The sequence below is a fragment of the Rhinoderma darwinii genome, chromosome 11, assembly GCF_050947455.1.
Source record: "Rhinoderma darwinii isolate aRhiDar2 chromosome 11, aRhiDar2.hap1, whole genome shotgun sequence".
Lineage (NCBI taxonomy): Eukaryota > Metazoa > Chordata > Amphibia > Anura > Rhinodermatidae > Rhinoderma > Rhinoderma darwinii.
Genome location: NC_134697.1, coordinates 85,845,767 through 85,989,945, shown reverse-complemented (window position 1 = coordinate 85,989,945; position 144,179 = coordinate 85,845,767). Strand labels below are relative to the sequence as shown.

The 144,179-nt window shown below is 46.1% G+C and overlaps 3 protein-coding genes across 4 annotated transcripts; 1 reads left to right on the top strand and 2 right to left on the bottom strand.

Moving 5' to 3' along the window:
* Window positions 1–39,583: 39,583 nt before the first annotated feature.
* On the bottom strand, window positions 39,584–85,922 carry LOC142663761 (gastrula zinc finger protein XlCGF66.1-like). Of its 2 annotated transcripts, XM_075842593.1 has the most exons (6): window positions 85,845–85,922; window positions 79,991–80,101; window positions 79,179–79,352; window positions 78,973–79,096; window positions 78,746–78,878; window positions 39,584–40,090 (listed from the first exon to the last, which is right to left on the bottom strand). In XM_075842593.1, the coding sequence occupies exons 2-5, from the start codon at window positions 80,060–80,062 to the stop codon at window positions 78,778–78,780; spliced, it is 471 nt and encodes a 156-aa protein (XP_075698708.1). In that variant the 5' UTR covers window positions 80,063–80,101; window positions 85,845–85,922; the 3' UTR covers window positions 39,584–40,090; window positions 78,746–78,777. The 2 variants fall into 2 exon arrangements, with proteins under 2 accessions (XP_075698708.1, XP_075698707.1); XM_075842592.1 differs by lacking the exon at window positions 39,584–40,090 and having other exon boundaries at window positions 77,710–78,878.
* A 34,915-nt stretch (window positions 85,923–120,837) lies between these two features.
* LOC142662975 (histone H2A type 1-like) lies at window positions 120,838–121,230 on the top strand. Its single transcript, XM_075841267.1, has one exon. It carries the CDS (start codon window positions 120,838–120,840, stop codon window positions 121,228–121,230), a length of 393 nt encoding a protein of 130 aa, XP_075697382.1.
* Window positions 121,231–125,906: 4,676 nt separating this feature from the next.
* LOC142663774 (histone H2A type 1-like) lies at window positions 125,907–126,299 on the bottom strand. The gene has a single exon (XM_075842608.1). The coding sequence runs from the start codon at window positions 126,297–126,299 to the stop codon at window positions 125,907–125,909; it is 393 nt and encodes a 130-aa protein (XP_075698723.1).
* Window positions 126,300–144,179: the final 17,880 nt, after the last annotated feature.

Genomic DNA, 144,179 nt, shown 5'->3' with positions numbered 1-144,179 from the left:
CAAGTGATTACAACTGATGCAAAAACCGATTCAAAAATGTATCAGTTGCATCAGACTTTTTCACAATTTTTACTACAAAACCATCAGTTGTCGTTAGTTGTCATCCGTTTTTAACATCTTTTTTTACCACAATGGTCCACCAAAAAGGTCGTCTAGGGTCTGAAAATGTCACCCCCCCTGTAGATAATGCCACAGTGCCCTCTGTATATAATGCCATAGTACTCCCTGTATATAATGCCACACCCCCTGTAGATAATGCCACAGTGCCCTCTGTATATGCCATAGTACTCCCTGTATATAATGCCACAGTGCCCTCTGTATATATTGCCATAGTACTCCCTGTATATAATGCCACACCCCCTGTAGATAATGCCACAGTGCCCTCTGTATATAATGCCACACCCCCCTGCAGATAACGCCACACAGCGCCCACTGTAGATTGTACCACACAGCGCCCCCCTGTAGACAGCGTCACCTCCACTGTTTGTAGCGCTACCCCCTTCTCCTGTAGATAGCGCCACTCAAGCTCCCTCTAGCATATATGGACAGTGGCGTCAGGGGTTACTCCCTAAACGGAATCCCCGGCCACAGCATTACCAATGCTGTGGACGGGGATTGCCTCATTAAGGACCCCCTAACGCCACGGTCCATATATGGACAGTGACGTCAGTGTCTACTCCTTGAGTGGAATCCCCTTGCCGACTCTGGCCAGGGATTCTGCTCCAGGAGGAGATCCCTGACGTCAATGTCCAAATATGGACATTAACCTCAGGGGTTTCCTCTAGGAGCCAAGATCATCGGCAACGGGGATTCCGCCCAATCCGTAGCCACTGACGTCACTGTCCATATATGGACAGTGACGTCGAGGGCTTCCCCGTAGGTAGCGCTGTGGCCAGAGAGTTCTCAGCAAGTGGAGGAGCTCCCTCTGCTTCTCCACTCTGAACTAATTCTGAAGCAGGGAGCTCATGGTTCCCTGCTTCAGAATTGGGTTCAACTCTATCTGCGTCCTGAGGATGCAGATACAGTTGACAGCGGGACATACCCCGGCCGCCTTTCCGCCAGGTGATGCTGTAAGGTGGATGTGGCAGCTCCTGGTGTTCATCAGGCCACAGTTAAAATAGATAGGATACGGCGCCGGACATCCTGGGAGCCAGACCAAAAAACGCTGCAGGTAACGTTTTTGGATCCTGGTTCCTGCACTGGTCTATCACTGTACGGAGCCACAACTGATGTTCCCTGTGCCAGGACAGATCCCATAGAAAGCTATGGGATCCGTTCTAGCATCAGTTTCACTATGGCTGTTCTGCAACACGCCGGAGGGAAACTGACAGGAGCAACGGTCATATGTGAACGGCCCCTAATCTGGCATTGATAAAAAATATTTGGTGAAAGTTTTTGGTGGATTGTCAGGATTTTCTCGGCACAGCGTCAGTTCTGAGCATGTTGAAGGTATCAGTGTCTGGAGAGGAGCTGGGTCAGGTGAGATGTGGACACTTCAGTTCAGGCATTATAATGACCGACAACATTATAACCTCTGACAAGGACATTACCTGACTGGACCATAAAGTTGACTTGTTTACAGAACGTTGAGTTGGCTCCATTTTTGGTCAGAGATCTTCAAGTGTAATACTGGAAGGTTCCCATGGCTAAAGAGAGTTCAGTGCTCCAGAATTAAAGGGGTTGTCCGGGCAGGGGGCGGTTTTTCATACTGATGACCTTTCCACAGGATAGGTCATCGGTATATCATTGATGGGGGTCCGTTCCGGAAGCAGATGGCTCACAGTATAGCGGCCGTGAATGTGACTGGAGCTGCAGTTCTGCAGCATGGCCGCTATACAGTGTATGAAGCACTGCATACCCAGCATAACATCCGGTGCCCGGAGGCAGCCCAAACAGCTGATCGGTGTGGGGTCGGGGTGTCATATTTCACCACTTATTACATTACCGGGTACATATCACAATGTAATGACCATTACTCACCGTCTGCTGGAAGTTGACATGGCCATAACCAAGAGACCATCTTTTGATCATGTTCCTGCAGACACGTATAGACAGCACAGGCTCATCTGGACTAAACTTCTGATAGATAGAGGAAGGCCATAGGATATTGGCTGTTACTGTGCGGATCTCCACTGAAGAAGTAACGGAATATTCTCATCACACAAAGTGATGGCATATCGTTGGGTTATGCCATCATTTTGCGATCGGTAAAAGTTTTACTGCCATATGAACCCTCGTTCTCCATCATTGCCCTTGTAAAGGATTTACCAGACACAGCTTCTGTGTCGACGCCCGTGATTAATCAGTCTGCATCTTCTCCTAGGTCTGATAGAGTGACTCGATCTGCTACGACTCAGGCTGGTAGGCTCAGGAGTGGGAGAACCTATCACAGCCTTGCCAGACGGCGCTAGCTGCCGCCCTCGGTCTATTTATACCTTCATTTCCTGCTCGTCCTTTGCCTGTGATTCTGTCTGGCTTCCTGGCTCTGCTGTTCCTGCTAGTACTATTGACCTCTGCTTCAATTTGACCCTGGCTTTACTGACCACTCTCCTGCTCTGCGTTTGGTACCTCATACACTCCTGCTTTGACTCGGCTCGTTCACTACTCCTGTTGCTCACGGTGTTGCCGTGGGCAACTGCCCCATTTCCCTTAGCTTCTGTGTACCCTCGTCTGTTTGTCTGTCGTGCACTTATTGAACGTACGGACCGTCGCCCGGTTGTACGCCGTCGCCTAGGACGGGCCGTGCAAGTAGGCAGGGACTGAGTGGCGGGTATATTAGGGCTCACCTGTCTGTCTCCCTACCCCGGCATTACAGCCCTTTTGCGGCTTTAACAGTCTCTACTCTTCTGGGAAGGCTTGCCACAAGATTTTGGAGTGTGACCTCACAGATGCTTTTTTTGGCTGAATGGGCACAAATTCCCACAGACAAGCACTGATATTGGATGAGTAGGTTTTGCTCGCAACCCGTGTTATAATTCATCCCAAAGGTGTTGGATGGTCCTTTGTGCAGGCCACTCGAGTCACTACACAACAAACTCATCAAACCATGTCTTTATGGACCTTGCTTACAGGGGCGCAGTCATGCTGGGACAGGAAAGGTCCTTCCCCAAACTGTTCCCACAATTGTCCAAAATGTCTTCCTATGTGGAAGCATTAACATTACTCTTCAATGGAAATAAGAGATGTAGCCCAAACCCTAAAAACCATCCCCAGACATTTATCCTTCCTCCCCTAAATTTTACAGTAGACACTATGTATTCCCTTCCCAGCCTCATAATACCAGCCTGCGGCCGCCCCAGAGCCCGACCATCACAACAGATGGTCGGGTACTGGATCGTACCTGGCTCTTCCCGGCACCCCTGGTGGTGGTGGGTACCGGGGTAATAATGGTGGTTAGTGTTAGCCTCTGCACCGGATAAAAACACTAAGCGTCGCCTTAGTAATGGATGTTGTCACTCAGACAGCGGCCATTACTAAAGTGGTAGTAATAAAATTTGAAAAGAAAAAGACAAAGATATAGATAAAATATTTTATTGAAATAAAGCACCCCCAACACAACCCTCATTAACCATTTTATTGTAGAAAAAAAACCCGTCATCGAAGTAGTCCTCGAAACCGACGTAGTCCAAACAACAAACCTGTAAAAAAAAATAATAATGAAATAAAACATGTCGTAGGCTTAGATTCAGTTTAATGTGTGATACTGACTGTTATACCATGTATAGAAGAAGCCTGCCGCGAAGTTGACTTAGATACAGGGCGCCAGCAGACAGTATCATACATGGCCATACAGACATATATACAAACAAACATACATGCAAACATACATACATACATATATACAAACATACACACATACATACATGCAAACTATCATACATACATGCATACACACACACACATGAAACCATACATACAAACATGCAAAGATACATACATACATATATACAAGCATGCACAAATATACATGCAAACATAATTACATACATGCACATATATATAAACATACATGCAAACATACATGCAAAAATAAAAACATGCAAACATACATGACAACATACATACATACATGCAAACATACATACATACATACATACATACAAACAAACATGTATACATACATGCCAACATACATGACAACATACATACATACATACATGCAAACATACATACATACAAACATGTATACATACATGCCAACATACATACATGACAACATACATACATACATACATACATGCAAATATACATTCATGCAAACATACATAAATGCAAACAAACATACATACATACATACATGCAAATATACATACAAACATGCACATATATACATACATGACAACATACATACATGACGACATACATACATGAAGGTGTCGGGATGATGACTGTCTCATCGTGTGTCAGGTTCTTATAAGGTGTCAGGATGTCTCCGTCTATTTCTCCATGGAGGAGTGGGAGTATATAGAAGAACACAAGGATCTGTACAGGGACGCCATGATGGAGGACCACTGGCCCCTCACATCACCGGGTAAGAGGAGAGCATTTTTGACAGTCCACAAGATACACCCATCACCTGATAACTACATATAAACAATGTCTTCCACTGTATGTGTCTCCTACAGGTACAGTGAAGGAAATAAGTATTTGATCCCTTGCTGATTTTGTAAGTTTGCCCACTGTCAAAGACATGAACAGTCTAGAATTTTTAGGCTAGGTTAATCTTACCAGTGAGAGATAGATTATATTTAAAAAAAAAATCACATAGTCAAAATTATATATATTTATTTGCATTGTGCACAGAGAAATAAGTATTTGATCCCTTTGGCAAACAAGACTTAATACTTGGTGGCAAAACCCTTGTTGGCAAGCACAGCAGTCAGACGTTTTTTGTAGTTGATGATGAGGTTTGCACACATGTTAGATGGAATTTTGGCCCACTCCTCTTTGCAGATCATCTGTAAATCATTAAGATTTCGAGGCTGTCACTTGGCAACTCGGATCTTCAGCTCCCTCCATAAGTTTTCGATGGGATTAAGGTCTGGAGACTGGCTAGGCCACTCCATGACCTTAATGTGCTTCTGTTTGAGCCACTCCTTTGTTGCCTTGGCTGTATGTTTCGGGTCACTGTCGTGCTGGAAGACCCAGCCACGAGCCAGTTTTAATGTCCTGGTGGAGGGAAGGAGGTTGTAACTCAGGATTTGACGGTACATGGCTCCATCCATTCTCCCATTGATGCGGTGAAGTAGTCCTGTGCCCTTAGCAGAGAAACACCCCCAAAACATAATGTTTCCACCTCCATGCTTGACAGTGGGGACGGTGTTCTTTGGGTCATAGGCAGCATTTCTCTTCCTCCAAACATGGCGAGTTGAGTTAATGCCAAAGAGCTCAATTTTAGTCTCATCTGACCACAGATGACAATTATTGCGACACAGGTACAATTATAGTGCAGGAGGAGGGGGCGCTGGTGCCCCCCTCTGAGCTGCGCCCGGGGCACGTGCCCCGCCTGCCCCCCCCCTAGCTACGCCCCTGCGTATGGCTATTGTCAAAAATATTAAGAATGAAAAAACGGATATATATATTTTAAAAAAATACAAGAACCCCCCCCCCCCCAAAAAGACATTGATGAATATATGTATAACAATATACACACAAAAAGGGCAGACCTGTAGGTTATTTTTTGCCATCGAATTCTGTTTCTAAGCCGGCCACAATGTCTGCAAACAGAGCTGAACTCCTTGACCAGCCGGTATGTATTGAAGACTCTTGATTAGGTAACCAAGAAGCGTGGTATCCTGGGATTCCGGCACTGTGGAGACAATTGGGACCTGTCTCACTCCATCTGGTGTCTCACTCCATCTGGGACACTTGGGATGTTTCAGTGTTTCTAAGGATTGCCAAAGCGGAAAAAAAGGTGTAACCAATACTGTAAATACAGTACAAGATTAATACACTACTTAAAATAGTAAAATTGGAGGCTATGTGGTCAGAAGCAAAGGAGATGGAGATAGAATACAATATTTGACGAATACCTAATAGGCATTTCCATCAATACAATCACTGCACATGTGGCGCCATTTTCTATTGCAACTTAGATCGAAGCAGCATATGCATTCTAAAGTAAGTGTGGGACAAGGGAAATATGCACTCATCGATACCGCTAAGGGGTGTGTTCACACGGCATATGTGTGAAGCTGAAAAATACGTGGCTGATTTCAAGAGCAAACAGGAATATTTTTGGAGCTGATTTTCAAAGCGTATTTGGTTTTTGCAACTTTTTTAAGCATATTTTGAAGTATCTTTGAAGCTTATTGTAAGGCGTACATTCGAAGCATTTTGTCTCAAGGGAAAATCTGCTTGTAAAACATGTCACTACTTTTTTATGAGGCGGTTTTTTAATTCAGCATCGTAAAAATACTCCTAATATGAACTACACAGTGTTTTTCCAATTGACATCAATAGGAAGCTGTTTGCGAGCATATTTCGGAGCGTAATACAAGCGTTCAGCTCTCTGAAATATGCCCGAATATACCCGAAGTCTGGCAGGATTTTTTATATTTGCATGATAAACCATAAGAGATTGTTTTTTATATCTTTTCACCCAGTTAGGCAGAGCAGTCATCGTTCGCTCGGAAACTAATTGATCAAATTATTTTTAAAGGGGTATTCCCAACTCCCACATTTATGCCATACGCGGTGTATAGGTGCAGGTCCCACCTCTGGGACTCGCACCCATGTGGAGAACAGGCGCCTCCGACCCCTGTCTAGCCTGGTGAGACAACCATCTTTATCGAGGCGGAGAATGAATGGAGAGATGCTTACTATTTAGTTCTATGGAAGTTCTGAAAACAGTCGAGCCCGCTTGCACGTGCGTGGCTACATCTCCGTTCTGCGCCTGGATCGGGTGTGCCTCTAGGACTTGCACCTACTAAATGTGTTTATAGATAAATGTGGGATAGATATGAGGCTGATAGATATGAGGGCCATAGATGGATGTTAGATGATGTAAATTCAGTATGGTAGGATGAGGTGTGTACGCCTAATGAGTCTAAATGTAGCCCCTGATGCATCACGTTTCTCCCTCGTTTGGGGACAGCGGTTAACACAGAGCTCACGTGTTACCTGCTAAACTTTGCCCCCACAGGAAAAAAGAAATAAAAAAAAGTATGAATTAAATTGAAAAAAAGCCCCCTCCCCAGAAATGTGCTCACCTCACCAAACCCACATGCACCAATTTTATACATTCGGTGTAATACAATCACTTTTTGCATGGACGTCGGGTGCTCCGGTGTTAATACATTTCGGTCAGGCAGAATTTACTGTACACTATTCATTTTGTTGGAATTATTTTATGTTTAAATATCCATTCCAATTTTAAATAATAAGACAAAACATTTTGGAGTAGACGAAGAAACAAAAAAAAAATCATCTTAATAATGCAGCATTCCAAAAGTTACAATTTTACTCTGGACATGAAGGTTCAAAACTGCTCATAAACGAATTAAAGAAGCGTCTAATTTAGCCTTGAGAACGCAGCAAATTTTTTTTATAGACAAATTCCAAGAGTCACATTTTTTTTTTATTTTCTTTTTGACGTATCCTTCTAAGGTTTTGTTTTTGTGGGATGTATAAAATTGAATGAACTTTTATACATTTTTGGGGTATGCAATGTTAAATACTTTTGTGTCAAAAAAGACAAAAGTATAGAAGGTATGATACCTTTATTGGCTAAGCATAAAAGTTCCATACGCGGCTTTCAGAGCACACAGGCCCCTTCGTCAAGCAAGTTTACAAGTGAAATACATTTTTGGGGGAAAAAAACATCAATTGTGCCATGTAAGGCTGGGTTCACACAGGATTTTTTACAGGAGGATTTTCCGTTTGGAATTTTGAGGCAGATTTTCCTCTGCCTGCACACCGGTTTTTGCAGCGTTTTTCACCTGCGGTCATTGAGCGCCATTGAGCGGACATAAAACGCAGCGAAATACACTTTCTCTGCCTCCTATTGATATCAATAGGAGGTCAGAGGCGTAAACGCCCGAAGATATGGCATGTCCCTTCTTTTTCCCGCGAGCCGGTTTTTCTGCATGCAGGAAAAAAACGCCTCTGCCTCCCACTGAAATAAATGGGAGGCATTTTCGTCTATTTTTTGGCGCGGTTTCGGACGCAGTTTCCGCATCAAAAAACTAGTCAAAAGACTCTGTGAACTCCCCCTAAGGCGTTTTTCACATCGTTTACCATGCAGTATCCATAACATGTTAACGTCATTCTATGGGACATTATTATTGCTATGATACCAAATATACTTTTTTTATGTGTACACAATAAAAAATAATAATAAAAAAAGGGTTTTTATGTTTCTTTTTGACTTTTTTTTTTTTTCCATTAAGCATCGGGACCAGGATCATTTCTATGGTGGTTAGAGGACCACAATTAGGTACGTCTATTTGCAGAAGGGGTAAAAGAGGATCTATCACCAATTTATATTCTATAAAAAAATGATAGCTATTAAAAAATATATATTTTTTTGCCACGTGCTAATTAGGCAACTCTTCTGCGAAGTTGCTGTCAGACAGACTCCCTGGAAGTTCCCAGCATGCCCAGTGGCGCAATGTTACAGTCCCACAATGCATAGAGTGGAGGTGGCAGGGCATGTACAGATCAGGTGCCCCTGCAGTATTTACATGCAGAGGCGCTTAGGTCAGTGGGTGTGATAGGCAGGGAGGGAGCTTATTTGAACATAAGTGGAAAGGCCGCTACATAACCCCCTCCACACCACCTCCTCCCTGCGCCCTGGCTGCTGCTGGCTTCTCCGCACTTTCCCGGTTTCTGTGCTACTGCCACTGCGTAAGCAAATGTTGCCAACCAGGGCCGGACTAGCCATCTGGCAGTTCTGGCAAATGCCAGATGGGCTGGTGTACAGTGGGATGGTTGGCTGTCACCCACAGTTTTTTTTAAAAGGGTTTTCCCAAAAATAATAAATTATCACCAATTTACTTTTCGCTAAGGTCCCCACTGCTGGGACCCCCATTGATTGTGAGACTGAAGGTCCTGAACTCCCAGATCCTCCTCACTGCTCGACTGCAGTGACGGACATTGGATGGAGCGGCGGTGGAGCTTCTGTCATTCTCATAGTAAATGGAGCTGCGGGCGCCACTCCATTCAAGATCCTCACTGCGGGGGTGCAGTGTGGAGGACCTGGGGGTTCAGAACATTTTGTTCTCCCGATTGATGGGGGTCCCAGTGGTGGGGTCGCCAGGGATCAGAAAATTATCACCTATCCTTGTGATAGGTGGTAATTTATGATTTTGGGAAAAACCCTTTAATTATAGCTGCGGACCGGGTGGCTGATCAAGCTTATGTGTAAGTGGCCGCTAATACCCAGAGAGATGCCAAGGGAAAGAAGTGGGATGAAGTTTGCTACCTCTATATAATGAATCAGCAAAGTGGCAAAGACGAAGCAGTGCCCAAAAGGGGAGAGCCTGTGTATCAGCCCAGCATTGGTTACTCCTCCCTTTGGTGCATTCGGGTGGAGTCGCATCAGTTGATTTCTCAGACCTCATTTGATTAGAGCATTAAGCAGCCACTGGACCTGGAATACAATAGCTGCTCAGCAGTGCCACTCTATTCATTACTGTCTACAGTAAACCAACACCCCCAGTAGCTGCCGAGAAGTTAAGGTCTGTTCTCATCTGCGTCTATGGCAGTTTCCATATGCACATACCCCCTGAGGAAGCACTCAAAGCGAAACGCGCGTTGAGGTCTTTGTGGCAGAGCCAACACGGGTTTGGATACCCTTTTGCTGTAATGGGTAAGGCTGTTTTTCTGACTGTCTACTGCAGATATTGATACCTCCCTCTGCCTCTTCCCTGCTTCTACTAGTCTATAATGTGTATGGGATATTAGAGGATATTAGGGTCTATCAAGATACAACCCATTGTGGCATAGAATATATATTTTTTGCGGTCAGTCAGTACAGTCTCTATAATTCGTTACATTTTCATTCAATAACTTCCATGTTGAGCTCTACAATACCACATTGTTTGTACTAGAGTCTTGTATTTACATGTTTTTTATATGTATGTTATATTTATGTAATAAAATTGTTATATTCTTATATAATTCTGGCTATAAGCTCTATTTTTTTCTGGTATGGTTCAAATGGCTATGGAGCAGCCTACAGGGTAAAATATGGGGGGATGTTGGTTTCCAAAACATCACTCAGCCTATAACAGTAATGCTTTTGGAGCCTGTCTATTTATAATAGAATAGTCATTCCTTGCCATGAAAATGATCTTAATCACAAAAAAAAACATTTCCACCTCATTTCAGCCCTGCCATAAAATGACCTCCTACCATAATTTCACGTTAGCTCAGGAGAAAGTGTTAATGAGGACAAGGCAGCTGATCGAATTATACGAGTGGACTGGTTGCTTTAAAATAGAAAGGTGCTTGAAATCATTGTCTTCTTCTGTTAACCATGGTTACCTCCATGGAAACGCGTACAGTCATCATTGCTTTGCATCAAAAGGGCTTTACAGGTAAGGACATTGCTGCGTGTAAGATTGCCCCTAAATCAACCATTTATCGGATCAAGAAGAACTTCAAGGAGAGAGGTTCGATTGCTGTGAAGAAGGCTTAAGGGCACTCAAGAAAGTCCAGCAAGTGCCAGGACCGTCTCCTAAAGAGGATTCAGCTATGGGATCAGTTTTAACAACAGTGCAGAGCTTGCTCAGGAATGGCAGCAGGCAGCTGTCAGTGCATCTGCACGCACAGTCAGGTGAAGGCTTTTGGAGATGGGCCTGGTGTCAAGAAGGGCAGCAAAGAAGCCACTTATATGTGAAGTTGTCCGTGGTCAATAGAAGTGAAAAGGTCTGTAATTACGGTCCGCAAGTACGGATGATTTTTACGGTTGTGTGCATGGGGCCCAAACGATCGATAAACACTAAAGCAGCAAACTTTGGGAAAACCAAAATTTGTGTCAGTCTCGAACCTGTGTCATTTAGGGTATGTTCAGACGGCAGCGTCCGTAACGGCTGAAATTACGGGGATGTTTCCGCCTGAAAACATCCCCGTAATTTCAGCCGTAACGGCATGTGCAGGCGCTTGAACGCCGCGTCCATTACGGACGTAATTGGCGCTGCTATTCATTGGAGTCAATGAATAACGGCTCCAATTACGGCCATAGAAGTGACAGGTCACTTCTTTGACACGGGCGTCTATTTACGCGCCGTCATTTGACAGCGGCGCGTAAATAAACGCTATTGAGGCGCTATTTTCGGACGTAATTCGGGGGAAAAAACCGAATTACATCCGTAATTAGTGCGTGTGAACATACCCTGATAGTGACCCGGCTCTAACAAGTGTTACAGAAAGTTGGTTTAGAAGTTTTCCATTAATGAATTACTCGGCTTCTCTAGGTGTTACTGACACCATTTTCTTGTATAATATTTGTGAAATAGGAAATATAAACGACTGTACAGTGTATGAAGAAGAACAATTAATAAATGAAAGTGATGGGGGAGGGGAACTATAGGCACTTTATATGAGCTTCACTGCTTGGAGTTGTGCCTAAAATTATTATCTTGCCTCCAGTTTTTTGGCTTTCTTTCCATGTCGAAATAATAAAAATGTTCTTGTTTGATAATCGCTGCGTCAAAGTTGTCTTTAAAAATAAAAATAATATCACATCTTTGTAATTTAATGGTCTCATTTATTTTTCTACTTGATTTATATTGACGATTGCACCCTATAAAGAAGCAGTTAAGTGCTGAGTTCAGTAACACTACAGTGCCAGCCCATGCACCTGGGTTTGAAGCTTGCTGCGTGCCGCTGGTGTGGTAGATGGCATTCTCCTTACTTATACAAGTTTTCTGGGGATAGAACCTGCATGTTCCTGACTCTTCTGTTAGCAGAGAACTTTACCAGTGCGCTACCTCTGCTGTTGAGAGCCAGCTGCAAATTATTCCAAAGATGACATGTTCTTATTCCTGCTAGAAGTGATGTTTACATTTGGTCTTAAGGGGACAATAAGAAAGTCCAAATATCAACCTGAGATGGTGGCATGGTGCATGATCTTCTGTGTGGTCTCTGGTTCAAATCCTGATGTGTGCTCTTGTCCAAAAGATACCTTGCTGGGTGGTGTTTATAGTGATGTGGAGGCAGCACAATGAGTATGTTGCTGCATAAGAATGTCACTTACATGAATAATGTTACTTATACAGCTGTATTTATATAGAAGATTATAGCAATATACAAATCACTCAAACAGGTATCATACTCCATGGGTGGCACTTTGCCCAAGGAGGCCAATGTGGGGATTAGAACCCACGTTGACACAAGCGATCCCTGCACTTAAAGGGGTTTTCCCATGTTGACTCAAATTTTTTTCTTTAGACATTCTAAGCAGGAAATGAATTTTAAAACATTTGCTGTTAAAAAAATTAAAAAATTCATTTCCTAAGTGCCTTTTTTTTACACTTGATAACTCAGCAAGTGCTGGTTATCTTTTCTAAAAAGGGGCGTGTGCGGCTTGATGTCAATCAAGCTGCTCTGCTCCGCAGTGTGCGCGCTCCCGATGTTGCTAGATACTGTAGTTCTAGCAAGATCGGGAGAATGTTCGTCTCAAGCGGGCATGGTAAGCCCGATTGAGACGAACTTACCGTGAATGTCACCAACACTACACTACACTACACTACATTCTCCCCGCTTCGGCAAGCCACTTTTCCCTCCCCCACCCTGTCACTACATGTAATGTTTGTACCCGCCGCACCGGTGCTGCATCAGCACCCGGCGAACAACAAAAAATATATTAAAAAAATAAACTCACCTAAGACGTTCTAACGGCGCTCTGAACGGTCCCGTCACTTGCCATCTTCCTTCTTCTTGGCGCCGCTCGCATTCATAGTAACAATGCGTTGTGGCGCAGATGACGTAATCATATCAGGCACACGTGATTACGTCATCTGCGCCCACCGCTCTGTTATTGTGAATGGGAGCATTAGAAGAAAAGTGACGGGACCGTTCAGCTCTTCGTGGGAACGTCTTAGGTGAGTTTATTTTTGTATGTATGTTGTCATGTATGTATGTATGTATGTATGTATGTTGCGATGTATGTATGTTGTCATGTGTATATGTGCATGTAAGTTGTCATGTATGTATGTATGTATGTATGTATGTGCATGTAGGTATGGTGCGATGTATGTATGTTGGCATGTGTATATGTGCATGTATGTTGTCATGTATGTATGTTGTCATGTGTATATGTGCATGTATGTTTGCATGTATGTATGTTGTCATGTTTGTATGTGTATATGTGCATGAATGTGTATATGTGCATTTATGTATGTTTTCATGTATGTATGTTTTCATGTATGTATGTATGTATGTATGTATGTTGTCATGTATGTATGTTTGCATGTATGTATGTTTTCAAGTATGTATGTTTTCATGTATGTATGTATGTATGTTGGCATGTATGTATGTTTTCAAGTATGTATGTTTGCATGCATGTATGTTCGCATGTATGTATGTTTGCGTGTTTGCATGTATGTGTGTTTGCATGTATGTATGTTTTCAAGTATGTATGTTGTCATGTATGTATGTTGTCATGTATGTATGTTTGCATGTATGTATGTTTGCATGTATGTATGTTTTCAAGTATGTATGTTTTCATGTATGTATGTTTGCATGTATGTGCGTTGTCATGTTTGTATGTGTATATGTGCATGTATGTGTGTTTGCATGTATCTATGTTTGCATGTATGTATGTATGTTTTCTTGTATGTATGTTTTCATGTATGTATGTTTTCATGTATGTATGTTGTCATGTTTGTATGTGTATATGTGCATGTATGTGTATATTTGCATGTATGTATGTTTGAATGTATGTATGTTTGCATGTATGTATGTATGTTTGCATGTATGTGTGTTTGCATGTATGTGTGTTTGCATGTATGTATGTTTTCATGTATGTATGTTGTCATGTTTGTGTATATGTGCATGTATGTGTATATTTGCATGTATGTATGTTTGAATGTATGTATGTTTGCATGTATGTATGTTTGCATGTATGTATATATGTGCATGTTTGTATGTATGGTTGCATGCAAGTATGTATATTTGCATGTATGTATGTATGTTTGCATGTGTATGTTTGCTTGTGGGTATGTTTGCTTGTATGTATGTTTTCATGTATGTTGTCGTATGTGTATATGTGCATGTATGTTTGCATGTATGTATGTTTGCATGTATGTTGTCATGTATGTATGTATGTATATATGTGCATGTTTGTATGTATGGTTGCTTGCAAGTATGTATGTTTGCATGTATGTATGTATGTATGTATGTTTGCATGTATGCATGCATATTTGTTATGTATCTATGCATGCTTGTATGTTTGCATGTATATATGTGCTTGCTTGTATATATGTATGTTTGTATATATGTATGTTTTCATGTGTGTGTGTGTATGCATGTATGTATGATAGTTTGCATGTATATATGTGTGTATGTTTGCATGTATGTATATTTGCATGTATATATGTGCATGCTTGTATATATGTATGTTTGTATATATGTATGTATGTTTGCATGTATGTATGTTTGTTTGTATAAATGTCTGTATGGCCATGTATGATACTGTCTGCTGGCGCCCTGTATCTAAGCCAACTTTGCGGCAGGCATCTATACATGGTATAACAGTCAGTATCACACATCAAAATGAAACTAAGCCTACGACATTTTTTTTTATTTTTTTTATATATATATTTTTTTTACAGGTTTGGTGTTTGGACTACGTCGGTTTCGAGGACTACTTAGATCAATAAAATGGTTAATGAGGGTTGTGTTGGGGGTGCTTTATTTCAATAAAATATTTTATCTATATCTTTGTCTTTTCTTTTCAAGTTTTATTACTACCACTTTAGTAATGGCCGCTGTCTGAGTGACAAGGTCCATTACTAAGGGGAGGCTTAGTGTTAGCCGGTACAGAGGCTAACACTAAACACCATTATTACCCCGGTACCCACCACCACCAGGGGTGTCGGGAAGAGCTGGGTAGGATCCAGTACCCGACCATCTGTTGTGATGGTCAGGCTCTGGGGCGGTCGCAGGCTGGTATTATGAGGCTGGGAAGGGCCAAAAACAGTGGACCTTCCCACCCTTGTAATGCTAGGCTGCTGCTGTGTTGTATCTGGCTGGTTATAAAAATGGGGGGACCCCACGTCATTTTTTTTATTATTTATTTATTATTTTTATTAAAAAGACATGGGGTTCCACCCAATTTATCATAACCAGCCACAAACAACAGTGTTATTAGCCTGGGAATGTACTAAACCAGTGGCCCCTCCCACCCATGTAATTCCAGGCTGCTGCGGCCTTGTATATGGCTGGTTATTAAAAATGTGGGGGACCCAACGTCTATTGTTAAATTAAAAAAAAAACGACGTGGGGGTCCCCCCCTTTTTTATAACCAGCCCGATACAACACAGCAGCGGCAGCCTAGCATTACAAGGGTGAGAAGGTCCACTGTTTTTGGCCCTTCCCAGCCTCATAATACCAGCCTACGGCCGCCCCAGTACCCGACCATCACAACAGATTGTCGGGTACTGGATCGTACCAAGCTCTTCCCAGCACCCCTGGTGGTGGTGGGTACCGGGGTAATAATGGGTGGTTAGTGCTAGCCTCTGCACCGGCTAACACTAAGTACCGCCTTAATAATGGATGCTGTCAATCAGCCAACTGGCATTATCTAGGCACTAATAAAGTTTGAAAAAAAGAACACAAATACAATTTTTTTTTATTGAAATAAGAAATCCCCAACAAAACCCTCAACCATTATATTAAAATTTTCAAAAAACGTAGATCTACGCAGTAGTCCAACGAATCGAAGACGTAGTCCAATCGGTACATCAAAATCTGCAACAACATTAAAAAAAAGTTATCAATGTGAACAATACTTATACTCCCCTACACACACACAAACAACCACACACAAACATATACACAAACACATATAAACACACACCCATATATTACACAAACACACACATAAACACACAAACACACATATACACACAAACATATACACAAACACACTCATATATACACACACATATAAACAAACACACACAAACATATACACAAACACACCCATATATACACAAACACACACACATAAACACACATACACAAACACACACATATACACAAACACACCCATATATACACAAACACACACACATAAACACACATACACAAACACACACATATACACAAACACCCATATATACACAAACACACACACATAAACACACATACACAAACACACACATATACACAAACACACCCATATATACACAAACACACCCATATATATATACAAACACACCCACATATACACAAACACACCCATATATACACACACACATAAACACACATACACAAACACACACATATACACACAAACACACCCATATATACACAAACACACCCATATATACACAAACACACCCACATATACACAAACACACACAAACATATACACACAAACATATACACATATGCACAATCACACCCATATATACACAAATACACAAACACACACATATACACACAAACATATACACAAACACATGTACACAATCACACCCATATATACACAAACACACACATATACACACCAACATATACACAAATACACAAACACACATATACACACAAACATATACACAAACACATGTACACAAACACACCCATATATACACAAACACACACACATATATACACAAACACACCCATATATACACAAACACACCCACATATCACAAACACCCACATATACAAAACACACACAAACATACACACAAACATATACACATATGCACAAACGCACCCATATATACACAAACACACCCATATATACACAAACACACCCACATATACACAAAGAAATATACACACACACATATACACACAAACATATACACAAACACATGTACACAAACACACCCATATATACACAAACACACATAAACACACAAACATACACAAACACACCCATATATACACAAACACACCCATATAAAAAAACACACAAACATATACACACAAACATATACACATATGCACAAACACACCCATATATACACAAACACACACATAAACACACACATATAAAAAAAAATATACACACACATATACACACAAACATATATACAAACACATGTACATAAACACACACATATATACACAAACACACATAAACACACAAACATACACAAACACACCCATATATACACAAACATACACATATACAAAAAACACACAAACATACACACACAAACATATACACATATGCACAAACACCCATATATACACAAACACACACATAAACACACAAACACACACACATATACACAAACACACAGATATACACTAACACACACACAAAAATATACACACAAACATATACACATACACACAAATACACCCATATATATATATATATAATATTCAAAAAATAGGCAGCACACCGCAGTAAATGTGAAAAAAGGGTACTTTTATTGCCCCCTGTGCAACGTTTCAGGCTTGAGAAAGGCTCTAGAGGGCAGAGCTGAAACGTTGCACAGGGGGCAATAAAAGTACCCTTTTTTCACATTTACTGCGGTGTGCTGCCTATTTTTTGAATATTATCAAGTTTGGAGATTGGTCTGTTCCTGAGGATTTGCACCCACGATACACCGGTGCTGCAAGATTTATTTGTTTATCTATATATAATATATATATATATATATATATACACACACACACACACATAAACACACACACACATATACACAAACACACACACATATACACAAACAAACATATATACACACACACCCATATATACACAAACACACACATATACACAAACACACAGATATACACACACACACACACACACACACTTACCTTTACTGGAGCGCAGACTTCTCCACACAACGGGTGTCTTCCTCTGCATCTCCTGCGCATGCGCCGAGATGCGCGTTCACGAGTAAATGACATCCTCTGCTCAGGACGCAGAGGATGTCATTACGCATGCGCGGCCACCGCTAAAGGTAAATAGCGGTGGCCGGAAACCTAGGCAACGAGCAAGATACAAAGAGGGACCGACCGCAACTTCAATCAAGGATATCAAGAAAACGACATCGCTGGACGACGGACAGGTAATTAGAAAACTTATTAACTTTTCATGGGGAAGCTAACTAGCTACATTTATCAACTTGGGAATAACCCTTTAACTCAGATCACGCAAGCTGTGCTGCAGCTTCTCAACAACACGTTTATTCACTTCTTAAAAAAAAACAGGTAATCAGACTTTCAACATTAGAAACTTTAGATCACATAGGGTGCATGATGGCTTTGGGATTGAGTGCCTAGACCAGTTATGGAGTTAGCCCATGTGCCTGGGTTCATATCTTGTTGCATGCAGCTTGTGTGTTAGGTGGCATTCTCCTTACTTATACACGCTTGCTGCCTGTGCTTAACGGTGACAATGTTTTTCCAACAATTTTGTCAAGCAGCTTACGCTCAACAGGGCAAAGAATTTCTCCTTTAAAAGAATCCCTCACCTTGTGAACCTAAACTGGTGAAAAGCTGGAGACACAAGAAGGAGATTCTGGGGATAGAACCTATGTGTGCCTGATTCCTCTAATTTATCAGCAGAGAACTTTACCAGCATGCTACATCTGCTGTTAGGAGCTGTCTGCAAATTCTTCCAAAGATGACATGTTCTTATTCCTGCTGGAAGTAAAAAATGTACATTTGGTTTTATGGGAGACAATGAAAAAGCCCAGAGATCAACCTGAGCTAGTGCTGGTATGGTGTTTAAGCAGTGTCTAAGCAGAGATTGTCTTCTGTGCAGGCCCTGGTTCAATTTCTGATGTGTGGCCTAATCCAAAAAAGATACTTTGCTGGATGGTGTTTATAGTGGTGTGGAGGCAGTGCAATAAGTATGTTGCTGCATAAGAAAGTTACTTATATGACGAAAGTTACTTGTGCAGCTGTCTCTTTTTCTAGAGAGCTGTATTCATATAGTAGATTATTGCAGATTTCAGCAATATACTCATCACTCAAACAGGTATCATAATCCATAGGTGACACTTTGGGGAAGGGGTAAAGGTGACCAGGAGAACAACATGGGGATTAGAACCCATGTTGTATAGAAGAGATCCCTGTGCTTAACTCAGACCACGCCAGCTGCACCGCAGCTACAAAAAGTCAATTTATCACCTCTTTAAAAATAGGGGTAATCGGATTTTCAACAAAAGAACCATTAGATCACATTGGGGTACAACAGCACAGAAGCTTTAAGTGCTTTCAAGACTGGAGACACAAGGAGTAGAACCAGGGGATAGAACTTGTATGTTCCTAACTTCTCTAATTTATCAGGAGATAACTTTACCTGTGCGCTACCTTTGCTGTCAAGAGACAGCTCCAAAGATGACATGTTCTTATTCCTGCTGGAAGTGACAATTACATTTGCTTTTAAAGAAACAATAAGAAAGCACAGAGATCACTCTGAGCTGGTGGTCTGGTGTGTAAGCAGTTTCTAAACAGCAAATGTCTTCTATGCAGACCCTGGTTCAAATCCTGATGTGTGGTCTTGTCTAAAAAAAGTTAAGTTGCTTAGTGGTGTGTGGGCAGTGCAACAAGTTTTTTGCAGCATGCGAAAGTTACTTATACAGCTGTCTTCTTTTTTCTAGACAGCTGTATTTATAGAGTAGATTATTGCAGGTTTCAGCAATATACTCATCACTCAAACAGGTATCATAATTCATCACTCCACATGTGGCACTTTGGGAAAGGGGGAGCTGCCCAATGTCACCAGGAGACAACGTGGGGATTAGAACCCATGCTGTACAGAAGTGATCCCTGCACTCAACTCAGATCACCACAGCTGCACCAAAACACATGGATCACCTCTTTAAAAAAATGGGTAATCATACAAGAAAAACTCTACATCTCATTAGTTCTTTTAAGGCTGAAGACACAAGGTGGGGATAGAACCCATATGTGCCTGATTCCTCTAATTTATCAGCAGAGAACTTTACCAGTGTGCTACCTCTGATGTCAAGAGACAGTTCCAAAGATGACATGTTCTTATTCCTGCTGGAAGTGACAATTACATTTGGTCTTATGGGAACAATAAGAAAGCACAGTGATCAACCTGAGCTGGTGGTCTGGTACTTAAGTAGTGTCTAACCAGTGAGTGTCTTATGTGCAGGCCCTGGTTCAAATCCTGATGTGTGTGTGACCTTGTTAGAAAGAATACCGTGGAGTTGGTATAATGAGAAGGTTCCTGCATCAGGAAGTTACTTACTTCTACAGTATATTATTGCAGATTTCAGCTATATACTCATCTCTCAAACAAGTGTCACAATTCGTTACCCTGTCACCTCATAAAAAGCGAGGTAATGGGGCAGATCTTGGCTCCTGAGTGGGATGGCTGCCCAATCACCTTAATCCTGTGTACTTGCAGCTCAAAGCGGCCCTTAACATCTAAAACCTGCCTTAAAAGAGTCTGAAAGTAGGCAGTTGGGTGAGTCAGTTTATGGGGTGCTTATCCTGAGGCGGGATTACACTTTCATGAAGAGAAACTTTAGACCACATTAGGGCATGACAGAACAGTGGCTTGGGGCTTAAGTGCTTTCAAGGCTGAATACACAAGGAGGAGATTCTGGGGATAGAACCCACATGTTCCCGACTCCTCTAATTTATCAGAAAATAACTTTACCAGTGCGCTACCTCTGCTGCTGAGAGCTAGCTGCAAATTCTTCCAATGATGACATGTTCTTATTCCCGCTGGAAGTGACAAATACATTTGGTCTTATGGGGACAATAAGAAAGTCCAGAGATCAATCAGAGCTGGTGGCATGGTGCATGAGAAGTGTCTAACCAGTGAGTGTCTCCTGTGTGATCTCTGGTTCAAGTCCTGGGGTGTGTGGCCTAGTCCAAAAAGATGCCTTCCTGGATGGTGTTTATAGTGGTCTGGATGCAGCACAACATGATTGTCAGTGCTTAAGAAAGTTACTTATATGAAGAATGTTACACATACGGCAGTCTCTTTTTCAAGACGGCTGTACTTCGCGAAAATTTTCAACAATCTACTCATCACTCAATCCAGTATCATAACCCTTACTCCATAGGCAGCACTTGGGAAGGGGGAAGCACCCCAAGGTCACCAGGAGGACAACATGGGGATTAGAACCCACATTGTTTAGCAGTGATCCCTGCACTCAACTCAGATCACACAAGCTGTGAGCCAGCTGCATTGCAGATACACAATACCACATTTATCAACTCTTTAAAAATCATGGGTAATCAGACTTTCAACAAGAGAAACTCTACATCTCATTAGCGCTTTTAAGGCTGGAGATACAAGGCGGAGATCCTGGGGATAGAACCCATATGCTCCTGATTCTTCTAATTCATCGGCATTGAACTTTGCCAGTGCGCTACCTCTGCTGTCAAGAGCCAGTCACATATTCTTCCAAAGGTGACGTTCTTATTCCTGCTGGACGTGATGATTACATTTGGTCTAATGGGAACAATAAGAATCTCTAGAGAATAACCTGAGCTGGTAGTGTGGTACTTAACCAGTGCCTAAAGAGTGAGAGTCTTCTATGCAGATTCCTGGTTCAACTCCTGATGTGTAGCCTTGTCTGAAAGGATACCTTACTGTGTGGAGGCAGAATAATGAGTAGGTTACTGCATAAGAAAGGTACTTATGCTGCTGAACCATCTTACTTTTCTACTACATTATTGCAGATTTCAGCAATATCCTCATCACTGAAACAAGTGTCACATTTCATCACCCCATAGATGGTGCTCTATGGGAAAGGGGGAAAGTTGAATTATGAGCACATAAGCTGTGAGCTAGCTGCTCAGTGGCTCCACCAGAACATATTATTCATCTCATAGAAAAGCGCAGTAACCTGACATTCAACAGAACTCATTTTAGACCGAATCAGGGAACAAGTGGGCTGCGGACTGCTTGCTGGGGGGGCTTAGGGTTTAAGTTCTTAGGCCAGGAACGCTGCAATGTTTGCACATGTCCCTGTCTTAGATCAGTTAGAATCTCTACTATATTTTAAGAATGTGAAATGTCAGAATACTACCAGAGATAATGATTTATTTCAACCTTTATTTCTTTCATTGCATTCCCAGTGGCTCAGACGTTTACATACACCAAGTTTTTTTGTTTTTTTTTCAATTCTATTTTTATTAAAAGTTTTTTTTATTACAGATAAATAGACAAACAATCGAGCACAAAGCCATTTGCTGACCCTGCAGGGCGGCTTAAAAACACATGATATCTCAAAAGCCTGTGTAGCTAAGAAATCTTATGTACCAATAACAATAGTTGAACAAAAGCAAAAGTAAAAATACAAAAAACAAAATTGTATAGACATATATTTTATATAGTACGGAGCAGGGGCGTAGCTAGAGGCTCATGGGCCCCGAAGCAAAAATTCTTACTGGGCCCCCCCCCCCCGCAAACTTCTCATGGCCGACGGTCCGCAGCTTTCAGCTGCATCGCTGGGTCTCCTAAGTGACCCAACAATGCAGCACTAGCAGCCGGGGCGTCACTAAGGCTGGGTTCACACACCCTACCTATTTACGGACGTAATTCGGGTGTTTTAACATTGAATTACGTCCGAAAATGCGGCTCAAAAGCGTTGGCAAACATCTGCCCATTCATTTGAATGGGTCTTACGATGTTCTGTGCCGACGGTCATTTTTTTTACGCGCCGCTGTCAAAAGGCGGCGCATAAAAAAGACGCCCGCGTCAAAGAAGTGCCTGTAACTTCTTCAGACGTAAATGGAGCCGTTTTCCATGGACTCCATAGAAAAACAGCTCCAATTACATCCGTAATGGACGCAGCAAAAGACGCCTGCACATGCCGTTATGGCTGAAATTACGGTGCTGTTTTCTCCTGAAAACAGGACCGTAATTTCAGCCGTAACAGACGCTGCCGTGTGGACATACCCTAAGGGCTTAAAATGTCAGGGAAATAGCCCCAATACATATGTGTCCGCCCAAAAAAAAGTGTGTATATGAGACAGCATAGCATATCTATAGCACTACGACCCTATAAACTATGGATAGGATTAGATACAGTGGCTCAGCAGACAGTATCACACATGATAGGATTAGATACAGTGGCTCAGAAGGCAGTATCACACATGATAGGATTAGATACAGGGCCCAGCAGACAGTACCACACATGATAGGATTAGATACAGGGCCCAGCAGACAGTATCACACATGATAGGATTAGATACAGTGGCTGAGCAGACAGTATCACACATGATAGGATTAGATACACAGCTCAGCACACAGTATCACACATGATAGGATTAGATACAGTGGCTGAGCAGACAGTATCACACATGATAGGATTAGATACAGTGGCTGGGCAGACAGTATCACACATGATAGGATTAGATACAGTGGCTGAGCAGACAGTATCACACATGATAGGATTAGATACAGTGGCCCAGCAGACAGTATCACACATGATAGGATTAGATACAGTGGCTCAGCAGACAGTACCACACATGATAGGATTAGATACAGTGGCTCAGAAGGCAGTATCACACATGATAGGATTAGATACACAGCTCAGCAGACAGTATCACACATGATTGGATTAGATATAGGGCCCAGCAGACAGCATCACACATGATAGGATTAGATTCATGGCGCAGCAGACAGTATCACACATGATAGGATTAGATACAGCAGCTCAGCAGACAGTATCACACATGATAGGATTAGATACTCCGGATCAGCAGACAATATCACACATGATAGGATTAGATACACAGCTCAGCAGACAGTATCACACATGATAGGATTAGATACATGGCGCAGCAGACAGTATCACACATGATAGGATCAGATACAGGGCTCAGTTCGCTGACATTGCGGCTCCAGCGCTGGACCCAGGATAGGTACCCGGCTCTTCCCAGTACCCCTGGTGGCGGTGGGTACCGGGGTAATAATGGGGGTTAGTGTTCGCCTCTGCACCGGCTAACACTAAGCCCCGCCTTAGCAATGGACGCTGTCAATCAGCCGGCGGCCATTACTAAGGCGGTAGTAATATAGTTTAAAAAAAAACACAAAGACATAGAAAAAATATGTTATTGAAATAAAAAAAACCCACACAGCCCTCATTAACCATTTTATTGATAACAAAAAAAAAGCCGTCATCGAAGTAGTCCTGGAATCCGACGTAGTCCAACGACCGAACCTGTAAGAAAACACACAAAAAATGATTAGTAACACGTGTGTTAGGCTTAGATACAGGGCCCATGTGTGATACTGTCTGTGGGACCCTGTATCTAAGCCTACCACCATGTAGGCTTAGATACAGTGTCCAGCAGACAGTGATCTTATACAGTATAAGATTACTGTGTGCTGGGGCTCTGTATCTAAACCGACAGTGTGGTAGGCTTATATACAGGACCCATCAGACAGGATCACACATGGGCCATGTATCTAAGCCTACCATGTGATTGTCTTAGATACAGGGCCCAGCAAACAGGATCACACAATCTGTGATCCTGTCTCATGGGCCCTCTAAGCCTGCTACATCGTAGGCTTAAAGGGGTTGTCCAGTCCCTAAACATTGATGGCCTTTCCTCAGGATAGGCCATGAATAGCTGATGTGTCTGGGTCCGACTTCCGGGACTTTCCTGGTTCCGGATCGCAGCGGAGGTCCTGAAGTCACAGCGCTATGCGCCGCGCACAACATCGAGAGGACAGAACTTCCGCCGCGGCTGAAGAGGAAGGTAAGATTAGTTGCCCTGACTGGCGGGATCCGACTCCCGGGACCCGCCAATCAGCTGTTTTGAAGGGGCCGCAGCACTCGTACGAGAGCTGCTTCCACTTCATTCCACTACAATCACATGGTAGGCTTAGATCGCCGACACCGATTCACAGTGTGACCGGAATGAAGGGGAGCAGCTCTCGTACGAGTGCTGCGGCCCCTTTAAAACAGCTGATTGGCGGGTCCCGGGAGCCGGACCCCGCCAGTCAGGGCAACTAATCTTACCTTCCTCTTCAGCCGCGGCAGAAGTTCTGTCCTCTCGATGTTGTGCGCGGTACATAGCGCTGTGACGTCAGGACCTCCGCTGCGATCCGGAACCAGGAAGGTAAGGTCAGTCTGTTACTATAGTAACAGGGGCCCGCGGCCCGAGTTACTATAGTAACTTTTTATTGATGTGGTGCGGGGGGCTGTGGGCCCCCCTGGCTTCGGGGCCCGGTCGCAATTGCGACCCCTATAGCTACGCCAGTGTAGATATGAGATAGACAGACAGACAGACAGACAGACAGACAGACAGGTAGATAGATAGACAGATAGATAGATAGATAGATAGATAGATAGATAGATAGATAGATAGATAGATAGATAGATAGATAGATAGATAGATAGATAGATAGATAGATAGATATGAGATAGATAGATAGATAGATAGATAGATAGATAGATAGATAGATAGATAGATAGATAGATAGATAGATAGATAGATAGATATGAGATAGATGATAGATAGATAGATAGATAGATAGATAGATAGATAGATAGATAGATAGATAGATAGATAGATAGATACTTTGTCTGTTATGCTAAACTGTCAGCCCTGAGGTGTGACTGCTCAGCATGATAGACATACATACACACAGTGAAGGGGTTAAGAGCTGGATTATTAGTTGCTACTTACATCTGCTGTGGGGTCAGAGAGCAGCTCGTACTGCGGGGGAGCAGCAGACACGCACGCCATCTTCTTGCTGTAGCCATTCCTTTCCCTCTGAACAGGTCACGAGGAAGAGGGAAACAGCAAGAAGTGAGCTGATTGGGTTGCCAGTACAGTGGGCGGGCCTGGGTCTCGTAAGATGAGTGGATTCATCTATCATTCATTTTCCACCCTCTTGTTCCCCCTCCGTGCAATGACCCTCTGACAGCTGAGCTGCCACCAATGCTTTAAGCTACATTACTGGGTCTCTTTTGTACCACAGCAGGGACCCAGCAATGTAGAGCAATCATTGCAGCGCTAGTGTGGTGAGGGGGGCCTGCGGGCCCCCCTAGCTACATGGCCCGGTCGCAGTTGCGACCGCTGCGACCCCTTCAGCTACGCCACTGGTACGGAGTACAAAATGCACACGAGACCAGACCGCTTAATAAAACATAATGAAAAGAAATGGAAACAAAACAAGAAGACGGAGGGTGACCTCCAATCAAGGTGTCGTCTGTTTTGGAAGATTATTAGAAGTAGCAGGAAGGTAAATATGTAGCAGCGATAACCATAGAATTAGAATACCCAAGCCTTTAGGCCAAAGAGATATCATCATATGTCGCTATATGAGTAGGTGGGAAGGACAGCATACAGGTTATAAAACTATCAGTACAAATAGCGAGAGAAGGAGTATGAGAAGTCCCATCCTGTACATTTTATACTTAATCTACCTGTCCCATGTGCGGAAGAGCTTTAGTCTATTACCAGATTCCCCCCAAAAAAGTTCTTGGACCTTTTCCCGCCAATGTTGGATCTAAGGAGGTTCTATTAGTTATACAGTTTCTATGTACCCCCAGTGTAGGGAAGTAAGCAGTTTAGCGGCTTGTACCAGCCAGGTGACCAAACAATGCTTGGACAGTTTGTAGTCCGGGGAGGGGACCCAGCAGAGGATCGTTTTAGGACTAAGGCTATGTTCACACGACAAACTAAAAACGGCTGTAAAATACGAAGCTGTTTTCTAAGGAAGACAGCCCCTGGTTTTCATCCGTCTTTGAAGCATCAAGCGTTTTTTACGGACGTTTTTGGAGCCGTTTTTCTACTTAGAACTATGAAAAACGTCTCACACACTTCTTTTAACGGGGCTTTTTTTTTTTTACACATATTCAGGAAAACAGCAGCACAGCCATAAAAACAAATTCAGTGGGAAAGGACAACTCTGGAGGGATATCTCTAACTGGCAAAGGATTGACAGTGACAAAGCAGGCTGGGTCTATGATATATTGAGAGGGCGCCACAGTGTCCCCCGTTTCAAACGACATGGATAGGGCATCGGCCCTCACATTATTGTCAGTGTGACGTAGTGGAACACAAATTGGAAACAGGTGAAGAACAGCGACCACCTGGCTTGACGGGGGTTTAGCTGTTGAGCCGACTGGAGATAGGTGAGATTCTTGTGGTCGGTGTATATCAGGATGGGGTGAGCTGTGCTCTCCAGCAGATGTCTCCACTCCTCCAGAGCCAATTTGATGGCCAGTAACTCCCGATCCCCAATAGAGTAATTGTGCTCTGCGGAGGAGAAAAGTCTCGAGTAATAGCCACATACTACTGCCATTCCTTTGAGGCTTCTCTGGAACAGAAGCGCACCTGCACCAACAGAAGAAGCGTCCACCTCCAACTAGAACTGCCGAGTCACGTCAGGATGATGGAGGATCGAGGCTGAAGTGAAGGCATTCTTGAGGCTATTGAATGGTAATTCTGCATCTGGAGTCCACACCTTGGCGTTCATACCTTTCTTGGTAAGGGTAGAGATGGGGGCCGTCAGTGAAGAGAAGTTTGGGATGAATTTCCAGTAGAAGTTTTGTATGGTGTATGGACCGCAGGCCCTGAGGACGTGGCCACCCCAGAATGGACTTTACTTTCTCAGGATACATCTTGAGACCCTGATCCGAGATGATGTAGCCCAGGAAGGGCAGAAAATTATTTTCAAAAGTGCATTTCTCCAACTTGGCATTCAGGCAATTCCCCCTTAAATCGCAGCATGGCTTGACGGACATGCCTCCGATGTGTCATCTGATTTGGGGAGAAAATCAAAATGTCATTGAGATAGACCACAACACAAACATAGAGGAGATCTCAGAAGATACAATTCACAAATTCTTGGCAGACCGCTGGAGCATTACACAGGCCAAAGGGCATAATCAGGTATTTTTAATGCCCGTCCCGGGTGTTAAATTCCATCTTCCACTCATCACCTTGACGGATTCGGATTAAGTTGTAGGCCCCACGCAAGTCTAGTTTAGAGAAGATCTTGGCTCATATGCGATAAAATAGTTCCCACATCAGTGGCAAAGGGTATCTGTTTCTTACCGTGATCTGGTTGAGACTACGGTAGTCAATGCAGGGTTAAAGAGATCCATATCTTCTTATGGACCCCCCTAACTTACCTACCCCCGATTAGCTTTCTAAATGGGAGTCTGACTTGGGTATCTCTTTTTCTATCACACAAAGTAAACGTATCCTAACTATGGCTCACAAGACATCGATCGGTTCACGCTATCAGGAAGCCAGCTTCAAACTTCTATCTCACTGGTATAGGACTCCGGTCCGTATACACCGCATCTTCCCTACAGCATCCCCCATGTGCTGGAGATGTGGACGTGAGAATGGCACCCTCATTCACATCTTTTGGTGTTCTCTTCTTACCTCGTTCTGGGAGGGCATTAAACGGGTGATAGGTGAGGTCACAGACACCGGTATAACCATGGATGCAGCCTTTTTCCTTCTCCATTACTGCGACATTCCGGTGGATATCTACAAGCGTTCCTTGCTTCACTTTTTAGTGATGCAGCACGTCACTGCATCCCATTGAGATGGAAAGATTCCTCGCCCCCTGCTTTGTCCCTCTGGGTTTCCAGGATCAACGACCTTATGCACATGGAGGATTTGACCTCCATTATTCACATCTCACATGTCAAGTTTAGCCAAGTATGGGCTCCTTGGATTGCTTTTCAGGATTCTGACTCTTACAAAGACATTATAAGGGAGTTGAGTGTTGCTCAGCAACCTGAGTAGAGCTTTTGCTGAACTGCGGGATGTGGTGGTGGGAAACTCCATACACTTTACCCCACTTTTCTCCCTCCTCTGCTCCTTTTCCCTTGTAACTTTTTTCTCTCTCTGTATTATTTTGCTGCCTCCTGAATCGGGCCTTCACGTAGGGGGCTTGGAATCACTTAGATTATTCTCCTGCGTGGGAATAGGTGTTTTCATAACAATGTTTTATGTTTATGTATATTCTACATTTATATTTTCTGTGCTTTTGTGTACTTCTGTACCCCACATGCTTGATAAAATGGACCTTTCGGTCATGAAAATAAAGAATTTAAAAAGAGATCCGTATTTCTTCTTTACAAAGAAGAACCCGGCACCGGCCGGGGAGGAGGATTTCCGTATAAAACCCCTTTCCAGATTCTTCTTGATACAGGCCGACATGGACTGAGTCTCTGGCAAGGAGAGGGGTTATACCCGTCCACGGGGCGGTGAAGCATTAGGAACCAGTTCAATCGGGCAGTTGTACGCCCGTTGATGGGGAAGCATCTCAGCCTCCTTCTTGCCAAAGACGTCCGCAAACTGTGCAAAATGAGTGGGTAATCCTGTCAATGACTGAGACATAGGAGGCAGGACAAGCTGAATCTGTGGCAGGCAGTGGTGGAGACATTTGAAGCCCCATTGGAAAACTTCCTCCGGAATTCCAGTCCAGAACCGGGGCATGAAGCCAGAGCCAAGGCAGGCCCAGCAACACCGGATTGATGGCTTTGGGCAAGATGAGGAAAGTAATCTGCTCGTTAAGAAGAGCTCCCACTTGGAGCTTCAGTGGCTTGGTCTCAGACATGATGGGATCGGGCAGAGGAAGTCCATTCACCGAGGCAACCGCCAGAGTTGTCTCCAAGGGAACAGTCGGCAACTGGAGCTGATCCACTAGGTCATGTTGGATGAAGTTTGCCGCGGACCCGGAGTCCAGGTAGGCAGAGACTAAATGCCGACCTAGAAATAGAGTTAAAAAAGTGGGAAACAGAGATTTCTGCTACTAAGAGTCAGAAATTTCAGAGGGATAACAACGACTACCTACAAGGTAGGGTCTATAAATGGAGGAGTGGTAGACCACGATCCGGATTTCGATCCAGATCAGGGTCCATATCTTCCCAGACCTCTAATGACGAACGTACAGAAGTCAGGTGGCACGGGGATACAGTACCTGGACAAGAACTAAGCCTTCCCCTGGAGAAACAGGGAGAGACAAGTGACTAAAAGGAAAACTCCATCTCCCTACTCAGGGGGTAAAAAGCCTAGGAATCTAGAGGTAATTAATCTATCGACACACACCCTCTCTGACACGCAATGTGAGATTTTAAGTAAAGGGTTGACATTTTCCCCAAGTAATACGTTCGATCTTTTTACAGCGATAAAAGATCTATACTTATTCTCAAGAAAATTGGTGTTACGTAAACTCCATGGGAGGGGTGATAGCCACATTGGCTTGGATAGTGCCTTGGAACAGGAGACTCTATCGGCCTTGGAGGAACTTCTACGGGAACAAGTTCCCCTTGAGCAAGGTGGGTCTCCGAATTGGATTGCGCTATAGGGAAAAAGGAAACAAAGCGCACATAGTGCATGAGCCTGTATTAGGTGAGAACAAAAGGAAAAAAAGTGGTCAATTGTGCAGACCTGATGTTGTTATGCTCGGAGCATAACATCCCAAGGTGTGTGTCCAAGTTAGACTTAGGTAGAGACAGTTGCAGCCCAAATTCCGGTTTGAAGATTGGTAAAAATCCACTATGTAGATCCAGGAGATAGGGAGATAAAATATGGAATATCCGAGGTACAAAGAAAAGCAATTTCCAGTACAGCTGCGCCCTCGGATATTCCATTTTTTATCTCCCTATCTCCTGGATCCGAATTGGATTGCTCCTAGACCCAAAAAATTCCCCCCCTTGTCCCTGTGCCCACAAGTGGAGATTTTCACAAAACTTGTGATGGAGGATTTCAAGCAGATCTCCATCAACAGGAAATTTGACAATCTCACAGTTGCATAACGCAAAGCGCTGCAATCTTTACAATCTCTCAAGGATGTAGTTATCAAAGCAGCGGACAAGGGGGGGAATATTGTGATCTGGCCTACTAAACTATACGAAAAAGAAGCTTTCCGTCAACTACGAAATAAGGAGACATACTGAAAATTAAGTTACAACCCCCTTGTCTCCTTTTCTTTGGAGCTTCTCAAAATCTTGAACAAAGCCTTTGAGACAGGGATTATTTCTAAAAAAACATTGGATGGCTTGAGTGTAGAATTTCCTAAAATTCCGACGTTCTACCTCCTCCCAAAAGTCCACAAAAACATCAAAGACCCACCAGGCCGCCCGATAGTGTCAGGGATCGGGGGCCTATGTGAACCTGTGTGCAGGTTCATTGATTTCTACTTGAAACCTCTAGTGGAGTGTCTGCCCTCTTATGTCAGAGACACCACAGAGGTGCTCAAAAGAATTGATGGCATTTCTTTGGAAGCAGACATGATACTGGTCCCAGTAGACGTAGAATCTCTGTACACCTGCATTAGACACCAAGATGGCATCAGGGCGGTCCGCTTCTTCCTCGGGATGAGCAACCGGGACAGCCAATTATGTGAGTTGATAATTGACCTATTGGAATTTATTTTGACTCATAATATGTTTGTCTTCAAGGACACTTTTTATGTCCAGAAGCAAGGCACTGCCATGGGGGCGGCGTGCGTGCCGTCGTATGCCAACCTTTTTCTGGGCCTCTGGGAAAGGCAGGTTGTACATGGCGACGGCGCCTATGCCGCCAACCATGTGCAGTGCTGGTTACGTTATATTGATGACGTATTAATCATCTGGCAGGGTACTGAGTCACAGCTTGTTGATTTTATGTACAATTTAAATATCAATACCTGGAACATAAAATTGACATTCACCCATGACAGACAAAGGGTGGACTTTTTGGACATAACTATTGAAGCCGATAATGACGGGAGACTACAGACCGACGTCTTTTGGAAAGAGACGTCGGTCAACTCCCTACTACATGCGACATCGGCGCATACATATTCTACCGTAAAAGCTGTCCCGGTTGGTCAATTTCTGAGGATGAGGCGGATCTGCTCTTCAGAGACCAGGTTTGAAAACCAAGCATTAGATTTGAAGGAACGATTTAGGGAAAGGGGTTATAGCCACCGTTGCATCAAACGGGGCTATAACAGGGCTAAGAGAGTGGAAAGGAAACACTTACTTAACCCCTTGCCGCCAGAACAAAAAGACGAGACGCCTGGGGTGATTAGGTTTATCTCTACTCATAGCAATCAATGGCAGACTATGAGAGATATCCTACAAAAACATTGGCCCATTTTACAACTAGAACCAACATTTACCCCAGTCTTATCATCTCATCCACAAATGACAGCGAGAAGAAGCCGAAATCTGAGAGACTTTTTGGTTCAGAGCCACTATGTCCCGAAACGAGAAAACCCTTTCTCAACTAGAGGTCCAGCCCAGGGATGTTTTCCCTGTGGTGACTGTGTGGCTTGCCCTAATATCCTACGTATCACAACCTTCGACTCTGTCAGGATTGACAGACGTTTCAGAATCTTGCAATATATATCGTGTAGTACAACCCACGTGATATATTATGCCACTTGTGACTGTCCCAAGGTGTATGTGGGTCTAACCTCTAGACAATTAAGGTTGCGGGTCCGGGAACATGTACGGGACATTATTGCAGCTAGAGACATAGACGATCTGACAACCCTAAAAACCATCCCTAGACACTTAAAACTAAAACATGGATGTGACCCTAAAACCTTCCGTGTGCGGGGGATTGATCGAATCCATTGCGGTGTCAGAGGTGGAGATGTCAAGAGGACGCTTGCACAAAAAGAGTGCAGGTGGATTGTTACCTTGGGCACAATGACCCCTTTCGGTCTTAACGAAAACCTGAGTTTCTCAGCATTTCTATGAGAACCTTTCTCTGTGATAGAATCTGTCCTATACCATCTTAGCTCCTCTCTTCTTATCTGTACTCCCTTTACTTTTTAGAATTTTTAGCTGTTGCAAATGCCTGTTTTTTGTCGCATTGTTATATTTAGATGACTGGGTGATTCCAACTTGCTGCTCCTGGAATAGGCATCCATATCCTCTATACACCAACCAATCCCATCAGACAAGATGAAAATTAATCGAGTTTATTATTGCCTAGTATTTGCTAATATTGTTGATACTGTTCATCCTTTCGAAATGATCCCTCCCCCCCCCCTTTTTTTCACACAATGGGGGCAACTTGTTCTGTCTGTTTTTTCCTTGCCTTTTTGCGGTCCTATCTATATTTTACTTGTTATTGCCTCTTCCATTATTGTCACTTATCGCCAGCATCCACATTGTCTCGCGTCCTCCATTCATGATTTTTCATGATCTTTTATTTCACCTCCTATGTGGCCTATTATGTTTTGAATTCTTTCTTCTCCCCCCCCTTCCCCTCCCCTTTTTCCTCCCCCCCCCCCCTTTTCACTCCTCTTTTCTGTCTCCTTTTGTCTCTTCTGGTCCTATGCTTCTAATCTATCAACACTTTTCCGTTTTTATTTTTTCATGTCTTTTATCGCCAGTAATCAATCTGGTATTTACTCTTCAATCATGAATTTTTCATGTCTTAACACTTTTTCATGATTTCACTTATCTAATTGAGTTTGATAGTTTTACTCATTATTTATTTCATCTTGCCGGTTTTTATATTTTACGACTCTAATATTATCTTCTACTTTGTTTTTGTTGTTGTTTTTGTTTATAATTCTTTTTATTTTGGATTAATACAGTGATACTTTTGTATTTACCTTATTGTATTATCATGTCTTCATCATTTTTATAATAATATTGTCTGTGACAACAGCTGGTAATACACATTTTTATTTACTCACCATGCTTTGTTTCGTCTATGTTTTCCGCTTGTTTTCTTCTTTCTTCTCTTTTTCTCTTCTTTCTTCTTTTTTCTCTCTTCTTTTTCAGTTTCGCCCATTTTTTTCCCTTCTGTAGTCAGTATACTGGGGACACAATATAACAACATTTACCAGCTAACCTTTCTTGAATGGGATTATAGTTGGGATCATCACACTTATACATACATTGTCTATTTCCGGGGTTGCGCATGCGTGGACGGGTCTGGGAGCCTCGCCCGGCTTTCAGTCGTCTTCACGCTCGTGCTGTGCCTGCCTCGTCTCCAGGGATACGCATCCCTGGTGGCGCGCATGCGCGGCACGAGCGTGACGACAGACGGTCGGGATCTCGCGGCTCAAGCCGAACTCCCGCGCATGCGCCGTGGACCGGCAATAAGCAACACACACCGGAACTTAGTGACTCACCATTTATTTGAACACTATATATATGCCTATACAATGCGACATGGTTATACATTATCCCCTGAGGAAGCCAGTTTGGCGAAACGCGCGTCGGGGCGCTATCACTGCAGGCCACAGTGTGGGAACACACACTTCCATTCTAATGGGTAAGCCTACCATATAAACCAGTTACATTTCTAGTGGACCCCTTGTGGACCTACTTGTATTCTCAACTTCTACTCAATTTCTTTCCCTCTGGCTGGTCGTATCTGATTATGACGGTCTCTTTTACACTCATTTCCATCTGGGTAATACAGGGTTTATAACCCCATGAACCCGGGCACCTCTCTTATACCTAATGAATGATGTACCAAATGTGCCTGTATTCAATTACATTCAGTGTAATTCCGTTTGACGGTTTTATATATGTTTTTTACATCACTGAGATCCTTTTGACATAACTACGATCATTTGTCATGTACAACCACGCTATGGTAAACTATCATCGTAGGACACCCTAAATTCACTGGTGCCATATCCCACACTGTTCCTTTTAGATCTCCTTGTATTTTAATATTCGCAATCTTTGTGTTGTATGTCCTAATAAACTATTTGTATTTTTTCATTACTCTTGTGGCTTTTTGGCTTTTTTGGTTCTAATAAGTTTGCTCAGGCAGAGACCTGGTGCGTCTGCTCACCAGACGCTCGTCTTTGATATCAGAGGATAAACCCTGCCAGAAGGTAGCCACAAAGGCATCGTTGTTCCAGGACAGCTCTGCCGCCTGGGTATGGAACTGAATGGCGTACTCGCCCACAGAGGTGTCTCCTTGGTGAAGGGTCAGCAGGGATGCAGCTGCTGAAGTGACTCGCCCAGGTTCCTCAAATACAGTGCAGAAAGTCTGTAGAAAACACTGTTCCCTGACGTTCCCAGATGGGGTTGTCCCATGCCAGGGCCTTGCCAGTAAGAAGAGAGACTATGAATGTGATCCTTGTGCCAAGGAAATGCTCTGGCATGTGGATCTGACTCTGGTTCAGAAATCCCCTGCAGGTCCTCGCGTCTCTGTCGTAGCGAGGAGGTAGTGGCAGAGAGAATCGGGAATCGGTGCTGCCAGGAGGTGTAATAGGAGGAACATCAGTAGCAATTAGGAGCAGGTGCCGTGGCTGCAGCTTGCATTTCCAGCCGATGCGCAATTATGTTCACTCCCTGGAGGAGTTGGTCCTGTCGTGACCGGAGGTCCAGCATATCTGCCCGCATTACTTCTGATGTCATGGTCTTGGTTTGACCAGCGGAGTCCATGGCCTGAGCGTACTGTCATGATCTGTGGATATGTGGACCCACTAGGCTGCACCGTCGTTAAAGGGTAGCAGTTGGCCAAACAACAGAGTACCAAGTCAATATAAGGTCCGAGCACAAGGGTACCTGTAATAGTCCAGACAGTAGCAACAGCACAGATGGGATCTAGGCGGCAGGAGATGAAAAATGTAGCAACTGACACCAGATGTGGTGTAAGTCAGCAGTCACAAGACGACTACAACACTACAGATGGCACAGGAACAAATACAGTTACAGTTGTTAACGTTATTTTGTGGGTCAATATAATTACGGTGAAACCAAATTTATATATATTTTTTTTAATGTATTACTACTTTTGCACAATAAAAAGAGGTAGCAGGGCACGGGAACAGGATACGGCTAAGGGACTATTTGCAAGAGAAATACAAACAACGCTCAGGCAGGGAGTGAAAGGGCAGGACATTTTTTATAGTCCAGGGTGATCTGGGAGTAATTAGTTAATTATTAACGTGCGCACGCTGGCCCTTTAAGGCCGGGAATGAGCGTGCGCACGCACCCTTGTGGTCACCGCAGAACAGGATGGCCGCATGTGCTGGCATCTCCGGGGATGAAGACGTCGGCAGGATGAAAGGGGTCTGCGGTTAGCGCCCACCATTACACACTTAACGCGGTCCATTGAAACAATGGCTATGTGAATGGCCCCATTGAAATACATGCGTCCGTGTGACGGCCGTAGTTTTAACGGCCGTCGCATGGACTTATTCTACGTTAGTCTGAATAAGGCAGGATGATTTTAAGTTCAAACTATGTGAATAGCTCATTCTCCCATTCTCTTATTTCGCCCGGTTTTGGGCCAGAGTTCTGTAAAAGAAATAGCGAGTAAATATGGGACATAGAAATCTGAATTGGTTGGAGAAAGTCCTTGATGATACTGCACCTCAAGCCGAATCTAAGTGGAGAAGGTATAAAATGCAGTTTGTCTACAAGATAAACCAGGCAAAAACGTTAGTTTCATATTGTCACTTCCAGGTAACAAAGAAGAGATGTCTATAAGAGAACCTCGGAAACAAATGTCTTTAATATGGGACCTGAGAAGTTCAGACCAGGGAGCCGTGATGTCCAATAATTCATCCGTACACCGAGAGGGGATAATTACAATTTGCATCAAAGGTGAGGACATATCACTCGTGCTTAAAGATTTTGTCAGGTCTAAGTTGACCTTAATCGGGCCCCAGTAATAGCACAGAGTACATCCCGTTTCTGGTGAATTAATTTGGCGTTCCACAGACAGGGGATGGCTCGCGATCCTAAGAGCTCTCTCTCTATATTCCCAAGTATGAGAACAGGAGATGGAGAGACCAAATCCAGCCAACGGGAAGTAAGATTGGCCTTATAATACATATAAATATCAGGGATTGTGTCTCTTTTTCTGTGTTGGGAGGGAGTAAGCTGGTCTGGGACGTCTGCTGTTCCATAGGAAGGAGGAACACAAACGTTGAAGATGGGTAAAGAGGGATTTAGGAAGTTCAGTAGCTACAGTTTGCAGTATGTAGAGAATTTTGGGCAGGATAAAGGTTTTCAATATATTCTACTGACCCATCTAGGAAGTATAAGAAAGTCTGAAATTTGTGATTTAATATTAGATAGCAACGAAATATAGTCAAGAGGATATAAAAGGTCGGGCTTAGCTGGAATCTGTACACCCAAAACCTTAATAGACTTAGGAGGCCACATGAAGGGAGTGATGGGTGTCAATGATCTAGTAGCAGAGGAGGGAGCTGAAACATTTTACATTTACCCAAGTTGACTTTGTTAGTGACCGCCAATACACCTTTTCACATCGCGGCATCGGAATAAGTAAACAGAGCAGGGAGCCGTTAAATCTCCCTGCTCTCAGCTGCCAGAGGTAGCTGAGGGCGTCCCTGCTAGAACGGGTGAGAACGATATCAACATTGATCTCACCCGTTTAACCCTTCAGATGCGGCTCTCAATAGCGAGCGCCACATCTGTGTTGTTTTGGAGAGGAAGGGAGCTCCCTCTCATCCGACCGTCATCCGGCGATAAGATCACCGAGTGTCTGTGTCGTGTATGGCAGACAGGGGCCTAATAAAGGCCCCAGGTCTGCCTGTAGTGAATGCCTGCTAGGTCATGTCAGAGGTATGTCCTAGCAGATGCCTGTCTGTTTTAAACGGACAGGCAGTAATACACCGCAATATAAAAGTATTGCAGTGTATTATAAAAGCGATCAAGGGATCGCATATTAAAGTCCCCTAGTGGGACTAGTAAAAAGGTAAAAAAAAACTTTAATAAAGTTAACAAAAAAAGTGAAAAAAAAAATGAAAAACCCACTTTTTCCCCTTACAAAATGCTTTATTATTGAAAAAAACGAAATAAAGTAAAAAAGTTACACATATTTGGTATTGCCGCGTCTGTAACGACCCCAACTATAAAGCTATTACATTATTTAACTCGCACGGTGAACGCCGTATAAAATAAAAAACAATGGAAAAATTGCTGTTTTCTGTGAATCTTGCCGTAAAAAAAAATTTGATAAAAAGTGATCAAAAAGTCGCATCTACTTCAAAATGGTACCAATAAAAACGACAAGTCGTCCTGCAAAAAAAAGCCGCCATACAGCTGCATCGGCGGAAAAATAAAAAAGTTATTGCTCCTCAAATATAGACACAAAAACAAATAATTTTGAAAAAAAAAAGAGTTTTCACTGTGTAAAAGTAGTAAAACATACAAAATCTATACAAATTGGTATTGTTGCAATCGTAACAACCCGCTGAATAAAGTTATTGTGTTATTTATACCACACGGTAAACGGCGTAGATTTAGAACGCAAAAAACAATCAATAAATTATATGTACCCCAAAATGGTGCTATTAAAAAATACAACTTGTCCCGCAAAAAACAAGACCTTATACAGCTATGTCGACACAAAAAAAAAAAAGTTATAGCTCTTAGAATGCGGCGATGGAAAAACGTAAAAAATGGCTTGGTCATTTAGGTATAAAATAGGCTGGTCACTAAGGGGTTAAAGTTAGAAACTTTGCAAATAGAACAAACCATTGTAGGATGGAGGGAACCAACGTGACAGGGTTAGAATGAAAACAACGGGATCATTCATGGAGGCTACAGTGGTATATGGGTGTAATTACCGGCTGTCAGACCCTGTATATCAGGGGTTTTACCTAATCTTCTGGAGGAGCGTTTAATAAATCAGGATGAAAAGCGCTGGGGAGAGGGGGCATCCCTGCTCTGATATCCCGGCTGCCAAAAGCTTAGACCACCGTTTTAAATCAGTATTAAGAGAAATCTCAGTAGGCCAGAAAGCACCGACCATGACGGAGTTACAAAACCTTTATAGATCTGGGAACCAGGATGTCAGAGGATCTTTTGTAATAAGCTGTCAGAAACCCATCTGGACCCAGTGGGATAGTAAAAAAGAGGTTATGCAGTCCTGTCCAGACAGGGATCCCGGCCGTCAGGAGTCGTGTGATATTATCAAGGTATTGGTAGTAGAAATTGAATTCTTTAGCAATACTGTCCGTGTGCCAATCAGCGTCATACACTTCTCTCCATTCATTTACACAGCACATAGCGATATATCTATATCACTATATGCAGCCACATAAACACACTATAACATTACTGCAGTGTCCTGACAGTGAATAAACATTACCTCCAGCCAGGACGGGATGTGTATTCAGAATCCTGACACTTCTGTAGCGTCTCTGTGATATTTACAGCAATGCAAGCGTAATCTCGTTTGAAATCACAGGTTACATCGTAATCTCGCGAGATTACGCTTGCCTTACTGTAAATATGACAGATACGCTACAGAAGTGTCAGGATTCTGAATAAACATCCCGTCCTGGCTGCAGGTAATGTATATTCATTGTCAGGACGCTGTAGTAACGTTTTAGTGTGTGTATGTCCTGTTGTAGGATGAAATTGGCTCCAATCAAGCGCTGTCCACAGGGTATGGCATGGCGTTCAAAAATGGAATGATAGCCTTCCTTATTCAAAATCCCTTTTACCTTGTACAAATCTCCCACTTTACCAGCACCAAAGCAACCCCAGACCATGACATTACCTCCACCATGCTTGACAGATGGCGTCAGGCACTCTTCCAGCATCTTTTCAGTTGTTCTGCGTCTCACAAATGTTCTTCTGTGTGATCCAAACACCTCAAACTTCCATTCGTCTGTCCATAACACTTTTTTCCAATCTTCCTCTGTCCAATGTCTGTGTGCTTTTGCCCATATTAATCTTTTCCTTTTATTAGCCAGTCTCAGATATGGCTTTTCTTTGCCACTCTGCCCTGAAGGCCAGCATCCCGGAGTCGCCTCTTCACTGTAGACATTGACACTGGCGTTTTGCGGGTACTATTTAATGAAGCTGCCAGTTGAGGACCTGTTAGGCGTCTATTTCTCAAACTAGAGACTCTAATGTACTTGTCTTGTTGCTCAGTTGTGCAGCAGGGCCTCCCACTTCTCTTTCTACTCTGGTTAAAGCCTGTGTGTGCTGTCCTCTGAAGGGAGTAGTACACACCGTTGTAGGAAATCTTCAGTTTCTTGGCAATTTCTCGCATGGAATAGCCTTCATTTCTAAGAACAAGAATAGACTGTCAAGTTTCACATGAAAGCACTCTTTTTGTAGCCATTTTGAGAGTTTAATCGAACCCACAAATGTGATGCTCCAGATTTTCAACTAGCTCAAAGGAAGGTCAGTTCTATAGCTCCTCTAAACAGCAAAACTGTTTACAGCGGTGCTAACATAATTGCACAAGGGTTTTCAAGTGTTTTCTAATCATCCATTAGCCTTCTAACACAGTTAGCAAACACAATGTACCATTAGAACACTGGAGTGATGGTTGCTGGAAATGGGCCTCTATACACCTATGTAGATATTGCATTAAAAACCAGACGTTTGCAGCTAGAATAGTCATTTACCACATTAACAATGTATAGAGTGTATTTCTGATTAATTTAATGTTATCTTCATTGAAAAAAACTGTGCTTTTCTTGCAAAAATAAGGAAATTTCTAAGTGACCATAAACTTTTGAACGGTAGTGTATGTAAACCGGGCAGAGTGCATCAGGGTATATGTAATATGTGAGGAGAACATCAGGGTATATGTAAGATGCGCGGAGTACATCAGGGTATATGTAATATGTGAGGAGTACATCAGGGTATATGTAATCTGTGAGGAGTACATCAGGGTATATGTAAGCTGTGAGGAGTACATCAGGGTATATGTAAGCTGTGATGAGTACATCAGGGTATATGTAAGCTGTGAGGAGTACATCAGGGTATATGTATTATGTGAGGAGTACATCAGGATATATGTAAGCTGTGAGGAGTACATCAGGGTATATGTAATCTGTGCGGAGTACATCAGGGTATATGTAAGCTGTGAGGAGTACATCAGGGTATATGTATGCTGGGTGGAGTACATCAGGGTATATGTAATATGTGAGGAGTACATCAGGGTATATGTAATATGTGAGGAGTACATCAGGGTATATGTAATATGTGAGGAGTACATCAGGGTATATGTAATATGTGAGGAGTACATCAGGGTATATGTAAACTGTGAGGAGTACATCAGGGTATATGTAATATGTGAGGAGTACATCAGGGTATATGTATGCTGGGTGGAGTACATCAGGGTATATGTAATATGTGAGGAGTACATCAGGGTATATGTAATATGTGAGGAGTACATCAGGGTATATGTATGCTGGGTGGAGTACATCAGGGTATATGTAATATGTGAGGAGTACATCAGGGTATATGTAATATGTGAGGAGTACATCAGGGTATATGTAATATGTGAGGAGTACATCAGGGTATATGTAATATGTGAGGAGTACATCAGGGTATATGTAAGCTGGGCGGAGTACATCAGGGTATATGTAAGCTGTGAGGAGTACATCAGGGTATATGTAAGCTGTGCAGAGTACATCAGGGTATATGTAATATGTGAGGAGTACATCAGGGTATATGTAATATGTGCGGAGTACATCAGGGTATATGTAAGCTGTGCAGAGTACATCAGGGTATATGTATGCTGGGTGGAGTACATCAGGGTATATGTAATATGTGCGGAGTACATCAGGGTATATGTAAGCTGGGTGGAGTACATCAGGGTATATGTAATATGTGAGGAGTACATCAGGGTATATGTAATATGTGAGGAGTACATCAGGGTATATGTAATATGTGAGGGGTACATCAGGGTATATGTAAGCTGGGCGGAGTACATCAGGGTATATGTAAGCTGGGCGGAGTGCATCAGGGTATATGTAAACTGGGCGGAGTACATCAGGGTATATGTAATATGTGAGGAGTACATCAGGGTATATGTAATATGTGAGGAGTACATCAGGGTATATGTAATATGTGAGGAGTACATCAGGATATATGTAATATGTGAGGAGTACATCAGGGTATATGTAAGCTGGGCGGAGTACATCAGGGTATATGTAAGCTGTGAGGAGTACATCAGGGTATATGTAAGCTGTGCAGAGTACATCAGGGTATATGTATGCTGGGTGGAGTACATCAGGGTATATGTAATATGTGCGGAGTACATCAGGGTATATGTAAGCTGTGCAGAGTACATCAGGGTATATGTATGCTGGGTGGAGTACATCAGGGTATATGTAATATGTGAGGAGTACATCAGGGTATATGTAATATGTGAGGAGTACATCAGGGTATATGTAAGCTGGGTGGAGTACATCAGGGTATATGTAATATGTGAGGAGTACATCAGGGTATATGTAATATGTGAGGAGTACATCAGGGTATATGTAATATGTGAGGAGTACATCAGGGTATATGTAAGCTGGGCGGAGTACATCAGGGTATATGTAAGCTGGGCGGAGTGCATCAGGGTATATGTAAACTGGGCGGAGTACATCAGGGTATATGTAATATGTGAGGAGTACATCAGGGTATATGTAATATGTGAGGAGTACATCAGGGTATATGTAATATGTGAGGAGTACATCAGGGTATATGTAATCTGTGAGGAGTACATCAGGGTATATGTAAGCTGTGAGGAGTACATCAGGGTATATGTAAGCTGTGATGAGTACATCAGGGTATATGTAAGCTGTGAGGAGTACATCAGGGTATATGTATTATGTGAGGAGTACATCAGGATATATGTAAGCTGTGAGGAGTACATCAGGGTATATGTAATCTGTGCGGAGTACATCAGGGTATATGTAAGCTGTGAGGAGTACATCAGGGTATATGTAATATGTGCGGAGTACATCAGGGTATATGTAATATGTGAGGAGTACATCAGGGTATATGTAATATGTGAGGAGTACATCAGGGTATATGTAATATGTGAGGAGTACATCAGGGTATATGTAAACTGTGAGGAGTACATCAGGGTATATGTAATATGTGAGGAGTACATCAGGGTATATGTAATCTGTGTGGAGTACATCAGGGTATATGTAATATGTGAGGAGTACATCAGGGTATATGTAATATGTGAGGAGTACATCAGGGTATATGTAAGCTGTGCAGAGTACATCAGGGTATATGTAAGCTGGGCGGAGTACATCAGGGTATATGTAATCTGTGCGGAGTACATCAGGGTATATGTAATATGTGAGGAGTACATCAGGGTATATGTATGCTGGGTGGAGTACATCAGGGTATATGTAATATGTGAGGAGTACATCAGGGTATATGTAATATGTGAGGAGTACATCAGGGTATATGTAATATGTGAGGAGTACATCAGGGTATATGTAATATGTGAGGAGTACATCAGGGTTTATCTAATATGTGAGGAGTACATCAGGGTATATGTAAACTGTGAGGAGTACATCAGGGTATATGTAATATGTGAGGAGTACATCAGGGTATATGTAATCTGTGCGGAGTACATCAGGGTATATGTAATATGTGAGGAGTACATCAGGGTATATGTAATATGTGAGGAGTACATCAGGGTATATGTAATATGTGAGGAGTACATCAGGGTATATGTAAGCTGTGCAGAGTACATCAGGGTATATGTAAGCTGGGCGGAGTACATCAGGGTATATGTAATCTGTGCGGAGTACATCAGGGTATATGTAATATGTGAGGAGTACATCAGGGTATATGTATGCTGGGTGGAGTACATCAGGGTATATGTAATATGTGAGGAGTACATCAGGGTATATGTAGTATGTGAGGAGTACATCAGGGTATATGTAATATGTGAGGAGTACATCAGGGTATATGTAATATGTGAGGAGTACATCAGGGTATATGTAAGCTGGGCGGAGTACATCAGGGTATATGTAAGCTGTGAGGAGTACATCAGGGTATATGTAAGCTGTGCAGAGTACATCAGGGTATATGTAATATGTGAGGAGTACATCAGGGTATATGTAATATGTGCGGAGTACATCAGGGTATATGTAAGCTGTGCAGAGTACATCAGGGTATATGTATGCTGGGTGGAGTACATCAGGGTATATGTAATATGTGCGGAGTACATCAGGGTATATGTAAGCTGGGTGGAGTACATCAGGGTATATGTAATATGTGAGGAGTACATCAGGGTATATGTAATATGTGAGGAGTACATCAGGGTATATGTAATATGTGAGGAGTACATCAGGGTATATGTAAGCTGGGCGGAGTACATCAGGGTATATGTAAGCTGGGCGGAGTGCATCAGGGTATATGTAAACTGGGCGGAGTACATCAGGGTATATGTAATATGTGAGGAGTACATCAGGGTATATGTAATATGTGAGGAGTACATCAGGGTATATGTAATATGTGAGGAGTACATCAGGATATATGTAATATGTGAGGAGTACATCAGGGTATATGTAAGCTGGGCGGAGTACATCAGGGTATATGTAAGCTGTGAGGAGTACATCAGGGTATATGTAAGCTGTGCAGAGTACATCAGGGTATATGTATGCTGGGTGGAGTACATCAGGGTATATGTAATATGTGCGGAGTACATCAGGGTATATGTAAGCTGTGCAGAGTACATCAGGGTATATGTATGCTGGGTGGAGTACATCAGGGTATATGTAATATGTGAGGAGTACATCAGGGTATATGTAATATGTGAGGAGTACATCAGGGTATATGTAAGCTGGGTGGAGTACATCAGGGTATATGTAATATGTGAGGAGTACATCAGGGTATATGTAATATGTGAGGAGTACATCAGGGTATATGTAAGCTGGGCGGAGTACATCAGGGTATATGTAAGCTGGGCGGAGTGCATCAGGGTATATGTAAACTGGGCGGAGTACATCAGGGTATATGTAATATGTGAGGAGTACATCAGGGTATATGTAATATGTGAGGAGTACATCAGGGTATATGTAATATGTGAGGAGTACATCAGGGTATATGTAAGCTGGGAGGAGTACATCAGGGTATATGTAATATGTGAGGAGTACATCAGGATATATGTAATATGTGAGGAGTACATCAGGGTATATGTAAGCTGGGCGGAGTACATCAGGGTATATGTAAGCTGGGAGGAGTACATCAGGGTATATGTAAGCTGGGCGGAGTACATCAGGGTATATGTAAGCTGGGCGGAGTACATCAGGGTATATGTAAGCTGGGCGGAGTACATCAGGGTATATGTAAACTGGGCGGAGTACATCAGGGTATATGTAAACTGTGCGGAGTACATCAGGGTATATGTAATCTGGGCGGAGTACATCAGGGTATATGTAAGCTGGGCGGAGTACATCAGGGTATATGTAAGCTGGGCGGAGTGCATCAGGGTATATGTAAACTGGGCGGAGTACATCAGGGTATATGTAATATGTGAGGAGTACATCAGGGTATATGTAATATGTGAGGAGTACATCAGGGTATATGTAATATGTGAGGAGTACATCAGGATATATGTAATATGTGAGGAGTACATCAGGGTATATGTAAGCTGGGCGGAGTACATCAGGGTATATGTAAGCTGTGAGGAGTACATCAGGGTATATGTAAGCTGTGCAGAGTACATCAGGGTATATGTATGCTGGGTGGAGTACATCAGGGTATATGTAATATGTGAGGAGTACATCAGGGTATATGTAATATGTGAGGAGTACATCAGGGTATATGTAAGCTGTGAGGAGTACATCAGGGTATATGTAATATGTGAGGAGTACATCAGGGTATATGTAAGCTGGGTGGAGTACATCAGGGTATATGTAATATGTGAGGAGTACATCAGGGTATATGTAATATGTGAGGAGTACATCAGGGTATATGTAATATGTGAGGAGTACATCAGGGTATATGTAAGCTGGGCGGAGTACATCAGGGTATATGTAAGCTGGGCGGAGTGCATCAGGGTATATGTAAACTGGGCGGAGTACATCAGGGTATATGTAATATGTGAGGAGTACATCAGGGTATATGTAATATGTGAGGAGTACATCAGGGTATATGTAATATGTGAGGAGTACATCAGGGTATATGTAATATGTGAGGAGTACATCAGGGTATATGTAAGCTGGGAGGAGTACATCAGGGTATATGTAATATGTGAGGAGTACATCAGGATATATGTAATATGTGAGGAGTACATCAGGGTATATGTAATATGTGAGGAGTACATCAGGGTATATGTAATATGGGCGGAGTACATCAGGGTATATGTAAGCTGGGAGGAGTACATCAGGGTATATGTAATATGTGAGGAGTACATCAGGATATATGTAATATGTGAGGAGTACATCAGGGTATATGTAAGCTGGGCGGAGTACATCAGGGTATATGTAAGCTGGGAGGAGTACATCAGAGTATATGTAAGCTGGGCGGAGTACATCAGAGTATATGTAAGCTGGGCGGAGTACATCAGGGTATATGTAAGCTGGGCGGAGTACATCAGGGTATATGTAAGCTGGGAGGAGTACATCAGGGTATATGTAAGCTGGGCGGAGTACATCAGGGTATATGTAAGCTGGGCGGAGTACATCAGGGTATATGTAAGCTGGGCGGAGTACATCAGGGTATATGTAAGCTGGGCGGAGTACATCAGGGTATATGTAAACTGGGCAGAGTACATCAGGGTATATGTATACTGGGCGGAGTACATCAGGATATATGTAAGCTGGGCGGAGTACATCAGGGTATATGTAAGCTGGGCGGAGTACATCAGGGTATATGTAAGCTGGGCGGAGTACATCAGGGTATATGTAAGCTGGGCGGAGTACATCAGGGTATATGTAAACTGTGAGGAGTACATCAGGATATATGTAAGCTGGGCGGAGTACATCAGGGTATATGTAAGCTGGGCGGAGTACATCAGGGTATATGTAAGCTGGGCGGAGTACATCAGGGTATATGTAAGCTGGGCGGAGTACATCAGGGTATATGTAAGCTGGGAGGAGTACATCAGGATATATGTAAGCTGGGCGGAGTACATCAGGGTATATGTAAGCTGGGCGGAGTACATCAGGGTATATGTAAGCTGGGCGGAGTACATCAGGGTATATGTAAGCTGGGCGGAGTACATCAGGGTATATGTAAGCTGTGAGGAGTACATCAGGATATATGTAAGCTGGGCGGAGTACATCAGGGTATATGTAAGCTGGGCGGAGTACATCAGGGTATATGTATACTGGGCGGAGTGCATCAGGGTATAATAGGATGATGTAATAATGGGGTGAATGAATAATCCATGGATTGGTGTGGCTTTGAACCAATCCTTTATGCACAGGCCGGGATTATTGGGTATTATACAGAATATCTGCGCTCCAGTGTTGCCTAATCTTTGACTTCTTCACTAGCCCTATAAGCCGCACAAGGCCCTAAACTTTCCTCATCTCCGCTGCATCTACGGGGTCCACCTGTGGGGTCCAGCAGATGACGATGTGGGGTATTTAGTGAAATTCTACTGGACCTAAAAATTAGTCTGGGCCGTCATTTTGCATCATTGCGTTTTGAGAGTTATAACGTGTTATTTCTCCGGTGACGGAGCCGTGTGCGGGCGCGTTTTTTGTGTCTCGAGCTGTCATTTTTATTGGTTCCATTTTGGGGTACATGCGATTTTTTAATTTATCACTATTTATAAAAAATTTGGGGAGATGAGGAAACCAAAAAACAGCCATTCCAGCACGGTTTTTATATTTGACAGTGTTCACCGTGCAGTATAACAACGTGGTAACTTTATTCTGCGGGCGATACGATGACAGCGACACCAAATTTATATCGTTTTCTTACGTTTCGCTGCGTTCCCACAATAATAATACTCTTTTCTAAAAAAATCATGTTTTAGAGTCGCCATTTTCTGACAGCCATAACTTTTTTAGTTTTTCGTTGATATCGCTGCGGGATGGCTTGTTTTATGCGTGACGAACTCTAGTTTCTATTGGTGACATTTTGCGTTACTTGCAACTTTTTGATCACTTTTTATTAAAACATTTTTACGGTGTTCACCGTGCCATAAAAATAATGTGATATGTTTATAGATCAGGCCGTTCCGATCGCGGCGATATCTATTATGTATAGTTTTTTTTCATGTTTTCATTTTTCTTCTAATAATAAAGGCGTTGATCAGGGAAACGGCGATTATTATTTTTATTAGTTAAAACTTTTATTTATTGATTTTTCTTTCACATTTTTTTTTTAACTTTTTTAACTTTTTCTTTTACACTGACCTGGGGACTTGGAGATCTGATCTTCTGATCCCCGGGACAATACACTGCACTACTTCTGTATGTACTTGTGTAGTGCAGTGTATTGTAATGTCTTTCATCATCTGACAGTTACCTATTACGTCATGCCTCGGACAGGACCTGATAGGCTGCCGCACCTGGGCAACCAGGGAGCCTAGCAACAGCTTCCTGGTTGCCATAGCCTGGGGGCCTGGGGGGGTACAGAGGGATCTCCCTCCCTCTGTCAACCACTTTAAAGTGGCGGACGCCATTGACAGCCGCATTGAAGAGGTTAAATGGCTGAGATCGGCGGTAACTGCCATCGCAGCGGGATGTCATCTGTGTATGACAGCTCACAGCCGCTGAAGACGAAGCGCACACAGCTCCTGTGCCGACTTCATCTACAGGGTGTGACTGTGCGCCCGTGTGCGGGAAAGCACCTTGAATTTGGACGTACAGTCACGCCCAAAAGCGGGAAAGGGTTAAATTCCCCTCAAATCCATCGCAACTCCTGTCGTGATCAGCCACCGTTTTGTTTTTTACTGGCTGCCAGCAGTGACGTGGCGGTGTGTGACCGCTTCAGCCAATCATTGCCGGCAGCCCATAAACAAAGACGATCAAAGTCCTGTAATCCATCCGACATCCTCCTGAAGGCTTTATTCACATTGTAGTGTTTGTATCCACCGAACACATGACCCGGACGTATGAAACTGCTATACATGGCGGGAGGGCTGGGCAATTATGGCCTAAATCAAAATCACAATTAATTAACGGTTTAGGCCACGCCCTTATTGCATGTCACACCATTGAATTAATCTAGATCCTCTGAGACTACTGTACAGAATATACCCCCCGACACTGCCCCTATAGCTGCACCTCACACGGTATTATGCCCCTATAGCTGCCCCTCACACGGTATTACGCCCCTATAGCTGCCCCTCACACGGTATTACGCCCCTATAGCTGCCCCTCACACGGTATTACGCCCCTATAGCTGCCCCTCACACGGCATTACGCCCATATAGCTGCCCCTCACACGGCATTACGCCCATATAGCTGCCCCTCACACGGCATTATGCCCTATAGCCGCCCCTCACAGTATTATGCCCCTGTAGCCGCCCCTCACGCAGCATTAAGCCCCTGTAGCCGCCCCACACGCAGCATTATGCCCCTGTAGCCGCCCCTCGCGCAGCATTATGCCCCTGTAGCCGCCCCTCGCGCAGCATTATGCCCCTGTAGCCGCCCCTCGCGCAGCATTATGCCCCTGTAGCCGCCCCTCGCGCAGCATTATGCCCCTGTAGCCGCCCCTCGCGCAGTATTACGCGCCCCTGTAGCCGCCCCTCGCGCAGTACTACGCGCCCCTGTAGCCGCCCCTCGCGCAGTACTACGCGCCCCTGTAGCCGCCCCTCGCGCAGTACTACGCGCCCCTGTAGCCGCCCCTCGCGCAGTACTACGCGCCCCTGTAGCCGCCCCTCGCGCAGTACTACGCGCCCCTGTAGCCGCCCCTCGCGCAGTACTACGCGCCCCTGTAGCCGCCCCTCGCGCAGTACTACGCGCCCCTGTAGCCGCCCCTCGCGCAGTACTACGCGCCCCTGTAGCCGCCCCTCGCGCAGTACTACGCGCCCCTGTAGCCGCCCCTCGCGCAGTACTACGCGCCCCTGTAGCCGCCCCTCGCGCAGTACTACGCGCCCCTGTAGCCGCCCCTCGCGCAGTACTACGCGCCCCTGTAGCCGCCCCTCGCGCAGTACTACGCGCCCCTGTAGCCGCCCCTCGCGCAGTACTACGCGCCCCTGTAGCCGCCCCTCGCGCAGTACTACGCGCCCCTGTAGCCGCCCCTCGCGCAGTACTACGCGCCCCTGTAGCCGCCCCTCGCGCAGTACTACGCGCCCCTGTAGCCGCCCCTCGCGCAGTACTACGCGCCCCTGTAGCCGCCCCTCGCGCAGTACTACGCGCCCCTGTAGCCGCCCCTCGCGCAGTACTACGCGCCCCTGTAGCCGCCCCTCGCGCAGTACTACGCGCCCCTGTAGCCGCCCCTCGCGCAGTACTACGCGCCCCTGTAGCCGCCCCTCGCGCAGTACTACGCGCCCCTGTAGCCGCCCCTCGCGCAGTACTACGCGCCCCTGTAGCCGCCCCTCGCGCAGTACTACGCGCCCCTGTAGCCGCCCCTCGCGCAGTACTACGCGCCCCTGTAGCCGCCCCTCGCGCAGTACTACGCGCCCCTGTAGCCGCCCCTCGCGCAGTACTACGCGCCCCTGTAGCCGCCCCTCGCGCAGTACTACGCGCCCCTGTAGCCGCCCCTCGCGCAGTACTACGCGCCCCTGTAGCCGCCCCTCGCGCAGTACTACGCGCCCCTGTAGCCGCCCCTCGCGCAGTACTACGCGCCCCTGTAGCCGCCCCTCGCGCAGTACTACGCGCCCCTGTAGCCGCCCCTCGCGCAGTACTACGCGCCCCTGTAGCCGCCCCTCGCGCAGTACTACGCGCCCCTGTAGCCGCCCCTCGCGCAGTACTACGCGCCCCTGTAGCCGCCCCTCGCGCAGTACTACGCGCCCCTGTAGCCGCCCCTCGCGCAGTACTACGCGCCCCTGTAGCCGCCCCTCGCGCAGTACTACGCGCCCCTGTAGCCGCCCCTCGCGCAGTACTACGCGCCCCTGTAGCCGCCCCTCGCGCAGTACTACGCGCCCCTGTAGCCGCCCCTCGCGCAGTACTACGCGCCCCTGTAGCCGCCCCTCGCGCAGTACTACGCGCCCCTGTAGCCGCCCCTCGCGCAGTACTACGCGCCCCTGTAGCCGCCCCTCGCGCAGTACTACGCGCCCCTGTAGCCGCCCCTCGCGCAGTACTACGCGCCCCTGTAGCCGCCCCTCGCGCAGTACTACGCGCCCCTGTAGCCGCCCCTCGCGCAGTACTACGCGCCCCTGTAGCCGCCCCTCGCGCAGTACTACGCGCCCCTGTAGCCGCCCCTCGCGCAGTACTACGCGCCCCTGTAGCCGCCCCTCGCGCAGTACTACGCGCCCCTGTAGCCGCCCCTCGCGCAGTACTACGCGCCCCTGTAGCCGCCCCTCGCGCAGTACTACGCGCCCCTGTAGCCGCCCCTCGCGCAGTACTACGCGCCCCTGTAGCCGCCCCTCGCGCAGTACTACGCGCCCCTGTAGCCGCCCCTCGCGCAGTACTACGCGCCCCTGTAGCCGCCCCTCGCGCAGTACTACGCGCCCCTGTAGCCGCCCCTCGCGCAGTACTACGCGCCCCTGTAGCCGCCCCTCGCGCAGTACTACGCGCCCCTGTAGCCGCCCCTCGCGCAGTACTACGCGCCCCTGTAGCCGCCCCTCGCGCAGTACTACGCGCCCCTGTAGCCGCCCCTCGCGCAGTACTACGCGCCCCTGTAGCCGCCCCTCGCGCAGTACTACGCGCCCCTGTAGCCGCCCCTCGCGCAGTACTACGCGCCCCTGTAGCCGCCCCTCGCGCAGTACTACGCGCCCCTGTAGCCGCCCCTCGCGCAGTACTACGCGCCCCTGTAGCTGCCCCTCGCGCAGTACTACGCGCCCCTGTAGCTGCCCCTCGCGCAGTACTACGCGCCCCTGTAGCTGCCCCTCGCGCAGTACTACGCGCCCCTGTAGCTGCCCCTCGCGCAGTACTACGCGCCCCTGTAGCTGCCCCTCGCGCAGTACTACGCGCCCCTGTAGCTGCCCCTCGCGCAGTACTACGCGCCCCTGTAGCTGCCCCTCGCGCAGTACTACGCGCCCCTGTAGCTGCCCCTCGCGCAGTACTACGCGCCCCTGTAGCTGCCCCTCGCGCAGTACTACGCGCCCCTGTAGCTGCCCCTCGCGCAGTACTACGCGCCCCTGTAGCTGCCCCTCGCGCAGTACTACGCGCCCCTGTAGCTGCCCCTCGCGCAGTACTACGCGCCCCTGTAGCTGCCCCTCGCGCAGTACTACGCGCCCCTGTAGCTGCCCCTCGCGCAGTACTACGCGCCCCTGTAGCTGCCCCTCGCGCAGTACTACGCGCCCCTGTAGCTGCCCCTCGCGCAGTACTACGCGCCCCTGTAGCTGCCCCTCGCGCAGTACTACGCGCCCCTGTAGCTGCCCCTCGCGCAGTACTACGCGCCCCTGTAGCTGCCCCTCGCGCAGTACTACGCGCCCCTGTAGCTGCCCCTCGCGCAGTACTACGCGCCCCTGTAGCTGCCCCTCGCGCAGTACTACGCGCCCCTGTAGCTGCCCCTCGCGCAGTACTACGCGCCCCTGTAGCTGCCCCTCGCGCAGTACTACGCGCCCCTGTAGCTGCCCCTCGCGCAGTACTACGCGCCCCTGTAGCTGCCCCTCGCGCAGTTCTACGCGCCCCTGTAGCTGCCCCTCGCGCAGTACTACGCGCCCCTGTAGCTGCCCCTCGCGCAGTACTACGCGCCCCTGTAGCTGCCCCTCGCGCAGTACTACGCGCCCCTGTAGCTGCCCCTCGCGCAGTACTACGCGCCCCTGTAGCTGCCCCTCGCGCAGTACTACGCGCCCCTGTAGCTGCCCCTCGCGCAGTACTACGCGCCCCTGTAGCTGCCCCTCGCGCAGTACTACGCGCCCCTGTAGCTGCCCCTCGCGCAGTACTACGCGCCCCTGTAGCTGCCCCTCGCGCAGTACTACGCGCCCCTGTAGCTGCCCCTCGCGCAGTACTACGCGCCCCTGTAGCTGCCCCTCGCGCAGTACTACGCGCCCCTGTAGCTGCCCCTCGCGCAGTACTACGCGCCCCTGTAGCTGCCCCTCGCGCAGTACTACGCGCCCCTGTAGCTGCCCCTCGCGCAGTACTACGCGCCCCTGTAGCTGCCCCTCGCGCAGTACTACGCGCCCCTGTAGCTGCCCCTCGCGCAGTACTACGCGCCCCTGTAGCTGCCCCTCGCGCAGTACTACGCGCCCCTGTAGCTGCCCCTCGCGCAGTACTACGCGCCCCTGTAGCTGCCCCTCGCGCAGTACTACGCGCCCCTGTAGCTGCCCCTCGCGCAGTACTACGCGCCCCTGTAGCTGCCCCTCGCGCAGTACTACGCGCCCCTGTAGCTGCCCCTCGCGCAGTATTACGCGCCCCTGTAGCTGCCCCTCGCGCAGTATTACGCGCCCCTGTAGCTGCCCCTCGCGCAGTATTACGCGCCCCTGTAGCTGCCCCTCGCGCAGTATTACGCGCCCCTGTAGCTGCCCCTCGCGCAGTATTACGCGCCCCTGTAGCTGCCCCTCGCGCAGTATTACGCGCCCCTGTAGCTGCCCCTCGCGCAGTATTACGCGCCCCTGTAGCTGCCCCTCGCGCAGTATTACGCGCCCCTGTAGCTGCCCCTCGCGCAGTATTACGCGCCCCTGTAGCTGCCCCTCGCGCAGTATTACGCGCCCCTGTAGCTGCCCCTCGCGCAGTATTACGCGCCCCTGTAGCTGCCCCTCGCGCAGTATTACGCGCCCCTGTAGCTGCCCCTCGCGCAGTATTACGCGCCCCTGTAGCTGCCCCTCGCGCAGTATTACGCGCCCCTGTAGCTGCCCCTCGCGCAGTATTACGCGCCCCTGTAGCTGCCCCTCGCGCAGTATTACGCGCCCCTGTAGCTGCCCCTCGCGCAGTATTACGCGCCCCTGTAGCTGCCCCTCGCGCAGTATTACGCGCCCCTGTAGCTGCCCCTCGCGCAGTATTACGCGCCCCAGTAGCTGCCCCTCGCGCAGTATTACGCGCCCCTGTAGCTGCCCCTCGCGCAGTATTACGCGCCCCTGTAGCTGCCCCTCGCGCAGTATTACGCGCCCCTGTAGCTGCCCCTCGCGCAGTATTACGCGCCCCTGTAGCTGCCCCTCGCGCAGTATTACGCGCCCCTGTAGCTGCCCCTCGCGCAGTATTACGCGCCCCTGTAGCTGCCCCTCGCGCAGTATTACGCGCCCCTGTAGCTGCCCCTCGCGCAGTATTACGCGCCCCTGTAGCTGCCCCTCGCGCAGTATTACGCGCCCCTGTAGCTGCCCCTCGCGCAGTATTACGCGCCCCTGTAGCTGCCCCTCGCGCAGTATTACGCGCCCCTGTAGCTGCCCCTCGCGCAGTATTACGCGCCCCTGTAGCTGCCCCTCGCGCAGTATTACGCGCCCCTGTAGCTGCCCCTCGCGCAGTATTACGCGCCCCTGTAGCTGCCCCTCGCGCAGTATTACGCGCCCCTGTAGCTGCCCCTCGCGCAGTATTATGCCCCTGTAGCTGCCCCTCGCGCAGTATTATGCCCCTGTAGCTGCCCCTCGCGCAGTATTATGCCCCTGTAGCTGCCCCTCGCGCAGTATTATGCCCCTGTAGCTGCCCCTCGCGCAGTATTATGCCCCTGTAGCTGCCCCTCGCGCAGTATTAGCCCCTGTAGCTGACCCCCAAACAGTATTAGCCCCTATAGCTGCCCTTCACACAGTATTATGCCCCTATAGCTGCCCTTCACAAAGTATTAGCCCCTATAGCTGCCCTTCACACAGTATTATGCCCCTATAGCTGCCCTTCACACAGTATTATGCCCCTATAGCTGCCCCTCACACAGTATTATGCCCCTATAGCTGCCCCTCACACAGTAATTATGCCCCTATAGCTGCCCCTTACACAGTAATTATGCCCCTATAGCTGCCCCTCACACAGTATTATGCCCCTATAGCTGCCCCCCAAACAGTATTAGCCCCTATAGCTGCCCTTCACACAGTATTATGCCCCTATAGCTGCTCTCACACAGTATTATGCCATAGTTTAAATACTCCGTCACCCCAGCTAGAAGTCTCTCCCCTAGCACAGCGGAACAGTTGTAGAGAACAAGCCCAAAGCTCCTGAACCTGTAAAAAGACAGAATTCTTTATTGTTGTGTAATACATGAGGTCCGGCTCTTACATAAGGTACAAGGTTGGTGGGTTCCTGTGTAATGAATAATATCCCGCATAGACAAGCAGGACCCCGAAGAGCCCACACATGCCCACACAGGACCCCGAAGAGCCCGCGCATGCACACACAGGACCGCGAAGAGCCCCCGCATGCACACACAGGACCCTGAAGAGCCCACGCATGCCCACACAGAACCCCCGAAGAGCCCGTGCATGCACACACAGGACCCTGAAGAGACCACGCATGCCCACACAGGACCCCGAAGAGCCCGCGCATGCACACACAGGACCGCGAAGAGCCCCCGCATGCACACACAGGACCCTGAAGAGCCCACGCATGCCCACACAGAACCCCGAAAAGCCCGTGCATGCACACACAGGACCCTGAAGAGCCCATGCATGCACACACAGGACCCTGAAGAGCCCACGCATGCACACACAGCACCCTGACGAGCCCACGCATGCACACACAGCACCCCGAAGAGCCCGCACATGCGAACACAGGACCCCGAAGAGCCCCCCCATGCAAACACAGGACCCCGAAGAGCCCACGCAGGACCCTGAAGAGCCCGTGCATGCACACATAGGACCCCGAAGAGCCCACGCAGGACCCTGAAGAGCCCGTGCATGCTCACACAGGACCCCGAAGAGCCCACGCAGGACCCCGAAGAGCCCCCGCATGCACACACAGGAACCCGAAGAGCCCCCGCATGCACACACAGGACCCCGAAGAGCCCACGCAGGACCCTGAAGAGCACACACAGGACCCCGAAGAGCCCCCGCATGCACACACAGGACCCCGAGGAGCCCAGGCATGCACACACAGGACCCCGAGGAGCCCACGCATGCACACACAGGACCCCGAAAAGCCCCCGCATGCACACACAGGACCCCGAAGAGCCCACACAGGACCCCGAAGAGCCCCCGCATGCACACACAGGAACCCGAAGAGCCCCCGCATGCACACACAGGACCCCGAAGAGCCCACGCAGGACCCTGAAGAGCACACACAGGACCCCGAAGAGCCCCCGCATGCACACACAGGACCCCGAGGAGCCCAGGCATGCACACACAGGACCCCGAGGAGCCCCCGCATGCACACACAGGACCCTGAAAAGCCCCCGCATGCACACACAGGACCCCGAAGAGCCCCCGCATGCACACACAGAAGCCCGAAGAGCCCCCGCATGCACACACAGGACCCTGAAGAGCCCGCGCATGCACACACAGGACCCCGAAGAGCCCCCGCATGCACACACAGAACCCCGAAGAGCCCCCGCATGCACACACAGAACCCCGAAGAGCCCCCGCATGCACACAGGACCCTGAAGAGCCCCCGCATGCACACACAGGACCCCCAAGAGCCCCTGCATGCACACACAGGACCCTGAAGAGCCCCCTCACTCACATAGACTGCTCCTTATAGTTCCCCCCTCTACGACACAAGCTGTTCCCCATGGTTCAGACCCCAGACAAGACCCTCCCCTTAGTACAGACCAGACACTCCACCACAGTACCTAGAGCAGACCCCCTCCCATAACAGACCCCAGATCACCCCTCAACAAAGACCGAACTCTCTTTACCACTATCAACACAGACTCCCCCTTAAGACTGACCCCGCTCAGTACAGACCCCAGGCCGGCTATTCACAGCGTCTCCCCTGCTCGCTCTGGAAGATTGATCGCGCTCATGTTGGAGAACAGACACAAGACACGGACCTGGGAACGTCCCACCCTCCATATATGGCGTCTCCATGACTACAACCAAACGACAGAAAAGAAGCGTGCGGGGGCGTGGCCTGTACCGTGAGCGACTTCCGGGTGAGAGGGTAAGAGGAGGCGGGGCAGTGAGGAGACATTGCTGTGACTGTATCATAGGCTGTTATTAAAGAGGCTCTGTCACCAGATTTTGCAACCCCTATCTGCTATTGCAGCAGATCGGCGCTGCAATGTAGATTACAGTAACGTTTTTATTTTTAAAAAACGAGCATTTTTGGCCAAGTTATGACTATTTTTGTATTTATGCAAATGAGGCTTTCTGAAGTCCAACTGGGCGTGTTGAAAAGTAAAAGTACAAGTGGGCGTGTATTAGGTGCGTACATCGGGGCGTTTTTACTACTTTTACTAGCTGGGCGTTCTGACGAGAAGTATCATCCACTTCTCTTCAGAACGCCCAGCTTCTGGCAGTGCAGACACAGCCGTGTTCTCGAGAGATCACGCTGTGACGTCACTTCCCCAGGTCCTGCATCGTGTCAGACGAGCCGGCACCAGAGGCTACAGATGATTCTGCAGCAGCATCGGCGTTTGCAGGTAAATCGATGTAGCTACTTACCTGCAAACGCTGATGCTGCTGCAGAATCAACTGAAGCCTCTGGTGCCGATGTGGCCGACACAATGCAGGACCTGTGAGTGACGACACAGATCTGCACTGCCAGAAGCTGGACGTTCTGAAGAGAAGTGGATGACACTTCTCATCAGAACGCCCAGCTAGTAAAAGTAGTAAAAACGCCCCGATGTACGCACATAATACACGCCCACTTGTACTTTTACTTTTCAACACGCCCAGTTGTACTTTTGCAAGCCTCATTTGCATAAATACAAAAATGGCCATAACTTGGCCAAAAATGCTCGTTTTTTAAAAATAAAAACGTTACTATAATCTACATTGCAGCGCCGATCTGCTGCAATAGCAGATAGGGGCTGCAAAATCTGGTGACAGAGCCTCTTTAAGGTCTGCGGCTCCATGACAGCTTGAGCATACATTCTATTAGATCTAGTGCCATTTTTCTTGTTCTGTTCTGTATTTTGGAGCAGCATGTTTGTATGTCCTTATTAGTATGTATATCATATAGAAGTATATAGCAGATATATAGAGATGCTGCCCTATAGCATGTACATACCAGGCATCATATACCCCCCACAGCTCCCCATAACTGTAATATTTGCGGTGTCCCCATAGCTATAATGGCTCAGGTGCCCCCCATAACTGTAATAGCTGCGGTGCCCTCATAACTGTAATAGCTGCGGTGCCCCCATAACTGTAATAGCTGCGGTGCCCGCATAACTGTAATAGCTGCGGTGCCCCATAACTATAATATCTGTGGTGCCCGCATAACTGTAATAGCTGTGGTGTCCCCATAACTATAATATCTGCGTTGCCCACATAACTGCAATAGCTGCGGTGCCCCCACAACTAATAGCTGTGGTGCCCCCATAACTGTAATAGCTGCGGTGCCCCCATAACCGAAATAGATGCGGTGCCCCCATAACCGAAATAGCTGTGGTGCCCCCATAATGGTAATAGCTGCGGTGCCCCCATAACTTAATAGCTGCGGTGCCCTCATAACTAATAGCTGCGGTGCCCCCATAAGGGCTTATTCAGACGAACGTTGCGTTTTTGCGCGCGCAAAAAACACTTGACTTAAGGTATGTTTGATGACTTTTGCTATCTAATGACCTTACACCCCAAACCCCAATAAGAGACCACACATGAATCTTGGTGTAAAGGCCACAGCAGCCATTTATTAAACACAACCATAAAAACATTATAAACACTCCATAATAACATCCTGCTCTATTTCCCACATTCTCCAGATAAAGGATCCTTGAAAGCACTTCAGTCATTAAATAAAAAACTCCATCGTTTCCTTATTAGGTCTGGACTTCTTACCCTACAGCCGTTCTGCACCTGACCCGAGGGCACCAACCATCTCCAAGACCTCTCTCTCCCTTCCTGGGGACCCTGCCCATCAGGAATATATGCCATATCAGCTGGGTAACCACTCCCCAGCCCCTCCAATACTATCCAGGGTTAAACGCCCCGAGTTCTCTTTCAACAATCTCCATTGTTGCTTCTCCTTCTTGCCATTACGTGCCTCCAAAGACCCCTCCTCCTACCGCCACGACAATCATGTGTGACCCCTTACACATGATTGTCCCTCCACAACTGTAGGGCTTTCTCCATGCCCTCCTTGATGTCCAGGGTCCACATATCAAGACCCAACTCGTTCAAATGAACGCCATCCGCCCTAAGGAAACCTACCTCTCTGCCCTCCAATTCCTTATGCCGCACCACAACACCGCCATTGCGTGCCACAAACCTGCCAACCACCTTATTCACCTTCGCTCGTGCTTTATTCAGACTATGGACGGAACGGGCCTGACGCCACACCATGCGAGCCACAATATCCGACCAGACGATCACCACTCCTGGAAAATACGACCACAACCGCAGAGGATCGATCTTAACATCCCTCACCAAATCCCTGGACGACCGAATGCCCAAATCGTTGCCACCAAGGTGCACCACCAAAATATCTGGCGCCCTGTCCAAACCTGCATAGAAATGTAGCTCCGGTAACAATCTACACCACAGCATGCCCCGCAGACCCAACCATCTGACCTGAACCTCTGAATGATCCAGGCCCAACTGCCGTCCGGCCGGACGAACATCTGCACGCACACCTGCCGAGTACACGTAGGAGTGCCCAATAATCCAAATCAAGCAGGGACCTGAACCTAAAACAACACAAAAACAGCAATGTAACAACACCATATCCACCTCCAGCACATCTTTTCACCACCACCTCAAAGCAAGTGAGGCCGCACATACAACCTATATCGGTCTGACTCCCACCTACCGATCTTCTTAACCATCGCCGGGGATAAACCCCACCGAGCTGCTTCCGTAGCTGCGCCAATTCTAAAAGAGTGAGAGCTAAAACCTGCTCCACCTCTGCCAGACAACAGGATACATTTCTTGAACACCTGTGAAAACTGGAATTTTGACAAAGACAACCCGTCTGAATGAACCAACAAGGACTCCGGCCCCTCAGGCCTCACTGCAACAAACTCCCGAAAACAGTGGACCGGGCACACCCGCGACCCTGGTAACTCATACAAACGCACCACAAAACCTCTCCCCTCCTGATCTGTCTTAGATCTACGAAGCAAACAAGAAAGGCAGGAGCCATCCAAATCCACATCAGCGTACAATAAACCCCCTGCCACACTCTTACTGGCCGCCACCAACTCCGATATCCGGAACGTCCCAAAGAACGCCAAAGAAAAGGCCAGTGTAAATAGCCGCGCTTCAAACGCCGAAACACAAACATCCCTCAACAAATCACAAATCGCTACCAACAGCTCAAATGACACCGGCTTCCTGCGGTCCCTAACTGCGGAACCCCTCCTGAAACCCTTCATTGCCTGCCGAACCAGAAAGGACTTGGTCACGTCCTCCTCACCTTTTTTCTTAAACCAAAACGCCAAGGCCGACAAACTCCGAGCGACCGTTGCTGCAGACGCCCCCTCACTGTACGCATTTCCTATATAATACAACAAACACGCCGACCGATCTGAAATACCTGCCTGCGCATTTTCCAACAAAGCCTCCCATACCTGCCATACCGCACTGTACCTCTGCCACGTGACCTCACTAACCGACCTTTCCACGAGCGACATCGCCATTGTCACACCACCTTCCACAGATGCTCTGGACAAGGCAGGCCATGAGACTCCGCCCCCGGCGCCAGCAGACGAAACCTGTCCCACTGTTGACGAGAAAGGGAATCAGCCACAGAATTCAGCACCCCAGGAATATGCACTGCCACAAAATGCGCATTCAACATCAAACCTCTCAAAACTAAATGCCGCAATAGTCGCACGACCGGCGGAGAATTAGCTGTCTGCGCATTAACAGCCTGAACCCTACCCAGATTGTCACATACAAAACGCACTCTCCGGTCCCGCAGACAATCCCCCCACAACTCCGCAGCCACCACAATCGGGAACAGTTCCAGCAGAGCCAAGTTACGGACAAAACCACATTCATGCCATGCCTTTGGCCAAACTCCTGCACACCACTGCCCCTGGAAATAAGCCCCAAATCCACATGAACCTGACGCATCAGTATACAGCTCCAAGTCCACACTAGACACCGGCTGATACATGAGCACCGACCGCCCATTGTAGCTCTGCAAAAACTCCCCCCACACCAACAAATCAGCTTTCAACTCCGCCGACAACCTAATAAAATGATGAGGGGAATGCATCCCTGCGGTAGCACTTGCCAATCGCCTGCAAAACACCCGCCCCATGGGCATAATCCTACAAGCAAAATTCAAATGCCCCAACAAGGATTGCAAGTCCCGCAACTGGATCTTCTTCCTGCGCAGCGCACTCGCCACCAACTCTCTCATCTCCAGCAACTTATCATCAGGCAAGCGACACTCCATGTTATCTGAATCAATCATGATTCCCAAAAACTTCATGACCTTCGCAGGTCCCTCAGTTTTTTCAGGCGCCAGAGGTACCCCAAAATCCTTTGCCACTCGCTCCATAGTAAGTAGCAATCCTGCACACACATATGTACCCGGCGGCCCGATAAACAGGAAATCATCCAGATAATGCAGGGCAGATTGCACCTGCGCCTCCCGACGGACCACCCACTCCAAGAACGTGCTAAACATCTCAAAATAAGCGCATGAAATGGAGCAGCCCATCGGGAGGCAACAATCTACAAAATATTCCTCCTGCCAATAACATCCCAGCAAACAAAAACTATCCGGATGCACCGGCAATAGACGAAAAGCGGCCTCAATGTCAGTTTTCGCTAACAGAGAGCCCTTCCCGTATTTGCGAACCCAAACAACCGCCGCATCAAAGGAAGTGTAACTGACCGCGCACAGTACCGGATCAATGCCGTCATTCACCGACTCGCCTTCCGGATAAGACAAGTGATGAATAAGGCGGAATTTATTCACCTCCTTTTTAGGAACCAAACCTAACGGGGAAACCTGCAAACTAGGAACAGGCGGGGAGGAAAACGGACCCGCCATGCGGCCCAAAGCCACCTCCTTCAGCAGCTCATCCGTAACCAGATCAGGCCGCGGCAAAGCAGACGACAAATTACGGACCACCCCATCATGTCCCGCCGACGTACAAGGAATCCGAAAACCTTCTGAAAAACCTAACAACAGCAACTCTGCCACTTTCTTATTTGGATACTCCCTTAAAAACGGGAGCATCCTTTCCACCCTCACCGGCGTCGCCCCTCTTCTGCTCAGCATCTCCCTGCCTGCCCTTATGCTTCTTGAAGCATCTGGACAAACCATGGGCGCCTCCGCAATCGGAGCACTCGTGCTTGTACCTGCAATGCCCTTCATTATACTGCCAGCAACACCCCTTTTCTGAGGATCCTGACCGACCCGCTGCTGACCCCTGACCGCCGGCCGCATCCCGAAAGGGCTGCTGCCCGTTTTGGCGCAGACATCAGACGCATCCACAAACTGATATCCTTGTGATCCCATCGCAACGACGGGCGCACTGACTTCCGCTGACGAAACTGTATACACGATACGCCTCCCCTACTGAATCCATATAACAAAATAGCGTCTAACAATTCTCCGGCGCCTTCTCACCCACCACGCTAGCCAAAATAGCGAAGGCCTGCAGCCAATTCGCAAAAGTCCGAGGAATCAAGCGATAACGCCGCCGCTCCTCCTCCTCCTCCTTACTTTCATCCGGTTTCCACCGGTCCAAATTAAACTTCTCCAAAGGCAGTAAAGAAAAAATCTCCACTTATTCATCTTTCCAGATCTTTTCCCTAATCTCCACCTTCAAATGCACCCCCAGCGGGCCCTCAAAGCACACATAAACCTCGCCTTTAGCAGCATCAGCTAAACACACATCCTCCACCACTTTCTTAGCTGTACTAGCCGCCGCATCAACCACTTTCTCCACCGCCACTATGGCACCCACCACCGGCGCCACTTCACTAGCAACCGCAATCCCTGCCGCAGCTGCCCTAGAACTCGCCTCGCTAACAACCGCACTCCCTGCCGCACTAGCACTCGCCTCGCTAGCAGCGCCCCATACCCTCGCTGGCGACTGCTCTACACCTGGCAAAACTCTCGTAAAATATTCCTGCATCCCTCTAAACAATAAATGCATCTGTAACATAGACAACATTCCCCCCACATCCCCGGCACCACATCCGTGGTAGACTCACCCGGCCGTCCCTGAGGTGACCTCCCAGCGGACACGTCCACCACTCCGGATGAGCACGGCATCGGTCTTGACGGTCCTGGGGAGTGGTGCTCCTGCACCCCACGCTCCCCGTAGTTCCCCGAACTTCCAGTCGCTGACGTCCTAGGCCCAGCGGAGCGCGGCCCGTCCACGGTCCTGCCACCCGCTGCTGGCGTGGCATACTCAAAATGACAGCCCTGCCGACCCAGTCCTTCTGCAGGGCTGTCAAAAATAAATCTCCTTCCAGTTGCTCTGTGTACAGCTGACCGCTGCCCCCCCTCGTCCGGATGGGGCCCGAAGCTGCCCGGGTACTTCTGGTCGCTGCTGCCGCCGCACGCCTCCCTGCTCCAGCAGGAGGCGATCTCACTCCCCATCTGGAGCCCGCCCGCCTCTTCCTGCGGGTCGGGCCTGGTCTCTGTACCTCTGCCTGCAGAGCTCCTCCGGCACCTGGAACATCGGCGCCGGAGAAAGCCGTCACTTCCGGTCCAGCGTGCACTTCCGGTCTTGTCGTTGAAGACAGGAGGGGGGAAGATGGCTGCCGCGGCCCCTCCCCTCCAGTCTCGCCCGCCTAATGGGATTCCTCCCAGACCTCCGTGGACCGTCGCCAGGGTGCAGCTCCGGACCAGCAGGAGGAGGAGGGTCCCTGGAGGGGCTCCCTCGGCGCCGATGAGACTGAGGCGTTACCTCTGGGGAAGGCCTCTCCGGAGGCCTGGAACGCCCGCTGCTGCGTCCCTCGCTCTCCACTCCAGCCGCTTGGAACCGGAGGACGAGCCCCAGCAAACATCTGATCCAGCCAGCCAGCACCGAGCAGCATCGCCGCATCCCGGCCATCGTTATCTCTATCGCCGCATCCATTACAGGTCAGTGTAAAAACAGTTTTTTTTTTGTTTTTTTTAAAACAGTTATAATAACAGGACAAATATTTCTCCTGTTGTCCAGCGGGAAAGAGGGCTGCCTCTTCCCCGCATGGACTTATATACTTTACTCTCCACCCACCACATATAGATACATTTGCCCCATGCCCCTTTCACTTAACCCTCTAATCCTTATAAAATAGCCTAAAACATAGTAGCCTAAAACCCCCAAACACCTAGTCATGCGCTTCCTTCATTACGGCTGCGCCTACATTACGCTGGGCTTACTTGACAGCTCCGTGTGTCATCCGTGTATGATGCGCGGCTGCGTGATTTTCGCGCAGCCGCCATAATAGAGATGAGTCTAGTCGACGTCAGTCACTGTCCAGGGTGCTGAAAGAGTTAACTGATCGGCAGTTAACTCTTTCAGCACCCTCGACAGTGAATGCCGATCACAATATCGAGAAACCTGTTAAAAAAAAAGAAAAAGTTCGTACTTACCGAGAACTTCCCTCCCGGCCGTTGCCTTGGTGACGCGTCCTTGGTGACGCGCCTCTCTTGACATCTGGCCCCACCTCCCTGGATGACGCCGCAGTCCATGTGACCGCTGCAGCCTGTGCTTGGCCTGTGATTGGCTGCAGCTGTCACTTGGACTGAATTGTCATCCCGGGAGGTCAGACTGGAGGAAGAAGCCAGGAGTTATCGGTAAGTCAGAACTGCTTTTTTTTTTTACAGGTTCATGTATATTGGGATCGGAAGTCACTGTCCATGGTGCTGAACCAGTTTAACTCTTTCAGCACCCTGGACAGTGACTGTCTCCTGACGTCGCGTACCGGAAATTTTTTTGCCGGGTTTGGCCAAAACGAGTTTGGCCGAACCCAGTGAAGTTCGGTTCGGTTGTCCGGGTTCGCTCATCTCAAAGACACTCCGTTTTGATGTTTGTAAACAGAAAAGCACGTGGTGCTTTTCTGTTTACATTCATCCTTTTGACAGCTGGTGCGCGAAACAGGCAGTTCGCACGGAAGTGCTTCCGTGCGACCTGCGTGGTTTTCACGCACCCATTGACTTCAATGGGTGCGTGATGCGCGAAATACGCGGATATATTGACCATGTCGCGCTTTTTGCGCAGCGGACAAACGCTGCGCAAAAAGCACGGACTGTCTGTACTGCCCCATAGACTTGTATTGGTCTGTGCGTGGCGCGTGAAAACCACGCGGCCCGCACGGACCCAATACACGTTCGTGTGAATCCACCCTAACTGTAATAGCTGCGGTGCCCCCATAACTGTAATAGCCGCCTGGTCCCCATAACTGTAAAAGTGACAGTGTCCCCATAATAGTGACACACAGTGCCTACTTGAAAGTGACAACAACAGTTCTCCCATAACAGTAACAACTACCTGTCAAAGTGTCCCCATAACAGTGATAGTCATAGTGTCCCAGTAACATTCCCAATGCCCCCATTACAGTGACATTCAAAGTATATGCATAATAATAATAACAACAACCACATCACCACCGTGACAGTAATAGCCATGGTACAGCCACAGAGCCCCCATAACAATGACAGTAATAGCCATGGTACAGCCACAGAGCCCCCATAACAATGACAGTAATAGCCACGGTAGAGTCACAGAGCCCCCATAACAATGACAGTAATAGCCACGGTACAGCCACAGAGCCCCCATAACAATGACAGTAATAGCCATGGTACAGCCACAGAGCCCCCATAACAATGACAGTAATAGCCATGGTACAGCCACAGAGCCCCCATAACAATGACAGTAATAGCCATGGTACAGCCACAGAGCCCCCATAACAATGACAGTAATAGCCATGATACAGCCACAGAGCCCCCATAACAATGACAGTAATAGCCATGGTACAGTCACAGAGCCCCCATAACAATGACAGTAATAGCCATGATACAGCCACAGAGCCCCCATAACAATGACAGTAATAGCCACGGTACAGCCACAGAGCCCCCATAACAATGACAGTAATAGCCATGGTACAGCCACAGAGCCCCCATAACAATGACAGTAATAGCCATGGTACAGCCACAGAGCCCCCATAACAATGACAGTAATAGCAACGGTACAGCCATAGAGCCCCCATAACAATGACAGTAATAGCCACGGTACAGCCACAGATCCCCCATAACAATGACAGTAATAGCCATGGTACAGCTACAGAGCCCCCATAACAATGACAGTAATAGCCACGGTAGAGCCCCAGAGCCCCCATAACAATGACAGTAATAGCCATGGTACAGCCACAGAGCCCCCATAACAATGACAGTAATAGCCACGGTACAGCCACAGAGCCCCCATAACGATGACAGTAATAGCCACGGTACAGCCACAGAGCCCCCATAACAATGACAGTAATAGCCATGGTACAGCCACAGAGCCCCCATAACAAGGACAGTAATAGTAATGGTACAGCCACAGAGCCCCCATAACAATGACAGTAATAGCCATGGTACAGCCACAGAGCCCCCATAACAATGACAGTAATAGCCATGATACAGCCACAGAGCCCCCATAACAATGACAGTAACGGTGTCCTCACATAAGTAATGTACAGAGTGCTCCCATATCAGACACAGTGCACCATAATAGTAACAGCTCAGTGACATCCACAGTTCCCCCATAACAGTGACAGCCATATTTTCCCTACTATTGTGACAGCCACAGTGCCCTCGTAACCGGGACAACCACAGTGTTTCCTCTAGAAGGAAGTATCGGGCCTAAAATCCAGGATGCTTGGGAGCCACGCGCTTGTTAGAGAATTGGGGTCAGTTCACACGTAGCGTCAATACTGCGGAGAGTCCGCGGCGAATTACAGTAGCAGCAAAGTGGATGAGATAGAACAAATCCACCGAAAACCCTTCATAAACTGACCGGCGGTGCGTTTTTAAGCCGCAGTTTGTCAATTTATGCTGCGGAATCGCTGCTTTTCTGGTGCAGGTTTTCCCCATTGAATTTAAAGGGAAGATAAAACCCGCAACAATGAGCTATGCGTTGCGGCGGAAACCCTGCGATTCTTCCGGAAACATCGCAAATGAGAAATAAGTGTTTGAGTTAAAATGAAGAAAACAGTTTATACTTACCCTCCGGCGTTGTCATGGCGAGACGTCCCTCTTCTGAGCGTAGCCCGGCCTCCTGGGATAACGTTTCAACCCATGTGGCTGCAGTAGCCAATCAAAGGCTGCAGCGGTCACAGGAGGCCGGGCTACGCTCAGAAGAGGGAGACGTGTCGCCATGACAACGCCGGAGGGTAAGTATAAACTGTTTTGCTTTTTTTTAGATTTTCTGCAGCGGACATTTTTGCCTGAAAACACTGGACCACAATTTGGTGCGTTTTTTTTTCGGGTGGTGGGATTCCCTGCGGCTTCCAGAACTAATACTTTGTGTACTTTCCTGTGTGCCCGCAGGACAAATCCCATTCTCTGGCGACCTGGTTCCGCTCCCTGCACTTTATACACTCAGCAGCTGGGGGCCCCAATCTGGTCCCGGGGCTGAAGTTGATCACAGAGCGCTCCTGCAGGGCCGAGTGCACACAGCGGAGGGGTATGCATTGTGGCTGTGACTACTGAGAAGATGAGCTGGAGGGAGTGGGGGGCCTGCTGTGACTATTGGGAGGGTGGAGGGGGTGGGGGGCCTGCTGTGACTATTGGGAGGGTGGAGGGAGTGGGGGGCCTGCTGTGACTATTGGGAGGGTGGAGAGATGGGGGGCCTGCTGTGACTATTGGGAGGGTGGAGGGGCGCTTCTGTAACTACTGGGGAAACGGCGGACGGTCAAGCTGGACACAAGCTTTAGGTTATCTTCACTGCATCATGGCATACCGGCATGGAAATAAATGCAGATTTTGTGGCACTCATGGTAAAACTGCACAAAAAATACTGCCCGGTGTGAATGTGCGCTTACTACTAGAGGGGGAAGCAGATAGAAAATTGTTGGTTCAGGCTTGAAATGATTTTTTTCTCTTTCTGTAGATGGTTGCCCGATTGTGTTTATATTAGGTCCATTAATTGTGTCATCATGATGGGTAAAGGAATCCGTCATAAAAATGAGAGAATACTAAACCTCACTCTGGAGATCATCTACCTGCTAACGGGAGAGGTGAGGGATTCTGGGAGTTATGTCACATGACGTCTCTCTAATCTATATTAATATACTACGAGTATGAGGGATTAAAAGAATATGTATCGGGACATGTATCAGTGTCTCCCCATACACAGGACTACACTGTCCTGAAGAAAACATCTGATGAGGGTGTGACCTCCGGCGGCCGTTCCCGTGTGTCAGGAGGAGGGAGCAGGACCCACAGCCCCATCACAGGACCTCCACCTCACTCACTGATACATGAGCAGAAGATCCTGGACCTCACCAACAAGAGGTGAGGACCACCGGGAATGCTGGGACATTATATAGTAACGCTATGAAGGTGTCGGAATGATGACTGTCTCATTGTGTGTCAGGTTCCTATAAGGTGTCAGGATGTCACCGTCTATTTCTCCATGGAGGAGTGGGAGTATATAGAAGGACACAAGGATCTGTACAAGGACGTCATGATGGAGGACCACCGGCCCCTCACATCACCGGGTAAGAGGGATCTGTACAAGGACGTCATGATGGAGGACCACCAGCCCCTCACATCACCGGGTAAGAGGAATCTGTACAAGGACGTCATGATGGAGGACCACCGGCCCCTCACATCACCGGGTAAGAGGGATCTGTACAAGGACGTCATGATGGAGGACCACCAGACCTTCACATCACCGGGTAAGAGGAGACTTCCATTATAGGGATTATGCGGGGTCCAAAAATGATTATCCCTGCAGTATGTGAGTACATTCACTAATATACATTCCGGTCCCCTTCTTTGATGACGATTCTTTGTCACGTGACCGAGCCCGTTGTACTCTATGTAATCGCTGTTCTATTTCTCCTGCTTGTACATAGAGTAAAGCGGGGGCCGGTCACATGACGAAGAGTCATATCGTCATCAAAGAAGACTGTGCAACTAGACTTCCGGTCCCCTGGCAGCGCTATAAAAATCGATGAAAATCCCATAATCCGCGCCACCGGGGACCGGCATGTTTATTAGCGAGTGTACTCACATACTGCACAGACTACACCGCTAATACATTTTGGTCCCCGCATAACCCCTTAAGAAGAGAACAGTTTTGAGGGTCACCTATCTGTCACCCCACCATCTTTTCATCAAATATACACTATGTATTCAGTCATTGTCTACGTGTTTCCTATAGATAGATCCAGTAGGAAATGGCCAGCAGGGAGATGTGCCAGTCCAGTGAACCCCAAGGATAGACCAGAGAAAAATCACAATGTCCGACAGTCATCAGGTATATAGCAAATATCTTAGAAACGACATTGTGACCTGTGGAACCTCTACACATATTGAATGTTATTATGTTTGATTTGTAAGTTTAGATTTTTTTTCTTTCTTGATTTATTTCATTTTTTAGGCTGAAGAACTGGTTATTATTAAAGTTGAAGAGGTGGAAGGGCTAGAGGAAGAAGGAGAGACATTTATCTGGGATGATTGGCAGAATACAGAGGAGGACATTCCACAGATACCAGTCTAGGTGATTACTAACCACTAAATACAGAAAAGAGGAACATATTGCCCATGTTTAACCCCTTCGTCAGTCTCGTATTCTGCCATCTTCTCTGCCAATGTAAACTAGTGAGGAAAATGCATTTGCCATATGAGAGGTGGGAAGGAGGAGCCTTCAGTGCACATGCACACGATGCGTATTACGTGTGGAGTTGCCGTGCAGGTTTTCCTGCAGCAAATCCGCAGCATAATACAGGTGAAGGCAAATCAGGTTTCAACTAATCTAATCTACACAAAGCAGAATTTTTCCTGCACCTAAATCGCCCTGCGGTGCGTATTTTATAATCTACAGCATGTCAATTTATCTTGCGTTTCTGCCTCACAATTGTATCTGACAAAATTGGAAAAAAAATGCAGCAAAATGTAAAAACCGACCTAAGAAAGGTGCGGATTTTACCTGCCTGTCTTTACCTACCGTTTTGATTCAGATTTTCCACATCAAATTGCGCAATAGCCTAGATGACTAGGCTATTGCTTCCGGCAAAACTACGGGTCCGGTGCAAAACAGAGAAAATCGGAAACCATGGGCACCGGATCAGTCACCATTGAAATCAATGGCGATGGAAACGGAAACCTCTGGTTTCCGTTTGTGTCAGTTTGTGTCTGTTCAGGGTCCCGTTCTGACGGAAACCTCCGATGGAACGTCAGAATGGGACCCCAACGCAGATGTAAACGAGGCTTTAGCCTTGATCCTTTCAATAATAGTGATTTATAAATATTTGCTTGTTATTGTAAGATGTTTCTGTAGTAAACTTTAATGTTTAAAGATTTTATTTTTCTCGTGCAGATGGATCCATGATCAAGAATAGACTGGAGAAATGTCTCATGTTGTCTTCTGATTGTAACATAGACAATGACAAGCCCGCACACAATTCTCCAGGACATTACCCCATTTCTCACAATATAACAGACTCCCATAATGGTAGAATAGCCCATGGAAGTGGTAACAAGTATCAGTGCTCTGAATGCGGGAAATGTTTTACCCAAAACGGGTCTCTTAACGTCCATAAAAGAATCCACACTGGGGAGAAACCCTTCTCTTGTTCAGAATGCGGAAAATTGTTTATGCGTAAATCTGACCTGGTTAGACATTACCGAGTTCACACTGGAGAAAAGCCCTTTGTATGTTCATTGTGTGGGAAGTGTTTCAGTCAAAAGTCAAAGCTTGTAAGTCATCAACGTACCCACACGGGCGAAATCCTCTTCCCATGTCCCGAGTGTGGAAGATGTTTTACAGAACCCATTTCAGTGTTCCGATTGTGGGACATGTTTTCAGTACAAATTGTATCTTGTTAAACATCAAATAATTCACACGAAGACCAAACCCTTTTCTTGTTCGGAGTGTGGAAAATATTTGACCAACAAGGGCGCCCTCATCTATCACTTGAGGACACACACAGGGGAGAAACCTTTCTCCTGTTCTGAATGTGGGCGATGTTTTACAAGTAAAGGACACCTTGTCACTCATAAGCGGACCCACACAGGGGAGAAGCCATTTTCATGTGCAAAATGTGGGAAACGTATTGCCCGTAAGGCAGACATGGCGATACATCAAATCATGCACTCAATCGAGGAGCCGTTTTCATGCTCCAACTGATGAGGAATATTACAGAAATGTCAATCAGAAAATGACTCCTAAGGCATCAATTCTATTTTTGGAACCTGTAATGCATAAAAAAACCCTAAATAAAACTCATCTTAATTTATTACACACATGTGGATGTGAATCCATTTTTATCTTGCAACTAATAGTGTATTTCTTCTCCAGTTTTTCTTCTCCAAATTTAAAGAGGACCCGTCACTTGGTCATATAAGTTGAACCAGTCTACTGACCTGATTAGCGCCGTCTCCCTGATTCCAGCGCTGTTTTTCTCTTTTTCCTGGACCCCCTCATTCCAGAGATATGGCCACTGTTGTGTTGGCTCCCTATATGCTGTAGTTAGCCAACAAGGCGTGAACTTCCTTGAGGCTGCCTCGCGCTGGTTGGTCAGTATCAGAGGCAGGGAAGCTAGTCCCACCCCCTTGGCTAACTACAGCAAATTAGCATATAGGGAGCCAACACATATCAGGGGGGTCCAGGAAAAAATGAAAAAACAGTGCTGGAATCAGGGAGACAGCGCTATTCAGGTCAGTAGACCAGTTCAAGTTATATTATCTAGTGACAGGTCCTCTTTAAAGCATCAGTGTGTTAGTATTACAGACCATTTTTGAAAAAAATCTTTTCTATCTTTATGGTCACCGATAGGGTCCTGATCCACGATCATAATTTAGTCATTCAGAAACACCAAACTCGGTAAGTTGCAAAGTGAATACTTCCTTCACCTAGATAGGAGCTTTGTTTTTCTCCAGTTTGTGAAGAAGCTGCGTGACAATGCCCAAAGGAGTGCAAAAGTGGCTGCCCATAGTAGTTTTTAGTCCTTTGGAAAAACTTCTTTGCATTGGTAAATAGAGGTCTGCACACATTCGGTAAGATTCATGAAAAGTAGCAGGGCTGTAAAACAGAATACTAGACTGGCACACACAATCAGGCCAGCACATGGCAAACACACAGAGTAAGAACTATAACCGACACCCTCAATCTGAGGCCAGGAGATCTGAAGGAATGGAAGAACAATCCTTTCTAACCAAGCCGCCGGCACACAACCTGCACTGATGAACCAAGTCTGCAGCAGTTTCCTCATCAACTGCCCCAACAAATATTCAATAGCCGGGAGATGAGGTGCCTGCAGGAATACACCGGCTGCCAGGGGCGTAGCTGGAGGCTCACGGGCCGCGCTGTAAAAGTTATTTTTGGGCCAAACACAACTTTACTTCATGGCCGATGACCCAAAGCTTTCAGCTGTATCCTGGGTCTCCTAAGTGACCCATCGATGCAGCACTATCAGCCGGTGGAGCTGCTAAGGTCCTAGAACATCAGGGGCACAAGCCCCAAGACATGTTTTACCCCCCAGAAAATGTATATGAGACAGCATATCTATAGGACTATGACCCCTATAGCTATGCCACTGGATAGGGTTATATACAGGGCCCAGCAGACAGTATCACACGTGATAAGATTGGATACAGCGGCTCAGCAGACAGTATCACACATGATAGGCTGAGATAAAGGGAACAGCAGACAGTATCACACATGATAAGATTGGATACAGCGGCTCAGCAGACAATATCACACATGATAGGCTGAGATAAAGGGAACAGCAGACAGTATCACACATGATAAGATTGGATACAGCGGCTCAGCAGACAGTATCACACATGATAGGCTTAGATACAGGTCCCAGCTAACAGTATTACACATGATAGGCTGAGATACAGGGCCCAGCAGACAGTATGAGGGTATGTTTACACGCAATATTTACGGACGTAATTAAGGCGTGTTACGCCTGGAATTACGGCCGAAAATACTGCTTGAAAGCGCCGGCAAACATCTGCCCATTCATTTGAATGGGTTTTACGGTGTTCTGTGCAGACGGTCATTTTTTTTACGCACCGCTGACAAAAGACGGCGCGTAAAAAAGACGCCCGCGTCATAGAAGTGCATGTCACTTCTTGGGACGTAATTGGAGCCGTTTTCCATTGGCTCCATAGAAAAGCAGCTCCAATTAAGTCCGTAATGGACGCTGCGAAAAACGCCTGCACATGCCATTAAGTCAGAAATTCAGGAGCTGTTTTCTCCTGAAAACAGCTCCCTAATTTCAGCCGTAACGGATGTGCACGTGTGAACATACCCTTAGGGTATGTTCACACGCAGTGTTTTCAGCCGTATTTCGGGGCGTTTACGCCTCGAAAAACGCCTGAAAAAATGGAAGCTGAAGGCCTACAAACATCTGCCCATTGAAATCAATGGGAAAAACAGCATGTAGTTCATACGGGGGGGGGTCTTTTTTCGCCTGTTTAAAAAAAACGGAGCGTAAAAAGACGCTCCATAAAAAGAAGTAGCATGAAACTTCTTGGAGCTGATTTTCCATTGAACACTATGAAAAACACCTCAAAAAACGCCTGAAAAGAAGCCTCAAAAGAAGCTCCAAATGTCATTTTCAGCTTCAAAAACACCTTAAAATCTGAGGCTGTTTTGTGCAATACTGTCTGCCTGGGCCATGTACTGTATATAAGCCTATCATGTGTGATACTGTCAGTTGGGCCTGATATCCAAGCCTATCATGTGTGATACTGTCCTCTGTATCTAAGCCTATTATGTGTATGGGGATGTTCACACGCTTAACAAAAAACGTCTGAAAATACGGAGCGGATTTCAGAGAAAACAGCCTCAGATTTTAAGGCTGTGTTCACACAGAGTTTTTTGCAGGAGGAAAATTCCTCCTGCATTAACTGCTCCAGACGTTTTTTGCACAGTGGTTTGACAAAAACTCGTCAAGGTGTTTTTTTTACCCTTTCTGACTGATTGAAAGATGGGTCAAGTCACTTCTTTTTACCGCAACGCGTTTTTTTTACTTGCGGTAAAAAAACTTGTCCAACTCCCATTGAAATTCAATGGGAGGCATTTTCGGGAGTTTTTTGACGACTTTTGTGGAGCGGTTTCCGCGCCAAAAAACTCTGTGTGAACAGGGCCTTAGATACAGGGCCCCAGCAGGTATCTGTGAGTTTGCCACTAGCATTTGGTGACATCCAGTCAAGCCATTTTGCCTGGCACAGGTCTTTACAGATGTATCTCCATATGACGGCCTCCTGGACTCCAACCGGCCACCTGGTATATTGATGACTGTACACAGGAAGGTGTCATCACCCTCTGAACTACGGACATCTGCAGAAAGCGGCTACAACCAGTGAACTTCTCACATCTGTGACCAACAACCCCTTCTACGCAGACTCCACCAGGAGTTCCCTTATCCATTAGATGTTACTCCCACTGGCTGGTTCCAGAATACAACAGCGACTGTAGCAGCAGCATCGTTCCGCTGAGCTCCTCCGAGTTGCCTTCTTTCTTCCACATCTGGTGAGCACAGGTCCCTTGTGGCCCTCACATCCCCTTCTTTCTAACTAACCACCTCAGGAGAGTTTTACTGCGTCTCTTTTTTAGAATCGGTCACACAACGGCCTCCCAAAACCAGGGTGTAGTTTAACCTACAGGTATTTCCAAGCCAGGCCTATAGAGACTACTAGTAGGTGCGCTCCTTTAGTGGTGCATACACCAAACATTTTGCCCTAACATTATACAGTGCGTTGAAAAAATATTTGCCCCTTACTTGAATTCTAACATTTTTGATAATTTGTCCCATTTAAATGTTTCACATCATCCAACCTATTTTAATTCCATTCCATTTAATGAGAATAATTCAAAACCTATTTTGCCTATGTGATCAAGTAATTGCCCCCCTAAAGCGAATAAATGGTTGCGCCAGCCTTGGTGGTAACAACTGCAATCAAATGTTTGCGATAACTTGCGATGAGTCTTTTACATCTCTGTGGAGGAATTTTGGCCCGCTCGTCTTTGCAGAATTGTTTTTATTTGGTTACATTGGAGGGTTTTCGAGCATGAAGTGCCAATTTATGGATTTGCCACAGCATCTCTATGGGATTCAAGTCAGGGCTTTGACTCGGCCACCCCAAATCCTTAAATTTTGTTTCTGTTGACCCATTCAGAGGTGGACTGTCTTGTGGACTTCAGATCTTTGTCCTGCCCCTTGGTGCTGCAGCTAATCTGTGCTCCTGGGGGAGAGGCTCTAAGCAAAATTATTCTCCTTCCTACTCTGGCAGCTGACAACAGTGCCTTATTTTCCCAGCAGAAGGAGTCTCCAAAGCTATACGGACATGGAACTGCAGAGGCTCCGCTCCTTTCCTGACAAGCAGGAATGAAAGCTATTTCTATTGGCTGATCTGCAGGTATCAGAAGATTACAATGCAGAGACAAGGTTGTGGGGAGAGTGACTGTGCATGCATGTCCACCAGCATTGAGCTCAGTAGGTGGACGTGCACATTGCTATACACTTTGAACACCCGGAGGCGCCATACTATGTAATGTAAATTTCATAACTCTCCACTGGATCATTTTTTTTTTAACAGTAAATGGAAAGCATATTTTTTTTTTAACAGTAAATGGAAAACATATTTTTTTTATGATCTTTACAATGTATATGATATTTAATAATGGGACAACTACGTTAAGGGCCTAAACCTATGGCTGGAGGAACAGTTGAGGAGGGAAAGCTTTGCTGCCTTGAACTTCATTGATGTAGCTCACAGAGTTCTTGCAAGGCCCTTACCACCAGCAGACTGTGACCACTAATCTTTAAGGCTATGTTCACACAGGGCGAATACGCTGCGTAAAACTACACAGTGTATCTGTCCTGGAACTCGCATGGAATTCTGGACGAAAAAATGCACCAGATTGTGGTGCAGTTTTTCGGGCGGAATGACTGCTGCGGAAAACAGCAGGTTAAAAAAAAAAAAGCAACTTATAATTATCCCTGGTCTTACGTAGTCATGGAGACGTGTCCCTCTATTGCCCAGCAGCCCGGCCTCCTGGGATGACGTTTCATCTCATGTCATGTGACTGCTGCAGCCTGTGATTGGTGGCAGCCATTCACATAGGATGAAACGTCATCCGAGGAGGCCGGCCTGGATGGAGAAGTATATAAAACGGATAAGTTTAAGCTTTTCTTTTGTTTCAGCTATTCCGCCGCAAAAAACGCAACATTTGAGATTTGTCGTGAGTTTTATCTCCGCATTGAATTCAATGGGGAAAACCCGCAAGAAAAAAACAGCAATTTCACAGCATAATGCTGCGGATTAAATAAATCTGATTGTTCAATCTCATTCCCTCTACTGCTATTGCATTAGGCCTCATGCACACGAACGTAAAAACGCCCGTAATTACGGCCAATAGACTTCTATTGGCCACGGGTACCTTCCCGTTTGCTTACAGGAAGGTGCCCGTGCCGTTGAAAACTATGGAACATGTCCTATTTCAGAAGTCTATGGGGCTCCTGTAATTACGGGTGGCTACGTCTGTGCACATGTAATTACGGGAGCGTTGCTAGGCGACGTCAGGGGATAGTCACTGTCCAGGGTGCTGAAAGAGTTAAGTGATCAGCAGTAACTCTTTCAGCACCTGGGACAGTGACTACAGGAGTTAATAGTATTAAAAGTTAACTTACCCAGAACTCCCTGCTTCTTCCTCCAGTCCGGCCTCCCGGGATGATGTTTCATCCCATGTGACTGGTGCAGCCAATAACAGGCCAATCACAGGCTGCAGCGGTCTCATTGACTGCCGTGTCATCCAGGGAGGTCGGACTGGATGTAAAAAGAGGGACGCGTCACCAAGACAACGGTACGTATGAACTTCTTTTACTTTCAATCGCTGCGGAAACTCTACCCGAAAGGGCTGCTCCTTCTCTCTTTCCAACCCTGATAGAGAGAAGGGGCTGCCGATTAGTGCAGAGAAAACGGGTCCGTAAATACGGGTGGAATATGGTTCGAATACGTGTGACAAAGGACCCGTATTTATGCCAATATTGACGGGAGGAAAAAAATACGTTTGTGTGCATGAGGCCTTAGGCTGCAGGTTTTACGCAATGAAAAACAGCTACGTCGACAGAAAAATAAAAATGTTATGGCTCTTGGAATGCAACGATGGAAGAAAAAAAACCAATGCTTGGTCCTTAAAGGGGTTGTCCGGGCATGGGGCGGTTTTAATACAGAGGACCTATCCACAGGATAGGTCCTCAGGATAGGCATGGACATCCGGTGTTCGGAATCAGCCGGAGCAGCTGATCGGTGCCGGGTTTTTATTTATAAAATCTGTTTCCATCTAAGGACGGTGATTTGCCAATTTCCCGTTTAGAGAACATCATCATTCTTTACATCAATGTTCTCCCACAATTGAACATGTAATTTTTGTCTCACTTTTGTGGGATTTTTGATGTATATTAAGACTTGTTTTCTGTGCAAAACATTTTCCACAATCTGAGCAGAAAAACGGCTTCTCTCCAGTGTGCGTCCTTTGATGGATGGTCAGATACGTCTTCAATGAAAAACATTTCCCACATTCGGTGCAAGAGAATGGCTTCTCACCTGTGTGGGTTTTCCCATGGTTGACGAGACTTAGTTTATGAGCAAAGAGCTTCCCGCAATCAGCACATGGATATGGTTTCTCCCCTGTGTGAACCCTCTGGTGTCTTCTAAGTTTTGATCCACTTCGAAAGCATTTTCCGCATTGTCCACATTGGAACGGCTTATCCTCGGTGTGAGTTTTCTTATGTTTATTCAGATAGGATTTTAGTGGAAAACATTTCCCACACTCAGAACATGAAAACATATTATTGTCCTTACGATCTGTACTAGGTGAATTGACGCTCAATCTAATAGAAGAACATTCCTGGTGGTCAGAAGAATCGGATGATAAACCTGCACTAACAACCCTTGGAGAAGTGACGTTTTCTCCTGGAGAACCTTGAGTGATGTTGCCGTTGTCCAGTATACAGTCTGGAGATAAAAAGAGACATCCTTCCAAAATATTTTTGCTGTCCTCTCCATCTGTGAGAGCAAATGTAAAGATGTTAAATGTAAAGATCTCTTATCAAAGTGTCAGAGTAGAAAGTTATGACAATGATGATAGATGTCACAGCATTTCCAAGGATGGCAGGAGTCCAAAAGATGATGTTGGCTCCTCGTAGCCCCTACTGGACACTTCACACATACCAAGGCTACCTGCTCATGATTGTTTGTATTTGCGTCCTGCAAACAATGGATCCATTGTACGTTTTTTTGCGGTACGACAGTGTGTCCTCCGCATCCGTCCCATTTGTTCCATAGGTTTGACTTGAATGGGCGGGACCGAGCCACAAATACTGACAGGAACAGGACCTGCTCTGAGTTTTGTGGCCGGGTCCCACACAAGGATCTGTGAAGAACATGGCAGTGTGCACGGAGCCATAGAAATGAAGGGGTCAGTCTGCCGTCCGTTACAATACGGATAGCACACTGACGAGAAGAACGGTCGTGTGCATGTAGCCAAGGAGAGTTCATAAAAAGAGATTGTTTTAGTCACTGAACAGTTTGTGGTTGTCGCTCACCTGGGTAGATATTGTTAGAAGTTTCTTCCTTATTGCACCTTTGATCCTCCCACACATACGCCTTGTATCCTCCGTCTACATTCTCAACTTTAATATGAATATTTCCCTAAACACTCACATAAAATATTACAAATTATTTCCTCAGTTAATGAGCTGAAATGTAACAAATTATTAGGTAATATTGGCAAAGCATGAAGTGCACATTCACCTTTATGGGATTTGACGAGACTTTGGTTCCACCTACGTGATGACCCTCTGGGACGTTGTGATATTCCTGTGGACAATCCCAGGAAAACACAGAACTGGGACATCTCTCTGATGGATTTCTCTTACTGATATACCTGTAGGAGACACATACAGTGGAAGACATTGTTTATATGTAGTTATCAGGTGATGGGTGTATGTTGTGGACTGTCAAAAATGCTCTCCTCTTACCCGGTGATGTGAGGGGCCGGAGGTCCTCCATCATGGCGTCCCTGTACAGATCCTTGTGTCCTTCTATATACTCCCACTCCTCCATGGAGAAATAGACGGAGACATCCTGACATCTTATAGGAACCTGACACACAATGATACAGTCATCATCCCGACACCTTCATAGTGTTACTATATAATGTCCCAGCATTCCCGGTAGTCCTCACCTCTCCAGTCAGCAGATGAATGATCTTGTTGGTGAGTTCTAGGATCTTCTGCTCGTTGTTTCTCTTAGGTATCAGTGAAGGCTCCGTGATGGTACTGGTCCATCTTCCAGACATGTGGGGACAGCTGTTGGGGGATAGAGAGTCACCAGAAGTCTTCTTCACTACCGAACAATCCTGGATATCGAGATGGAACATACAAGAGAATCAAAATGAACAGGAAGTTCTTAGTAAACATTTTGATCGTATAAGCCCACCTGCCTCCTCATGGTGACTTCTTTTAAGTGGGTCCCTACTCTATTAGGTGCTGCACCACATGGCAACCAGTGCCACCGCAACACCCCGCCTGCAGAGGGAGCAACACAGTCCCCAGGCTAAGACACCTTATGTTGTAGCCCACAGATCAGTCCATAGTAATGCATCCAAAGGATAACTGAATGCAACCACCACCAGGTAACACTGTCCAGGTATAGAACAGGTGAATGATAGGTTATTAACCCCTTAATGAACAGCCTATTTTCGTTTTTTTCAATTTTCGTTTTTACCTCCCAGCATTCCAAAAATCATAACTTTTGTAATGCGTGTGCACCGCGGACTGTTTAGGAAGGTGGAAGCAGCATTAGGGGGTCAGTCGAAATGCTAGTGGGCGCTATCATTGTATTAAAATAAATATCTATGCACCAGAGAAGATTTGTTACAGCATTTATATTTACAAATCAATTATGATGACGTGATCTTTTGCTTTTTATATAATATTGTTCGTAGGATAAAAAGATAAGAGAAAGAACATATACATGAGTCCCGGATTATTTTACCTCTCCGGTAAGAAGGTAGATTATCTCCAGGGTGACGTTCAGTATCTTCTCCGTTATGTGTCCCTTATCCATCACAAAGAACAATGACGTGTAGATGGTTTCGAATGAGATCTACAAATAAAGAGATGATAACTAGATGATAGAATTATGACATGTTAAAGGGACACTCCGGCCAAAACTGACCTCTCCCATGTGCTGCATTCTGGGATTCCATGTGTCAGTCTCTCCCCTGTTATTTATCTCTATATATCAGACCGGGACGGTTGCTTAGCAGCAGTGTGAATCCGGCTCGGTGACTACTATCTCTACTTTGGTCTCTGGAGATCTATGTGTCACCCGTCACAGGCTACAGCAGTTTCTGTACCGCACTAGTTATACACAGGGGGAAACAGAAACTTCTATCATCAACTGCCACTGATACTTAGACAGGTTCCTGTCACACAGGTGTAGAAGAATATAGTGCAGCCTCCCTGTCTGTATACTTATGGTTTCTCAGATTATTTAGAAGAATATAGAGAGAATAATAATCACAGTGTCCCCCAGCATAAAGAAATTATATGGTCTTTAGCTGGTCATGTGATTGATAGCAAAGCAGAGAGGAAGAGAAAGCTGGGGAAATCTAAGAATCAAGACGGAGGCTTTTTTAAAGCACGGACAAGGCAGGAGTTCAAAAAGTAAGTACAGTATACATAAAATAAGTGTAGAGAGATATATACAGTCAGGTGGGGGTGCAGACATGGAAAGTTGTGCTTCCACTGGAGCTCTTCTTTAATTTCTAGTTCCGTGTCTCTTGGTAGTAAGGAGAAAATACAGCATGTGGGAGGTGAGAGACAATACTATATGGATAAAAGTACGTGAACTCCCCACCTAATTATTGAGCTTAGGTGTTTCAGCTTCACGCATTGCAAACAGGTGCATAAAATCAAGCCCACAGCCATGCAATCTCCAGAGAAACATTGCTAGTAGTATGGGTCGTACTGAAGAGCTCAGTGGCTTTAAACGTGGCGCAGAACAAGAACTGTGTGTCAGGAGCTTCATGAAATGGATTTCCTTAGATCCTCATGCACAATGCCAGGCGTCAGCTGGAGAGGTGTAAAGCACGTCGTTCTCTAGAGTGATGAATCACGTCTTGTTATCTGGTAGTCTGATGGGTGAATCTGGGCCTCTGAACGTTACCTACAGGAATACATAGTGTCTACTGTAAAATTTAGGGGAGGAAGGATAAATGTCTGCGGATGGTTTTTAGGGTTTGGGCTACTTCTCTTATTTCCATTGAAGAGTAATGTTAATGCTTCCACATAGGAAGACATTTTGGACAATTGTGGGAACAGTTTGGGGAAGGACCTTTCCTGTCCCAGCATGACTGCGCCCCTGTAAGCAAGGTCCATAAAGACATGGTTTGATGAGTTTGTTGTGTAGTGACTCGAGTGGCCTGCACAAAGGACCATCCAACACCTTTGGGATGAATTATAACACGGGTTGCGAGCAAAACCTACTCATCCAATATCAGTGCTTGTCTGTGGGAATTTGTGCCCATTCAGCCAAAAAAAGCATCTGTGAGGTCACACTCCAAAATCTTGTGGAAAGCCTTCCCAGAAGAGTAGAGACTGTTAAAGCCGCAAGAGGGCAATGATTGAGAACGAGGGTTCATATGGCAGTAAAACTTCTACCGATCGCAAAATGATGGCATAACCCAACGATATGCCATCACTTTGTGTGATGAGAATATTCCGTTACTTCTTCAGTGGAGATCCGCACAGTAACAGCCAATATCCTATGGCCTTCCTCTATCTATCAGAAGTTTAGTCCAGATGGGCCTGAGCTGTCTATACGTGTCTGCAGGAACATGATCAAAAGATGGTCTCTTGGTTATGGCCATGTCAACTTCCAGCAGACGGTGAGTAATGGTCATTACATTGTGATATGTACCCGGTAATGTAATAAGTGGTGAAATATGACACCCGGACCCCACACCGATCAGCTGTTCGGGCTGCCTCCGGGCACCGGATGTTATGCTGGGTATGCAGTGCTTCATACACTGTATAGCGGCCATGCTGCAGAACTGCAGCTCCAGTCCCATTCACGGCCGCTATACTGTGAGCCATCTGCTTCCGGAACGGACCCCCATCAATGATATACCGATGACCAATCCTGTGGAAAGGTCATCAGTATGAAAAACCGCCCCCTGCCCGGACAACCCCTTTAATTCTGGAGCACTGAACTCTCTTTAGCCATGGGAACCTTCCAGTATTAGGGTATGTGCACACGGTGAGAGGCTTTTACGTCTGAAATGACAGACTGTTTTCAGGAGAAAACAGATGCCTCGTTTCAGACGTAAATGCTCCTCCTCGCATTCTGCGAGGCTTCTCTGACAGCCGTAAATTTTGAGCTGTTCTTCATTGAGTTCAATGAAGAACGGCTCAAATTATGTCTGAAAGAAGTGTCCCGCATATAATGTATAAAAGTGTCCTGCATATAATGTATATAAGTGTCCTGCATATAATGCATATAAGTGTCCCGCATATAATGCATATAAGTGTCCCGCATATAATGTATATAAGTGTCCCGCATATAATGTATATAAGTGTCCCGCATATAATGTATATAAGTGTCCCGCATATAATGTATATAAGTGTCCCGCATATAATGTATAGAAGTGTCCTGCATATAATGTATATAAGTGTCCTGCATATAATGTATAGAAGTGTCCTGCATATAATGTATATAAGTGCCCCGCATATAATGTATATAAGTGTCCTGCATATAATGTATATAAGTGCCCCGCATATAATGTATATAAGTGTCCTGCACTTCTTTTGACGAGGCTGACAGCTGTCAAACGACGACGCGTAAAAATCCAAACGACGACGCGTAAATGACAGGTCGTCTGCACAGTACGTCGGCAAACCCATTCAAATGAATGGGCAGATGTTTGCCGACGTATTGTAGCCTTATTTTCAGACGTAAGACGAGGCATAATACGCCTCGTTTACGCCTGAAAATAGGTCGTGTGAACCCAGCCTTACACTTGAAGATCTCTGACCAAAAATGGAGCCAACTCAACGTTCTGTAAACAAGTCAACTTTATGGTCCAGTCAGGTAATGTCCTTGTCAGAGGTTATAATGTTGTCGGTCATTATAATGCCTGAACTGAAGTGTCCACATCTCACCTGACCCAGCTGCTCTCCAGACACTGATACCTTCAACATGCTCAGAACTGACGCTGTGCCGAGAAAATCCTGACAATCCACCAAAAACTTTCACCAAATATTTTTTATCAATGCCAGATTAGGGGCCGTTCACATATGACCGTTGCTCCTGTCAGTTTCCCTCCGGCGTGTTGCAGAACAGCCATAGTGAAACTGATGCTAGAACGGATCCCATAGCTTTCTATGGGATCTGTCCTGGCACAGGGAACATCAGTTGTGGCTCCGTACAGTGATAGACCAGTGCAGGAACTAGGATCCAAAAACGTTACCTGCAGCGTTTTTTGGTTTGGCTCCCAGGATGTCCGGCGCCGTATCCTATCTATTTTAACTGTGGCCGGATGAACGCCAGGAGCTGCCACATCCACCTTCCAGCAGTACCCTCGCTGCAGGACAACTGTCCCATACTGTAATCATGATTACAGTACGGGACAGTAGTTCCACGCAGAGGCAGGGACTCCTAGCGTCGTACATCACTATGATGCTAGGAGCCTGGCCCCCTGCAGTGTGTTCGGTCCGGGTCTTCCGGCCGAAATACGTTCCGTACATTACGGACGTAACATGGTCGTGTGAACCCAGCCTTACAGTGCCCACATAACAGCAACAGTCAAAGTCCTCCATAACAGGGACAGCCAACTCTCCCCCAGAACAGTGACAGCCATAGTGCTCCCATAACAGTAACACTCACAGTGCCCACGTAATGGGAGCACTTTGGCTGTCACTGTTCTGGCAGAAAGGTGGTTGTCCCTGGTATGGGGGCCCTTGACTGTTGCTGTTATGGGAGCACTATGGCTGTCACTGTTCTGGGGGAAGAGGTGGTTGTCCCTGTTATGGGGGCCCTTGACTGTTGCTGTCATGTGGGCACTGTGACCGTCACCGTAAGGGTATGTGCACACGACCTGTTTTCAGACGTAATGGAGGCGTTTTACACCTCGAATTACGCCTGAAAAGACGGCTCCAATACATCGGCAAACATCTGCCCATTGCCTGCAATGGGTTTTACGATGTTCTGTTCCCACGAGGTGTAATTTTGCGCGTCGCTGTCAAAAGACGGCGCGTAAAATTACGCCCGCGTCAAAGAAGTGCAGGACACTTCTTGGAACGTATTTGGAGCCGTTTTTCATTGACTCCAATGAAGAACAGCTCCAATTACATCCGTAAAAGACGCCGCAAAAAACACGAGTGCATGCAAAAACGTCTGAAATTCAGGAACTGTTCTCTTCTGAAAACAGCACCGTAATTTTAGACATATTTTGCGCTGTCGCGTGAACATACCCTTAGGGTATGTTCACACTGTCTATTTTCGGCCGTTTTTCCGGTTGTAAACTACCGAAAAGCGGCCGAAAGATCGAAAGCAGAAACATTGATTTCAATGGGAAAATGGTGTTCTGTTCCGACAGAGCGTTTTTTGCAGCGTTTTTTTACGTGTAAAAAAACGGCCGCGAAAAAGACGTGCAGGTCACTTCTTGGGACGTTTTTAGAACCGATTTTCATTGACTCTAGCGAAATAAGCTCCAAAAACGGCCGTAAAAAAGCAGCGAAAAACGCAGTGAAAATCGCGAGTGGCTTAAAAAACGTCTGAAAATCAGGAGCTGTTTTCAAGGGAAAACAGCTCCTGATTTTCAGACGTTTTTTGAGCCACTCACATTTTTGCGACGTTTTTATGGCCGTTTTCTGATCTGTTTTCAATAGTCAATGAAAAACGGCTCCAAAAACGCCCCAAGAAGTGTCCTGCACTTCTTTTGACGAGCCATCATTTTACGCGCCGTATTTTGACAGTGACGCGTAAAATTACACCTTGTCTGAACAGAACATCGTAAAACCCATTGCAAGCAACGAGCAGATGTTTGTAGGCGTAATGGAGCCGGTTTTTCAGGCGTAAATCGAGTCGTAAGGCTGGGTTCACACAGAGTTTTTTTCAGGCGGAATTTCTGCCTCAAAATTCCGTTTGGAAGTTTAAGGCAGATTTTCCTCTCCCTGCACGCCGATTTTCACTGCGTTTTTCGCCCGCACCCATTGAGCGCCGCAGGCATAAAACGCTGCAAAATATGCTTTCTCTGCCTCCCATTGAAGTCAATGGGAGGTCAGAGGCGTAAATGCCCGAAGATAGGGCATGTCGCTTCTTTTTCCCGCGAGGCGGTTTTACCGCTGGCGGGAAAAAGACACCTCCTCCTCCCATTGAAATCAATGGGAAGAATTTTCGAGCCGTTTTTGACAAGTCTTTTTGGCGCGGTTTCCGCATCAAAAAACTTGTCAAAAAACTCTGTGTGAACATAGCCTAAAATGCCTGAATTACGTCTGAAAATAGTTTGTGTGAACATACCCTTATGGCTACACTGGTGTTAACACGGTTACATAGGAGAGGGGGGGGGGGTGTCACAGGGGCTCTGAAAAAAGATCAAATCTCTGTTTTATATCTCCAAAAAGTGTGAGGTTTGATTCTGGAACATGTAAATGGTAATAATATAATAATGTTATGTCATAGCACCACCTAGTGGCCATAGTACAGACTGCGTTCATCATCCGCCTGATAAGCATTTTAGTAAAAATCTCACATACAAAGAAGCTGAATATGTTTATACTACCCGCATCATGCGTCACACACTGACACGTAATAAACGGACAGGAAAGATTCTGACTGTAAATACCTGAATGATTGCCTCGCTTCAACCCAGAAGTCATAAACGTCATTTCCTGTTTGTGTGTTCCAGTCATTTTTCTTCCGGGTACTCAGATGGCCTATCTATACAGTTGCCACAGTGACCACACGAGGCCGCTGTTGCTACTGCACATCTTTTGTGCTGTCTGCATCATATAAAACTAGGTCTATAAATTCCCTGCAGTATTGCTAGATTATTGATTAATATATACAATATCGGAATAATTTGAAAGTTAAAAGTTCCCTGCGGTGACCACACGATGGCGCGCTGCTGCTCCTTGTATCACTAGGCTGCCTGAATTACATTGAATTTATTGTGCATTTCTCAGCATCGACCACACGATGGCGCTGCTGCTCAGCGTATCACTAGGCTACCTGCATTATATTGAAATTATTGTGCATTTCTCAGCATCGACCACACGATTGCGCTGCTACTGGGCGTATCTTTAAGGCTGCATGAATTACATTGAATAAAGTGAGCATTTCCCAGCATTGATCACAAGATGGCGCTGCTGCACAGTGTATCACTAGGCTGCCTGCATTACATGCAATTTAGTGAGATTTCTCAGCATTGACCACACGATGGCGCTGCTGCTTAGGGTATCACTAAGGCTGCCTGCAATACAATGAATTTAGTGAGCATTTCCCAGCATTGACCACACAATGGCGCTATTGCGCCGTATAGCCAATGCAGCCTTCCATAAGTAATAAGGTCGTAAAATATAGTCAGTAGTACCAGCGATGACCACATAATGGCGCTATTACTTCATCCATGAAAGTAAACAGTTCCCCGCGGTGACCATACCGTGGCGCTCTACATTATAATTTGTAAGTTTTTTCCTGCAGCGCCTCATCTATAGAGGCTGTTCCACTTGCATTATATAACTAGACGAGACACTAGAGTCTGCTGAGGGGCGTAACTAGGAAAGACTGGGCCCCATAGCAAACTCTTGGCCCGGGACCCCCCCTTATAAATAGTGCCCCCTGTAGAATGTGCCATACAGCCCCCTGTAGACAGTGCTATATAGCCCCTCCTATAGACAGTGTCACCCCATTTGTAGATAGCACCCCCACCTCTCCCTTGTAGAATGCCATAAAGCCCCACTGTATATAGTGCCACACAGCCCCCCTTAGTAGAAAGTGCAGCACAGCCCCCCCTTAGTAGATAGTGCCACACACAGACACCTGTAGATTGTGCCACACTCAGCCCCCTGCAGATAGAGCTACATCCCTCCCCCTTGTAAATAGTGCCATACAGTTCCCCCATGTGTATAGTGCCACACAGCCCCCCTATGTGTATAGTGCCATACAGTTCCCCCATGTGTATAGTGTCACACAGCTCCCTATGTGTATAGTGCCACACAGCTCCCCCTTGTGTATAGTGCCACACAGCTCCCCCTTGTGTATAGTGCCACACATCTCTCCCTTGTGTATAGTTCCACAAGGCAATGGCGCATCCGAGAAAATTGTATCACTCAAACATGAAAAGGTGGGTTTGGAGGCAGGACTATGTGACTCGTGAGGATATCGGCACCGCTCCATGACCCTCTAATGAGTAATTAGCATATAGTGTGCGTCGTTTTAAAAGTGGATTTTAAGGATTTTGCTGCATCTGAAAAAAACATACAGGGGAATACTGTCAGATCATGTATTACCGCATGGTGACGGTTCAAGGGGTTAAAACTACCAGACAGGTTCCCATGAAATATACAATGAATTGAGAAAAATGCCATCTGCCCTGTAATTTTGTTATAAATATATCCTATATAATTACAGCACTAGAACCAAGCTCTGACATATATACAGCACCAGTACCAAGCTCAGTACATATTTATATACAGCAATAGAACCAAGCTCAGTACATATATATACAGCACCAGAACCAAGCTCTGACATATATACAGTACCACACCCAAGCTCAGTACATATATATACAGCAATAGAACCAAGCTCAGTACATAAAAAGAGCACTAGAACCAAGCTCTGACATATATACAGTACCACAACCAAGCTCAGTACATATATAAAGCACTAGAACAAAGCTCAGTACATAAAAAGAGCACTAGGACCAAGCTCTGACATATATACAGTACCAGAACCAAGCTCAGTACATATATACAGTACCACAACCTAGCTCCGACATATATACAGTACCACAACCAAGCTCAGTACATAAATACAGCACTAGAACCAAGCTCAGTACATGTATACAGCAATAGAACCAAGCTCTGACATATATACAGTACCACACCCAAGCTCAGTACATATATACAGCACTAGAACAAAGCTCAGTACATAAAAAGAGCACTAGAACCAAGCTCCGACATATATACAGCACCACAACCAAGCTCAGTACATATGTACAGCACTAGAACCAAGCTCAGTACATAAAATGAGCACTAGAACCAAGCTCTGACATATATACAGCACCACAACCAAGCTCAGTACATAAATACAGAACCACAACCAAGCTCAGTCCATAAATACAGCACTAGAACCAAGCTCAGAAATATATACAGCACCAGAACAAAGCTCAGTACATACATACAGCACTAGAACCAAGCTCAGTACATAAATACATCCAGCACCAGAACAAAGCTCAGTACATATATACAGCACCAGAACCAAGCTCAGTACTTACATACAGCATTAGAACCAAGAGTAGTACATATATACAACACCGGATCAAATACAGCTCAATTTAGTGCAACCCCTGCCGTATAGGTTTGTACGGTGTAAAACTACAGCTCCCAGAATGGCTTGAACAATGGTGAGGATATTCTGGGAGATGCTGTTTCACACAAAAAATATCATACCACCCATCATCTCGCTGCAGATCATACAGTGACTACAGTGCTAATTAGAGGAAGAATAAACATTCACATTAAGTGACTCACCGGTGACGTCTCAGATTCGAGTTCTTCTCTTCTTTCTCCGGTCCAGACCTCTATGATGGATTTCTAGCAGCCATGACCCATTTCTGCAGTTTTCCGCTCAGATATCTTCAGCTTCTCACTTCCAAAATTCTCAACACCTCTAAATATAATAAAGCGCCATACACTGCACCTCTAACTATAATAGCGCCATACACTGTGTCCCTGACTATAATCGTACCATACACTGTCACACACACCGTGCCCCCTGTAAATAGTGCCGCCATAGCCCCCTGTAAATAGTGCCCACATAGCCCCCTATAAATAGTGACCCCCATAGAGCCTCTGTAGAAAGTGACCTACATAGAAGCCCCTGTAGATAGTGTCCCACATACAGCCCTCTGTAGATAGTGCCCACATATGGACTCCAGAGCTGCAAGGCAATAGTGTTAACCACTAAGCCACCATACATATAGCTTCCCCTATAGACAGTGCCCAATGTATAGCCCACATCTGTAGATAGTCTCACATATAGCTCCTCCTGTATATAGTGTCCCAAATATAGCCCACCCCTGTAAACAGTGCCCTACATATAGCCACCCTGCATATAGTGTCCCACATATAGCCCACCCCTATAGAGAGTGCCCTAAAAAAATAGCTCCCCTATAGATAGTGCTCTACATATAGCCCAGCCCTGTATAGTCTCACACATAGCTCCCCTGTATATAGTTCCCCGCATATAGTTCCCCGCATATAGACCCCCTGTAAATAGTGCCCCACATCCCCACATATAGACCCCCCTGTAGACAGTGGCCCAAATATAGACCCCCCTGTATATAGTGGCCCACATCTCCACATATAGACCCCCCTGTAGACAGTGGCCCAAATATAGACCCCCTGTATGTAGTGGCCCTCATATAGACCACCCCAGTATATAGTGGCCCAAATATAGACCGCCCTGTATATAGTGGCCCACATCCCCCACATATAGACCCCCCTGTAGATTGTGCCCCACATCCCCACATCTAGACCCTCCCCTGTATATAGTGCCCCACATCCCCACATATAGACCCCCCTGTATATAGTGGCCCACATATAGACGACCCCCCTGTAGATAGAGCCCCCACTATAGATAATGCTACTCAGATTTATGAGAAAAAAACTTTACATACTCACATGACCCCGTTCCCACCCTGTCCGCTGACAATGCAGACATGCTCTCTTCTGAGCAGGTCTGCAGGAGCTGAACGACACGTCGTTCAATGACGCTGATTGGTGGGGCAGAATGACTTGCCCCGTCAATCAGCACCTTTCAAGCACGGAAGCGGCGCGATGATGTAATCGCGCCGCTAGCCAATCAGTGTCATTGTAAGGCGCTTAATGGTCAAGCACGAAACATGCCCGGCCATTCAGCGCTAATGCATGTATTTGACTGTCGCTAGCACTGGGATACCCTCCGGTGGTAGCGACGTCTACGGGCATGAGAGGGCCTGTGTCGTCCTGCCCATACTTGTTAGAGGCTCGGAGGCGTGGGCCCCATAATAGCAGCACTACCGCTGTACTAGCCATAACGGCTGCTAGCGGCACCACCGAGCATATGGGGGGAGCGTGTCAGCTGGCGGCACTGGCCCCCACAAGCCGCAGGCCCCGTAGAGGCTGCTACCGCGGTAGTTACGCCAATGAGTCTGCTGCTACTCTTCTACAACAAACCAGCACAGACGAGACACCACAGTCTGCTAAACATGTGTAACAATAAGGATATGTTCACACGCAAACACAAAATACGTCTGAAATTACGGAGCGGTTTTCAGGCGAAAACAGCTCCTGAATTTCAGACGTAATTGCAAGTACTCACGTTTTTCGCGGCAACTTTTACGGATGTAATTGGAGCTGTTCTTCATTGAAGTCAATGAATAACGATTCCAAAAATGTCCCAAGTAGTGTCCTGCACTTCTTTGTCGCGGGTGTATTTTTACATGCCGTCTTTTGACAGCGACGGGTAAAATTACACCTCGTCTGCGCAGAACATCGTAAAACCCATTGCAAGCAACGGGCAGATGTTTGCAGACGTAATGGAGCAGTCTTTTCAGGCGTAATTCGAGGCGTAATACGCCTTAATTACGTCTGAAAATAGGTCGTGTGAACATACCCTAACAAGACATACAAAACACCACAGTCTGCTCCACCTGTACTACAATAACTTGACAGACAAGACACTGCAGTCTGCTTCATCTGTATTACAATTACACGACATAGTCTTCTTCACCTGGATTACATTAGGGGACACACTGCGGTCCACATATCCGGCACCTCACTGGAAGACCGACGTGATACTGAAGCCCCTACCCCCGTGTATATAGAAGTAGAAGATCGCTGCTCAGATTATAAACGAGCGGTCACCAGCAGACATCATAGCTGATCTATAGAGGATGTGGCGGCTCTGAGAAGAGCCTTTGTGTTGTGTAAGATGGAGCTGAGCAGGAGCGGAATTAACCTCCGAAGCCGTACAGTGTGCGGCCCTAGCATTTGAGCGCGTACACCACGTCCATAGCGGTGACGGTCTTCCTCTTAGCGTGCTCGGTGTAGGTGACGGCGTCACGGATGACGTTCTCCAGGAAAACCTTCAGGACGCCGCAAGTCTCTTCATAGATGAGACAGGAGATGCGTTTGACGCCTCCCCTGCGGACTAGACGGCGGATTGCAGGCTTGGTGATGCCCTGGATGTTATCACGGAGCACCTTCCTGTGCCCCTTGGCACAGCCCTTTCCCTCCTTTACCAGGACCAGACATCCTGTAAGCTGGAGCTAAAGAGAACTATTGCAGCGACAACCGCGGGGCGCATCTTTATATAGACCCTGGGAGGACCAGAGAGAGAACTGTAAGACATGTCACTTCCGGGGCGTTTCTCTCAGCAAATTCACATTACCAATCCCTTCCGTTGATTGGCTTAGCGATCGGGCGGGGTGTCAGAAGTTTGGGGGTCGGAGCACTGCCGTCACTATCACCTGTCAGAATTTATTTGACCGTTCAGTTACCCTGTAATCCAGGTGAAGAAGACTCTGGTGTCTTGAGTGTATGTCGTGTAATTGTAATACAGGTGAAGCAGACTGTAGTGTGTTCTCTGTCAAGTTATTGTAGTACAGGCGGAGCAGACTATGGTGTTTTGTATGTCTTGTTATTGTTACACATGATTAGCATACTGTGGTGTCTCATCTGTGCTGGTTTATTGTAGAAGAGTAGCAGCAGACTCTAGTGTCTCGTCTAGTTATTGTAATACAAGTGGAACAGCCTCCAGTTCAGGGGTCTCAAACTCGGCCGGGTAAGTGGGCCACATATAGGAATAAATAGAAGTTGACGGGCTGCATTTAAGCAATTAAGTGTCGCTAAGCGTTTGGCAGACACACAAATGCCATGATTGGGCAGCCCCTTTTAATATAGTGCCACAGAGCCCTCGGTAGATGCTGCCACAGTGCCCTCTGTAAATTATGCCACAGTGTCCTCTGTAGATACTGCCACACATCACCCATAGATAATGCCACAGTGCCCTCTGTAGATGCTGCCACAGTGTCCTCTGTAGATACTGCCACACACCACCCGTAGATAATGCCACAGAGCCCTCTGTAGATACTGCCACACATCACCCATAGATAATGCCACAGTGCCCTCTGTAGATGCTGCCACAGTGTCCTCTGTAGATACTGCCACACATCACCCATAGATAATGCCACAGTGCCCTCTGTAGATGCTGCCACAGTGTCCTCTGTAGATACTGCCACACACCACCTATAGATACTGCCACAGTGTCCTCTGTAGCTGCTGCCACAGTGTCCTCTGTAGCTGCTGCCACAGTGTCCTCTGTAGCTGCTGCCACAGTGCCCTCTGTATATACTGCCACAATGCCATATATGGACAGTGATGTCACAGAATCCCGGAGCAGAGCCTATACTAGCGCTCTGCCTTGGACTCCGGCTCTAGGAAAGCCCTAGACATTGCATGTCTATATATGGACAGCGATGTCAGGGGATTCCACAGAGTCCTGGCGCAGAGCCTATACTAGCGCTCTACCCGGGACTCCGCTCTGGGGAAGACCCTGACAACACTGTAGAATCCCTGACATAGCTGTCCATATATGAACAGTGTTGTCACGGTCTTCCCCAGAGCGGAGTCCCGAGCAGAGCGCTAGTATCGGCTCTGCTCCGGGACTCGGTCCATATATGGACAGCGATGTCACGGAATTCCACAGAGTCCCGGAGCAGAGCCGATACTAGCGCTCTGCCCGGGACTCCGCTCTGGGGAAGACCGTGACAACACTGTCCATATATGGACAACGATGTCAGGGATTTCCACAGAGCGGGGTTATTGTGTTACATTTGAAGCAAACTGTAGTTGCTAGTCTGTTCCGGGTTATTGTATTACAGGTGGAGCAGACTATAGTTGCTAGTCTGTTCTGGGTTATTGTAATACAGGTGGAGCAGACTATAGCTTCTTGTCTGTGCCGGATTATTGTATTACAGGTGAAGTAGACTATAGTTGCTAGTCTGTTCCGGGTTATTGTATTACAGGTGGAGCAAACTTTGTTGTTTCTTTTTTTTGGTGCACGGTTATTGTACCCGCAAACTCTAGTGTGTTTAGTCGTTATTGTAATTGCCTGGTTATTGGAGGAGCAGTCTCTGATTTCTTCTACACGCTGTAATAGAATAGGGACATAATGCGGTAATAGGAGGGAACAGGGACATAATGCCGGTAATATGAAGGAACAGGGACATAATGCCAGTAATATGAAGGAACAGGGACATAAAGCCGGTAATATGAAGGAACAGGGACATAATGCCGGTAATATGAAGGAACAGGGACATAATGCCGGTAATATGAAGGAACAGGGACATAATGCCTGTAATATGAAGGAACAGGGACATAATGCCGGTAATATGAAGGAACAGGCACATAATGCTGGTAAGATGAGGGAACAGGGACATAATGCCGGTAATATGAAGGAACAGGGACATAATGCCGGTAATATGAAGGAACAGGGACATAATGCCTGTTATATGAAGGAACAGGGACATAATGCTGGTAAGATGAGGGAACAGGGACATAATGCCGGTAATATGAAGGAACAGGGACATAATGACGGAAATTTAAAGGAACAGGGACGTAATGCCGGTAATATGAAGGAACAGGGACATAATGCCTGTAATATGAAGGAACAGGGACATAATACCGGTAATATGAAAGAACATGGACATAATGCCGTTATTATGAAGCAACAGGGACAAAATGCCTGTGATATGAAGGAACAGGGATATAATGCCGATAATATGAAGGAACAGGGACATAATGCCTCGAAGATGAGGGAACAGGGACATATTACCGGCATTATGTCCCTGTGCCCTCCTACACGGGACATAATGGCAGTAATATGAGGGGACAGGGACATTATGCCGGTAATATGAAGGAACAGGGAAATAATGCCTATAATATGAAGGAACAGGGACATAATGCCTGTAATATGTAGGAACAGGGACATAATGCCGGTAATATGAAGGAACAGGGAAATAATGCCTGTAATATGTAGGAACAGGGACATAATGCCGGTAATAGGATGGAACAGGGACATAATGTTGGTAATATGAAGGAACAGGGACGTAATGCCTGTTATATGAAGGAACAGGGAGGTAATGCCGAAAATATGAAGGAACAGGGATATAATGCCGGTAAGATGAGGGAACAGGGACATTATGCCGGTAAGATGAAGGAACAGGTACATAATGCCTGTAATATGAAGGAACAAGGACATAATGCCGGTAATATGAAGGAAGAGGGACATAATGTTGGTAATATGAAGGAACAGGGACAAAATGCCTGTAATATGAAGGAACAGGGACATAATGTTGGTAATATGAAGGAACAGGGACATAATGCCGGTAAGATGAGGGAACAGGGACAAAATGCCGGTAAGATGAAGGAACAGGGATAAATTGCCGGTAATATGAAGGAACAGGGACATAATGCCGGTAATATGAAGGAACAGGGACATAATGCCGGTAATATGAAGGAACAGGGACATAATGCCGGTAAGAGGAAGGTACAAGGACATAATGCCGGTAAGATGAGGGAACACGGACAAAATGCCGGTAATATGAGGGAACAGGGACAAAATGCCGGTAAGATGAGGGAACAGGGATAAATTGCCGGTAATATGAAGGAACAGGGACATAATGCCGGTAATATGAAGGAACAGGGACATAATGCCGGTAATATGAAGGAACAGGGACATAATGCCGGTAAGAGGAAGGTACAAGGACATAATGCCGGTAAGATGAGGGAACACGGACAAAATGCCGGTAATATGAAGGAACAGGGAAATAATGCCTGTAATATTAAGGAACAGGGACATAATGCCGGTAATATGAAGGAACAGAGACATAATGCCGGTAATATGAAGGAACAGGGACATAATGCCGGTAATATGAAGGAACAGGGACATAATGCCGGTAATAGGAAGGAACAGGCACTGGCGTAGCTATAGGGGTCGCAGCGGTCGCAATTGCGACCGGGCCCCGAAGCCAGGGGGGCCTAAGGCCCCCCGCACCACATCAATAAAAAGTTACTATAGTAACTCGGGCCGCGGGCCCCTGTTACTATAGTAACATACTTTACTTACCTTCCTGGTTCCGGATCGCAGCGGAGGTCCTGACGTCACAGCGCTATGCGCCGCGCACAGCATCGAGACGACAGAACTCCCGCCGCGGCCGAAGAGGAAGGTAAGGTTAGCCCTGACTGGCGGGGACCGACTCCCGGGACCCGCCAATCAGCTGTTTTGAAGGGGCCGCAGCACTCGTACGAGAGCTGCTCCCCTTCATTCCGGTCACTTCATTCCGGTCACACTGTGAATCCGTGTCGGCGATTCACCGTGTGAGCGAGTAGTGAAATGAAGGGGCCGCAGCTCTCGTACGAGTGCTGCGGCCCCTTCAAAACAGCTGATTGGCGGGTCCCGGGAGACACATCAGCTATTGATGGCCTATCCTGAGGATAGGCCATCAATGTTTAGGGACTGCACAACCCCTAAGCCTACGATGTAGCAGGCTTAGGGGGCCCATGAGACAGGATCACAGATTGTGTGATCCTGTCTGCTGGGCCCTGTATCTAAGCCAATCACATGGTAGGCTTAGATACATGGCCCATGTGTGATCCTGTCTGCTGGGCCCTGTATCTAAGCCAATCACATGGTAGGCTTAGATACATGGCCCATGTGTGATCCTGTCTGCTGGGCCCTGTATCTAAGCCAATCACATGGTAGGCTTAGATACATGGCCCATGTGTGATCCTGTCTGCTGGGCCCTGTATCTAAGCCAATCACATGGTAGGCTTAGATACATGGCCCATGTGTGATCCTGTCTGCTGGGCCCTGTATCTAAGCCAATCACATGGTAGGCTTAGATACATGGCCCATGCGTGATCCTGTCTGCTGGGCCCTGTATCTAAGCCAATCACATGGTAGGCTTAGATACATGGCCCATGTGTGATCCTGTCTGATGGGCCCTGTATATAAGCCTACCACACTGTAGGTTTAGATACAGGGCCCCAGCACACAGTAATCTTATACTACGTTGTGGTAGGCTTAGATACAGGGTCCCACAGACAGTATCACACATGAGCCCTGTATCTAAGCCTAACACACGTGTTACTAATCATTTTTTGTGTGTTTTCTTACAGGTTCGGTCGTTGGACTACGTCGGATTCCAGGACTAGTTCGATGACAGCTTTTTTTTTTATTATCAATAAAATGGTTAACGAGGGTTGTGTGGGTTTTTTTTTTTTTTATTTCAATAAAATATTTTTTCTATGTCTTTGTGTTTTTTTTTTAAACTATATTACTACCGCCTTAGTAATGGCCGCCGGCTGATTGACAGCATCCATTGCTAAGGCGGGGCTTAGTGTTAGCGGATGCAGAGGCTAACACTAACCCCCTTTATTACCCCGGTACCCACCGCCACCAGGGGTGCTGGGAAGAGCCGGGTATGATCCAGTACTTGACCATCTGTAGTGATGGTCGGCCACTGGGGTGGCCGCAGGCTGGTATTATCAGGAGGGGAAAGGCCAGATACAGTGGCACTTCCTACCCTGGTAATGCTAGGCTGCTGCTGCTTTATTGTATCTGGCTGGTTATGAAAAATGGGGGGACCCCACGTAATTAAAAAAAAAATAAATAAATAAAAAATAATTGGCAAGAACGATGTGGGGTCCCCCCCTATTTTCATAACCAGCCAGATACAACACAGCAGCAGCAGGCAGCATTACAAGGGTGGGAAGGGCCACTGTTTTTGGCCTTCCCCAGCCTAATGCTACCAGCCTGCGGCCGCCCTGGTGCCTGCCCGTCACTACAGATGGACGGGTACTGGTTCGTACCCGGCTCTTCCCAGTACTCCTGGTGGCGGTGGGTACCGGGGTAATAATGGGGGTTAGTGTAGCCTCTGCACCGGCTAACATTAAGCTGCGCCTTAGTAATGGAGGTTGTCAATCAGCCAGCGGCCATTACTAAGGCGGTGATAATAAAGTTTAAAATGATACAAGCACATAGAAAAAATATTTTATTGAAATAAAAAAACACAACCCTCATTAACCATTTTATTGAGAATAAAAAAAACGCTGTCATTGAAGTCCTCGAATCCGAAGTCCAACAACCGAACCTGTAAAAAAACACAAACACACAAAAATAATCAGTAACACATAAAGAAGCAAAATTATTATTCTTACCTATCCTGGGTCCAGCGCTGGAGCCGCAATGTCAGCGAGCTGGGCCCTGTATCTAATCCAATCATGTGTGATACTGTCTGCTGAGCTGTGTATCTAATCCAATCATGTGTGATACTGTCTGCTGGGCCCTGTATCTAATCGTATCTTGTGTGATACTGTCTGCTGGGCCCTATATCTAATCCGATCATGTGTGATACTGTCTGCTGGGCCCTATATCTAATCCGATCATGTGTGATACTGTCTGCTGGGCCCTATATCTAATACGATCATGTGTGATACTGCCTTCTGAGCCACTGTATCTAATCCTATCATGTGTGGTACTTTCTGCTGAGCCACTGTATCTAATCCAATCATGTGTGATACTGTCTGCTGGGCCCTGTATCTAATCGTATCTTGTGTGATACTGTCTGCTGGGCCCTATATCTAATCCGATCATGTGTGATACTGTCTGCTGGGCCCTATATCTAATCCGATCATGTGTGATACTGTCTGCTGGGCCCTATATCTAATACGATCATGTGTGATACTGTCTGCTGAGCCACTGTATCTAATCCTATCATGTGTGATACTGCCTTCTGAGCCACTGTATCTAATCCTATCATCGGTGGTACTGTTTGTGCTGAGCCACTGTATCTAATCCAATCATGTGTGATACTGTCTGCTGGGCCCTGTATCTAATCGTATCTTGTGTGATACTGTCTGCTGGGCCCTATATCTAATCCGATCATGTGTGATACTGTCTGCTGGGCCCTATATCTAATCCGATCATGTGTGATACTGTCTGCTGGGCCCTATATCTAATACGATCATGTGTGATACTGTCTGCTGAGCCACTTTATCTAATCCTATCATGTGTGATACTGCCTTCTGAGCCACTGTATCTAATCCTATCATGTGTGGTACTGTCTGCTGAGCCACTGTATCTAATTCTATCATGTGTGGTACTGTCTGCTGGGCCCTGTATCTAATCGTATCATGTGTGATACTGCCTTCTGAGCCACTGTATCTAATCCTATCATGTGTGATACTGTCTGCTGAGCCACTGTATCTAATCCTATCATGTGTGATACTATCTGCTGAGCCTCTGTATCTAATCCTATCCATAGTTTATAGGGTCGTAGTGCTATAGATATGCTATGCTGTCTCATATACACACTTTTTTTTAGGCGGACACATATGTATTGGGGCTATTTCCCTGACATTTTAAGCCCTTAGGGTATGTTCATGTAGTGTCCCACAGGAGCACTACTATGAAAACTATGTTTGTCTTCATGTGTTGTGTTATGCTGCCATCTACAGGTCCAGAAATGTTATGACATTGTGTTTCAGCCTATGCGGAGTGGTTTTCTATAATGTAACAGAAGCTGGAAGGAGTTAATTAGGGAGTGGTTAGAGTGAGTGAGGGCAGTGGTGAGCTAGGAGTGGATGCAGCAGGAAGCACAGTGAAGGTGCTCCTGAGTTCAGCCATTTTCGGATTACAGAGAAAGACAGGCCTAAAGAGATTTATTGGAATAACAGCTCAAGGAGCCAGAAGAGTCCAGAAAGAGAGACTGTGAGTAGAGAGATAATAGCACTCCTGCATTTAGCATTGGGCTACACTGATTGAGCTGAATTTGGATGACATATTTGTATTGTACAATCTCCATCTTGAAAAGTAAAAGTGTGCATGCAAGCTCTCCTGATTAACTGCCACCACCGTCTCCTGTCTTCTATTTGCACTCTACACCAAGGGCACCCCAAATAACACCAGACAGGAGTCAGCCACCAAGGGAGTGCCCCGGGGGAAACAACAGTCATCATCATCATCTTGTGCAGCCCCCTCATCACTGTGTGTGTGTGTCCCTGGGAGGTGGGAAGGCCTGCAAGGCAAAATACCACCGTGACACAAGACAGAGAGCCCAGTATCCACCAGTTTGGGTTCCTGCATCCCCCGCCACCCACGGGCCACCACTTATAATTTTGGCGTCACGAACAGGATCTCTATGGCCTCTGTGCCTTATGAACTAAGTCAGCGCTGATGCGCCACAGCCGGAGCAGAGTTACAGACATTTCGCTACAGCCGGAATAAAAGTTTCCCGCCAAGTCGCCGCCATATTGGAAGTGGCAAGGAACTGCGCAACAGAACCCGCGAAAACAGCGGAGCAGCTAAGAGAAAGCTGGTGAGTGCCTGAATAGGCCAGTAAATGAGATTTAAAGTAAAAAGTGGCAGTTAACAGTGTAGAGACACCGGAAAAGATATCCGGAAAAGAGGCTTAGTGCATAGCCTGAAATTGAACACCCGTTGCTAGGGGTTACTGTAGGACTTATTGCAGAAAATGTCTGATGACGGAGATAACGGCTCTCCAAGCCCCAGTGGGTCACCTCCAACAGCACAAGTGATGCCACTCACTATGCCCTATTACTTTGGAGCACCATGGTTTCCTCGCTACAAAGGCGAAGTTCATTCCCTGAGGGAATTCAAAGAGAAGATGCTGTCCATGTTCCGTTTGTATCCTGTCTCAACAGACCAGAGGGTTGAGATATTCATAGGACAACTAGAGGGCGCAGCATTAAGAGAAGTGAAATCCTGGCCCAGAACAGAGAAAAAAACAGTGGAACAGATACTGGACCGATTGCGTGCCACATTTGAAGTAAGGACTGTGGCAGAGCTCAAGATGAGGTTCTTTGGAAAGAAGCAGCAGCCCGGTGAGTCATTGAGAGACTTTGCTTTATCCCTGCAGGAGGCCCAGCGGGCAATTATGCAAGTAGAACCCTGAGGGTATGTTCACACGGCCTATTTACGGACGTAAATCGGGCGTTTATGCCCCGATTTACGCCCGAAAATAGCGCCTCAATAGCGCTGACAAACATCTGCCCATTGAAAGCAATGGGCAGACGTTTGTCTGTTCACACGAGGCGTATATTTACGCGCCGCTGTCAAATGACGGCGCGTAAATAGACGCCCGCGTAGAAGAAGTGACCTGTCACTTCTTTGGCCGTAATTGGAGCCGTTATTCATTGACTCCAATGAATAGCAGCGCTAATTACGGCCGTAATTGACGCGGCGTTCAAGCGCCTGCACATGCCGGTACGGCTGAAATTACGGGGATGTTTTCAGGCTGAAACATCCCCGTAATTTCAGCCGTTACGGACCCCCGCCGTGTGAACATACCCTTAGAGGCTGCAGAGGCTGACAAGGCCTTAAGGGAGCAGTTTGTTGAAGGAGCTGCATCTGAAGCTCTTAAAAGTCAGCTCAGAATGTTGGCCTCCCAGAACCCAAGCTGTATCTTCTTGGACTTTAAAGAGCTCGCAATTAGAATCCTGGGGACTGAAGCCGCAGCGGTTCAAGCCAAAGTTTTCCCCTATTCCATAGAGACTCCTATGGAGTCGCAAGTAGATCATCCTACAGCAGCGGGAAGTCAAGTTGCACTAGCTCAGTGTGCTCACATGCAAGCTCAAGATCCAGTTGGTGAACTGAGGGACCAAATTGCTGTCCTCACCAAGAGCCTCAGTAAAATGTGCCAGAAAATGGAAGATATGGAGCAACGCCAGAACGAAAGCCGCCGCTACTCCAGCAACAGGTTCAGTAACCGATCAGAAGGGGGAAGTTACCGGAATTGGGGTAGACGCTCTTCTGACAGATTTGATACCACCGGAAGACCCATTTGTCGTAGGTGTCAAAGAGCTGGCCATATTGAAAGAGAATGTCGTCAGTTAAACGACAATCCCCCGAGGCAGAGGACCGCCCCTCGGGAGGAAGACCAATAGGTCCCACAACACCAGAATGGATTCCCCGGTACATTGGGCAGTGTCCAGTGATTACGATCCACCTAAATGGGATCCCACTGTCGGCCTTACTGGACACTGGCTCTCAAGTCACCACTCTGCAGAGAAGTTGGTTTGAGAAGTACTGGGACCTCGACCAGCTGATACAACCCCCAGACACGTGGCTTAACATTGTAGCCAGTAATGGACAATCGATACCCCATCGGGGCTACTGGGAACCCACGATCCAGATGGGAGAAACTGAACTGCCCCAGCAAGGCGTAATTGTAGTGAACGTCTGGGATGATGACTTTCCACCAGTGGTGCTGGGCATGAATGTTCTTAGGAATTGCTATGAAGAGATGCTAGATGCCCTACACCGAGCACTTTCTACAGTCCCTGTCTCCAATCAAAATGCAATTCAGCATGCTATCCGTCTCTTGAATGCCCAACAGAGGTTCACGAATGAAAAGGGTGAGATCTGCCGTGCCCGCATCATGGACTCACAACCAGTGACTCTGGAACCAGAGACGGAAACCATTCTGTGGTGTCGAGCTCGTCCAGGTTTGCAAGGTCAAGATTACCAGGCCCTTGTGGAACCTCTTCTTCTGGAAGATCATCCGACCGTGCTAGCAGCCAGAAGTCTAGTGACTGTTTCTAATGGGAGGGTACCTATTCGCCTCCTGAACATTGGTGATACGGCTGTGGTACTGAGTAAATACCGTCCAGTTGCTAAGCTCTCACAGGTCTTCTTCCAAGATGTCTGGAGCCCTGAGACTACAGTGTTCCAGCAAGCTACCCAGAATCAAGTTACCCCTGAGATGACAACAAAACCCTGGTGGACCGAGATCCATGTTGGCGATGCTAATACTACCGAAGAGGAGATCGAAGGAGCCCTGATGGTGGCCAAAGACAATCAACAAGCCTTCAGTAAACATCCTATGGATTTTGGGAAGGCTACTATCATTGAGCACACCATCCCTACAGGCGTCCATCCACCCATCAAAGAAAGGTACCGTCCCCTTCCACCAGCCATGTACCAGCCAGTGAAGAAAATGATTCGGGAAATGAAGGACGCAGATGTGATTCGGGAGAGCTACAGTCCATGGGCTGCACCCCTAGTCCTGGTGAAAAAGAAGGATGGCAACATTAGATTCTGCGTGGACTACCGCAAAATCAATAATATCACTCACAAGGATGCGTATCCCCTGCCACGCATTGAAGAATCCCTGACTGCTTTGGGGTCTGCTGCCTACTTCTCAACTCTGGATTTGACCAGCGGGTATTGGCAGGTACCTATGGCTCCCGAAGATAGGGAAAAGACTGCTTTCACTACTCCCATGGGGTTGTTCGAGTTTAATTGTATGCCCTTTGGGCTATGCAATGCCCCAGGAACCTTCCAGAGGCTGATGGAACGCTGCCTGGGTCACCAAAACTTCGAGACCGTCCTCTTGTACCTGGACGACGTAATCATCTACTCAAAGACTTATGAGGAACACCTACAGCACCTGGCAGAAGTCCTCAAAACCCTCATCAAATATGGCCTGAAAGTGAAACCCTCCAAGTGTCATCTCCTGAAGCCGGAAGTCCATTACTTAGGCCATGTCGTGAGTGCAGAAGGAGTGGTTCCTGATCCAGGCAAAGTAGCAGCAGTAAAGAGCTGGCCAGCCCCTACCACAGTCAAGGAGGTGAGAAGTTTCTTGGGATTTGCAGGGTATTATAGACGGTTCATCCCACACTTTGCCCAGATTGCAGAACCCCTCCAGGGATTGTTGAGAGGTCACTCCAAGGAAGCTATGAAGAGAAGGATCCCGATTGAGTGGGCTGAAGCCCATGAAGCCGCTTTCCAGAAGCTGAAGCAGCTGTTAACCGAACCACCTATCCTGGGATATCCTGACTACAACCAACCCTTTAGGCTGTATACTGATGCCAGCCAGAAGGGATTGGGGGCCGTCCTGTCGCAGGTACAGGACCAGAAAGAGAGAGTCATCGCTTATGCCAGCAGAGGTCTTCGAGGCGCTGAACGGAACGACCAGAATTATAGTTCCTTTAAGCTGGAATTCCTGGCCCTTGTGTGGGCAGTGACCGAAAAATTTAAAGATTACCTGGCTGCAACACCCTTCATCATCTTCACGGATAATAATCCGCTGGCCCACTTGGATACAGCGCGACTGGGAGCTCTTGAACAGCGATGGGCATCCAGACTGGCGAATTATCAGTTTGTGATCAAGTACCGGACTGGTGCGTCCAACGTGAATGCCGATGCCTTATCCCGTTTGCCTGTGGGTGAAGAACCGGTCCGATGTAATGATGAATGGGAAGAGGTAGAGATGCCTACATTCTATGCCCAGTTTGCAACCCAGAATTCGGTGATCGCTCAGAGGAAGCGAAACGAACATCCGCAACCAAATGTTCCTGACTGCTCCCAAGATTCCAGACAGTGGGCTAGATTCCAACGGGAGAGTAGAAACCTACAGGAATTGCAGACTTCCCTTCTTCAGAAGAGGACTCCGGACCGAATACGTAGAGGTCAAGCTGATCAGGAATTAATTTGTCTATGGAGACTGAGGAATCGACTTTTCGTGTCCAGAGGTCTACTACAGAGGACTGCCCTGGATCCAGTAACGGGTGAGCGTCTACATCAAATTGTGGTACCCCGGCGAGATTCCAAATCCATCTTGGAAGCCTACCATGACAGATCGGGACACTTTGGGGTTCATAAAACGGAAGATACCATACGCCGACGATTTTACTGGATTGGCATGAGAGACGACATAGAGAAGTGGTGCCGAGAATGTCCCAACTGTGCTCAGAGCCGAGGAGAGCGTCATGACCAGAGAGCCCCACTTCACCCCATCATCAGTCATAGACCGCTGGAACTGGTAGCCATTGACCATGTCAAGTTTGAACCAAGCCGCACTGGGTATACTTATGCTATAACTATAATTGACCACTATACGAAGTTCGTGGTAGCTATGCCAGTGAAAGACCTGACTGCCAAGACCACCGCTGCCATCTTTTGGAAGAATTTCGTACTCCCCTATGGCTGTCCGGACAAGATCCTGACTGATCGTGGTTCCGCATTTGAGTCTCAACTGTTCCACGAGTTGTGTTCCCTCTATGGCTGTCAGAAGCTGAGAACTACCGCTTATCATCCACAAGGTAATGGCTTATGTGAAAAGATGAACCAGACTCTTATTGGGATGTTAAGAACTGTTCCGGCCCAGAAGAGGGCTGATTGGCCGACTCTCCTGCCAGAATTGGTGTACCTGTATAACAACACTGTGCACTGCTCCACAGGGTACACTCCTTACTATCTCCTGTTTGGCCGTCAGGGCAAATTGCCTTCGGACTTGGCCATGGATGTCGAAGTTCCAGATACTATCAACCCCCTGCCAAACACAGAGTGGGTGAGTGATCACCAGCGTCGCCTGGCTGAAGCCAACGAGATTGTGGAAAGAAGGATGGAAGATGCTCGTCAAAGGCAACAAGCAGGTTTTGATCAAAAGGCCGAAGCAGAACCCTTCCAAATTGGAGACCGTGTGTGGCTGAAAAACAACCATCGTTCAAGTAAGTTGGACAGCAAGTGGCAGAAAGAACCATACACAATTAAGTCCATCCCGCACCCTGGGACTGATGTCTATGAGATTGTGCGCGAAGGCCGAGATTCCCAAGTCGTCCACCGTAATCGTCTCAAGCTCTGCCTAAAGGAAGAGGTACCAGCAGAACCACAGACAACTGAGAAATCTCCTGCAGCTGAACCGCTACCGCCAACAACTAGTATGTCCCCTCTTGATTGGCTGTTCCAACCTTGGCTGTCTATTTTTGTTCCAAGAACTGTTCTTGATCCCGGCGAGGACCAAGTGACCTCGTCATCCGAGTTCCGGCCTGGTCCAGAGGAATCCAGGGACCCTGAAATTGCTATAGAGGAGCCCCTGAGGAGATCTGATAGAGCTACCCGAGGTAAGATGCCAGCTCGATATCAAGATTGAACTGTTGAATCTGAGACTTCATTTTTGGATTATCCTTCACCAGAGACTGTATTGTTTGCATCCCAATTGGGTAACAAGCCCTTCATTTTCCCCAGTTCATATGACAAGGACTCTTGGACATTTTCCCTGTTCAGCATTATATCCTCACATTCCTCAGAGACTGTATGGACTCTTAGTTTATTATTGCAATTGTGATTAACCTTTGTTTTAGGTTAACCTGCCGGCTGGAGAGTCGGACGCCGAGGACGGCTTTATTTAAAGAGGGGGTGTATGTAGTGTCCCACAGGAGCACTACTATGAAAACTATGTTTGTCTTCATGTGTTGTGTTATGCTGCCATCTACAGGTCCAGAAATGTTATGACATTGTGTTTCAGCCTATGCGGAGTGGTTTTCTATAATGTAACAGAAGCTGGGAGGAGTTAATTAGGGAGTGGTTAGAGTGAGTGAGGGCAGTGGTGAGCTAGGAGTGGATGCAGCAGGAAGCACAGTGAAGGTGCTCCTGAGTTCAGCCATTTTCGGATTACAGAGAAAGACAGGCCTAAAGAGATTTATTGGAATAACAGCTCAAGGAGCCAGAAGAGTCCAGAAAGAGAGACTGTGAGTAGAGAGATAATAGCACTCCTGCATTTAGCATTGGGCTACACTGATTGAGCTGAATTTGGATGACATATTTGTATTGTACAATCTCCATCTTGAAAAGTAAAAGTGTGCATGCAAGCTCTCCTGATTAACTGCCACCACCGTCTCCTGTCTTCTATTTGCACTCTACACCAAGGGCACCCCAAATAACACCAGACAGGAGTCAGCCACCAAGGGAGTGCCCCGGGGGAAACAACAGTCATCATCATCATCTTGTGCAGCCCCCTCATCACTGTGTGTGTGTGTCCCTGGGAGGTGGGAAGGCCTGCAAGGCAAAATACCACCGTGACACAAGACAGAGAGCCCAGTATCCACCAGTTTGGGTTCCTGCATCCCCCGCCACCCACGGGCCACCACATTCACACGGCAGCGTCCGTTACGGCTGAAATTACAGAGCTGTTTTCAGGAGAAAACAGCTCCGGAATTTCAGACGTAATGGCATGTGCAGGCGTCTTTCGCTGCGTCCATTACGGACGTAATTGGAGCTGTTTTTCTATGGAGTCCATGGAAAACGGCTCCATTTACGTCTGAAGACGTGACAGGCACTTCTTTGACGCGGGCGTCTTTTTTACGCGCCGCCTTTTGACAGCGGGGCGTAAAAAAAAATGACCGTCGGCACAGAACATTGTAAAACCCATTCAAATGAATGGGCAGATGTGTGCCAACGCTTTTGAGCCGCATTTTCGGACGTAATTCAATGCTAAAACGCCCGAATTACGTCCGTAAATAGTGTGTGTGAACCCAGCCTTAGTGACGCCCCGGCTGCTAGTGCTGCATTGTTGGGTCACTTAGGAGACCCAGCGATGCAGCTGAAAGCTGCGGACCGTCGGCCATGAGAAGTTTGCGAGGGGGGGGGGGCCCAGTAAGGATTTTTGCATCGGGGCCCATGAGCCTTTAGCTACGCCCCTGAGAACAGGGACATAATGCCTGTAATATGAAGGAACAGGGACAAAATGCCTGTGATATGAAGGAACAGGGACATAATGCCTGTAATATGAGGGAACAAGGACATAAAGACGGTAATATGAAGGAACAGGGACATAATGCCTGTAATATGAGGGAACAAGGACATAAAGTCGGTAATATGAAGGAACAGGGACATGAAGCCTGCAATATGAAGGATCAGGGACATAATGCCTGTATTATGAGGGAACAGGCACATTATGCCGGTAATATGAAGGAACAGGGACATAATACCTGTAATATGAAGGAACAGGGACATAATAGGGACATAATACCTGTAATATGAAGGAACAGGGACATAATACCTGTAATATGAAGGAACAGGGACATAATGCCTGTAAGATGAGGGAACAGGGAAAAAATGCCAATAAGATGAGGGAACAGGGACGTAATGCCGGTAATATGAAGGAACAGGGACCTAATGCCGATAATATGAAGGAACAGGGACATAATGCCGGTAAGATGAAGGGACAGGCACATAATGCCAATTCAGATGAAGGAACAGGGACATAATGCCTGGTAGATGAGGGAACAGGGACATAAACCCTGTAATATGAAGGAACAGGGACATAAAGCCTGTAATATGAAGGAACAGGGACGTAATGCCTGTAATATGAAGGAACAGGGACATAATGCCTGTAATATGAAGGAACAGGGACGTAATGCCTGTTATATGAAGGAACAGGGAGGTAATGCCGGTAAGATGAGGGAACAGGGACATTATGCTGGTAAGATAAAGGAACAGGGACATAATACCTGTAATATGAAGGAACAGGGACATAATACCTGTAATATGAAGGTACAGGGACATAATGCCTGTAAGATGAGGGAACAGGGACAAAATGGCAATAAGATGAGGGAACAGGAACGTAATTCCGGTAATATGAAGGAACAGGGACGTAATGCCGATAATATGAAGGAACAGGGACATAATGCCGGTAAGATGAAGGGACAGGAACATAATGCCGGTTCAGATGAAGGAACAGGGACATAATGCCTGGTAGATGAGGGAACAGGGACATAAAGCCTGTAATATGAAGGAACAGGGACATAAAGCCTGTAATATGAAGAAACAGGGACATAATGCCTGTAATATGAGGGAACAAGGACATAAAGCCGATAATATGAAGGAACAGGGACATAATGCCTGTAAGATGAGGGAACAGGGACATATTGCCGGTAAGATGAGGGAACAGGGACAAAATGCCAATAAGATGAGGGAACAGGGACGTAATGCTGGTAATATGAAGGAACAGGGACGTAATGCCGATAATATGAAGGAACAGGGTCATAATGCCGGTAAGATGAAGGGACAGGCACAAAATGCCGGTTCAGATGAAGGAACAGGGACATAATGCCTGGTAGATGAGGGAACAGGGACATAAAGCCTGTAATATGAAGGAACAGGGACATAAAGCCTGTAATATGAAGGAACAGTGACGTAATGCCTGTAATATGAGGGAACAGGGACGTAATGCCTGTAATATGAGGGAACAAGGACATAAAGCCGGTAAGATGAGGGAACAGGGACATAATGCCTGTAAGATGAGGGAACAGGGACATATTGCCGGTAAGATGAGGGAACAGGGAGAAAATGCCAATAAGATGAGGGAACAGGGACGTAATGCCGGTAATATGAAGGAACAGGAACATAATGCCGGTAATATGAAGGAACAGGGACATAATGCCGGTAAGATGAGGGAACAGGGACGTAATGCCGGTAATATGAAGGAACAGGAACATAATGCCGGTAATATGAAGGAACAGGGACATAATGCTGGTAAGATGAAGGGACAGGCACATAATGCCGGTAATACGATGGAACAGGGACATAATGCCTATAATATGAAGGAACAGGAACATAATGCCTGTAATATGAAGGAACAGGGATATAATGTCGGTAATAGGATGGAACAGGGACATAATACCTGTAATATAAAGGAACAGGGACATAATGCCAGTAATATGAAGGGACATAATGCCTGTAATATGAAGGAACAGGGACGTAATGCCTGTTATATGAAGGAACAGGGAGGTAATGGCGGTAAGATGAGGGAACAGGGACATTATGCCGGTAAGATGAAGGAACAGGGACATAATACCTGTAATATGAAGGTACAGGGACATAATGCCTGTAAGATGAGGGAACAGGGACAAAATGCCAATAAGATGAGGGAACAGGGACGTAATGCCGGTAATATGAAGGAACAGGGACGTAATGCCGATAATATGAAGGAACAGGGACATAATGCCGGTAAGATGAAGGGACAGGCACATAATGCCGGTTCAGATGAAGGAACAGGGACGTAATGCCTGGTAGATGAGGGAACAGGGACATAAAGCCTGTAATATGAAGGAACAGGGACATAAAGCCTGTAATATGAAGAAACAGGACATAATGCCTGTAATATGAGGGAACAAGGACATAAAGCCGGTAATATGAAGGAACAGGGACATAATGCCTGTAAGATGAGGGAACAGGGACATATTGCCGGTAAGATGAGGGAACAGGGACAAAATGCCAATAAGATGAGGGAACAGGGACGTAATGCCGGTAATATGAAGGAACAGGGACGTAATGCCGATAATATGAAGGAACAGGGACATAATGCCGGTAAGATGAAGGGACAGGCACATAATGCCGGTTCAGATGAAGGAACAGGGACATAATGCCTGGTAGATGAGGGAACAGGGACATAAAGCCTGTAATATGAAGGAACAGGGACATAAAGCCTGTAATATGAAGGAACAGGGACATAATGCCTGTAATATGAGGGAACAAGGACATAAAGCCGGTAATATGAAGGAACAGGGACATAATGCCTCGAAGATGAGGGAACAGGGACATAATGCAGGTAAGATGAGGGAACAGGGATATAGTGCCTGTAATATGTAGGAACAGGGACATAATGCCGCTAATAGGATGGAACAGGGACATAATACCTGTAATATGAAGGAACAGGGACATAATGCCTGTAATATGAAGGAACAGGGACATAATGCCTGTAATATGAAGGAACAGGGACATAATGCCTGTAATATGAAGGAACAGGGACGTAATGCCTGATATATGAAGGAACAGGGAGGTAATGCCGAAAATATGAAGGAACAGGGATATAATGCCGGTAAGATGAGGGAACAGGGACATTATGCCGGTAAGATGAAGGAAGAGGTACATAATGCCGGTAAGAGGAAGGTACAAGGACATAATGCCGGTAAGATGAGGGAACACGGACAAAATGTTGGTAATATGATGGAACAGGGACATAATGCCTGTAATATGATGGAACAGGGACATAATGCCGGTAATATGAAGGAACAGGGAAAAAATGCCTGTAATATGAAGGAACAGGGACATAATGTTGGAAATATGAAGGAACAGGGACATAATGCCGGTAAGATGAGGGAACAGGGACAAAATGCCGGTAAGATGAGGGAACAGGGACAAAATGCCGGTAAGATGAGGGAACAGGGATAAATTGCCGGTAATATGAAGGAACAGGGACATAATGCCGGTAATATGAAGGAACAGGGACATAATGCCGGTAATATGAAGGAACAGGGACATAATGCCGGTAAGAGGAAGGTACAAGGATATAATGCCGGTAAGATGAGGGAACACGGACAAAATGCCGGTAATATGAAGGAACAGGGACATAATGCCGGTAATATGAAGGAACAGGGACATAATGCCTGTAATATGAAGAAACAGGGACATAATGCCGGTAATATGAAGGAATAGGGACATAATGCCGGTAATATGAAGGTACGAGGACATATTGCCTGTAATATAAAGGAACAGGGACATAATGCCGGTAATATGTAGGAACAGGGACATAATGCCGGTAAGATGAGGTAACAGGGACATAGAAGGAACAGGGACATAATGGCTGTAATATGAAGGAACAGGGACATAATGCCGGTAATATGAAGGTACGAGGACATAATGCCTGTAATATAAAGGAACAGGGACATAATGCCGGTAATATGTAGGAACAGGGACATAATGCCGGTAAGATGAGGTAACAGGGACATAATGCCGCTAATATGAAGGAACAGGGACATAATGCCAGGATGAGGGAACAGGGACATAATGCCGGTAATATAAGGGAAAAGGGACATAATATGAAGGAACAGGGACATAATGCCGGAAATATGAAGGAACAGGGACATAATGCCGCTAAGATGAGGGAACAGGGATAAATTGAAGGAACAGGGACATAATGCCGGTAAGATGAGGGAACAGGGATAAATTGCCGGTAATATGAAGGAACAGGGACAAAATGCCGGTAATATAAGGGAAAAGGGACATAATGCCGGTAAGATGAAGGAACAGGGACATAATGCCGGAAATATGAAGGAACAGGGACATAATGCCGCTAATATTAAGGAACAGGGACATAATGCCGGAAATATGAAGGAACAGGGACATAATGCCGGTAATATGAAGGAACAGGGACATAATGCCGGTAAGATGAGGGAACAGGGATAAATTGCCGGTAATATGAAGGAACAGGGACATAATGCCTGTAATATGAAGGAATAGGGACATAATGCCTGTAATATGAAGAAACAGGGAAATAATGCCGGTAATATGAAGGAACAGGGACATAATGCCGAAAATATGAAGGAACAGGGACATAAAGCCTGTAATATGAAGGAACAGGGACATAAGGCCTGTATTATGAAGGAACAGGGACATAATGCCGGTAATATGAAGGAATAGGGACATAATGCCGGTAATATGAAGGAATAGGGACATAATGCCGGTAATATGAAGGAACAGGGACGTAATGCCGGTAATATGAAGGAACAGGGACATAATGACGGTAATATGAAGGAACAGGGACTTAATGCCGGTAAGATGAGGGAACAGGGATAAATTGCCGGTAATATGAAGGAACAGGGACATAATGCCTGTAATATAAAGGAACAGGGACATAATGCAGGACAGGAGACAGGGACAGCCGAGTGCAGAGAGAAGGTCAGGAGACAGGGACAGCAGAGTGCAGACAGACGGTCAGGAGTTAGGGACAGCCGAGTAATAAGAAACGGTCAGGAGCTAGGGACAGCTGAGTGGAGTCAGACGGTCAGGAGCCAGGGACAGCCGAGTGCATAAAGACGGTCAGGCGTTAGGGACAGCCGAGTGATAAGAAACGGTTAGGAGCCAGAGACAGCCGAGTGCAGAGAGACGGTCAGCAGCCAGGGACAGCCGAGTGATAAGAAACGGTCAGGAGCCAGGGACAGCTGAGTGCAGAGAGACGGTCAGGAGCCAGGGACAGCCGAGTGCAGGGAGACGTTTAGGAGCCAGGGACAGTCGAGTGTAGACAGACAGGCAGGAGCCAGGGACAGCCGAGTACAAAGAGACGGTCAGGAGCCAGGGACAGCCGAGTATAGAGAGACGGTCAGGAGCCAGGGACAGCCGAGTGCAGAAAGACGGTCAGGAGCAAGGGACAGCCGAGTGCAGACAGACGGTCAGGAGTCAGGGACAGCCGAGTGCAGAGAGTGGGTCAGGAGCCAGGGACAGCCGAGTGCAGAGAGACGGTCAGGAGTCAGGGACAGCCGAGTGCAGAGAGACGGTCAGGAGTCAGGGACAGCCGAGTGCAGAGAGACGGTCAGGAGACAGAGACAGCAGAGTGCAGACAGACGGTCAGGAGACAGGGACAGCCGAGTGCAGACAGACGGTCAGGAGCCAGGGACAGCCGAGTGCAGACAGACAGTCAGGAGACAGGGACAGCTGAGTGCAGACAGACGGTCGGGAAACAGTGACAGCCGAGTGCAGACAGACGGTCAGGAGCCAGGGACAGTCGAGTGCAGAGAGACGGTCAGGAGCCAGGGACAGCTGAGGGCAGAGACGGTCAGGAGTCAGGGACAGCCGAGTGCAGAGGGACGGTCAGGAGCCAGGGACAGCCGAGTGCAGAGAGTCGGTCAGGAGCCAGGGACAGCCGAATGCAGACAGACGGTCAGGAGGCAGGGACAGCTGAGTGCAGACAGACGGTCAGGAGCAAGGGACATCCGAGTGCAGACAGACGGTCAGGAGCCAGGGACAGCTGAGTGGAGACGGACGGTCAGGAGCCGGTAATATGAAGGAACAATGACATAATGCCGATAAAATGAAGAAACAGGGACATAGTGCCGGTAATATGAAGGAACAGGGACATAATGCCTGTAATATGAAGAAACACGGATATAATACCTGTAATATGTAAAATGCCGGTAAGATGCAGGAACATAATGCCTGTATTATGAAGGAACAGGGACATAATGCCTGTAATATGATGGAACAAGGACATAATGCCTATAATATGAAGGAAAAGGGACATAATGCCTGTAATATGAAGGAACAGGGACATAATGTCAGTAAGATGAAGGAACAGGGACATAATGCCGGTAAGATAAAGGAACAGGGACAAAATGCCGGTAAGATGAGGGAACAGGGACGTAATGCCGATAATATGAAGGAGCCGGGACGTAATGCCGGTAATATGAAGAAACAGGGACGTAATGCCGGTAATATGAAGAAACCGGGACGTAATGCCGGTAATACGAAGGAACAGGGACATAATGCGGGTAAGATGAAGTAACAGGGACATAATGCCTGTAATATGAAGGAACAAGGACATAATACCGGTAATATGAAAGAACAATGACATAATGCCGGTGATATGAAGGAACAGGGACAAAATGCCTGTAATATGAAGGAACAGGGACATAATGTTGGTAATATGAAGGAACAGGGATATAATGCCGGTGATTTTAATAAATAGGGACGTAATTCCGGTAATATGAAGGAGCAGGGACGTAATGCCGGTAATATGAGGGAACAGGGACATAATGCCTGTAAGATGAGGGAACAGGGACATATTACCGGCATTATGTCCATTTTCCCTACTATATATGGCATAATGCCTGTAATATGAGGTAACAGGCGCATTATGCCGGTAATATGAAGGAACAGGGACATAATGCCTGTAATAGGAAGGAACAGGGACATAATGCCGGTAATATGATGGAACAGGGACATAATACCTGTAATATGAGGGAACAGGGACATAAAGCCGGTAATATGAAGGAACAGGGACATAATGCCTGTAATATGAAGGAACAGGGACATAAAGCCGGTAATATGAAGGAACAGGGACATAATGCCTCGAAGATGAGGGAACAGGGGCATAATGCCTGTAATATGAAGGAACAGGGACATAATGCCTGTAATATGAAGGAACAGGGACATGAAGCCTGTAATATGAAGGATCAGGGACATAATGCCTGTAATATGAAGGAACAGGCACATTATGCCGGTAATATGAAGGAACAGGGACATAATGCCTGTAATAGGAAGGAACAGGGACATAATGCCGGTAATATGATGGAACAGGGACATAATACCTGTAATATGAGGGAACAGGGACATAAAGCCGGTAATATGAAGAAACAGGGACGTAATGCCGGTAATATCAGGGAACAAGGACATAAAGCCTGTAATATGAAGGAACAGGGACATAAAGCCTGTAATATGTAGGAACAGGGACATAATGCCTGTAATACGAGGGAACAAGGTCATAAAGACGGTAATATGAAGGAACAGGGACATAATGCCTCGAAGATGAGGGAACAGGGACATAATGCCTGTGATATGAAGGAACAGGGACATGAAGCCTGTAATATGAAGGATCAGGGACATATTGCCTGTAATATGAGGGAACAGGCGCATTATGCCGGTAATATGAAGGAACAGGGACATAATGCCGGTAATATGATGGAACAGGGACATAATACCTGTAATATGAGGGAACAGGGACATAATGCCTCGAAGATGTGGGAACAGGGACATAATGCCCGTAATATGAAAGTACAAGGAGATAATGTCGGTAATACGAAGGAACAGGGACATGATGCCAGTAAGATGAGGGAACAGGGACATATTGCCGGTAAGATGAGGAAACAGGGACAAAATGCCAATAAGATGAGGAACAGGGACGTAATGCCGATAATATGAAGGAACAGGGACGTAATGCCGATAATATGAAGGAACAGAGATATAATGCCGGTAAGATGAAGGGACAGGCACATAATGCCGGTTCAGATGAAGGAACAGGGACATAATGCCTGGTAGGTGAGGGAACAGGGACATAAAGCCTGTAATATGAAGGAACAGGGACATAAAGCCTGTAATATGAAGGAACAGGGACATAATGCCTGTAATATGAGGGAACAAGGACATAAAGCCGGTAATATGAAGGAACAGGGACATAATGCCTGTAATATGAAGGAACAGGAACATAATGCCTGTAATATGAGGGAACAGGGACATAATGCCTGTAATATGAAGGAACAGGGACATAATGCCGGTAATATGAAGGAAGAGGCACATAATGCTGGTAAGATGAGGGAACAGGGACATAATGCATGTAATATGAAGGAACAGGGACATAATGCCGGTAATATGAAGGAACAGGGACATAATGATGGTAATATAAAGGCACAGGGACATAATGCCTGTAATATGAAGGAACAGGGACGTAATGCCGGTAATATGAGAGGACATGGACATAATGCCGGTAATAGGAAGGAACAAGGAAATAATGCCTATAATAATGTAGGAACAGGAACATAATGCCTGTAATATGAAGGAACAGGGACATAATGCCTGTAATATGAAGGAACAGGGACATAATGCCTGTAATATGATGGAACAAGGACATAAAGCCGGTAATATGAAGGAACAGGGACATAATGCCTGTAATATGAAGGAACAGGGACATAATGCCTGTAATATGAAGGAACAGGGACATAAAGCCGGTAATATGAAGGAACAGGGACATAATGCCTGTAATATGAAGGAACAGGGACATAAGGGCTGTAATATGAAGGTAAAGGGACATAATGCCGGTAATATGAAGGAAGAGGCACATAATGCTGGTAAGATGAGGGAACAGGGACATAATGCAGGTAATATGAAGGAACAGGGACATAATGCCGGTAATATAAAGGCACAGGGACTTAATGCCTGTAATATAAAGGCACAGGGACTTAATGCCTATAATATGAAGGAACAGGAGCATAATGCCTATAATATGAAGGAACAGGGACATAATGCCGATAATATGATGGAACAGGGACATAATGCCTATAATATGAAGGAACAGGAACATAATGCCTGTGATATGAAGGAACAGGGACATAATGCCGGTAATATGATGGAACAGGGACATAATGCCTGTAATATGAAGGAACAGGGACATAATGCCTGTAATATGTAGGAACAGGGACGTAATGCCTGTTATATAAAGGAACAGGGAAGTAATGCCGATAATATGAAGGAACAGGGACATAATGCCGGTAAGTTAAGGGAACAGGGGCATAATGCCGGTAATATGAAAGTACAAGGAGATAATGTCGGTAATACAAAGGAACAGGGACATAATGCCAGTAAGATGAGGGAACAGGGACATATTGCCGGTAAGATGTGGGAACAGGGACAAATTGCCGGTAAGATGAGGGAACAGGGACGTAATGCCGGTAATATGAAGGAACAGGGACATAATGCCGGTAAGATGAAGGGACAAGCACATAATGCCGGTTCAGATGAAGGAACAGGGACATAATGCCTGGTAGATGAGGGAACAGGGACATAAAGCATGTAATATGAAGGAACAGGGACATAAAGCCTGTAATATGAAGGAACAGGGACATAATGCCTGTAATATGAGGAAACAAGGACATAAAGCCGGTAATATGAAGGAACAGGGACATAATGCCTCGAAGATGAGGGAACAGGGGCATAATGCCTGTAATATGAAGGAACAGGGACATGAAGTCTGTAATATGAAGGATCAGGGACATAATGCTTGTAATATGAGGGAACAGGCGCATTATGCCGGTAATATGAAGGAACAGGGACATAATGCCTCGAAGATGAGGGAACAGGGGCATAATGCCTGTAATATGAAGGAACAGGGACATGAAGCCTGTCATATGAAGGATCAGGGACATAATGCCTGTAATATGAGGGAACATGCGCATTATGCCGGTAATATGAAGGAACAGGGACATAATGCCTGTAATAGGAAGGAACAGGGACATAATTCCGGTAATATGATGGAACAGGGTCATAATACCTGTAATATGAGGGAACAGGTACATAAAGCCGGTAATATGAAGGAACAGGGACATAATGTCTCTAAGATGACGGAACAGGGACATAATGCCTGTAATATGAAGGAACAGGGACATGAAGCCTGTAATATGAAGGATCAGGGAGATATTGCCTGTAATATGAAGGAACAGGGAAATAATGCCTGTAATATGAAGGAATAGGGAAATAATGCCTGTAATATGTAGGAACAGGGACATAATGCCGGTAATATGATGGAACAGGGACATAATACCTGTAATATGAAGGAACAGGGACATAATGCCTGTAATATGAAGGAACAGGGACATAATGCCTGTAATATGAAGGAACAGGGACATAATGTTGGTAATACGAAGGAACAGAGACATAATGCCAGTAAGATGAGGGAACAGGGACAAAATGCCAACAAGTTGAGGGAACAGGGACGTAATGCCGGTAATATGAAGGAACAGGGACGTAATGCCGATAATATGAAGGAACAGGTATATAATGCCGGTAAGATGAAGGGACAGGCACATAATTCCGGTTCAGATGAGGAAACAGGGACATAAAGCCTGTAATATGAAGGAACAGGGACATAAAGCCTGTAATATGAAGGAACAGGGACATAATGCCAGTAATATGAGGGAACAAGGACATAAAGCCGGTAATATGAAGGAACAGGGACATAATGCCTCGAAGATGAGGGAACAGGGACATAATGCCTGTAATATGAAGGAACAGGGACATAATGCCTGTAATATGATGGAACAAGGACATAAAGCCGGTAATATGAAGGAACAGGGACATAATGCCGGTAATATGAAGGAACAGGGACATAATGCCTGTAATATGAAGGAACAGGGACATAATGCCTGTAATATGAAGGAACAGTGACATAATGCCGGTAATATGAAGGAACAGGGACATAATGCCGGTAATATGAAGGAAGAGGCACATAATGCTGGTAAGATGAGGGAACAGGGACATAATGCATGTAATATGAAGGAACAGGAACATAATGCCTGCAATATGAAGGAACAGGGACATAATGCCGGTAATATGATGGAACAGGGACATAATGCCTATAATATGAAGGAACAGGAACATAATGCCTGTAATATGAAGGAACAGGGACATAATGCCGGTAATATGATGGAACAGGGACATAATGCCTGTAATATGAAGGAACAGGGACATAATGCCTGTAATATGAAGGAACAGGGACATAATGCCTGTAAAATGAAGGAACAGGGACGTAATGCCTGTTATATGAAGGAACAGGGAAGTAATGCCGATAATATAAAGGAACAGGGACATAATGCTGGTAAGATGAGGGAACAGGGACAAAATGCCGGTAAGATGAGGGAACAGGGACATATCGCCGTTAAGATGTGGTAACAGGGACAAAATGCGGGTAAGATGAGGGAAAAGGGACGTAATGCCGGTAATATGAAGGAACAGGGACATAATGCCGGTAAGATGAAGGGAGAGGCACATAATGCCGGTTCAGATGAAGGAACAGGGACATAATGCCTGGTAGATGAGGGAACAAGGACATAAAGCCGGTAATATGAAGGAACAGGGACATAATGCCTCGAAGATGAGGGAACAGGGACATAATGCCTGTAATATGAAGGAACAGGGAAATAATGCCTGTAATATTGTCAGGTCCGCATTTCACACCGAATAACCACCTCTGTAAATTGAAAGCTGAAGGCATGCCTGGAGAGAAGTACACCACACAAATGTCTGAGGTACAGCTTCAATGTCAGCCAGGAGGGACTGACATTTTTATTCAGAACAAAGAAACACACACAGAGAAGACACATGCCCCTCCCTATAGATGTGTGACTTGCTTGAATTCCATTGGCTCTTCTGCTGTAACTTTTGCTATACATTCTTCTGCACACTCCTCTTTGCATTCCAGGGGGCGGTGTCTTCCATAGGTGTGTCCGACATGAACAAAGAACTTGTTATATATATCAGTATATTACACAAAGAACTGAAATGTATATACATATGTGTGAGGATAATATTTTTCAGACAATATACATAGTAATGATCCCTGACAATATGATGGAACAAGGACATAAAGCCGCTAATATGAAGGAACAGGGACATAATGCCGGTAATATGAAGGAACAGGGACGTAATGCCTGTTATATGAAGGAACAGGGAAGTAATGCCGATAATATGAAGGAACAGGGACATAATGCCGGTAAGTTGAGGGAACAGGGACGTAATGCCGGTAATATGAAGGAATAGAGATATAATGCCGGTTCAGATGAGGGAACAGGGACATAATGCCTGTAATATGAAGGAACAAGGACATAATGCCGGTAATATGCAGGAACTGGGACATAATTCCGGTAATATGAAAGAACAGGGACATAATGCCTGTAATATGAAGGAACAGAGACATAATGCCTGTAATATGAAGGAATAGGGACGTAATACCGGTAATATGAAGGAACAGGGACATAATGCCGGTAATATGAAGGAACAGGGACATAATGCCGGTAATATGAAAGAACAGGGACATAATGCCGGTAATATGAAGGAACAGGGACATAATGCCTGTAATATGAAGGAATAGGGACGTAATGCCGGTAATATGAAGGAACAGGGACATAATGCAGGTAATATGAAGGAACAGGGACATAATCCCGGTAATATGAAGCAACAGGGACATAATGCCTGGAAGATTAGGGAACAGGGATATAATGCCAGTAATATGAAGGAACAGGGACATAATGCCGGTAATATGAAAGAACAGGGACATAATGCCGGTAATATGAAGGAACAGGGACATAATGCCTGTAATATGAAGGAATAGGGACGTAATGCCGGTAATATGAAGGAACAAGGACATAATGCAGGTAATATGAAGGAACAGGGACATAATCCCGGTAATATGAAGCAACAGGGACATAATGCCTGGAAGATGAGGGAACAGGGATATAATGCCAGTAATATGAAGGAACAGGGACATAATGCCGGTAATATGAAAGAACAGGGACATAATGCCTGTAATATGAAGGAACAGGGACATAATCCCGGTAATATGAAGCAACAGGGACATAATGCCTGGAAGATGAGGGAACAGGGATATAATGCCAGTAATATGAGGAAACAGGGTCATAATGCCGGTCACATGAGAGGACAGGGACATAATGCAGGTAATATGAGGGAACAGGAACATAATGCCGGTCACATGAGAGGACAGGGACATAATGCCGGTAATTCGGGAACGATACGGATGTAATAAAGACGTGTTACATGTTTGTACGTCCCCACCTTTATACTGGAGATTGGTAGCGGACGTTGGAATTGTGCGTTTCACGGTATCTTTGGATGGAGAAGAATCAGCCCGTGCAGCCCGCAGATAACAAGCCCCTAATGCAGCAACAGCTCTGCGCTATCACACCCGGGAATGTCCCCCCATATCCTGCAGCATGAAGGAGCGGCTGCACGGACTGAACGACTCTTCCAGACATGGGAGACCAGCGGGAATAAAGACATGTGCACGAATAAGCACAAGATGGAGGCGGCAGCTCTGTTGTATACTTGGTGGGGGCTCTTAGAAGAGCCTTTGGGTTCTTACTGCAGGGACGGGGCACATTACTTGGAGCCTAATGAGAAGAATCCGCCGCTGCTGCTTTATTCCTGCTCCATTCGAGTTCAGGCGGGAGATGTTCCTATTGGTAGAGACAGAGGAGGGGCGTGGTGTTATCTGGGAGTCTATAGAAATATTCTACTTCCTCATTGGCTACAGTGTCTGGCGTTTAATACAAGTTTTAGATGCGGCCAATCAGAGAAGAAGCCCTCTACTCCATCCGGGTATAAGAAGTGACGGTCGGAGCGCAGCCGTTAGATCTGATCAGATAATAGAGATGTCTGGAAGACGAAAGCAAGGAGGCAAAGTGCGGGCTAAAGCCAAGACCCGCTCATCCCGGGCCGGACTTCAGTTCCCTGTCGGTCGTGTGCACAGACTTCTCCGCAAGGGCAACTACGCTCATTGGGTCGGCGCCGGCGCTCCGGTATACATGGCAGCTGTGCTTGAATATCTGACCGCTGAGGTCCTGGAACTGGCCGGAAATGCCGCCCGGGACAACAAGAAGACTCGAATCATCCCCCGTCACCTGCAGCTGGCCGTGCGCAATGACGAGGAGCTCAACAAACTGCTGGGTGGTGTGACCATCGCTCAGGGAGGCGTCCTGCCCAACATCCAGGCCGTTCTTCTGCCCAAGAAGACCGAGAGCAGCAAAAGTGCCAAGAGCAAGTGAGCGCCGCTTATCCACATTTAACCACAAAGGCTCTTTTAAAGGGAATGTGTTGCCAGCAAAACATGTATTTTTTTTTTTAGTTAAACATTTAGTGTGTAGGTGATTAAACATTGTTCAAATTTTTTTTATTTTTTTCACGAGTCAGGAAATATTATAAATTAGATTCGAATTTATAATATTTCCCAGCACTGGTCACTAGATGGAGCTATTCCCAAAATTGCAGGATTGCATGTGGTAAAGCAACCACATTGCTTTTTGCTGCAAAATTGGGGAAAAAAGCCCTCGCTCTAGTGAGCTCTGAGAATCCCCCCCTCCTTTATCCTGGCTAGTGCTGGGATAAACGAGGGGATTGAACGGTCTAACCTCCTACACTGTGTGTCACCATTTTTTGAGCTAACACACAGTGTAGTAGGTTTACATACAGTAGTAAACACACACAAACACGAACATACATAGAAATCTCTTACCTGCTCCTGCCGCGGCGGCTCCCTCCGGCCCGTCCGCTGCCGCTGGTCCAAGTGCACAAGTCCGGAAGCCGCGACCGAAAGTAGTAATCTTACTGTCCGGCCGCGACTTCCGGTCCACAGGAAAATGGCGCCAGACGGCGCGCATTTCAAATTGGACTGTGTGGGAGCGGCGCATGCGCCGTTCCCACACAGACGGCGTACACAGAAGTGGATGGGACGGGCCCCGTTCGCAGTCCCTATGGGACTGTGGCTGCCGTATTCCATGTCTGTATGTGTCGTTAATCGACACATACAGAAATGGAAAAAAAATGGCAGCCCCCATAGGGAAGAAAAAGTGAAAAAATAGAAAAAAGTAACACACAAACACACAAATAAATAAAAACGTTTTTAATAAAACACTAACATAAAACTGACATGAAAAAAAAAAATTTTGGTGACACTGTTCCTAAGAGCCGCCCACATGGTCCTTAGAACAGAGCTCTCACCGTTGATCACCGATATGTAAACGTTCTGCGCCAGATAAGTGGCTCTGCTTGTGCAGAGAACTAGCCAGCAGGAGGGGGCGACAACCTCCATTATGAGTTCATATACCGCTGGGATAAACATTGAAGAGGAAGCCGTAAGGTTGGTGGGTGTAGAACTGCTGCATTACTTATGACCTACACATTCACTACTGCCTCGTGCAGATGGTGGCGCTGTCCTCATTGGTGCACTAACTATACTGTACAGAACACATTAATAGTACAACTACTCCAGTGATTCATGTTCATGATCTACAACCCGCCCCCGACTACATAGTGTCTTAAATTATATCTTCCAGTCTCAAGAGCGTTGTCACAATTCGGTCCTCCTGGAGTATAACCACCATCATCTCAGGTGTTTAGATGAAGATTCCATCCCCGCATCATGTACCGATAAGAGCAGTTCCTAAACTACAAAGGAGAAGTCCTACGAGGGGTCTGCGGCAATGCTTTATATACACAGGAGACGCTATAAGGGTAACAAAGCATTCCTCTCAAGGACTCTTAGCTTCTAATTCTGCCCTGGTGTACACCACCAACTAAATGTGAACAAATGAAAAAGGGAGGGGAAGAGAAGGGCAAGAAGCGCACGGATCAAAGGATCTCTTGTATTAAGAAAAATTATAGATCAATAAAACAACGAGCTTAGAGAGGTATATTCTACCTAACAGGGAAGGGGTGAACGGTCCCTATGTAGAGAACACCCCATTTAATGAACAAATCCCATTCAGCATTGTGACTTATCGTAGATGAAGGGGAATAAAAGGGAAAGGTACATAAATCAAATATCAAAAGTGGGGGCATAAAGGGGACAAACTGGGCTGTAATGTTCGTCTCCCTCAAGTACCGCACTATTGGAGCTCTGATATTAGATTTTACTCCTGAATAGAGCTGCATCAATTTGTACTTTTCATTCTCTGAATGCGTCTCACTAAATGTTACTCTGCAGCAACTTCATGCGTTAGTGGGATGAGGTGAGTCCTAAGTATAGACAACGCACAGTGTTAGTACGAAGTAGAAATAGGTGCATTCTGTTTAATTTCACACGGAGTATTTTGGGGGAGGAATATCTGCCTCAAAGTTCCAAACTGAATTTTGGGGCAGATATTCCTCCCCCAAAATACTCCGTGTGAACAGCAATTATCACGCCGTTTTTCGCCCGCGGCCATTGAGCGCCGCGGGCATAAAACACGCTTTCTCCTGCCTCCCATTGAAGTCAATGGGAGGTCGGAGGCGGAAGCGCCCGAAGATAGGGCATGTCGCTTCTTTTTCCCGCGAGGCAGTTTTACTGCTCGCGGGAAAAAGACGCCGACGCCTCCCATTGAAATCAATGGGAGGCGTTCTCGGGCCGTTTCTGCCGAGTTTTGCGACGCGGTTTCCGCGTCAAAAAGCTCGGCAAGAGACCCTGTGTGAAGGGTTTTGCTCTTGAAAAATGCCGTATCAGCTGCATCAGTTTGTCCTTTTTCATTCATTGAATGCGTCTCACTAAATATTGCTCTGCAAGAAACTGCACGCGTTACTGTAATAAAGTGAGTCCTATATAGGGACAGCAGACAGATTCATTATTAGTACTAGAGGTTAATAGATTTATTGCCAGCAGCCTTATTAATCCCAGCCGTCCGGCAGAATGGAGCTGAGCAGGAGCGGAATTAACCTCCGAAGCCGTATAGAGTGCGGCCCTGGCGTTTGAGCGCGTACACCACGTCCATAGCGGTGACGGTCTTCCTCTTAGCGTGCTCGGTGTAGGTGACGGCGTCACGGATGACGTTCTCCAGGAAAACTTTCAGGACGCCGCGTTATTACCGTATTATGTCCCTGTTCTATTACAGCGTGACCAGAGACTGCTCCTCCAATAACCAGGCAATTACAATAACGACTAAACACACTAGAGTTTGCGGCTACAATAACCTTGCACCAAAAAAAAAGAAACAACAACGTTTGCTCCACCTGTATTACAATAAACCAGAACAGACTAGCAACTAGTTTGCTCCACCTGTAATACAATAACCCGGCACAGACGAGCAACTATAGTTTGCTTCAGATGTAATACAATAACCCCGCACAGAATAGACACCAGAGTCTACTTCCATCTGTATTACATCAATACGTATGTGCTGGGTTTTATGAATACAGGTGAACAGATTCTAGTGTACTGTAACAGACAGGACATTAGAGTACGCTCCACCTGTATTACAAGAACCCAAGTCCCAGCACATACAGTACGCTAGAATCTGCTCCACCTGTATTACAATAACCCAGCACAGGAAAGACACCAGCGACTGCTCCTTTCGTAATAGTATGACCAGGCACAGACAAGACACCATAGTCTGCTCCACCTGTATTCAAATTACCCAGCACAGACAAGACACCATAGTCTGCTCCACCTGTATTCAAATTACCCAGCACAGACAAGACACCAGAATGCTCCTATTTTACTACAATGAGCCGGAAAAGACTAGAACTAGAGCAGGGGTCTCAAGCACTCGGCCCGCGGGACACAGAGCCGCTAATACAGGCTCTGCTCCGGGACTCTGTGGAATTCCCTGACATCGCTGTCCATATATGGACAGTGTTGTCATGGTCTTTCCCAGAGCGGAGTCCCTGGCAGAGCGCTAGTATAAGCTCTACTCCGGGATTCTGTGGAAATCCCTGACATCGCTGTCCATATATGGACAGTGTTGTCATGGTCTTTCCCAGAGCGGAGTCCCTGGCAGAGCGCTAGTATAGGCTCTGCTCTGGGACTCTGTGGAATCCCCTGACATCGCTGTCCACATAAGGACAGTGATGTCAGGAGCACAGCTGGAGTCCCAGGCAGATTGCTAGAATCGACTCTGCTCTGGGACTCCTGCTCTGGGCAAGCCCCTGACATCACTGTCCATATAAGGCACTGTGGCAGCATCTACCGAGGGAACCGTGGCAGCATCTACCGAGGGCACCGTGGCAGCATCTACCGAGGGCACCGTGGCAGCATCTACAGATGGCACTGTGGCAGCATCTAGGGGTGTGTGGCATTATCTACAGAGGGCACTGTGGCAGTATCTACAGAGGACTCTGTGGCACCATCTTAAAAGGGGCTGCCCAATCATGACATTTGTGTGTCTGCCAAACGCTTAGCGACACTTGATTGCTGAAATGCAGCCCGTCAACTTCTATTTATTCATATATGTGGCCCACTTACCCGGCCGAGTTTGAGACCCCTGAACTGGAGGCTGTTCCACTTGTATTACAATTACTAAAGTCTGCTGCTACTCTTCTACAATAAACCAGCACAGATAAGACACCAGTCTGCTCCGCCTGTACTACAATAACTTGATAGAGAACACACTTCAGTCTGCATTACAATTACACGACATACACTCAAGACACCAGAGTCGTCTTCACCTGGACCAATGAGGACGGCGCCACCATCTACACGAGGCAATAGTGAATGTAAAGGTCATGAGTAACGCAGCAGTTCTGCACCCCCCATCCTCCCTACGGCTTCCTCTTTAATGTTTATCCCAGCGGTATATGAACTCATAATGGAGGTTGTCGCCCCCTCCTGCTGGCTAGTGCTCTGTACAATCAGAGCCACTTATCTGGCGCAGAAAGTTTACATATCGGAGATCAGCGGTGAGAGCTCTGTTCTAAGGACCATGTGGGCGGCTCTTAAAAGAGCCTTTGTGGTTATATGTGGGATAAGCGGCGCTCACTTGCTCTTGGCGCTTTTGCTGCTCTCGGTCTTCTTGGGCAGAAGAACGGCCTGGATGTTGGGCAGGACGCCTCCCTGAGCGATGGTCACACCACCCAGCAGTTTGTTGAGCTCCTCGTCATTGCGCACGGCCAGCTGCAGGTGACGGGGGATGATTCGAGTCTTCTTGTTGTCCCGGGCGGCATTTCCGGCCAGTTCCAGGATCTCAGCAGTCAGATATTCAAGCACAGCTGCCATGTATACCGGAGCGCCGGCGCCGACCCTCTGAGCGTAGTTGCCCTTGCGGAGAAGTCTGTGCACACGACCGACAGGGAACTGAAGTCCTGCCCGGGATGAGCGGGTCTTGGCTTTAGCCCGCACTTTGCCTCCTTGCTTTCCTCTTCCAGACATCTCTATTATCTGATCAAATCTAACAACGGCGCTCCGACCGTCACTTCTTATACCCAGATGGAGCAGAGGGCTTCTTCTCTGATTGGCCGCATCTAAAACTTGTATTCAGCGCCAGACACTGTAGCCAATGAGGAAGTAGAATATTTCTATAGACTCGCAGATAACACCACGCCCCCTCCTCCGTCTCTACCAATAGGAACATCTCCCGCCTGAACTCGAATGGAGCAGAAATAAAGCAGCAGCGGCGGATTCTTCTCATTAGGCTCCAAGTAATGTGCCCCGTCCCTGCAGTAAGAACCCAAAGGCTCATCTTAGAGCCCCCACCAAGTATACAACAGAGCTGCCGCCTCCATCTTGTGCTTATTCGTGCACATGTCTTTATTCCCGCTGGTCTCCCATGTCTGGAAGAGTCGTTCAGTCCGTGCAGCCGCTCCTTCATGCTGCAGGATATGGGGGGACATTCCCGGGTGTGATAGCGCAGAGCTGCTGCTGCATTAGGGGCTTGTTATCTGCGGGCTGCACGGGCTGATTCTTCTCCATCCAACGATACCGTGAAACGCACAATTCCAACGTCCGCTGCCAATCTCCAGTATAGAGGTGGTGACGTACAAACATGTAACACGTCTTTATTACATCCGTATTGTTCCCGAATTACCGGCATTATGTCCCTGTCCTCTCATGTGACCGGCATTATGTTCCTGTTCCCTCATATTACCGGCATTATGTCCCTGTCCTCTCATGTGACCGGCATTATGTTCCTGTTCCCTCATATTACCGGCATTATGTCCCTGTCCTCTCATGTGACCGGCTTTATGTTCCTGTTCCCTCATATTACCGGCATTATGTCCCTGTCCTCTCATGTGACCGGCATTATGACCCTGTTTCCTCATTACTTGCATTATGTCCCTGTTCCCTCATCTTCCAGGCATTATGTCCCTGTTGCTTCATATTACCGGGATTATGTCCCTGTTCCCTCCTTTTACCGGCATTATATCCCTGTTCCTTCATATTACCGGCATTGCATCCCTGTTCCTTCATATTACCGGCATTATGTCCCTGTTCCTTCATATTACCGGCATTATGTCCCTGTTCCTTCATATTACCGGCATTATGTCCTTGTTCCTTCATATTACCGGCATTATGTCCTTCTTCATATTACAGGCATTATGTCCCTGTTCCTTCATATTACAGCCATCATGTCCCTGTTCCTTCATATTACCGCCATTACGTCCCGGCTCCTTCATATTATCGGCATTATGTCCCTGTTCCTTCATATTACAGGTATTATGTCCCTGTTCCTTCATCTTACAGGCATTATGTCCCTGTTCCTTCATATTACCGGCATTACGTCCCTGTTCCCACATCTAACCGGCAATATGTCCCTGTTCCTTCATATTACCGGCATTATGTCCCTGTTCCCTTAACTTACCGGCATTATGTCCCTGTTCCTTCATATTATCGGCATTACTTCCCTGTTCCTTCATATAACAGGCATTACGTCCCTGTTCCTTCATATTACAGGCATTATGTCCCTGTTCCTACATATTACAGGCATTATGTCCCTGTTCCTTCATATTACAGGCATTATGTCCCTGTTCCATCGTATTACCGGCATTATGTCCCTGTTCCTTCATATTACAGGCATTATGTTCCTGTTCCTTCATATTATAGGCATTATGTCCCTGTTCCATCATATTACGGGCATTATGTCCCTGTTCCTTCATATTACAGGCATTATGTTCCTGTTCCTTCATATTATAGGCATTATTTCCTTGTTCCTTCATATTACCGGCATTATGTCCCTGTTCCTTCATATTACATGCATTATGTCCCTGTTCCCTCATCTTACCAGCATTATGTGCCTCTTCCTTCATATTACCGGCATTACGTCCCTGTACCTTCATATTACAGGCATTATGTCCCTGTTCCATCATATTACAGGCATTATGTCCCTGTGCCTTTATATTACCATCATTATGTCCCTGTTCCTTCATATTGCCGGCATTATGTCCATGTTCCTTCATCTTACCAGCATTATGTGCCTCTTCCTTCATATTACCGGCATTATGTCCCTGTTCCTTCGTATTACAGGCATTATGTCCCTGTTCCTTCATATTACAGGCATTATGTCCCTGTTCCTTCATATTACAGGCATTATGTCCCTGTTCCTTCATATTACCGACTTTATGTCCTTGTTCCATCATGTTACAGGCATTATGTCCCTGTTCCTTCATATTACAGGCATTATGTCCCTGTTCCCTCATCTTCGAGGCTTTATGTCCCTGTTCCTTCATATTACAGGCATTATGTCCCTGTTCCTTCATATTACAGGCATTATGTCCCTGTTCCTTCATATTACAGGCATTATGTCCCTGTTCCTTCATATTACAGGTATTATGTCCCTGTTCCATCATATTACCGGCATTATGTACCTGTTCCTTCATATTACAGGCATTATGTTCCTGTTCCTTCATATTATAGGCATTATGTCCCTGTTCCATCATATTACCGGCATTATGTCCCTGTTCCTTCATATTACAGGCATTATGTTCCTGTTCCTTCATTATTATAGGCATTATTTCCTTGTTCCCTCATATTACCGGCATTATGTCCATGTCCTCTCATATTACCGGCATTACGTCCCTGTGCCTTTATATTACCTTCATTATGTCCCTGTTCCTTCATATTGCCGGCATTATGTCCCTGTTCCTTCATATTACATGCATTATGTCCCTGTTCCCTCATCTTACCAACATTATGTGCCTCTTCCTTCATATTACCGGCATTATGTCCCTGTCCCTTCGTATTACAGGCATTATGTCCCTGTTCCTTCATATTACAGGCATGATGTCCCTGTTCCTTCATATTACAGGCATTATGTCCCTGTTCCTTCATATTACCGGCTTTATGTCCTTGTTCCATCATGTTACAGGCATTATGTCCCTGTTCCTTCATATTACAGGCATTATGTCCCTGTTCCCTCATCTTCGAGGCTTTATGTCCCTGTTCCTTCTTATTACAGGCATTATGTCCCTGTTCCTTCATATTACAGGCATTATGTCCCTGTTCCTTCATATTACAGGCATTATGTCCCTGTTCCTTCATATTACAGGCATTATGTCCCTGTTTCCTCATCTTCGAGGCTTTATGTCCCTGTTCCTTCATATTACAGGCATTACGTCCCTGTTCCTTCATATTATAGGCATTATGTCCCTGTTCCTTCATATTACAGGCATTATGTCCCTGTCCCTTCATATTACAGGCATTATGTCCCTGTTCCTTCATATTACAGGCATTATGTCCCTGTTCCCTCATATTACCGGCACTATGTCCCTGTTCCCTCATATTACCGGCATAATGTCCCTGTTCCCTCATATTACTGGCATTATGTCCCCTCTAGTAGGGTACTGGGACATAATGCCGGTAATATAATGTCTGTAATATGAGGGAACAGGGACATAAAGCCGGTAATTTGAAGGAACAGGGATATAATGCCTGTAAGATGAGGAAACAGGGACATGTCCCTGTTCTTTCATATTACCGGCTTTATGTCCCTGTTCCCTCATATTACAGGTATTATGTCCCTGTTCCATCATATTACCGGCATTATGTCCCTGTTCCTTCCTATTACAGGCATTATGTCCCTGTTCCTTCATATTACCGGCATAATGCGCCTGTTCCCTCATATTACAGGCATTATGTCCCTGATCCTTCATATTACAGGCTTCATGTCCCTGTTCCTTCATATTACAGGCATTATGTTCCTGTTCCTTCAAATTATAGGCATTATGTTCCTGTTCCATCATATTACCGGCATTATGTCCCTGTTCCTTCATATTACCGGCATTATGTCCCTGTTCCTTCATATTACCGGCTTTATGTCCTTGTTCCATCATATTACAGGCATTATGTCCCTGTTCCTTCATATTACAGGCATTATGTCCCTGTTCCCTCATCTTCGAGGCATTATTTCCTTGTTCCTTCATATTACCGGCATTATGTCCATGTCCTCTCATATTACCGGCATTACGTCCCTGTGCCTTTATATTACCATTATTATGTCCCTGTTCCTTCATATTGCCGGCATTATGTCCCTGTTCCTTCATATTACATGCATTATGTCCCTGTTCCCTCATCTTACCAGCATTATGTGCCTCTTCCTTCATATTACCGTCATTATGTCCCTGTTCCTTCGTATTACAGGCATTATGTCCCTGTTCCTTCATATTACAGGCATTATGTCCCTGTTCCTTCATATTACAGGCATTATGTCCCTGTTCCTTCATATTACCGGCTTTATGTCCTTGTTCCATCATATTACAGGCATTATGTCCCTGTTCCTTCATATTACAGGCATTATGTCTCTGTTCCCTGATCTTCGAGGCATTATGTCCCTGTTCCTTCATATTACAAACTTTATGTCCCTGTTCCTTCATATTACAGGCTTTATGTCCCTGTTCCCTCACCTACCAGGCATTATGTCCCTGTTCCTTCATGTGAACCGGCATTATGTGCCTGTCCCTTCATCTTACCGGCATTATATCCCTGTTCCTTCATATTATCGGCATTACGTCCCTGTTCCTTCATATTACCGGCATTACGTCCCTGTTCCTCATCTTATTGGCATTTTGTCCCTGTTCCCTCATCTTACCGGCAATATGTCCCTGTTCCCTCATCTTACTGGCATTATGTCCCTGTTCCTTCGTATTACCGGCATTATTTCCCTGTTCCTTCATATTACCAACATTATGTCCCTGCTCCTTCATATTACAGGCATTATGTCCCTGTTCCTTCATATTACAGGCATTATGTCCCTGTTCCTTCATATTACAGGTATTCTGTCCCTGTTCCATCATTTTACCTGCATTATGTCCCTGTTCCTACATATTACAGGCATTATTTCCCTGATCCTTCATATTACAGGCTTCATGTCCCTGTTCCTTCATATTACAGCCATTATGTCCCTGTTCCCTCATCTTCGAGGCATTATGTCCCTGTTCCTTCATATTACGGTCTTTATGTCCTTGTTCCCTCATATTAAAGGCATTATGTCCCTGTTCCCTCATCTTACCAGCATAATGTCCCTGTTCCCTCATATTACTGGCATTATGTGCCCTCTAGTAGGGTACTGGGACATAATGCCGGTAATATAATGTCTGTAATATGAGGGAACAGGGACATAAAGCCGGTAATATGAAGGAACAGGGATATAATGCCTGTAAGATGAGGAAACAGGGACATGTCCCTGTTCCTTCATATTACCGGCTTTATGGCCCTGTTCCCTCATATTACAGGTATTATGTCCCTGTTCCATCATATTACCGGCATTATGTCCCTGTTCCTTCCTATTACTGGCATTATGTCCCTGTTCCTTCATATTACCGGCATAATGCGCCTGTTCCCTCATATTACAGGCATTATGTCCCTGATCCTTCATATTACAGGCTTCATGTCCCTGTTTCTTCATATTACAGGCATTATGTCCCTGTTCCTTCATATTACCGGCTTTATGTCCTTGTTCCCTCATATTACAAGCATTATGTCCCTGTTCCTTCATATTACAGGCTTTATGTCCCTGTTCCTTCATCTGAACCGGCATTATGTGCTTGTCCCTTCATCTTACCGGCATTATGTCCCTGTTCCTTCATATTACCGGCATTACGTCCCTGTTCCCTCATCTTACCGGCAATTTGTCCCTGTTCCCACATCTTACCGGCAATATGTCCCTGTTCCCTCATCTTACTGGCATTATGTCCCTGTTCCTTCGTATTACCGACATTATCTCCTTATACTTTCATATTACCGGCATTATGTCCCTGTTCCTTCATATTATCTGCATTACTTCCCTGTTCCTTCATATAACAGGCATTACGTCCCTGTTCCTTCATATTACAGGCATTATGTCCCTGTTCCTACATATTACAGGCATTATGTCCCTGTTCCTTCATATTATAGGCATTATGTCCCTGTTCCATCATATTACGGGCATTATGTCCCTGTTCCTTCATATTACAGGCATTATGTTCCTGTTCCTTCATATTATAGGCATTATTTCCTTGTTCCTTCATATTACCGGCATTATGTCCCTGTTCCTTCATATTACAGGCATTATGTTCCTGTTCCTTCATATTACATGCATTATGTCCCTGTTCCCTCATCTTACCAGCATTATGTGCCTCTTCCTTCATATTACCGGCATTACGTCCCTTTACCTTCATATTACAGGCATTATGTCCCTGTTCCTTCATATTACAGGCATTATGTCCCTGTTCCTTCATATTACCGGCTTTATGTCCTTGTTCCATCATATTACAGGCATTATGTCCCTGTTCCTTCATATTACAGGCATTATGTCCCTGTTCCCTCATCTTCGAGGCATTATGTCCCTGTTCCTTCATATTACAGGCATTATGTCCCTGTTCCTTTATATTACAGGCATTATGTCCCTGTTCCTTCATATTACAGGCATTATGTCCCTGTTCCATCATATTACCGGCATTATGTCCCTGTTCCTTCATATTACAGGCATTATGTTCCTGTTCCTTCATATTATAGGCATTATGTCCCTGTTCCATCATATTACAGGCATTATGTCCCTGTTCCTTCATATTACAGGCATTATGTCCCTGTTCCCTCATCTTCGAGGCATTATGTCCCTGTTCCTTCATATTACAGGCATTATGTCCCTGTTCCTTTATATTACAGGCATTATGTCCCTGTTCCTTCATATTACAGGCATTATGTCCCTGTTCCATCATATTACCGGCATTATGTCCCTGTTCCTTCATATTACAGGCATTATGTCCCTGTTCCATCATATTACCGGCATTATGTCCCTGTTCCATCATATTACCGGCATTATGTCCATGTCCTCTCATATTACCGGCATTACGTCCCTGTGCCTTTATATTACCATCATTATGTCCCTGTAATTTCATATTGCCGGCATTATGTCCCTGTTCCTTCATATTACATGCATTATGTCCCTGTTCCCTCATCTTACCAGCATTATGTGCCTCTTCCTTCATATTACCGGCATTATGTCCCTGTTCCTTCGTATTACAGGCATTATGTCCCTGTTCCTTCATATTACCGGCTTTATGTCCTTGTTCCATCATGTTACAGACATTATGTCCCTGTTCCTTCATATTACAGGCATTATGTCCCTGTTGCCTCATCTTCGAGGCTTTATGTCCCTGTTCCTTCATATTACAGGCATTATATCCCTGTTCCTTCATATTACAGGCATTATGTCCCTCTTCCTTCATATTACCGGCATTATGTCCCTGTTCCTTCGTATTACAGGCATTAAGTCCCTGTTCCTTCATATTACAGGCATTATGTCCCTGTTCCTTCATATTACCGGCTTTATGTCCTTGTTCCATCATGTTACAGGCATTATGTCCCTGTTCCTTCATATTACAGGCATTATGTCCCTGTTACCTCATCTTCGAGGCTTTATGTCCCTGTTCCTTCATATTACAGGCATTATGTCCCTGTTCCTTCATATTACAGGCATTATGTCCCTGTTCCTTCATATTACAGGCATTATGTCCCTGTTCCATCATATTACCGGCATTATGTCCCTGTTCCTTCATATTACAGGCATTATGTTCCTGTTCCTTCATATTATAGGCATTATGTCCCTGTTCCATCATATTACCGGCATTATGTCCCTGTTCCTTCATATTACCGGCATTATGTCTCTGTTCCTTCATTATTATAGGCATTATTTCCTTGTTCCTTCATATTACCGGCATTATGTCCATGTCCTCTCATATTACCGGCATTACGTCCCTGTGCCTTTATATTACCATCATTATGTCCCTGTTCCTTCATATTACCGGCATTATGTCCCTGTTCCTTCATATTACATGCATTATGTCCCTGTTCCCTCATCTTACCAGCATTATGTGCCTCTTCCTTCATATTACCGGCATTATGTCCCTGTTCCTTCATATTACCGGCATTATGTCCCTGTTCCTTCATATTACAGGCATTATGTCCCTGTTCCTTCATATTACAGGCATTATGTCCCTGTTCTTTCATATTACCGGCTTTATGTCCTTGTTCCATCATATTACAGGCATTATGTCCCTGTTCCTTCATATTACAGGCATTATGTCCCTGTTCCCTCATCTTCGAGGCTTTATGTCCCTGTTCCTTCATATTACAGGCATTATGTCCCTGTTCCTTCATATTACAGGCATTATGTCCCTGTTCCTTCATATTACAGGCATTATGTCCCTGTTCCATCATATGACCGGCATTATGTCCCTGTTCCTTCATATTACAGGCATTATTTTCCTGTTCCTTCATATTATAGGCATTATGTCCCTGTTCCATCATATTACCGGCATTATGTCCCTGTTCCTTCATATTACAGGCATTATGTTCCTGTTCCTTCATTATTATAGGCTTTATTTCCTTGTTCCTTCATATTACCGGCTTTATGTCGCTGTTCCCTCATATTACAGGTATTATGTCCCTGTTCCTTCATATTACCGGCATAATGCGCCTGTTCCCTCATATTACCGGCATTATGTCCCTGTTCCTTCCTATTACAGGCATTATGTCCCTGTTCCTTCATATTACCGGCATAATGCGCCTGTTCCCTCATATTACAGGCATTATGTCCCTGATCCTTCATATTACAGGCTTCATGTCCCTGTTCCTTCATATTACAGGCATTATGCCCCTGTTCCCTCATCTTCGAGGCATTATGTCCCTGTTCCTTCATATTACAGGCATTATGTCCCTGTTCCATCATATTACCGGCATTATGTCCCTGTTCCTTCATATTACAGGCATTATGTTCCTGTTCCTTCATATTATAGGCATTATGTCCCTGTTCCATCATATTACCGGCATTATGTCCCTGTTCCTTCATATTACCGGCATTATGTCCCTGTTCCTTCATATTACCGGCTTTATGTCCTTGTTCCATCATATTACAGGCATTATGTCCCTGTTCCTTCATATTACAGGCATTATGTCCCTGTTCCCTCATCTTCGAGGCATTATTTCCTTGTTCCTTCATATTACCGGCATTATGTCCATGTCCTCTCATATTACCGGCATTACGTCCCTGTGCCTTTATATTACCATCATTATGTCCCTGTTCCTTCATATTGCCGGCATTATGTCCCTGTTCCTTCATATTACATGCATTATGTCCCTGTTCCCTCATCTTACCAGCATTATGTGCCTCTTCCTTCATATTACCGGCATTATGTCCCTGTTCCTTCGTATTACAGGCATTATGTCCCTGTTCCTTCATATTACAGGCATTATGTCCCTGTTCCTTCATATTACAGGCATTATGTCCCTGTTCCTTCATATTACCGGCTTTATGTCCTTGTTCCATCATATTACAGGCATTATGTCCCTGTTCCTTCATATTACAGGCATTATGTCTCTGTTCCCTGATCTTCGAGGCATTATGTCCCTGTTCCTTCATATTACAAACTTTATGTCCCTGTTCCTTCATATTACAGGCTTTATGTCCCTGTTCCCTCACCTACCAGGCATTATGTCCCTGTTCCTTCATCTGAACCGGCATTATGTGCCTGTCCCTTCATCTTACCGGCATTATATCCCTGTTCCTTCATATTATCGGCATTACGTCCCTGTTCCTTCATATTACCGGCATTACGTCCCTGTCCCTTCATCTTACCGGCATTATATCCCTGTTCCTTCATATTATCGGCATTACGTCCCTGTTCCTTCATATTACCGGCATTACGTCCCTGTTCCTCATCTTATTGGCATTTTGTCCCTGTTCCCTCATCTTACCGGCAATATGTCCCTGTTCCCTCATCTTACTGCCATTATGTCCCTGTTCCTTCGTATTACCGGCATTATTTCCCTGTTCCTTCATATTACCAACATTATGTCCCTGTTCCTTCATATTACAGGTATTCTGTCCCTGTTCCATCATATTACCTGCATTATGTCCCTGTTCCTACATATTACAGGCATTATTTCCCTGATCCTTCATATTACAGGCTTCATGTCCCTGTTCCCTCATCTTCGAGACATTATGTCCCTGTTCCTTCATATTACGGTCTTTATGTTCTTGTTCCCTCATATTAAAGGCATTATGTCCCTGTTCCCTCATCTTACCAGCATTATGTGCCTGTTCCTTCTTATTACCGGCACTATGTCCCTGTTCCCTCATATTACCGGCATAATGTCCCTGTTCCCTCATATTACTGGCATTATGTCCCCTCTAGTAGGGTACTGGGACATAATGCCGGTAATATAATGTCTGTAATATGAGGGAACAGGGACATAAAGCCGGTAATATGAAGGAACAGGGATATAATGCCTGTAAGATGAGGAAACAGGGACATGTCCCTGTTCCTTCATATTACCGGCTTTATGTCCCTGTTCCCTCATATTACAGGTATTATGTCCCTGTTCCATCATATTACCGGCATTATGTCCTTGTTCCTTCCTATTACTGGCATTATGTCCCTGTTCCTTCATATTACCGGCATAATGCGCCTGTTCCCTCATATTACAGGCATTATGTCCCTGATCCTTCATATTACAGGCTTCATGTCCCTGTTTCTTCATATTACAGGCATTATGCCCCTGTTCCCTCATCTTCGAGGCATTATGTCCCTGTTCCTTCATATTACCGGCTTTATGTCCTTGTTCCGTCATATTACAGGCATTATGTCCCTGTTCCTTGATATTACAGGCTTTATGTCCCTGTTCCTTATGTCCGTGTTCCCTCATCTACCAGGCATTATGTCCCTGTTCCTTCATCTGAACCGGCATTATGTCCCTGTTACTTCCTATTACAGGCATTATGTCCCTGTTCCTTCATATTACCGGCATAATGCGCCTGTTCCCTCATATTACAAGCATTATATCCCTGATCCTTCGTATTACAGGCCTCATGTCCCTGTTCCTTCATATTACAGGCATTATGCCCCTGTTCCCTCATCTTCGAGGCATTATGTCCCTGTTCCTTCATATTACCGGCTTTATGTCCTTGTTCCCTCATATTACAAGCATTATGTCCCTGTTCCTTCATATTACAGGCTTTATGTCCCTGTTCCTTCATATTACATGCTTTATGTCCATGTTTCCTCATCTACCAGGCATTATGTCCCTGTTCCTTCATCTGAACCGGCATTATGTGCTTGTCCCTTCATCTTACCGGCATTATGTCCCTGTTCCTTCATATTACCGGCATTACGTCCCTGTTCCCTCATCTTACCGGCAATTTGTCCCTGTTCCCTCATCTTACCGGCATTTTGTCCCTGTTCCCACATCTTACCGGCAATATGTCCCTGTTCCCTCATCTTACTGGCATTATGTCCCTGTTCCTTCGTATTACCGACATTATCTCCTTATACTTTCATATTACCGGCATTATGTCCCTGTTCCCTTAACTTACCGGCATTATGTCCCTGTTCCCTTAACTTACCAGCATTATGTGCCTCTTCCTTCATATAACAGGCATTACGTCCCTGTTCCTTCATATTACGGCATTATGTCCCTGTTCCTACATATTACAGGCATTATGTCCCTGTTCCTTCATATTACAGGCATTATGTTCCTGTTCCTTCATATTATAGGCATTATGTCCCTGTTCCATCATGTTACGGGCATTATGTCCCTGTTCCTTCATATTACAGGCATTATGTTCCTGTTCCTTCATATTATAGGCATTATTTCCTTGTTCCTTCATATTACCGGCATTATGTCCCTGTTCCTTCATATTACAGGCATTATGTTCCTGTTCCTTCATATTACATGCATTATGTCCCTGTTCCCTCATCTTACCAGCATTATGTGCCTCTTCCTTCATATTACCGGCATTACGTCCCTTTACCTTCATATTACAGGCATTATGTCCCTGTTCCTTCATATTACAGGCATTATGTCCCTGTTCCTTCATATTACCGGCTTTATGTCCTTGTTCCATCATATTACAGGCATTATGTCCCTGTTCCTTCATATTACAGGCATTATGTCCCTGTTCCCTCATCTTCGAGGCATTATGTCCCTGTTCCTTCATATTACAGGCATTATGTCCCTGTTCCTTTATATTACAGGCATTATGTCCCTGTTCCTTCACATTACAGGCATTATGTCCCTGTTCCATCATATTACCGGCATTATGTCCCTGTTCCTTCATATTACAGGCATTATGTTCCTGTTCCTTCATATTATAGGCATTATGTCCCTGTTCCATCATATTACAGGCATTATGTCCCTGTTCCTTCATATTACAGGCATTATGTCCCTGTTCCCTCATCTTCGAGGCATTATGTCCCTGTTCCTTCATATTACAGGCATTATGTCCCTGTTCCTTTATATTACAGGCATTATGTCCCTGTTCCTTCATATTACAGGCATTATGTCCCTGTTCCCTCATCTTCGAGGCATTATGTCCCTGTTCCTTCATATTACAGGCATTATGTCCCTGTTCCTTTATATTACAGGCATTATGTCCCTGTTCCATCATATTACCGGCATTATGTCCCTGTTCCTTCATATTACAGGCATTATGTCCCTGTTCCATCATATTACCGGCATTATGTCCCTGTTCCATCATATTACCGGCATTATGTCCCTGTTCCATCATATTACAGGCATTATTTCCTTGTTCCTTCATATTATCGGCATTATGTCCATGTCCTCTCATATTACCGGCATTACGTCCCTGTGCCTTTATATTACCATCATTATGTCCCTGTTCTTTCATATTGCCGGCATTATGCCCCTGTTCCTTCATATTACATGCATTATGTCCCTGTTCCCTCATCTTACCAGCATTATGTGCCTCTTCCTTCATATTACCGGCATTATGTCCCTGTTCCTTCATATTACCGGCTTTATGTCCTTGTTCCATCAAGTTACAGGCATTATGTCCCTGTTCCTTCATATTACAGGCATTATGTCCCTGTTGCCTCATCTTCGAGGCTTTATGTCCCTGTTCCTTCATATTACAGGCATTATGTCCCTGTTCCTTCATATTACAGGCATTATGTCCCTGTTCCTTCATATTACAGGCATTATGTCCCTCTTCCTTCATATTACCGGCATTATGTCCCTGTTCCTTCGTATTACAGGCATTATGTCCCTGTTCCTTCATATTACAGGCATTATGTCCCTGTTCCTTCATATTACAGGCATTATGTCCCTGTTCCTTCATATTACCGGCTTTATGTCCTTGTTCCATCATGTTACAGGCATTATGTCCCTGTTCCTTCATATTACAGGCATTATGTCCCTGTTACCTCATCTTCGAGGCTTTATGTCCCTGTTCCTTCATATTACAGGCATTATGTCCCTGTTCCTTCATATTACAGGCATTATGTCCCTGTTCCTTCATATTACAGGCATTATGTCCCTGTTCCATCATATTACCGGCATTATGTCCCTGTTCCTTCATATTACAGGCATTATGTTCCTGTTCCTTCATATTATAGGCATTATGTCCCTGTTCCATCATATTACCGGCATTATGTCCCTGTTCCTTCATATTACAGGCATTATGTCCCTGTTCCATCATATTACCGGCATTATGTCCCTGTTCCATCATATTACCGGCATTATGTCCCTGTTCCATCATATTACAGGCATTATTTCCTTGTTCCTTCATATTATCGGCATTATGTCCATGTCCTCTCATATTACCGGCATTACGTCCCTGTGCCTTTATATTACCATCATTATGTCCCTGTTCCTTCATATTACCGGCATTATGTCCCTGTTCCTTCATATTACATGCATTATGTCCCTGTTCCCTCATCTTACCAGCATTATGTGCCTCTTCCTTCATATTACGGGCATTATGTCCCTGTTCCTTCATATTACCGGCATTATGTCCCTGTTCCTTCATATTACAGGCATTATGTCCCTGTTCCTTCATATTACAGGCATTATGTCCCTGTTCTTTCATATTACCGGCTTTATGTCCTTGTTCCATCATATTACAGGCATTATGTCCCTGTTCCTTCATATTACAGGCATTATGTCCCTGTTCCCTCATCTTCGAGGCTTTATGTCCCTGTTCCTTCATATTACAGGCATTATGTCCCTGTTCCTTCATATTACAGGCATTATGTCCCTGTTCCTTCATATTACAGGCATTATGTCCCTGTTCCATCATATGACCGGCATTATGTCCCTGTTCCTTCATATTACAGGCATTATTTTCCTGTTCCTTCATATTATAGGCATTATGTCCCTGTTCCATCATATTACCGGCATTATGTCCCTGTTCCTTCATATTACAGGCATTATGTTCCTGTTCCTTCATTATTATAGGCATTATTTCCTTGTTCCTTCATATTACCGGCTATGTCCCTGTTCCCTCATATTACCGGCATTATGTCCCTGTTCCTTCCTATTATAGGCATTATGTCCCTGTTCCTTCATATTACCGGCATAATGCGCCTGTTCCCTCATATTACAGGCATTATGTCCCTGATCCTTCATATTACAGGCATTATGCCCCTGTTCCCTCATCTTCGAGGCATTATGTCCCTGTTCCTTCATATTACAGGCATTATGTCCCTGTTCCATCATATTACCGGCATTATGTCCCTGTTCCTTCATATTACAGGCATTATGTCCCTGTTCCTTCATATTACAGGCTTTATGTCCCTGTTCCCTCACCTACCAGGCATTATGTCCCTGTTCCTTCATCTTACCGGCATTATATCCCTGTTCCTTCATATTATCGGCATTACGTCCCTGTTCCTTCATATTACCGGCATTACGTCCCTGTTCCTCATCTTATTGCCATTTTGTGCCTGTTCCCTCATATTACCGGCAATATGTCCCTGTTCCCTCATCTTACTGGCATTATGTCCCTGTTCCTTCGTATTACCGGCATTATTTCCCTGTTCCTTCATATTACCAACATTATGTCCCTGTTCCTTCATATTACAGGCATTATGTCCCTGTTCCTTCATATTACAGGTATTATGTCCCTGTTCCATCATATTACCTGCATTATGTCCCTGTTCCTACATATTACAGGCATTATTTCCCTGATCCTTCATATTACAGGCTTCATGTCCCTGTTCCTTCATATTACAGGCATTATGTCCCTGTTCCCTCATCTTCGAGGCATTATGTCCCTGTTCCTTCATATTACGGTCTTTATGTCCTTGTTCCCTCATATTAAAGGCATTATGTCCCTGTTCCTTCATATTACAGGCTTTACGTCCCTGTTCCCTCATATTACAGACATTATATTACCGGCATTATGTCCCAGTACCCTACTAGAGTGGACATAATGCCAGTAATATGAGGGAACAGGGACATTATGCCGGTAATATGAGGGAACAGGGACATAGTGCCGGAAATAAGAAGGAACAGGCACATAATGCTGGTAAGATGAGGGAACAGGGACATAGTGCCGGTAATTTGAAGGAACGGACATAATGTCGGTAATATGAAGGAACAGGCACATAATGCCGGTAATTTGAAGGAACGGACATAATGTCTGTAATATGAGGGAACAGGGACATAAAGCCGGTAATATGAAGGAACAGGGATATAATGCCTGTAAGATGAGGAAACAGGGACATGTCCCTGTTTCTTCATATTACCGGCTTTATGTCCCTGTTCCCTCATATTACAGGTATTATGTCCCTGTTCCATCATATTACCGGCATTATGTCCCTGTTCCTTCCTATTACAGGCATTATGTCCCTGTTCCTTCATATTACCGGCATAATGCGCCTGTTCCCTCATATTACAGGCATTATGTCCCTGTTCCTTCATATTACAGGCATTATGCCCCTGTTCCCTCATCTTCGAGGCATTATGTCCCTGTTCCTTCATATTACAGGCATTATGTCCCTGTTCCTTCATATTACAGGCACTATGTTCCTGTTCCTTCATATTATAGGCATTATGTCCCTGTTCCATCATATTACCGGCATTATGTCCCTGTTCCTTCATATTACCGGCATTATGTCCCTGTTCCTTCATATTACCGGCTTTATGTCCTTGTTCCATCATATTACAGGCATTATGTCCCTGTTCCTTCATATTACAGGCATTATGTCCCTGTTCCCTCATCTTCGAGGCATTATTTCCTTGTTCCTTCATATTACCGGCATTATGTCCATGTCCTCTCATATTACGGGCATTACGTCCCTGTGCCTTTATATTACCATCATTATGTCCCTGTTCCTTCATATTGCCGGCATTATGTCCCTGTTCCTTCATATTACATGCATTATGTCCCTGTTCCCTCATCTTACCAGCATTATGTGCCTCTTCCTTCATATTACCGGCATTATGTCCCTGTTCCTTCGTATTACAGGCATTATGTCCCTGTTCCTTTATATTACAGGCATTATGTCCCTGTTCCTTTATATTACAGGCATTATGTCCCTGTTCCTTCATATTACAGGCATTATGTCCCTGTTCCTTCATATTACCGGCTTTATGTCCTTGTTCCATCATGTTACAGGCATTATGTCCCTCTTCCTTCATATTACCGGCATTATGTCCCTGTTCCTTCATATTACAGGCATTATGTCCCTGTTCCTTCATATTACAGGCATTATGTCCCTGTTCCATCATATGACCGGCATTATGTCCCTGTTCCTCCATATTACAGGCATTATGTTCCTGTTCCTTCATATTATAGGCATTATGTCCCTGTTCCATCATATTACCGGCATTATGTCCCTGTTCCTTCATATTACCGGCATTATGTCCCTGTTCCTTCATATTACCGGCATTATGTCCCTGTTCCTTCATATTACAGGCATTATGTCCCTGTTCCTTCATATTACAGGCATTATGTCCCTGTTCCTTCATATTACCGGCTTTATGTCCTTGTTCCATCATATTACAGGCATTATGTCCCTATTCCTTCATATTACAGGCATTATGTCCCTGTTCCCTCATCTTCGAGGCATTATGTCCCTGTTCCTTCATATTACAGGCATTATGTCCCTGTTCCTTCATATTACAGGCATTATGTCCCTGTTCCTTCATATTACAGGCATTATGTCCCTGTTCCATCATATGACCGGCATTATGTCCCTGTTCCTCCATATTACCGGCATTATGTCCCTGTTCCTTCATATTACCGGCATTATGTCCCTGTTCCTTCATATTACAGGCATTATGTCCCTGTTCCTTCATATTACAGGCATTATGTCCCTGTTCCTTCATATTACCGGCTTTATGTCCTTGTTCCATCATATTACAGGCATTATGTCCCTGTTCCTTCATATTACAGGCATTATGTCCCTGTTCCCTCATCTTCGAGGCTTTATGTCCCTGTTCCTTCATATTACAGGCATTATGTCCCTGTTCCTTCATATTACAGGCATTATGTCCCTGTTCCTTCATATTACAGGCATTATGTCCCTGTTCCTTCATATTATAGGCATTATTTCCTTGTTCCTTCATATTACCGACATTATGTCCATGTCCTCTCATATTACCGGCATTACGTCCCTGTTCCTTCATATTACAGGCATTATGTCTCTGTTCCCTCATCTTCGAGGCATTATGTCCCTGTTCCTTCATATTACAGGCTTTATGTCCCTGTTCCTTCATATTACAGGCTTTATGTCCCTGTTCCCTCACCTACCAGGCATTATGTCCCTGTTCCTTCATCTGAACCGGCATTATGTGCCTGTCCCTTCATCTTACCGGCATTATATCCCTGTTCCTTCATATTATCGGCATTACGTCCCTGTTCCTTCATATTACATGCATTATGTCCCTGTTCCCTCATCTTACCAGCATTATGTGCCTCTTCCTTCATATTACCGGCATTATGTCCCTGTTCCTTCATATTACAGGCATTATGTCCCTGTTCCTTCATATTACAGGCATTATGTCCCTGTTCCTTCATATTACAGGCATTTTGTC

Coding starts and splice junctions, on each gene's coding strand:
- LOC142663761 (XM_075842593.1), bottom strand. CDS start 80,062: ATGGATAAGGGACACATAACGGAGAAGATACTGAACGTCACCCTGGAG. Junction 79,353..79,990: donor TCTACCTTCTTACCGGAGAG/GTAAAATAATCC, acceptor CTCGATATCCAG/GATTGTTCGGTAGTGAAGAA. Junction 78,879..78,972: donor CCGGCCCCTCACATCACCGG/GTAAGAGGAGAG, acceptor TGTCTCCTACAG/GTATATCAGTAAGAGAAATC.
- LOC142662975 (XM_075841267.1), top strand. CDS start 120,838: ATGTCTGGAAGACGAAAGCAAGGAGGCAAAGTGCGGGCTAAAGCCAAG.
- LOC142663774 (XM_075842608.1), bottom strand. CDS start 126,299: ATGTCTGGAAGAGGAAAGCAAGGAGGCAAAGTGCGGGCTAAAGCCAAG.